This window comes from Toxorhynchites rutilus, chromosome 3 (genome assembly GCF_029784135.1).
Source record: "Toxorhynchites rutilus septentrionalis strain SRP chromosome 3, ASM2978413v1, whole genome shotgun sequence".
Lineage (NCBI taxonomy): Eukaryota > Metazoa > Arthropoda > Insecta > Diptera > Culicidae > Toxorhynchites > Toxorhynchites rutilus.
Genome location: NC_073746.1, coordinates 189398283 through 189542461, shown reverse-complemented (window position 1 = coordinate 189542461; position 144179 = coordinate 189398283). Strand labels below are relative to the sequence as shown.

The 144179-nt window shown below is 39.0% G+C and overlaps 2 protein-coding genes and 1 long non-coding RNA gene across 12 annotated transcripts in view; 2 read left to right on the top strand and 1 right to left on the bottom strand.

Annotated features, from left to right (window-relative positions):
* The window catches only part of LOC129776391 (alpha-1,3-mannosyl-glycoprotein 4-beta-N-acetylglucosaminyltransferase B), an 18169-nt gene extending 11087 nt beyond the window's left edge, over positions 1–7082 (bottom strand). The window contains exons 1-5 of one of the 3 annotated variants that reach the window (XM_055782013.1): positions 6855–7082; positions 2702–2821; positions 1803–2642; positions 1617–1747; positions 1463–1550 (exon numbers count right to left, since the gene is read on the bottom strand). In XM_055782013.1, the coding sequence (XP_055637988.1) occupies positions 1463–1550; positions 1617–1747; positions 1803–2642; positions 2702–2804 (1162 nt within the window). In that variant the 5' untranslated portion in view covers positions 2805–2821; positions 6855–7082. Of the gene's footprint in view, positions 1–1462; positions 1551–1616; positions 1748–1802; positions 2643–2701; positions 2822–6700; positions 6827–6854 lie in introns of those variants that run through there. The other 2 variants (XM_055782012.1, XM_055782014.1) reach the window with 2 other exon arrangements.
* Positions 7083–53564: 46482 nt separating this feature from the next.
* LOC129775351 (uncharacterized) lies at positions 53565–54691 on the top strand. Its single transcript, XR_008742937.1, has 3 exons — positions 53565–53720; positions 53780–54216; positions 54273–54691. It is a non-coding gene; the product is annotated as an uncharacterized LOC129775351 (long non-coding RNA).
* Positions 54692–58235: 3544 nt separating this feature from the next.
* On the top strand, positions 58236–143934 carry LOC129775344 (probable 3',5'-cyclic phosphodiesterase pde-5). Of its 8 annotated transcripts, none has more exons than XM_055780003.1 (8): positions 112417–112498; positions 124761–125000; positions 133794–134362; positions 134417–135107; positions 135175–135569; positions 142936–143094; positions 143148–143402; positions 143491–143934. In XM_055780003.1, the coding sequence occupies exons 2-8, from the start codon at positions 124934–124936 to the stop codon at positions 143749–143751; spliced, it is 2397 nt and encodes a 798-aa protein (XP_055635978.1). In that variant the 5' UTR covers positions 112417–112498; positions 124761–124933; the 3' UTR covers positions 143752–143934. The 8 variants fall into 8 exon arrangements, with proteins under 8 accessions (XP_055635981.1, XP_055635982.1, XP_055635978.1 ...); XM_055780004.1 differs by having other exon boundaries at positions 112426–112520; XM_055780001.1 differs by having other exon boundaries at positions 112429–112641.
* Positions 143935–144179: the final 245 nt, after the last annotated feature.

The following is a 144179-nucleotide window of genomic DNA, read 5'->3' as shown; positions in this document are numbered from 1 at the left end:
GAATAGGATTAAACTTGGTCTTGAGAATTTTAACGAGCCTCTAAAATGGCTTGGAGTTGTTCGGAAGTTTACCAATATCGAATATTTTGTTACGGAGATCAGTAATTCTGGCCTGGATAACCTTCGTTAACTGATTATACTGTCGTTTCCTCTCTCGAATACCAGTACGTTGGTACTGCCTTCGATAGAGGTTCCGAAGTCTAATCAAATGTTTAGTAATGGAACCAATTTAAACAGAGTCACTCACCTGAATCGTTTCTAGGATGTGGTTTAGGTGAGCCTGAATAACTGCAGATTGAATAGAGCTGACTGTTGCTTCGATATCTTCGGGAGATTCAAGAGGCTGATCGAGATCAATATTGTTGTTGATAAGCTGCTGGAATTCCACCCAATTCGCACAATGATACATGATACTATGATACTACATTGTGGCCTCCTGACTACGACATCCACTCCCAATTCAACCATCACTAGGAAGTGATCCGAACTCAACTCGTTGAGGGCAATAGGATCACCGATGTGACGATCCATGTTGGTAATGAAGAAATCAATGATGGAACGAGAAATGCGAGTGGGGGTTGCTGGACTAAGAATCCTGTAATGCCCACACTGTAGATAATTATTTAGAGTCACTCCAATTTGATTCCGCCTTTGGTTTCCCCAGGACTGATGTCGAACATTAATGTCCCCGCCGTCGTATTTTGACTGCCGTGACGTATTTCGACTGCCTCTATCACGATGATATCGTTTTTAAGAAGCAACGCCGAGCCATCTCTGATTGACGTCTGTTTGGGATAGTAGACCGCAATCACGATAATAGGCCCAATCGATGTTGTGATTTCCGCCCCTATAGCTTCGATGATGTTGAGTTTCAGTGCTGTTTGTCACCATTAAGTCTTACTCTCGATGATCTTACTCTTGAGAGAGCAGGCATTCCAATTAATTAGCCTGAGAGATGACCAATCCATGGTTGTAATAAAAATGTAGGATGACTTGCACTTGTTCCTGTTGGTTGCGACAGCTTCTAGTCTGTCGATCTAGTTCAAGAAACAGGGTTGCAAGTTCTTGCATGCTTTAAAGATCCTCAGCAGAAAAAGAATGTGGTGTAGGTGGTAAACCAATAGCTGCAACCTTACTATAGCTGTGACAACATGCTCCAATCGCTGTTCAATTATAACTGAGTGGATTTCCGAGCGGCGCTCGTTTATATACCGATTGGTGAATTCAACAGCCTATTTTGAAAGCAATTTGAAGGGTATTAGAACAAGTTTTTGAATCAAAAAGTAACAAGTATATAACGCGTAGACATTTTATCGTTCAATTGTTTAGGAGCTATTAATGCTCAAAATCTCGGTCTCCGGCGTAACGCTTTCGTTTTCGAAAATTTGATTTTACACCCCGGTATAAAAATGAAAGACGTAGTCCTACGTCGAAATATTTAAGTTTTATCAGCAAATTTTACCTTTCAAGGATGAAGTCGTTCCGATATGTTGGAACAAGGATGGCTTGTAATGAATCCAAAGTTTTGACATTTCTTGCTTGCAAGTTTTCTGAAGAATGAAAGAAATATTCTTAGAATGTACGGTGAGATACAGTACAGTTTAGAAGACAATTACCGCATCTTTTTCTACACTGCATATTTTTGTGTATATGAGATGGTACAATAACCAATCAACAGGTTTATCATTGAAAAACATTTGAAAAAATGTTATCAGCCATGGGAGGTCAGCGGATTTGAACATTTTACCTACAACAACAACAAAATTACGCTATTGTAAGTAATTCTCGAAATATTCGCTCACCAATGAATCCTAGCTGGCAAAAGTCCAGTACAAACCACTGACTTTGTTCTTTTTTAGCAGTTTTCTTTAAGGCAAAGTTTTTCATAATACTGATAAAACCTTTCTTGGTAAGAATATCGTCCTCCAGCTGCACATAAAAGGCGCCTTTTGGTTGTGTGTACGCCATAAGATAGGCAAAATCTAAATTTTGTTTGGATCTCCATTTTACTCTCTCGAGCGAATCGTTCAATGTTTGCCTCAATTTTGACATATCGGGATAATAACTAGCAGCTGGAGATATTATCTCAATGAATCCGCTTTCGATGAAAGTTGGAAACCTCAAGTTGATACTGTTTGCAACTTGTGTCACATAATCTAAATCCGACTCTCCAATAAATATCACAATCATAGTTTCATTTTGTTCGTCGTCGTCCATATTAGCGATCAGATTGTCAACTGTTTCCACCAGGTAAGATTGTTTGTCGCGTTTCACTGTTGGTATTCCGAGCACAACGGAAACGCCTTGGCGATTCTTCGTTTGGTGGAATGCAGGTTTAAGAGATGCAGAATCATCTAGCAAGTGGGGTAAAAAATGAAACGCTGTCGGTAACTTCAAACTTGCAGGCAACTTAGTTGACGCTGAAACGTTGCGAATCATTGACCGGGAATCAGCACTCAATCCATCCAGCAGATTTAAATTCATGGAAACGTTGAGCGAATCTCCATTTTGGGTCGCGAATCCCAAATATTGAGACAGAATTGCTACATCTTCTTGCTTGGCACGATACATCGACTCGAGGTATTGCATGCGCATTTGAAATTCAGCTACTCTTTGGGACATGGTTTGTTCTGCCGTAAAATCTAAGAAGAATAAAGCTGCTTCATTATTTATTCATTTACAAAGTTGCGTATTTTTTTACCTGTTCCTATAAGCAAAAATAATACTGTACATGGCACCAATACGAACATAAAGAATAAAAAGGTTCGGCGTCTCAATGATGATGCGATCAATCCCATCTTCATGACTACACTGTGTTTGTCTGTGGAGGAGAAAGGTCGATTGTAAGTGAAAATGGGTTTTGTAAAATTATACCAAATATAGATGTTAATTTATTTTTCAATGAACCGCACATGCATTGCACATGCACTGTCTCTTCATAATAATTGGCAATACCTAACTATATTTTTTTCAGACTTGAACATTTTTAACGGGATTACGGAAGCTCTTTATCTTAATTGGCACTCACGTTCCTAGAGGAACTTCGCCGTCTCAACGTAGTATTACTTGCGTCATTTTTTTTAGTACTTAGTTGAGATTTCTATGCCAAATAACACGCCTTGAATGCATTCTGAGTGGCAAGCTCTAGAATACGCGTGACCACAGTGCAAGTCGGAGAAAATTTCTTTGAAGAAAAATTTCCCCGACCAGAACGGGAATCGAACCCGAACCCCCGGCATGTTAGGTGTGACGCTAACCACTCGACCACGGGAGCTCTTTATCTGGGACGGGTTAATCCAGACGTCGTGTGGGGCTCACAACCACTAAAAATTGCGTTGTTTATACCCTTTTTTCTCTATAATTTGTATTCATGCTCCGTTGTTTTCCGCAACGTTTATATCCATTGCAAAGGCATCCGTATACCCGTCGAGACGTGTACCGATTAGGAATTGCCCTCCATCTTGACGCGCAATCCCTCATAGTCATTCTCGCGGGATTTCTCTTCCTATCAGAGCGCCGATTAGGTAATGCCCTTCATCATAACGCGCACTCTGTCACAGCTACTCTCGAGACGTGTACCGATTAGGAATTGCCATCCAACTAAACGCACAATCCGTCACAGCCACTCTCGGAGAATTTTTTTTCCAGTGAAGACCCGATTAGATAGTGCCCTTCAGCATGACGCGCACTCTACAACAGCTGCTCTTGTGTGGTATGCACTAGTTTTATGACATCCTCCTTGACGATTGCTCCGTAGAAAACAATCTCGCGTTGATCCTACACCCGAGCCTCAATCAGGCTTTGCCAGGCACGCATTTTGTTGTTCTCCACGCCGCTTCCATTTCATCTCACAGGATACGTTTACCCGTCGAGACGTGTACCGATTAGGTATTGCCCTCCAACGTAACACACAATCCGTTACAGTCGCGGGATTTCTCTTTCCAACGAAGCGCCGATTAGGCAGTGCCCTCCAACATGACCCAAACTCCATCACAGCAGCACTCGTGGGGTACTATCCGTTGCATCAGCCCTCGCAATTGTTCCCCTTTTATAGTCAGGCATTATCAGCATGCTGGTCGGCCCTCCACTTCCGCTCTAGCTCGGTCATGATGTGTACGATTGCACTGTTCACCACGCTCCAGGTGCCCTCGTCACGACACATTTTCTCCACGATGTTCCCAACATGAAGAGCAGGCAGCACATGTCCGAACATGGAACTGCGTCAAGTAAAAGTTCACCTCTCCGTGCATCATGTTCAACCAGTTCGATAGACGGAACGAACCCATACGTCTACCAGCCGTTCTCCGCCGTGCTCCATTTCTACTGCCGCTTCAATAGTGACTCTACTCTCGCTGTTTTCCGGATACCACTGATTTCTTTTCGCATATAACATTCGCCGTCTTCCGCTAGGATGAAGCCATTCGAGATTATGCCGACGATAACGCATAATACTTCCAACGAGATCGTCCTGTACGCGCTCGCAACTCGCAACGCCATGAGTCAAAACGCACGTACACGTGCGTACGAAACGAACGTACAGTTTTCTGCGATTCCGATGGGTTTCGAGAGCCGCAGACCAGACTGGCGCTCCGTCTCGTAGTATTGACGAGGATGCAGTAGTTAGAAGACGCCTTTTGCTAGGAGGGCGTTGTTCGACATTATCCTCGCTATCGCGCTGTTGGACTGCCCTGCTTTTTCACAGGCGTAGTCGACGTGGTTGTTGAGATTCAGCCGGTCGTCGATCATAACTCCTAAGTACCTAAGCATATGCTCCGAAGATATCACGTTTTTTCACGTGTTTTCCGGCTGTGATTTCCGCCTGCTGCACGGCTTTGCAGATACTCACTAATAGAACTTCCGTTTTATTATGAACAATATGCAGTTTCGCTGCGTGCATCCAGTACCCTACCGTGACAATGGATTTGGTTGCAAGCATCTTCACCTCTTCGGGTGTCGCGAAGGCCACGATCTCCACACCTTTGGGAAGCTTCAACGACAGCGCATCGTTGTACATTAAATTTCACAGCGTTGGGCCCAGTATAGAACCTTGTGGGACTACGGTCAATGGACCTTTGATCCTCACCACCACGACACGATAAGCATTGATCCATGGGTTAACGTCTGTGTCTCTGCATAGCACCTTAAAACAGTTCGAATTGCTCAGTCTAATTTCCCATTTCAAGGCGGCTCTAGCTGCTCGGTACACCGTACTAAGCTCCTCCCTGTCTACTATGTTTCGTGCTCGCTGGACGCGTCTTCTAGCTCGGAGACAATTAACGCGAAAGTTGCGGTTTGATTCGTTCCACCAGTAATCTGGGCGTCGTTTATTCTTTGATTCGTTTTTGTTCGGCATGGTATTGTCGCATCTCTCACCAGTAAATCTGTTAAATTTTGCACGTTTCAGTCTGAAGTTCCGCTATCTAGATGAAGTGCTTCCACGAAGAGGTTCTTGTCGAATGCGTTCGTCTTCCACTTTCAGTTGTTGTCATCACGTAATTCGGTGGACAGATCCTATACCGGATCGCCTGGTGATCCCTTTGCGTATACGATTCGGACACTTTCCACCGAAGGGAAGTCGATTATAGATTCGCGACCACTTTCCCGGAAGGTGCTGTTGATATTCCCACTGAGTAGCGTCATTTCCAGCTTTGCGAGAGCTTCGAGTAGACTGTACCGAAAGTCGAAAGCCGTATCGACGGACTCTGCGTGCCACCGAACGCCTTTCTTATTCGGCTCGTCATGGGAATATCGTCCAGCTTGCACTGTACTAGCAATTCACGCCTTAGCTCTTCATCTGTAGTGATTGCGTCCAGATACCTGCACTCGACCACTGATTCCTGAGATAGAGCTCTCACGTTCACTTCCTCGCAGTGCGACTTCTTGACAAGTTCCTCGAGCTCTTGACCGCCGAATCCTTCTTCAATTCGAAGAGCATCTCTCCTTTTTGAGTGCGCCTAATTGTCACCACATTCCCTCCTAGTTCCTTCAACACAATCCACAGTCGCAATCCGAGTCGGCCGTCGGTTCGAAAACATTTTTCGTACCTTTAACCAATCTCGAGAAACAACTGGTTTCGTGATTCCGGATTTCAAATGTTTCAAAGCAGCAAAACTGCTCTCGATAATATCGAGATCAGAACGTTTTAAAGAAACCCGAGGACGGATAAATGTTTCTGACTAGGTTGCACCTCCAAGGAGTACCAGAACTCTGCCTCAATATGCGCTAAAAACCAATTGCTAATGGCTAACATTGATGCTGTCGACACCATTGAGATATTTCCAGGCCCATAGACGCAATAATCGTATACTTTATTCATTTAATTTTACGCCTGTAATCAGTATATTTGTGACTCAGGATTATTTATTACTATGCATCAAATGTATGGGGCATATAATGTAACAGGATAATACCGATAAAATATGTTGTTCAATATAAAAAGTTATCACTCAATGTCGAGAATTGCTACATCTGTCGAATTTCCAATTTTACGTAGAAATAAAAAGTATGTGTACTTTTTCCAAACATAAAATGTATGTACTGTGCACCTCAGGAAATAAATCATCATTTTGTAAGTGAATTATCATTATCTGACACAATTCGACATCGTCAAAACTCGTATACTATTTTTTTTTAGAAAATTAGAAGTTTCTAATTACAATTTTAATAAGTAAAATATTTTCATTAAAATTCAAAAAATTACAAAATCGCAGGATCAGTAGCACTAAGTAACATACAAAATAAGTAAACAAATATTTTTTGTCGTTTATAATGATAGAATATGTGAACACTGATAGTAGACTATTACAAGATGTAATTTTCGAATAACACCCTTTTCGATATCGAATGGAACAAACTTTTATTCGAGATAACCTTTGTGAATTGGTTTGGAAAACTATCCTCTTAGCGGCAAATGTCACATTTTTCACTGTATAGTATTAGATTTTATGTAAAAAATCACTACTTGATGGTAAAGTTTCACAACAAACCACTCAACATCTATATTCTAAACATTGTACAATTTGGGCTTTTGACATCAGACAATGTTTTTGTTGGAATCACTTCATCCGTTTCATCTGGGATATGCAAAAAATACACCAGTGTTTACATCTTTACAAAAGTTGTGCTGCATTCACTTGTTTTCATACGAAAGTAGGGTTCATGTACAATTATATTTTTTGACCATGTATTGTCATCGAGTGTGGATACATAACTCAATTTTTAGTTGTTTAAGCCACTCGCCTCCAGTGGAATATAAAGGATTCATAACATTGAAAATATCTCAAAACATAGATGGCGCTAGTCCACGTGAAGAAATATGTCGGTAAGTTGGTGAGAAATCATGCAAAACAAATACAGAGAATTGCCTCGAATTCGACATATCGTGGCGATTGTGACCTGTAACTGGACATATTAACAAACACAACACAATGTGAAAAACAAGTTAAGGTAAATAATTGAAAATCTAACAAATAACGATTAGTAAAGTGTGCAAAAAAGACGGGTGGGTAATGCCGGGGACATAACCGGAGTGACGTAGGACTATACAAAGGGGACAGCTTTTGCTAAATATATATTTTAAATATATTGTTTTATTTACTTCTCCTACGTCAATACATGTTGGGGATTCTGAAAAGAACCTTTGGTGTTTTGTTTTTGCGTTTTTTTACAAACTTTCTCAATTTTTTCTCACTGTCTTATAGTTGATTCTTGATTTTTTTCCGAAGGCTTTGTACTTATTAAATGTTCAACGCCGGGCATCTTTCGGCGTATGCACATATCGTACAATTAAAATGATGGCTGTGATAGGGGATACATAGGTGGTCATCAGCTCATTCACTATCATATATTTCACTATTGAGTACATTACCGTACCTTAAACTGTTTCCGTGTTTCGGAGACGAATATATTGTAAGATTTGTAGCCTCCGCAAACAAAGTAAATAAAAATAAAAAAGAACTGAGGTTTTGGAGACGAACTCTACGATCTGTCGAGAAATAAACAAGCTATAAGCGTTCTGAAAAACCAACAGTAAATACAGAGACGGATGACCTTCGGATTAAAGTCCTTTAAAATAAGGACAGAGCAGCAGGAAATACATAGCTCATCATGTTGCTCCTTAGTTATTTTTCTATACAATGCAGATTTAATGTCAGTCAATTTTCAACATCAGTTATCAACCAAAGAAAGCAGTTCTTGCTACCGAGAAAATTCGTTAATGCCATCCTGCATACAATGTGTTGTAATTTGAAGCTACTTTTAATTCGGAAACCATGCATGGGTTTGTGAAAACTGAATGATCAATTTAATATTCCCCAACCATCAATAAGCTCAGAACAACTGCCAAATTCACATACTCATCATATCCTGGCAAACAAATTATGAAAAAATCAATTTGTGTTTTATTATTATTTTGGATATTGTTTTAGACAGCATTGAACTGTATTTCGTAAACTCTTTTTTGGAAGGTTTAATGGCCCTGAAAAGCGTCGTGTTTTATGGAATGGTTCCAATTTAGAAAACTTAGTACTCGTGGTTTTGAAAAAAACCATTTCGAACGCCCTCGATGCCGCCTTGTTCTGGATTTGCCACCAAAGCAGATTGTATAAAGAACAAACTTTTTTCTTCTGCTACCTGATTGCGTTTGCCACTCGCTGCAACTGCTTGTTGTGGTCTTGATGTCCACCGAACCGAATGTGTTCTGTTCTGAATGCGGGGTTTCTTATCGTCGCGAGCAGCTTTACCAGCCAACTCGATCACTTCGGCGGCCGAAACCAGTCTTCAGAAAACCTACGCTGTGTTGCGCTCGAATTCAATTTTCATCAGCGTGCGCTGAAAACAAAGGCACGCTGAAAACAAACTTCATTCTTGGCACGAAGCGCACCGAAGCGCATCAAAACAAGTGAGCCCAAAATCAGCACGGTGCAGAATTCACATACTAAATTCCCCCTCATTCGAAATGGTCCGGGCGCAGGTGTGCGCATGGAGAGAGAGTTCAATTGGGTGCAAAAAAAGTGTTGCACATCAGAACTGTGTTCAATTCCGAAGACTGGCCGAAACTATATAACGCCTGCTATGTGGACTGGTGCACTGGTACTAACGCGCTCAGCCTAGCTACCCTTGCGGGGAACTTCAGACCAACACGGTTAGAGCGGGATTTTGCCTTTCCCTTCACTTATCCTCCTTTGCCATGTCCAGACATGGTTGCTTGGGTTGGTTTGTTGATGTGATGTGATGCGAAACGATGTGGTGTACGGTTTGAATGAGAATGATTATTACGGCAGTGGAGCGGGGATTTTTAAGCTGACTGGCTGGCTCGAGAATTACGCTTGTGTGAGACTGCGACCAATGTTTCGTTCATTTTTTTCTTTTTTCTTTCCAATCGTGCTTCATTCTATTTCGCTGCTGCTCTGGTTGCCCTTTTTGGTCGGTATGATTTGAGTAGCACAAAATGAACCAATAAAAAATGGGCACATAGTGCATTTGGACAATGCTTGATATTTCACAATTATTCAATTATTTATCTCAAGAAAAATTAAATGTTATTCATTATGATAAATGCGTAGATATATTTCCTATCAATTGATGCAAAAACCTTTGCGATCTATTGAGAAATGCTCGAGTTATAAGCGTTCCAAATCTTGCATTTTTTCCTACTTGTTCAATGCCTAGATTTCCATTTCACCCCCTATATCTTCCGGTTAGACGTAGTCCTACGTCAATAAATAACATAAGTTGAAAACACTCCTAAAGCCAATTCAGCCAATTCACACAAGCAGTCTTTGCTTTCAGCAGCACCGTCACGTCAAGTGTCAAACGAATGATTTATTTAATGTTATCCATAGTGTCGCTACCTACAACAATTTTAAATTGTAATGCACTCTTTCGGATCAACATGCCTAGAACCAGTACTAAATTTAGAAAAAATCAATGAAAATCATTGAATTATATTATTTAAATGGTTAAACCCCGTCGACACTTATTCAACAAGAATAATATACAGGGTGGGCCATTTAAAGTGGAAGCATCTGACAACCCCATAACTTTTGATAGAGATGTCAGATTAACAAGTGTCATACCGCGTTGGAAGCGTCATTTCAGTACAATTTTAACCATGGAACAATACACACCTAAACAACGCGCTGAAATTGTTCAGCTGTACATTCAAAATAACTTCTCAATTGTGGCTTTTGGCAAAAAATCATAATGTCTGATGAGGCGCATTTCAACTTGAATTGAGGAGTGAATAAACAAAATTGTCGGTTTTATGCTACTGAAAACCCTCAATTCATCGAAACGCAACCTCTTTACGACCAAAAAGTTACTGTGTGGTGTGGCATTTATGCCGATAAAGTCATCGGCCCGTACTTTTTTGAAAACGAAAATGGAGCAATGATAACCGTGAATGGGGAGCGTTATCGGACAATGATAACCGATTTTTTATTGCCATATGTTCGTGAAAATGAATTGGACAATTACTGGTTGCAACAGGACGGCGCTACATGCCATACAGCGGCTGCCACGACCAAATTATTGCGCGAAATGTTCCCCGGAAGATTAATATCGAAAAACGGCGATTATGACTGGCCACCGAGATCACCTGATTTGACGCCTCCTGACTTTTTTTTATGGGGATATTTAAAATCCAAGGTATACACTGGTAAACCAAGGACCCTGGCTGCGCTGAAAGACAATATCCGACAAGAAATTGCTGCCATATCGGCCGAAACATTGGGCAAAGTGATGGAAAATACCGAAAAAAGGGCACATTTTGCGGTCAAGGCCAGAGGCGGTCATTTACGAGATATCATAATCAAAAAGTAGTTAGAACAAATCTCCTTGGACCAAAATAAATGAATTTCAAAACAAAATTTTAAAAATTCCACCTCTTTACTTTGCTATTGCAAAAACAAATCCTTCCACTTTAAATGGCCCACCCTGTATAAGCTATTTTTCTCAGATAGTCGCGAATGATTTTGACTCAGAAATTTGGGACTAAGAGATATGTTGATATAAAGAATTCAACCAAAATCGAAACAAAAGCCGAGACACAAAGCCCAGACAAAACCCCAAAGAACCGTCCGTCTCTGTCAAATATTCTTTTCTACAAATACTTCCGTTTGTATTCGATGAACGGTCGCTGACGGGTTGTTATGCCGCCGGTGCATGTGAATGTTTTCATAAGAATTGCATGGTAGAATAACTGACGTAACGTGACGTGCCGGGACGTGAACGTGACGTAGATGTTGTATGTGAATCGCACTTTATTCGTGTCGCATTACAGGTCTATCCACTTAACTAGATGTCGAATTAGAGGAATGTCGATAGATAAATAACTTTGAAAACTAACATACAGGGTCTTTCAGATTAAACGCTCACGGAACGAATTTTTATAACTTCTACAAAAGTGAACTGATTTTTATTTAAAAAAAACGAAAATAAAGCTTAGGTTAGGAAATTTCCGATGTGACCACCACTTTTTTCGATAACGCGTTTTAAATATTTTGAGTGAGATAAGCGCCGAAGGTCGTTGCGAATGCGAGCCGTTTCTCTTTGTTGAGGGGGGAGAGAGTTTGGAGCATCTGGATTTTGTTGAGGAACATTTCGATGCCTTCCGTCAAAAATCGGTACGTGGTGGAAGAGGACACCCTAACCTAATAACTCGAATTGCGAACAAATAAACAAAATGCCATGAAACTTCACACATAAACTAGTGAGAAATGATCCTCTCGAAATGAATCTCTTTAGTGGCGCCATCTGTTGGAAAATCCCGGAACTTTTCAGCTCATGTAGTATATACGTCATATATTCCAAAACATGAAAGTTGATGCTTCAAAATGAGGTATATTCCATCTTCATGTGTTGATTTTTCACGAAGTTACAGCATTTCAGAAATTATCTGTAAATTTAGGCTTCACTCTGTTACTCTAATTTATTTTGTCGAGTGTATTTAACCCACTTTGCTCCGATTCCGCAAATCCACTTGTCCATTCTTCTTTGCCTAATGGCTACGGAATCGTTCAACTACTTAACCTCTTTAAACCCGTTTGAAGGCTACTAATTCATGTAAAAAACGTCTCTGTTCAGAGCCACTATTTTAAACATTGAATTAATCTTGGATGGAACTAACGTTCCAAATGGAACTTTTGTCGTCTCAACATAGGTATTATTTTGCGTCATTTTTATTAGTGGGTAGTAGTAAGCTGAGATTCTTATGCTAAACTAGCTGACCCAGCAAACTTCGTCCCGCCCAAAATTTATTTTTCGTTATCACATTCCCGTTTTCTTACTAAGTGCACATTCATGGGTCCAATCGCAGAACTGTTCAATGACTGATCTTCTAATCCACCCTTTAAAATTACCTTTTACCTTTAAAAAATTCTCCCGACCAGAACGGGAATCGAACCCGAACCCCCTGCATCATATTGTGTGACGCAAATCACTCGGCCACGTGAGCACACATTTAATTAGTAAATTTTACAAATTTCTTAAAAAACAAGTTTTTTTTCAATCACGGTCATAAAAAAAGTTGTTTTTTCCTTGAGCTTCGACCTTTCATCATTCAGTTTGAAACATGTTTGAATTCAATTTGCAATTGTTGAAGCCACTCGCCACCAGAGGAAATGCAAATATTTCAAAACTCTCTGTTGGAACTATTTTAAAACAGAGATGGCGCTGGTTCACGTTAAAAAAGTGTCGCTAATTTGGTGAAAAATCATGCGAAACAAATAGAGGAAGTCAGGGTGAAACCAACACCCTAAGGATTTCCATATATTCCCAAGACTTTCAATGTTACTTCGACTTCAAACCGTCATAGAACCATTCCGACATTCCGAAATTTATTCCGTTGCATAATCATTCATTACTTTAGTATACGCGGGGTATTATGTAGAATTCGAGGATCTCATAGAGTGGGACTTCTATGCGTATCATGGAATCAACAATTACTTAATCAACAGTGTATGTTAGCATCCGAGCCGGGCTAGACAGTAATGAATCGGTTAGAAAATTACAGGATCCTTTCCATACCATCTTTTCGGAATCGGTTTAACTGTCTCACTAGCTATTTGCAACGTGTAAATGCCGTGTAAATGTAATATTTCGTGTAAATGTAATATTTCATAATATGTGCTTCGTTAAACATTCAGGTGAAAAATGTTATTATCGAATCCTTACGTTCGCTTTTCAATCCTTTTTTTATAATGTACAAATTGGCGATCTAACGCAAAACGTAAACGATCGGTGAGACATCTGGATTTTGTTTTTGAACTAAGAAAATAATGCTAATGTAACCTAAAACTCAAAAAACAAATCACGTATATTTTACATCCGGGCTTTCCAAGGTAGTTCTCACATGCAGGAATCGTGCATACTTGTGTTTGATTGTGCTCTCGAATTTCCTTCTTTAATTCAACCATTGACAACATTTTTGTAGTTTTCACTACTGAAAGAGGTAAATAAATAACATGTTATATATATAAAATTGCGCAGAATTAAATTTCTTACAAACTCATCGCAATCAAATAATCTTTTATGATTATAACATTGTAATTTATGGAAAGAACTTCAAACCTTCCATAAGCTCACATGGCAAAATTTAAAACCATCATCACTTTCACCGCAGCGCCGCCTAGGTGTAGATTTGTACGTTAGATCGCCAATTGACGAATTTACGTTGGATTTACAACAAGATGACGCAGCGAGTAAAATGAGGATGTTTTGTTTTTTTGGAAATTCGTTCAAATATTCTAGAAAAATCAGAATTTATCTTCAAATTTCCCGGTTTCATGTTTTCTTTCCTCGCTGAAAAGGTTAGAAAATCGCAATTTTACAATGTGCTATGTGTATTACGAGGAATGGCTTGTTATAAGTATTGTAACTTTAATTTTTTTCAACTAAGTAAACGATGAATAGGGTGTTTTGCCCTAAAAATACTACAAATCCTTCTCGTATCGGCCCCTACAGAACCAATGATATCAACCAATTTGATATGATATCGATCTCATCGCAATTATCCATAACCGGATAATTGCGATGAAATCGATATCATATCAAATTGGCTGATATCATTGATTATGTAGGGGTCGATACGAGAAGGATTTGCAGTATTTTTAGCGCATAACACCCTATTCATCGTTTACTTAGTTGAAAAAAATTAAAGTTACAATACTTTCAACATGTCATACATATACATAGCACATTGTAAAATGATGATTTTCTAACCTTTTCAGCGTGGAAAGAATACATGAAACCGGTAAATTTGAAGATAAATTCTGATTTGTCTAGAAAATTTGAACGAATTTCATACCAAAAAAAACAAAACATCCTCATTTTACTCGTTGCGCCATCTGGTTGTAAATCCAATGTAAGTTCGTCAATACGCCCGATTGGCGATCTAACGTACAAATCTACACCTAGGCGGCGCTGTGGTGAAAGTGATGATGGTTTTAAATTTTGCAATGTGAGTTTATGGAAGGTTTGTAGTTTTTTCCATAAATTACAATGTTGAAAGATATTCGATTGCGATGAGTTTGGAAGAAATTTAATTCTTTTAATGGTTGAATCAACAAAGGAAATTCGAGAGCACAATCAAAACCAAGTTGGAAAATGCATGGTTCCTGCATGAGAGAACTACCTTGGGAAGCCCGGAAGTGAAATATTGACGAACTTACGCAAAGCTGAATCAGCTCATGCAACATCTACATTAGAGCTCAGAAGCACAAAAGTGAGGGTGTTTGTTTATTTTACTCACTAAGAAGCAAGATTCTGTGGTGATTATTCATTTTATTTCAATTAGATTTATTTCAGCCATTGAATGTCGTCAGTATATGGTAAGAAAGTTGGAGTTTTGTATATTTACGATGGTATCAACACGCGATAGGGGGTCTCCGTAGCCACATTGGTTGCGCGTTCGCTTAGCAAGCGATCGACCGTGAGTTCAAAACTCAAAACTCAGGGCCCTCATTGACCATCTTTGTGTTGTTACAGAATAGCTACGTCCACGCAACAATCATCAGCGACGGAGATCGATCCACGGTCGAAATAAGATCGATTCATCCACACAACTGCTCTGCTCTGTCAGACACATCGGGCTACTGTTCCTTAAATAACTCAACAATGATCAATCAACTGTCTCCGCTGTTCGGTGGTCCAACAGGATAATGGAAGAACAGAAAGAATAACTCTTACGCCTAAATGGCTACTGTGTGAATATACCATATGTAATAGTATAGCAGGAATACTGGCGAATGGCAACTGTGTAATGTGCTAATTATAGATATGATAACCATGTGACATGTACACGATTAAAATTCGGCTCTGTTACAGCTAAAAATGCTAATGAGCCTTAAATAAATAAATGGGATAAAAAAAACACGCGATTTGACCAAAGTCATAGATAATCTTCGAAAATTTCATGTTTGATAATGCATACCGGTTATTGATACTATGGATAATTGCGATGAAATCGATATCATATCAAATTGGCTGATATCATTGCTTAAAATACTAGAAGGATTTGCAGTATTTTTAGCGCAAAACACCCTATTCATCGTTTACTTAGTTGAAAAAAATTAAAGTTACACTACTTATAACAAGTCATTCTTCGTAATGTACATAGCACATTGTAAAGTGATGATTTTCTAACCTTTACAGTGTGGAAAGAATACATGAAACCGAGAAATTTGAAGATAAATTCTGATTTTTCTAGAAAATTTGAACGAATTTCATACCAAAAAAGACGGGTGGGTAATGTCGGGGACATAACCGGAGTGACGTAGGACTATACAAAGGGGACAGCTTTTGTTAAATATATATTTTAAATATATTGTTTTATTTTCTTCTCCTACGTGAATACCTACCTATGTACCTTAAAAATGGATTAGTTTACTGTTTACTCTTCATGAATATGTTGATGGTTCTGAAAAGAACCTTTGGTGTTGTGTTTTTGTTATCACTCGATATTCCCATCTTGTTCGGTTAAATCTTCCTGTTTAGCTATTGCGTTTGCCACTCGCCACAGCTTTCACAGTTGGAAAATTTCTTCCCATCCAGCTTGTGACATGTTGTTCAGTAAATTACATTTGATGCGACGTGCCGGAGAAACACTTTGCCACTCACTGAAACTAATTGTTGCCTTGATGAGCGCCGAACCGAAGCTGCTCTGTTCTTGATGCGGGTTTTCTGATTGTCGTGAGCAGCTTTGCAAGCCAACTCGAGTACTACTGGTATACTGGTGCTCCGGCACCAATCCGTTCGGCCTAGTTACCCTTGCGGAGCAATCAATGAATGCGACCAACAGGGAACTGGAGACTTGCACGGTTCGAGTGAGACTTTGCCTTTCCCTTAACTTGTCCTCCTTTGTTACGTCCACGATGCTGATGCCGTACAACCACACGGGTTTACGGTTTGAAAGAAAATAAGATATTGTTTGGGGTCCGCGTGTTTTATACTCTAGCGGTACACACTCACAGGATAGAGAAAAATCGGCGGACTCAGCCAGAGGGGCGAGTCCAACGAGACGAACGAATGAGCGTTAAAAGGGAGCGATGGCAAAAAAATACATTCATTACGATTTGTTCGCTCGTTGGATTCACATGCAGGCTAAAAAGGGTCCTTTTCAGGATCACAAAATTATCTTCAATCTAAAGAGTTTATTGTTTTGTTATCACTCGACATCCCCATCTTGTTCGGCTAAACCTTGCTGTTTAGCGATTGCATTTGCCACTCGCCACAGCTTTCACAGTTGGAAAATTTCTTCCCATCCAGCTTGTGACATATTTTACAGTAAATTACATTCAATGGCACGTCGCATTACCACCACTCAGTATCGGATTGGAGGTAATTTTAACCTGTAATTGAACATTTGCGATGACAGTGGTACAGTGTCGACCTTCAATGTGGGGTCATAATTTGGACCCCGAACTCTATGTTTACAAAAATGTCCAACTAAATATGTCGCATTACTGGTCCGTCCAATTAGCTAAATGTCGAGATAAGTGTAAATTACTGTACTTTCAATCTAGAAGCAATTTAAGAATTGGTGAAAATCAATAAGCTCAGAACAACTGCCAAATTCACATACTCATCATATCCTGGCAAACAAATTATGAAAAAATCAATTTGTGTTTTATTATTATTTTGGATATTGTTTTAGAAAGCATTGAACTGTATTTCCTAAACTCTTTTTTGGAAGGTTTAATGGCACTGAAAAGCGCCTTGTTTTATGGAATGGTTCCAATTTAGAAAACTTAGTACTCGTGGTTTTGAAAAAAACCATTTCGAACGCCCTCGATGCCGTCTTGTTCTGGATTTGCCACCAAAGCAGTGTGTATAAAGAACAAACTTTTTTCTTCTGCTACCTGATGCCGTTTTACGATTGCGTTTGCCACTCGCCACTTATCGTCGCGAGCAGCTTTACCAGCTAACTCGATCACTTCGGCGGCCGAAACTATATAACGCCGGCTAGGTGAACTGGTGCACTGGTACTAACGAGCTCGGCCTAGGTACCCTTGCGGGGAACTCCAGATCAACACGGTTCGAGCGGGATTTTGCCTTTCCCTTCACTTTTCCTCCTTCACCATGTCCAGACATGGCTGCTTGGGATGGTTTGTTGATGTGTTGTGATGCGAACCGATGTGGTGTACGGTTTGAATGAGAATGATCGTTACGGCAGCGGAGCGGGGATTTTTAAGCTGACTGGCTGGCTCGAGAAATACGCATGTGTGAGACTGCGACCAATGTTTCGTTCATTTTTTTCTTTTTCCTTTCCAATCGTGGTTCATTCTATTTCGCTGCTGCTCTGGTTGCCCGTTTTGGTCGGTTCGATTTGAGGAGCACAAAATGGACCAATAAAAAATGGGCACATAGTGCATTTTGACAATGCTTGATATTTCACAATTATTCAATTATTTATCTCAAGAAAAATGAAATGTTATTCGTTATGATAGATGCGTCGATATATTTCCTATCAATTGATGCAAAAACCTTTGCGATCTATTGAGAAATGCTCGAGTTATAAGCGTTCCAAATCTTGCATTTTTTCCTACTTGTTCAGTGCCTAGATTTCCATTTCACCCCCTATATCTTCCGGTTAGACGTAGTCCTACGTCAAAAAAACATCCTCATTTTACTCGCTGCGCCATCTGGTTATAAATCCAACGTAAATTCGTCAATTCGATTTGGATGTTTTAATTTGCTGTTGTTGAGCTACGTGCCACTAGAGGATATAAATATTTCATAACTACATTGAAAATATTTTAAAACATAGATGGCACTAGTCTACATGAAAAAATATGTCGGTAAACGATGAAAAATCATGCAAGGCAAACACTATGCAAACGAGCTTACCGACAAATAACTTTCAAATATTGCTATTTGTATTGATAACAAAATTTATAAAAAAATTTGTAAATACCGATGCAGTGGTGGATTATAATGTAATAATTAAATTTCAATGCTCATATCAGTTACTAAACTCGCTAGGTCGAATAAATACTCGATATAGGGGTAACTGTGTAAAGTGCTTCAAAAGCGGTGGAATCTAATACATATTGGTAAATATTTTTTGTTTTTGTTTTTCGTTTAATTTTTCATAAAATCATATCGACACATAGTAAGGGTCGAGCCGTGCTGTTATCGGTCGATGCGGTCACAGCGTTCGATTGTAATTGGTTGTAGAAACGAAGGATAGTTCGATAAGAGTAAGATGGCACCATCCTGGCACAGTTGTCGATATCATTTTCGATCTGAGACAAAAATGTTTAGTGAGTAGGTTTAGAACATATAACGATGCTAACTGTTACTTTTCTTCCTATTGACGTTACGTACGGAACAGTACATTACCGACAGCTAATCATTTGAATACCAGGGTTTGAATCCATGATGACGAAAGTACAGTGTTGACATCTGGTGGCGTCATTCATGTTTAGATCAGCTATCTCGAAGGTAGTTCTAACCGTTTGAGTGCGGAGCAAAATATGCCAACATGCTAATGAGTTTGAGTATTTTTATAAAAAACTTTTGCTCTTCAAGTTCCATTTTGAAGTAGGATTACGTCTTTCGGGAACATATTGGGGTACAAATTGAAAATCGAAAATCGAGCACATCGTGGAATTTGTCCAATTTCAAACGCTTATTGCTCAGTCATTTCATGATGGGTTGATGAAGTTTTTGCGTCAATCGATTTCGGCACACCATAACAATTTTCTATATTGAATAAAATAATATATGTCATGAAATTAACTATCGAACAATTGAAAAATCTCAACGCCTATCCTAACGGAAATATCCACTTCTAATTGGTCGAAATTGATGATACATGCGGCGGTTCCCTAACAGAGACACCAAAACCAAGCTGCCTGGGGGAAATCGACATTGCCATTTCATGAAAGTAGGGGGAGCTTTTGTTCTCATCGAAATTTGTTCACTAACAGAGACATCAAAACCAAGCTGCCCGAGTGAAATCGGCATTGCAAATATATGCAAGTCAAGGGCATTTTTATATTCTAAGTAGGGTGAGTGATACGATTAGTTCTGGCAAAATAAAATTTTAAATTTGGAACTTGTTGGTTGCTTCGTGAAATTTCATATCAATGACCGATCGTGTATTGTTAAAAATTTAGCACAAGTGTAATTGTAAAATTGTATATGGTAGCAGTTGTGTTAAAAAAGATGGGTGAGTAATGTCGGATACATAACCGGAGTGACGTAGGACTATACAAAGGGGACAGCTTTTGCTAAATATATATTTTAAATATATTGTTTTATTTTCTTCTCCTATGTGAATACCTACCTATCTACCTGAAAAATGGATTAGTTTACTGTTTACTCCTTATGAACATGTGGGGGGGTTCTGAAAAGAACCTTTGGTGTTGTGTTTTTGTGTTTTTTTTTACAAACTTGATTCTTGATTTTTTTGCAGGCTTTGTACTTATTAAATGTTCAACGCCGGACATCTTTCGGCGTACGCACATATCGTACAATCAAAATGATGGCTGTGATAGGGAATGTATAGGTGGTCATCAGCTCATTCACTATCATATATTTAACTATTGAGCACATTACCGTACCTCAAACTGTGGTTTCGGAGACGAACGAATTGTAAGATAAACAAATTAAATAAAAATGAAAAAGAACTGAGGTTTTGGAGACGAACTCTACGATCTGTCGAGAAATAAACGAGCTATAAGCGTTCTGAAAAACCAACAGTAAATACAGGGACGAATGAGCTTCGGATTAAAGTCCTTTAAAAAAGAACAGAGCAGCAGGAAATACATAGCTCATCATGTTGCTCCTTAGTTAATTTTCTATACAATGCAGATGTAACGCAGATGTGTCAAATATTCTTTTCTACAAATACTTCCGTTTGTATTCGATGAACGGTCGCTGACGGGTTGTTATGCCGCCGGTGCATGTGAATGTTTTCATAAGAATTGCATGGTAGAATAACTGACGTAACGTGACGTGCCGGGACGTGAACGTGACGTAGATGTTGTATGTGAATCGCACTTTATTCGTGTCGCATTACAGGTCTATCCACTTAACTAGATGTCGAATTAGAGGAATGTCGATAGATAAATAACTTTGAAAACTAACATACAGGGTCTTTCAGATTAAACGCTCACGGAACGAATTTTTATAACTTCTACAAAAGTGAACTGATTTTTATTTAAAAAAAACGAAAATAAAGCTTAGGTTAGGAAATTTCCGATGTGACCACCACTTTTTTCGATAACGCGTTTTAAATATTTTGAGTGAGATAAGCGCCGAAGGTCGTTGCGAATGCGAGCCGTTTCTCTTTGTTGAGAGGGGAGAGAGTTTGGAGCATCTGGATTTTGTTGAGGAACATTTCGATGCCTTCCGTCAAAAATCGGTACGTGGTGGAAGAGGACACCCTAACCTAATAACTCGAATTGCGAACAAATAAACAAAATGCCATGAAACTTCACACATAAACTAGTGAGAAATGATCCTCTCGAAATGAATCTCTTTAGTGGCGCCATCTGTTGGAAAATCCCGGAACTTTTCAGCTCATGTAGTATATACGTCATATATTCCAAAACATGAAAGTTGATGCTTCAAAATGAGGTATATTCCATCTTCATGTGTTGATTTTTCACGAAGTTACAGCATTTCAGAAATTATCTGTAAATTTAGGCTTCACTCTGTTACTCTAATTTATTTTGTCGAGTGTATTTAACCCACTTTGCTCCGATTCCGCAAATCCACTTGTCCATTCTTCTTTGCCTAATGGCTACGGAATCGTTCAACTACTTAACCTCTTTAAACCCGTTTGAAGGCTACTAATTCATGTAAAAAACGTCTCTGTTCAGAGCCACTATTTTAAACATTGAATTAATCTTGGATGGAACTAACGTTCCAAATGGAACTTTTGTCGTCTCAACATAGGTATTATTTTGCGTCATTTTTATTAGTGGGTAGTAGTAAGCTGAGATTCTTATGCTAAACTAGCTGACCCAGCAAACTTCGTCCCGCCCAAAATTTATTTTTCGTTATCACATTCCCGTTTTCTTACTAAGTGCACATTCATGGGTCCAATCGCAGAACTGTTCAATGACTGATCTTCTAATCCACCCTTTAAAATTACCTTTTACCTTTAAAAAATTCTCCCGACCAGAACGGGAATCGAACCCGAACCCCCTGCATCATATTGTGTGACGCAAATCACTCGGCCACGTGAGCACACATTTAATTAGTAAATTTTACAAATTTCTTAAAAAACAAGTTTTTTTTCAATCACGGTCATAAAAAAAGTTGTTTTTTCCTTGAGCTTCGACCTTTCATCATTCAGTTTGAAACATGTTTGAATTCAATTTGCAATTGTTGAAGCCACTCGCCACCAGAGGAAATGCAAATATTTCAAAACTCTCTGTTGGAACTATTTTAAAACAGAGATGGCGCTGGTTCACGTTAAAAAAGTGTCGCTAATTTGGTGAAAAATCATGCGAAACAAATAGAGGAAGTCAGGGTGAAACCAACACCCTAAGGATTTCCATATATTCCCAAGACTTTCAATGTTACTTCGACTTCAAACCGTCATAGAACCATTCCGACATTCCGAAATTTATTCCGTTGCATAATCATTCATTACTTTAGTATACGCGGGGTATTATGTAGAATTCGAGGATCTCATAGAGTGGGACTTCTATGCGTATCATGGAATCAACAATTACTTAATCAACAGTGTATGTTAGCATCCGAGCCGGGCTAGACAGTAATGAATCGGTTAGAAAATTACAGGATCCTTTCCATACCATCTTTTCGGAATCGGTTTAACTGTCTCACTAGCTATTTGCAACGTGTAAATGCCGTGTAAATGTAATATTTCGTGTAAATGTAATATTTCATAATATGTGCTTCGTTAAACATTCAGGTGAAAAATGTTATTATCGAATCCTTACGTTCGCTTTTCAATCCTTTTTTTATAATGTACAAATTGGCGATCTAACGCAAAACGTAAACGATCGGTGAGACATCTGGATTTTGTTTTTGAACTAAGAAAATAATGCTAATGTAACCTAAAACTCAAAAAACAAATCACGTATATTTTACATCCGGGCTTTCCAAGGTAGTTCTCACATGCAGGAATCGTGCATACTTGTGTTTGATTGTGCTCTCGAATTTCCTTCTTTAATTCAACCATTGACAACATTTTTGTAGTTTTCACTACTGAAAGAGGTAAATAAATAACATGTTATATATATAAAATTGCGCAGAATTAAATTTCTTACAAACTCATCGCAATCAAATAATCTTTTATGATTATAACATTGTAATTTATGGAAAGAACTTCAAACCTTCCATAAGCTCACATGGCAAAATTTAAAACCATCATCACTTTCACCGCAGCGCCGCCTAGGTGTAGATTTGTACGTTAGATCGCCAATTGACGAATTTACGTTGGATTTACAACAAGATGACGCAGCGAGTAAAATGAGGATGTTTTGTTTTTTTGGAAATTCGTTCAAATATTCTAGAAAAATCAGAATTTATCTTCAAATTTCCCGGTTTCATGTTTTCTTTCCTCGCTGAAAAGGTTAGAAAATCGCAATTTTACAATGTGCTATGTGTATTACGAGGAATGGCTTGTTATAAGTATTGTAACTTTAATTTTTTTCAACTAAGTAAACGATGAATAGGGTGTTTTGCCCTAAAAATACTACAAATCCTTCTCGTATCGGCCCCTACAGAACCAATGATATCAACCAATTTGATATGATATCGATCTCATCGCAATTATCCATAACCGGATAATTGCGATGAAATCGATATCATATCAAATTGGCTGATATCATTGATTATGTAGGGGTCGATACGAGAAGGATTTGCAGTATTTTTAGCGCATAACACCCTATTCATCGTTTACTTAGTTGAAAAAAATTAAAGTTACAATACTTTCAACATGTCATACATATACATAGCACATTGTAAAATGATGATTTTCTAACCTTTTCAGCGTGGAAAGAATACATGAAACCGGTAAATTTGAAGATAAATTCTGATTTGTCTAGAAAATTTGAACGAATTTCATACCAAAAAAAACAAAACATCCTCATTTTACTCGTTGCGCCATCTGGTTGTAAATCCAATGTAAGTTCGTCAATACGCCCGATTGGCGATCTAACGTACAAATCTACACCTAGGCGGCGCTGTGGTGAAAGTGATGATGGTTTTAAATTTTGCAATGTGAGTTTATGGAAGGTTTGTAGTTTTTTCCATAAATTACAATGTTGAAAGATATTCGATTGCGATGAGTTTGGAAGAAATTTAATTCTTTTAATGGTTGAATCAACAAAGGAAATTCGAGAGCACAATCAAAACCAAGTTGGAAAATGCATGGTTCCTGCATGTGAGAACTACCTTGGGAAGCCCGGAAGTGAAATATTGACGAACTTACGCAAAGCTGAATCAGCTCATGCAACATCTACATTAGAGCTCAGAAGCACAAAAGTGAGGGTGTTTGTTTATTTTACTCACTAAGAAGCAAGATTCTGTGGTGATTATTCATTTTATTTCAATTAGATTTATTTCAGCCATTGAATGTCGTCAGTATATGGTAAGAAAGTTGGAGTTTTGTATATTTACGATGGTATCAACACGCGATAGGGGGTCTCCGTAGCCACATTGGTTGCGCGTTCGCTTAGCAAGCGATCGACCGTGAGTTCAAAACTCAAAACTCAGGGCCCTCATTGACCATCTTTGTGTTGTTACAGAATAGCTACGTCCACGCAACAATCATCAGCGACGGAGATCGATCCACGGTCGAAATAAGATCGATTCATCCACACAACTGCTCTGCTCTGTCAGACACATCGGGCTACTGTTCCTTAAATAACTCAACAATGATCAATCAACTGTCTCCGCTGTTCGGTGGTCCAACAGGATAATGGAAGAACAGAAAGAATAACTCTTACGCCTAAATGGCTACTGTGTGAATATACCATATGTAATAGTATAGCAGGAATACTGGCGAATGGCAACTGTGTAATGTGCTAATTATAGATATGATAACCATGTGACATGTACACGATTAAAATTCGGCTCTGTTACAGCTAAAAATGCTAATGAGCCTTAAATAAATAAATGGGATAAAAAAAACACGCGATTTGACCAAAGTCATAGATAATCTTCGAAAATTTCATGTTTGATAATGCATACCGGTTATTGATACTATGGATAATTGCGATGAAATCGATATCATATCAAATTGGCTGATATCATTGCTTAAAATACTAGAAGGATTTGCAGTATTTTTAGCGCAAAACACCCTGTTCATCGTTTACTTAGTTGAAAAAAATTAAAGTTACACTACTTATAACAAGTCATTCTTCGTAATGTACATAGCACATTGTAAAGTGATGATTTTCTAACCTTTACAGTGTGGAAAGAATACATGAAACCGAGAAATTTGAAGATAAATTCTGATTTTTCTAGAAAATTTGAACGAATTTCATACCAAAAAAAAACATCCTCATTTTACTCGCTGCGCCATCTGGTTATAAATCCAACGTAAATTCGTCAATTCGATTTGGATGTTTTAATTTGCTGTTGTTGAGCTACGTGCCACTAGAGGATATAAATATTTCATAACTACATTGAAAATATTTTAAAACATAGATGGCACTAGTCTACATGAAAAAATATGTCGGTAAACGATGAAAAATCATGCAAGGCAAACACTATGCAAACGAGCTTACCGACAAATAACTTTCAAATATTGCTATTTGTATTGATAACAAAATTTATAAAAAAATTTGTAAATACCGATGCAGTGGTGGATTATAATGTAATAATTAAATTTCAATGCTCATATCAGTTACTAAACTCGCTAGGTCGAATAAATACTCGATATAGGGGTAACTGTGTAAAGTGCTTCAAAAGCGGTGGAATCTAATACATATTGGTAAATATTTTTTGTTTTTGTTTTTCGTTTAATTTTTCATAAAATCATATCGACACATAGTAAGGGTCGAGCCGTGCTGTTATCGGTCGATGCGGTCACAGCGTTCGATTGTAATTGGTTGTAGAAACGAAGGATAGTTCGATAAGAGTAAGATGGCACCATCCTGGCACAGTTGTCGATATCATTTTCGATCTGAGACAAAAATGTTTAGTGAGTAGGTTTAGAACATATAACGATGCTAACTGTTACTTTTCTTCCTATTGACGTTACGTACGGAACAGTACATTACCGACAGCTAATCATTTGAATACCAGGGTTTGAATCCATGATGACGAAAGTACAGTGTTGACATCTGGTGGCGTCATTCATGTTTAGATCAGCTATCTCGAAGGTAGTTCTAACCGTTTGAGTGCGGAGCAAAATATGCCAACATGCTAATGAGTTTGAGTATTTTTATAAAAAACTTTTGCTCTTCAAGTTCCATTTTGAAGTAGGATTACGTCTTTCGGGAACATATTGGGGTACAAATTGAAAATCGAAAATCGAGCACATCGTGGAATTTGTCCAATTTCAAACGCTTATTGCTCAGTCATTTCATGATGGATTGATGAAGTTTTTGCGTCAATCGATTTCGGCACACCATAACAATTTTCTATATTGAATAAAATAATATATGTCATGAAATTAACTATCGAACAATTGAAAAATCTCAACGCCTATCCTAACGGAAATATCCACTTCTAATTGGTCGAAATTGATGATACATGCGGCGGTTCCCTAACAGAGACACCAAAACCAAGCTGCCTGGGGGAAATCGACATTGCCATTTCATGAAAGTAGGGGGAGCTTTTGTTCTCATCGAAATTTGTTCACTAACAGAGACATCAAAACCAAGCTGCCCGAGTGAAATCGGCATTGCAAATATATGCAAGTCAAGGGCATTTTTATATTCTAAGTAGGGTGAGTGATACGATTAGTTCTGGCAAAATAAAATTTTAAATTTGGAACTTGTTGGTTGCTTCGTGAAATTTCATATCAATGACCGATCGTGTATTGTTAAAAATTTAGCACAAGTGTAATTGTAAAATTGTATATGGTAGCAGTTGTGTTAAAAAAGACGGGTGAGTAATGTCGGATACATAACCGGAGTGACGTAGGACTATACAAAGGGGACAGCTTTTGCTAAATATATATTTTAAATATATTGTTTTATTTTCTTCTCCTATGTGAATACCTACCTATCTACCTGAAAAATGGATTAGTTTACTGTTTACTCCTTATGAACATGTGGGGGGGTTCTGAAAAGAACCTTTGGTGTTGTGTTTTTGTGTTTTTTTTTTACAAACTTGATTCTTGATTTTTTTGCAGGCTTTGTACTTATTAAATGTTCAACGCCGGACATCTTTCGGCGTACGCACATATCGTACAATCAAAATGATGGCTGTGATAGGGAATGTATAGGTGGTCATCAGCTCATTCACTATCATATATTTAACTATTGAGCACATTACCGTACCTCAAACTGTGGTTTCGGAGACGAACGAATTGTAAGATAAACAAATTAAATAAAAATGAAAAAGAACTGAGGTTTTGGAGACGAACTCTACGATCTGTCGAGAAATAAACGAGCTATAAGCGTTCTGAAAAACCAACAGTAAATACAGGGACGAATGAGCTTCGGATTAAAGTCCTTTAAAAAAGAACAGAGCAGCAGGAAATACATAGCTCATCATGTTGCTCCTTAGTTAATTTTCTATACAATGCAGATGTAACGTCAATAAATTTCCAACATCAGTTATCAACCAAAGAAAGCAGTTCTTGCTACCGAGAAAATTCGTTAATGCCATTCTGCATACAATGTGTTGTAATTTGAAGCCACTTTTAATTCGGAAACCATGCATGGGTTTGTGAAAACTGAATGATCAATTTTAAATACCCCAACCATCAATAAGATCAAGAACAAGCATAAACAAAATAAATCAGTTTATATTATATGTCATATTATGTCACTTTAGAATGCATTGGTATTGTGAAAAACTTTTAATAACTCTTCTTTGAAAGGTTTAATGGCCCTGAAAAGCGTCGTGTTTTACGGTGGCTGGTTTTGCTACCAAAGCAGTCTGTATAAACAAACTTTTTCCTTCTTCTACCTGCTGCCGTTTTGCGATTGCGTTTGCCACTCGCTGAAACTAGTTGTTGCCACTGAACCGAATGTGCTCTGTTCTGTAGGCGGGTTTTCTTATTGTCATGATCAGCATTGCAAGCCAACTCGAGCACTCCGGCGGCCGAAATTGTATTACCGCTATTGGGTATACTGGTGCTCCGGCACCAATCCGTTGATGCGATGTGATGTGAAACGATGCCATACAACCATACTGATTTACGGTTCGAAAGAGAATGATATATTTTTCAGCGGATCTGCACGTTTTGTACTTTAGCGGTACACGCTCACAGGATAGAGACAAATCGGCAGACTCAGCCAAAGGGGCGAGTCCAACGAGACGAACGAATGAACGTTAAAAGGCAGCGATGGCAAAAAAATACACTCATTACGATTTGTTCCATCGTTGGATTCACATGCAGGCTAAAAAGGGTCCTTTTCAGGATCACAAAATTATCTTTAATCTAAAGAGTTTATTGTTTTGTTATCACTCGATATTCCCATCTTGTTCGGCTAAAGCTTCCTGTTTAGCGATTGCGTTGGCCACTCGCCACAGGTTTCACAGTTGGAAAATTTATTCCCATCCTGCTTGTGACATGTTGTACAGTAAATTATATTTAATGCGACGTGCCGAAGCACCACTCAGTGTCACATTGGAGGCGATTTTAACCTGTAATTGAACATTTGCGATGTCAGTGGTACAGTGTCGACTTCCAATGTGGGGTCATAATTTGGACCCCGCACTCTATGTTTACAAAAATGTCCAACTAAATATGTCGCAATATTGGTCCGTCAAATTTGCTAACTGTCGAGTTAAATGTAAATTACTGTACTTTCAATCTAGAAGCAATTTAAGAATTGATGGAAATTGAATAATCGGGAAAGTCCCCAACCATCAATAAACTCAGAACAACTGCCAAATTCACATACTCATCATATCCTGGCAAACAAATTATGAAAAAATCAATTTGTGTTTTATTATAATTATGGATATTGTTTTAGAAAACATTGAACTGTATTTCCTAAACTCTTTTTTGGAAGGGTTAATGGCCCTGAAAAGCGCCTTGTTTTATGGAATGGTTCCAATTTAGAAAACTTAGTAATCGTGGTTTTGAAAAAAACAGGAAGTGGGATATATCTATGGTATAACCGCAAGGGTGACGTAGGACTATCGTTGATTTAGAGATCATTTGTTTGAAGTTGAATCTAAATTCATTCTGAATGAATGAATAAATGAATATTTGGGGGACTTCGAAAACGAGAGCGTTACGTTGGAGGCACAAGGTTTTATGCATCCAATATAGGATACGAAAAACCTTGTTCTGAAGAATAGTTTTCAAAAGATTTCCTGCTAACTGCACTTGATTGACAAATCACAAAACCAAAGGTATTATATGGATATTTTATGGATAGAAAACATTAAAATAAACTCTTTCGCTTGAATGTAATTTTCAATTCCAAGGGGAACTGGCAGATTATTTTCCAGCAACGATTAGATATTTCCACATTTTCCTCGATACTGGAAGCCCACCAGAAGTTAATACTAACTCGATAACCACCTGTTAATAGCACTTGATTGAAAAATATTTGGTCACAGTGTTACATGGATAGAAAACATTCAAATAAACTCTTTCACATGAATGTATTTTTAAATTCCCAGAGGAACTGGCAGATTATTTTCCAGCAATGATTAGATCTTTCCGGAACTTTCTCGATGCTGAATGGCATCCAAACGGAAAGAATTCCGCGCGTGTATGTGTCGATCCTTCGCCGTCCACCTCGTCCAACACGTTAGGCAACGATGTTGTCTTGTCGATGTCCTCACGAAAAAGTAATGCGTCTCACCACCAGAATATCGCTTAAGTATGTTTTGTGTGTGTGATTGAATCGAGGGAAGGTGGGGTTTACGATGGCAATTTGGAAGACAAACTAGAGGAGAATGAACTCTCTGAGCTCGAAACTTTCGGCGACTGAGCAGTAATCGATAGCTTGCGCATACAATATTGGATACGGAAATATCCTACTGATGGGGAAGAATAATCTTCAGAAGCTTTCCTGCTAATTACACTTAGTTGAAAAATTACAAAATCAAATGTATTTTGGTCGCTGTGTTATATGGTTAGAAAACATTAAAATAAACTCTTTCACATGAATGTATCTTCAAATACCCAGAGGAACTGGCAGATTATTTTCCAGAAATGATTAGATCTTTCCGGAACTTTCTCGATGCTGAATGGCATCCAAACGGAAAGAATTCTGCGCGTGTATGTATCGATCCTTAGCCGTCCACCTCCTCCAGCACGTTAGGCAACGATGTTGTCTTGTCGATATCCTCACGAAAAATTAATGCGTCGCACCACCAGAATATCGCTTAAGTATGTTTTTTGTGTGTGATTGAATCGAGAGAAGGTGTGGTTTACGATGGCAATTTGGAAGGCAAACTACAGGGGAATAAACTCTCTGAGCTCGAAACTTTCGGCGACTGAGCAATAATCGATTGCGTGCGCATACAATATTGGATACGGAAATATCCTACTGATGGGGAAGAATAATCTTCAGAAGCTTTCCTGCTAATTACACTTGGTTAAAAAATTACAAAATCAAATGTATTTGGTCGCTGTGCTATTTGGTTAGAAAACATTAAAATAAACTCTTTCACATGAATGTATTTTTGAATTCCCAGAGGAACTGGCAGATTATATTCCAGAAATGATTTGATCTTTCCGGAACTTTCTCGATGCTGAATGGCATCCAAACGGAAAGAATTCCGCGCGTGTATGTGTGTGTGTAGCGATGTCTTCCCGGGGAACCGTTTGTGGCATCACTCTCCTCCTGATGGATTCCCTTCTGGCCTAAGCTGCACAAACAGGCTCTTGGTGACACCGTTCATCCGCGCTTTCATGATAAACACGAAGAGCTTCACCACAATAGCGACAACATGCTCCAATCGCTGTTCAATTAGAACTGAGTGGATTTCCGAGCGGCGCTCACTTATATACCGATTGGTGATTTCAATAGCCTGTTTTGAAAGCAATTTTAAGACTATTGAAACAAGTTTTTGGATCAAAAAGTAACAAGTATATAACGCGTAGACATTTTATCTTTCGAATGAAGTGTTTATCATACCATTTCGTTCAGTTGTTTAGGAGCTCAAAATCTCGGCCTCCGGCGTAACGCTTTCGGTTTCGAAACTTTGATTTTACACCCCGGTATAGAAATGAAAGACGTAGTCCTACGTCAAAACCATTTCGAACGCCCTCGATGCCGCCTTGTTCTGGATTTGCCACCAAACAGATTGTATAAAGAATAAACTTTTTTCTTCTGCTACCTGCTGCCGTTTTGCGATTGCGTTTGCCACACGCCACTCGCTGCAACTGCCTCTTGTTGTCTTGATGTCCACCGAACCGAATGTGGTCTGTTCTGAATGCGAGTTTCCGAGCGGCGCTCACTTATATACCGATTGGTGATTTCAATAGCCTGTTTTGAAAGCAATTTTAAGACTATTGAAACAAGTTTTTGGATCAAAAAGTAACAAGTATATAACGCGTAGACATTTTATCTTTCGAATGAAGTGTTTATCATACCATTTCGTTCAGTTGTTTAGGAGCTCAAAATCTCGGCCTCCGGCGTAACGCTTTCGGTTTCGAAACTTTGATTTTACACCCCGGTATAGAAATGAAAGACGTAGTCCTACGTCAAAACCATTTCGAACGCCCTCGATGCCGCCTTGTTCTGGATTTGCCACCAAACAGATTGTATAAAGAATAAACTTTTTTCTTCTGCTACCTGCTGCCGTTTTGCGATTGCGTTTGCCACTCGCCACTCGCTGCAACTGCCTCTTGTTGTCTTGATGTCCACCGAACCGAATGTGGTCTGTTCTGAATGCGAGTTTTCTTATCGTCGCGAGCAGCTTCGCCAGCCAATTCGGTCACTTCAGCGGCCGAAACTATATAATGCCGACTAGGTGGACTGGTGCACTGGTACTAACGCGCTCGGCCTAGCTACCCTTGCGGGGAACTCCAGACCAACACGGTTCGAGCGGGATTTTGCCTTTCCCTTCACTTTTCCTCCTTTGCCATACCCAACCATGGCTGCTTGTGTTGGTTTGTTGATGTGATGTGATGCGAAACGATGTGGTGTACGGTTTGGATGAGAATGATCGTTACGGAAGGAAGGAAGGAAGGTATTGTATTATAGTGACTTTAAACTTTTGCAGTTCAGTCGTCTCTAGCCTTGAGAAAGGCCCTTTGAAAACTCTACTCTACTCTACTCCAGCGCTACCACCTCCGCCCTCTTGCCTTGAGAAAGGCACTCGATCCCTCGCCGTCCAGCTCGTCCAGCAACGATGTTGTCCAGTCGGTGTCCACACAAAGAATGATCGTTACGGCAGCGGAGCGGGAATTTTTAAGCTGACTGGCTAACTCGAGAATTACGCATGTGTGAAACTGCGACCAATGTTTCGTTAATTTTTGACGTAGGACTACGTCTTTCATTTCTATACCGGGGTGTAAAATCAAAGTTTCGAAAACGAAAGCGTTACGCCGAAGACCGAGATTTTGAGTGTTAATAGCTCCTAAACAACTGAACGAAATGGTATGATAAACACTTCATTCGAAAGATAAAATGTCTACGCGTTCTATACTTGTTACTTTCTGATCCAAAAACTTGTTTCAATAGTCTTAAATTTGCTTTCAAAATAGGCTATTGAAATCACCAATATATAAGCGAGCGCCGCTCGGAAATCCACTCAGTTCTAATTGAACAGCGGATGGAGCATGTTGTCGCTGTTGTGGTGAAGCTCTTCATTTATCATGAAAGCGCGGATGAACGGTGTCACCAAGAGCCTGTTTGTGCACCTTAGGCCAGAAGGGAATCCATCAGGAGGAGAGTGATGCTACAAACGGTTCCCCGGGAAGATCTCGAAGCAGCCCTACACACACACACATACACGCACGGAATTCTTTCCGTTTGGATCGAGAAAGATCCGGAAAATAATCTGCCAGTTCCTCTAGGAATTTAGAAATACATTCATGTGAAAGAGTTTATTTGAATGTTTTCTATGCATGTAACACTGTGACCAAATATGTTTCAATCAAGTGCTATTAACAGATGGTTATCGAGTTAGCATTAACCACTGGTGGGCTTCCAGTATCGAGGAAAATGTGGAAATATCTAATCGTTACTGAAAATAATCTGCCAGTTCCTCTGGGAATTTAAAATTACATTCATATGAAAGAGTTTATTTTAATGTTTTCTATCCATGTAACACTGTGACCAAATACATTAGGTTTTGTGATTTTTCAATCAATCGCAATCAACAGGATAGCTTCTGAAGGTTATTCTTCCCCATCAGTGGGATATTTCCGTATCCAATATTGGATGCATAAAACCTTGTGCCTCCAACGTAACGCTCTCGTTTTCGAAGTTCTCCAAATATTCATTCATTCAGAATGAATTCAGATTCAACTTCATACAAATGATCTTTAAATCAACGATACTCCTACGTCACCCTTGCGGTTATACCATAGATATAACCCACTTCCTGTTTTTTCTTTTTTCTTTCCAATCGTGCTTCATTGTATTTCGCTGCTGTTCTGATTACCCGTTTTGGTCAGTACGATTTGAGGAGCACAAAATGGACCAATCAAAAATGAGCACATAGTGCATTTGGACAATGCTTGATATTTCACAATTTTTTTGACGTAGGACTACGTCTTTCATTTCTATACCGGGGTGTAAAACCAAAGTTTCGAGAACGAAAGCGTTACGCTGGAGACCGAGATTTTGAGCGTTAATAGCTCTTAAACAACTGAACGAAATGGTATGATAAACACTTCATTTGAAAGATAAAATGTCTACGCGTCATATACTTGTTACTTTTTCATCCAAAAACTTGTTTCAATAGTCTTAAAATTGCTTTCAAAACAGGCTATTGAAATCACCAATCGGTATATAAGCGAGCGCCGCTCGTAAACCCACTCAGTTATGATTGAACAGCGATTGGAGCATGTTGTCGCTGTTGTTGTGAAGCTAATTTCGTTTATCATAAAAACGCTGATGAACGGTGTCACCAAGAGCCTGTTTGTGCATCTAAGGCCAAAAGGGAATCCATCAGGAGGAGAGTGATGCCACGGTTCCGCTTGAAACATCGGAGCAGCCGCCACACACACATACACACACACACATACACGCGCGGAATTCTCGTTGCTATCATCGTTGCTGAAAAATAATCTGCCAGTTCCCCTGGGAATTTGAAAAATACATTCATGCGAAAGAGTTTATTTCAATGTTTTCTATCCATATAACACTGCAACCAAATACATTTGGTTTTGTTATTTTTCAATCAATCGCAATTAACAGGAAAGCTTCTGAATATTTTTTCCCCCATCAGTGGAAATTTTCGCATCCAATATTGGATGCATAACATGAAAAACGGAAAATGTTTCACATCGCGAAAATCAAGTCATTTTCGAGTGATTATTTGCTTTCTACTCATATAATGCTGCGACCAAATACATTTCGTTTTGGATTTTTTCAATCAAGTGCGATCAACGTAAGACCACGTCTTTCGGCAATTTATTAGAGGTGCAATGAATCTTTAGGAATTCCCGCTCTACGCGCACTGGCAAACAATGTTTACTCAACAATTTCTCAAACGAGAAATGGGTGTTGTGAGAAAGGATTAGCGAACGCGAAAACGACAAACGGGAGAAAGATACGTTTGGAGGTTGAAGGAAATTGGCAGAAAACTTCTTCATTCTATCATTCAAATAATGTGATTCATACCACATCGTTTTGCCAGAAAGAGATTATTAATGTTCAAAGGAGGAATCGAGTCCTCCGAGGAAATTACCCAGCGCAAATTAGAGTCGACTATCGATTGCGGCATTCGTACACAAATAATTTTATAATGCAGTTTCACCAAAGTGATTTCTTCGGATATATTCACTACATCATGTCATGTATTTCATATTCTTCATTAAGAAATCCATATCCATGGCACCTATCGGTAACGAATTATTATCGAAACCACGATTTTCGCTAAATGCTCCTTTCAGTTCGGCCTGTAAAAAACTTTTCTGTACTCTAATCCATCAAATTTGGAGCCCTGAAAAGGGCCGTTGATTATATGCTAAGCTAATATAGCACGCTCTCCTCGGATACGATGGGCTAGCTGGATGTCCTTGGGCATGATGTAACGCGTTTTGCATGGATAGCACACAAATTGGTATCTTCGAATAAGCCTCCTGCAGCGTCATAGCCGCGGAACTTTGGAAGCGCAAGTCGGTTTTGAAGTCCTGAGCAATTCCACGATCCAAATGCTGCAAAGGTAGCTGCGGATCAGCAATTCGGTCGACTTCTGATAGCGATGAATTTCACGCAAAGTTCCCGGTCGATAGCGATGTGGCTTCTCCACCTATCCTGCTACTGGTGCGCTTATCCGAGCTGACTTCGTGTGCCTTACCACCGAATGACTAACGAGCTATCTGCGAAAGACTAACGAGCTCGAGTCCTCACGGTGCGAGAGTAGAGTAAGAAGTGAACGAAACGGTAACGGTATTGAATTAAAGAGACTTTAAACTCAGAGAGTTCATTCGTCTCTTGCCCTTGAGGGCGGGAAATTTAACTGAAGGAAAACTAAGAAAAACTATTGCAAAATTCGTTATTCTCGCTCGACTCAGTCCTAGTAACCGCTATGGATGTATGTCGTATCGCCGCACCCTACACGGCTCTGGGGCCAAAAACACAACCAAACAAATGGAGCAGGGAAAAAGCCCCTTTTAGTGTGCTTGAGGAGCTCGCTTCTAAAAAGGGCGTAAAAAACCTGCTCATCTTTTGCTGAAATTAGAAGAGAAAACTAACGTAATTTTATCAGTATAGGTAGATTTAGTAATTTGACATTAGATCTGATCGAATAAACCTGTATCCTCTAGGAAATCGATGGTCCTTTTTTGCTCGACGGCGTCGTCCGATAGTGCTGTCCTTATGGTGTCTGCAACCTGAAACTTTATTCTTGAAGCATTAAATTTAGGGCATGTGATTAATATGTGTTCCACCGTGAGTCTTACATTGCACGACTCACATAGTGTTGGTTCCAATCTACGCATGATAAATTTGTGTGTTAAAAATGTATGCCCGATACGTAAACGTGTCAGACATACTTGAGTAGATCGGAGAATACTATCCTTCCAGGGAAGGGTAGTATTCTTGATCCTTCTTAAGAAGAGGTCACGGGAAAAAAAACAACTGTTCTCCCAGCTCAATCTGAGGGATTGCATGACCCATTTGATGGTGTCATTTGCTGGGTGGGAGGTGGTCCATAGTTCGGAGAGCCTACCCTCCTTGGCGAGACGATCAGCCTGTTCATTACCCTGGATTCCGCAGTGCCCTGGGACCCAGCAGAAAGTGATGTCCTTCCCTGTAATTTTTTCCTCAATGCTTTGTATCCAAGGGTGTTTACTATCGTCGCTTTGTAGCGCCCGTAATGCACTATAGGAATCCGAGAAGATCACCACTTTACTGTCGTTATCACAGAGTGATGTCGCGACAAGGAGAGCGGCAATTTCGGCGGAGTATACCGAACATATGGAAGGCAGTTGGAATTTTAGCTCCGTGTTATTGGCAAAAACTCCAAACCCTGTTAGGTTTCCATCAAAAGACCCATCTGTGAAGATTTTGTGGTGGGTGTGATACTTGTTATGAAGGTGGTTATTAAAACAGGCCGTAACAATGCTGCTGGCTTCCCCAGCCCTGACAGCATTTTTGATTGACCAGTCTATCTTTGGCGGATGTGCATGCCATGGGCGTTGACCGACTCTGCTTAATGGGGCAATAGTCGGGAGGGTGACTTGGCTAATATTTTGCAGCCAAATGTTGGCTCTGGAGTAAATGGATAGAAGATCCGGGTATTTCTCGGACGTCCGGATGGCTTTAGTGGCTAGGGTATTTGTGAGGAAGTGTTCGAAAGGAACTACGCCGGCCTCCACAAGCAGAGCGTTTATTGGGCTGGTCTGAAGGGCTCCTGATGCATATCTAATCACATTATGGTAGACAGGCTTTAAGTAATTCAAGTGATCCCAAGAGGCACGGCTGAAAAGTTCGATGCCGTAACGAATTTTAGAGAAGATAATGCTTTTGCCTATGTTGTAGATGGTTTTACGAGAACTCAAGCGGCATCGGCCACCTAGAGCTTTCACCAGCCGCAGGCGGCACTTCATACTAGCTTTAGCATTTCTGAGGTGTTGTCCAAAAGATAGTTTACTGTCAACTAGAACTCCGAGAATTCGGACAGAGCTGACTCTCTTAATAGGCCTGCCATTGATTAGACATGTTCTAAACCTTTTCCTATGACCTTTACATTTGCAGCAGTGCATTATATTAGACTTCTCTGCCGAAAACTTAAATCCGATGGAATTTGCCCAGTTACTAACCGCCGAGATTCCTTCCTGCAGTCTTCTGCGGGCCATTTCTGGGAAAGCATTTCTTGCCATCAGCAGTAGATCGTCTGCATAGGCCAGTACCTCGGTGTTTTTAGGGATAACCTCTAGAACCGACTGCATAGCAACGAGGAAGAGGGAAACTGATAGAACCGAACCTTGTGGTACTCCGTTTTCTAGGCAACGGTGATCCGAAAGTACTCCTCCGAAGTAAACATGAAAACCTCGATTGGTGAGGAAACAGCGAAGAATGTTGAAGAGGGAGCCTTCAAAACCCCATCGGTGGAGTTGATCGATAATGTTATGACGCCATGTGGTATCGTAGGCTTTGGCTAGATCGAGTGAAGCGATTTCGCTATGTTGGCCCTTTTCGATAGTTTCTTGAAGGAAATGATCGAGTTGACTGAAGTAGGTGCCCGTACCTTTACCTCGGCGGAAGCCATGCTGTCTTGGGTCTAATAGTTGGCATTCTTCAAGGGCCGTCCTAAGTCTTCGATTGATCATTCTTTCGAAGACTTTCCCTAAGCAGTTGAGGAGGGTTATGGGACGGAAGTTGTTCGCGGTCCGTTTACTCTCCTTCACCTTTGGTATAGGTATTACCAAGCCCGTTTTCCATGTATCTGGGAAATAGCTGTTAGCCCAACATTCGTTGTATATCTGAAGGAGTAGAATTTTTGCATGAAGAGGTAGATGCTTGATCATCGGATATTCGATTCCGTCTGGGCCAGCTGATTTGCTTTTGGATATTTTTATTGCCCATAACAACTCGTCCAAAGAGAACTTATCGTTGTATTTGTGGACCTGTTCCGAAGCAGGAGGAAAAACTTTAAGTTCCGCCTTCGCCTTAATAGCCTTGAATTCGTTGGTGTAGTTGGAGGTGGCTGAAATAGTGGCAAAGTGTTCGGCTAGGTGGTCGGCTATGATGCCTGGATCTTCGGTGAAGGTGCCATTAATCTCGAAGGAATAGCAATTTGAAGCTTTCTTGCCACTAAGTAAGTTGACCTTGTTCCAAAGTTCAGATGTCGAAGTATTAGGGTTGATGCAATCAAGAAATTCCATCCAACTGTTTTGCTTGGCTTCGGTTATTACCTTCCTGGCTAGAGCTCTAGCCGTTTGGAAGTTGGTTAGGGCAATCATTTTGCAAGCGCTTCTATCAGGAAGGCGTCGTACGATACGGAGGGATTTTCTTCTCCTTTTGATGGCCTGTGCAACTGCATCGTTCCACCATGGGACAGCCTTTCGGCCGGGTTTCCCACTGGTACGGTGGATATTTTGTTCAGCTGCCAAAACGATGGCGTGGGTAAATTCTTCCACGGAGCAGCTTTCATGTTCAGAAAGTAAGCTGTTGATTGTGGATTCGAAGCCTTCCCAGTCGGCCGACTGGTATATCCACTTCCTGCGCAAACAAATGTTTGGGTTTCTTGACAGGGTTCGGATGTGGATGGGGAAATGATCACTACCTCTGAGGTCACTATCAACTGTCCAGCTCAACCTGGGGGCGAGGTCCCAGGAAGCAATCGTGATGTCAATGGCCGATGATGATCCGTGATGGATATCTATCCTGGTATGACGGTGATCGTTAAGTATGATGAGGTTTAGTTTTTGGACGATTCCCAAAATTGTTTTACCTCTTTTGTCACATTTGTTTCCTCCACATGAAGAGTGGGAGGCGTTAAAGTCACCCATCAGGACGAATGGGTGCGGTAACTGTTTGATGGCATCCGTAAGTTGAGTTTCAATGTCATTACTGTGCAATGGGGGAATATAAATGGAAGCAAGGGTTACCTGTAGAGGTCCCTTCAGTTGTATCGCACATATTTGTAATGATGATGTTATGGGGATGACGGTATGAGGAAGGTCACTCAGGACAGCGAGGCAGGCTCCAAAAAGCCCCGAGGATGGCCCTTCCTTAAAATACCAAGAAAATTTGCAGCTAAATGCCCGCTCTAAGAGCGATACATTGATTTTTTTAGCTTCTTGAAAAGCCAGTGCTAGTGGGAGATGTTGTTCCTCAGCTAACATTAGCTTAATTTCATTCATGGAAGTGGATAGCCCACGCAAGTTCCATTGAATAGCAAGTTTTCGGTTGGGTGTTTGGTTACGGGACGAAGGGTTGCTGTTAATAGCTATAGGAGTGAATTTTAAAAAAGAGAAAAAGGTAAGTGGGCTGAGGTAAGTAAATAGGGGTTCGAAGATGGGAGAAGGGTATGAGATTAGGAATGGGTAGATTTGCCGGATTTGTTCTTCAGTCTAGGATCATTTTTGGAAACGTTGGCAATTGATTTGTTGCCAAGTGGGGTGGGTTTGTTTGAATGGTTGGATTGGTTGGAGGTTTTAGTTTTGGATGCGGTGGTTGGTTGGAATGAAGTGGATGGTTGGGGGGAAGTGGATGGTTGGAGGGAAGTGGATGGTTTGGGTTCGTTGGATGGTTGGTTTGAGTTGTATTTTTGGTTCTTGGATTTCTTCCTATTGGAGTCTTTTCCTCGAAAAATTTCCTCTTCTGATGATTTGAATTCATCTGATGTTGACCTTTTGTTTGTATTTTTCCTCTTGTTGGAGGGGGTAGTTTCAATTTCCATTGAAATATCTGGGTCGGATTCTGAATCTGACGAGGAGGTGCTGAGTTCCGATTCCTGTGGATTACTGGACTGGATTGGAACTGCTTTTTCTGAAGAAGTTTGCTTAGCCTGATTGCAGTTGCATTTGCATTGAGAACAACCTGTATTTTGAATTTTGACTAGTCTTTCTTGCAGCTTACTTGCAAAGGAAGGACCATTTTTGTTCTCAAAAATGGATTTAGCTTCCTTATAAGACACACCTTGGTCAATTCGGACTCTGGTAATGTTATCCTCTGCGATCCACACTGGGCACTTCCTACTGGTTGAGGCGTGATTTCCCTTGCAGTTCACACTAGAGGCATGTGCATTGCAGATAAAATTTTTAATTTTGTCTTTATCGTTACTATTTGTGTTAAGTTCAGGGTGGGCTACACCGCAGTTACGACAAAGTTGGATTTTTTTGGCGCACTTTTTGGAAGTGTGGCCGAAGGCGAAGCATCCGAAGCATTGCATCGGGTTTGGATAAAAATTCCTGGTTGAAGCACGGAGGAATCCGAAGTTAATTGCTTCAGGGATAACTGTTCCATTAATGGTGAGGATCATTGTTGAAGTAGGAACTCTTTCCTTCAAGACTGGGTCAAATCGTAGGATTTTTTTAACACCGATCACATTTTGGTCGGCTAGTTCAGATAGGAGGACGTCTTCGTTCAAATACATTACGTCACGACAGGACACAACGCATTTGCGTTGGTTCAAGGTGGGATGGTATAAAATTTCAATGGGTGTTTCGTCGATCAGCGACTTTGTACCCAGAAGCAATTGAACAAGTTTTTCATCTCGTAGATGAAGCGCATATTGAAGGCGATTTTTATCGTCGCGTTGAGGTTTAGCGTCTTTAAATTCCTTACCGATCACTCCTTGGATCGATTTGGAAACGGTAAAAGGATTTGATGGGAGAATATTACCTTCAGTGGCTCTCAACAGTAATATTTGCAAGTTGCCACCAAAAGGGTCAGCCCATCTGGGCAAGGTACGAGTGGTGGTAACACCGCTGTAAATGTTGGTTGGCCTTCTGGCGCCGGAGCTGCTGGAAGCCATGATCGGGGCCTGGCTATATCGAAATACAGCCAGGCGCGGAAAAATATTCACGAACCAAAGTAGACTATACGACGTGCGACGGGGGACGAAAACGGCGGAAGACAGTAACGGCGGGGGACAATGCCAACGCAGTTACAAGAAACAAACACCGAAATCACTTGGCGGAAAAAACTATTTTTAAAAACACGGAAAAAATCACTTTTAAATGTCTGTTAAATTAAAATAATTTGGGATATATAGTAAAAATTTTCTAGCCTATACCCTTTGGGCGTCCTATTTCTCACTAGCTCCTGGTATTAAGAAAGGTTTAGTCACTCACCGATCGTGTTGAAGAACCACTCCAAATTCACCACCTAATGGTAGTGGGGTAGCGGGGAAGGGACCGGATACCGCCGACGGTAGGGCAATCGCCGCAGCGGTTCGAAGCGAAGAAAACCTCTTTTCACACCTCCTGAGTTGCTGGTGGTTGAAGCAGAAATTGCGCCAAAATCGCGCGTCACTGGCAGGAAAAACGTTGCTGATGAGACGGGCGCAAACAGCGGGACACGCAAGGGGCAGTGAAAACTGCCGGTCGAAGTGGCCAATCCGACCGAACCAACTTCCTGAATGGCCGTTGGGGGCTTCTCGGCTGCTTCCTCCTTTCCTGGTATCCGGACAACTGTTGCTGAAAAAAACGCTATATTTAGGACCGAAATTAGCTTTGAAAAAAGCTTTGCATCCGGTTGAAGGAGAAAACTTCTATAGTTATTATTCTCTTTTAGAATGGCGCTTAAACATAACCGTTGCGGTCGAGTGTCAGTAGCACCTTCGTGTGTGAACGAAAGCAAAGGAAGCGTCATTTTATAAACCATAAAAGTATAGAATCTAAATCCCACCCTTATTATATTCGTGAGTATACAGTAAGCTTATATAATAAAGAGGGTGGGGTTTACATTCGATTCTTTTATGATTTATAAAATGACACTTCCCTTGCTTTCGTTCATTTCTTACTCTACTCTCGCACCGTGAGGACTCGTTTCATCGGGACTAAGCAGACAGCTCGTTAGTCCTTCGGTGGTAAGGCACCACGAAAGCAGCTCGGATAAGCGCACCAGCCGCAGGAAGCGTGAAGAAGCCACATCGCTATCGACCGGGAACTTCGCATGAAATTCGTCGCTATCAGAAGTCGACCGAATTGCTGATCCGCAAGCTACCTTTGCAGCATTTGGTTCGTGGAATTGCTCAGGACTTCAAAACCGACTTGCGCTTCCAAAGTTCCGCGGTTATGACGCTGCAGGAGGCTTATTCGAAGATACCAATTTGTGTGCTATCCATGCAAAACGCGTCACATAATGCCCAAGGACATCCAGCTGGCCCATCGTATCCGAGGAGAGCGTGCTATATTAGCTTAGCATATAATCAACAGCCCTTTTCAGGGCTCCAAATTTGATGGATTAGAGTTCAGAAAAGTTTTTTACAGGCCGAACTGAAAGGATCATTTAGCGAAAATCGTGGTGTCGATGATAATTCGATACCGATAGGTGCCATGGATATGGATTTCATAATGAAGAATATGAAATACATGACATGATGTAGTGAATATATCCCCATATCGAAGAAATCACTTTGATGAAACTGTTTACCGTTTGTCGTTTTTAAGTGTTGGGAAAGGGCATTATTTTTGCTGAGTAAATTCCAAGAAAAAATCCATTCCTTCTTTAAGCGTGATTCATTCTGCTTCGGATCAACGGAACAGTGATAATCATGTGTGTGTGTGTGTGTGGCAGCCGCCACACACACACACACATACACGCGCGCAACTCTTTTCGTTTGCTGGTTATCGAGAGGAAACCTGGAAAGAAATGATCGTTGCTGAAAAATAATCTGCCAGTTCCCCTTGGAATTGAAAATTACATTCAAGCGAGTTTATTTTAATGTTTTCTATCCATATAATACTGCGACCACATACATTTGGTTTTGTGATTTGTCAATCAAGTGCAGTTAACAGGAAAGCTTCTGAAGATTATTCTTCAGAACAAGGTTTTTTGTATCCAATATTGGATGCATAAAACCTTGAGTCTTCAAAGTAACACTCTTGTTTTTGAAGTCACCCAAATATTTATTTATTCATTCATTCAGGATGGATTTAGATTCAACTTCAAACAAATGATCTCTAAATCAACGATAGTCCTACGTCACCCTTGCGGTTATACCATAGATATAACCCACTTCCTGTTTTTTGTACTAAATTTATTTTCAAATGGCTCAGCAACATTAAGTAACAATGAGCCGTGTTTATGAATAGGGAAAAGCCTCTTTGAGTAGAACAATGCCAATGTTCTTTCTCAAAAAGGCATAAAAACTCTATTATCTTTTCGAAAAATGTTACAATATGGACAAACAATATGACAAAATTCACAATAAGATAATATTATAGGCTTCTTGTTTAAGCTTCTTGTTGCAGAGATGACCATCTCCTAGGAACTAGGAACATAGTGCCCTTCTTAGCAAGAAAATCTGCTTTCTCATTTCCAGGTATCGAACAATGAGACGGAATCCATACGAAAGTGATATTAAATGAACTAGTAATCAGAGCACTTAAAAGTTGATGGATTTCAGATAAGAAATACGACGTATATCTAGTTCTCACTGAACGGAGTACCTCTAAAGAGCTGAGACTATCAGAAAAAATGAAAAAGTGATCTGGGGCCAAGGTCTGAATATGGAGTAAGGCCATGTATATTGCAGCCAATTCTGCAACAAACACCGAACAGGGTAAACTAAGCCTACGAAAAGTGAAGAAGTTGATATTGAATATACCAAAGCCTGTGGATCCATTAAGACTAGATCCATCAGTAAAAAAAGTTTTGGTTGGGTCAATATGTTTATACCTTGACAGGAATATCGCGGGTATAACTAAATGGCGGAGATCATCTGAAATATTATGCACATAATCCTTCATTGACAGGTCAATAGTAATAGAGGAATTGAACAAAATTGAAGGAATGATCTGGAAACCAGATAAAGCAGATGGACTTTCCAAAGTCATAAATTCATGATATAGAGACATTCACCTAGATCGAACGCCTGAGTTCAACATTTTTTCTAAGGTTGCTATCACCTTCGGATTAAGTGTTTCACACCGTATTAAAAAACGGAATGATAACTCGAAAAAACGTACGGAAAGAGGAAGTATGCCAGCTAGAATTTCTAGGCTCATTGTATGTGTTGACTGCATACATCCTAGAGCAATACGCAAACAGCGATATTGAATCCTTTCCAGATGCAAAATATGGGTACAGGCAGCGGACCTGAAGCAAAAACTACTATACACCATAACAGATAAAATGGTTGTTTTATACAACCTAATCAAATCCTCAGGATGAGCTCCCCACCAAGTTCCTGTTATGGATCGAAGAAAATTTATTCTTTTCTGACATTTTTGTTTCAAGTAGCCTATGTGTTTACCCCATGTTCCTTTGGAGTCAAACACAACACCTAAATACTTGAATGACATCGAGTGACGAATATGTCTATCCAAAAGTTTAAGCTGTATTTGTGCAGGATGATGTTTACTTGAGAATACAACCATCTCTGTCTTCTCAGTAGAAAATTCAATACCCAATCTACAGGCCCAATCAACCAAATTGTCAAGAGAATCTTGCAAAGGATTATGAAGATCGGTGTTGTCTTTGCCTATTACCGATACAACACAATCATCTGCAAACTGACTCAAAGTACAATTTCCCGATAAACAAACATCAATATCATTTACATAGAAGTTGTAAAGAATTGGACTAAGACATGAGCCTTGAGGAAGACCCATGTAGCTAATGCGTAAAACTGACGAAGAACCATGAGAAAAACTCATATGTTTTTCACGCATTAGGTTAAACAGAAAACTATTTAATTTCTGGGAAAACCCATTTAGACGAAGTTTTTGAAAAAAAACTTCAATGGAAACAGAATCGAACGCACCTTTGATATCTAGGAACACTGATGCCATTTGTTGCTTACTACAGAAGGCAAAGTCAACCTCTGATGAAAGAAGCGCAAGACAATCATTGGTTCCTTTGCCTCTACGAAACCCGAACTGCGATGGCGAGAGAAGATTATTAGATTCAACCCAGCTGTCTAAACGATGGAGAATCATTTTTTCTAGTAATTTGCGAATGCAAGATAGCATTGCTATTGGTCTATAAGAATTATAATCAGACGCAGGTTTACCAGGTTTCAGAATAGCTATAACTTTAATTTGTCGCCACTCATGCGGAACAATATTCTGCTCAAGGAAAGCATTGAACAGTTTCAACAAACGTCTCTTCGCATTATCAGGTAGATTTTTCAACAAATTAAATTTGATCCTATCTGACCCTGGAGCCGTGTTGTTGCAAGAAAGAAGGGCAAGAGAAAATTCAGTCATACTGAACGGAGGCTCAACATCATCAGATGTCTCTAAGAAGGGAGAAGGTGCGGGGGCAGAGTCTGGACATATCTTCTTGGCAAAGTCAAAAATCCACCTTTCTGAATATTCAACTTCTTCATTTGAATGAGATGAATTTCTCATTTGTCTGGCAACTCTCCAAAGAGTGCTCAAGGAAGTCTCTCGTGAAAGCCCATTTACAAAATGACGCCAATAGCCTCTCTTTTGACGTAGAACTACGTCTAACCGGAAGATATCGGGGGTGAAATGGAAATCTAGGCACTGAACAAGTAGGAAAAAATGCAAGATTTGGAACGCTTATAACTCGAGCATTTCTCAATAGATCGCAAAGGTTTTTGCATCAATTGATAGGAAATATATCTACGCATCTATCATAACGAATAACATTTCATTTTTCTTGAGATAAATAATTGAATAATTGTGAAATATCAAGCATTGTCCAAATGCACTATGTGCCCATTTTTGATTGGTCCATTTTGTGCTCCTCAAATCGTACCGAATAAAACGGGCAACCAGAGCAGCAGCGAAATAGAACGAAGCACGATTGGCAAGGAAAAAGAAAAAAAATGAACGAAACATTGGTCGCAGTCTCACACATGCGTAATTCTCGAGGCAGCCAGTCTGCTTAAAAATCCCCGCTCCGCTGCCGTAACGATCATTCTCATTCAAACCGTACACCACATCGGTTCGCATCACAACACATCAACAAACCAACCCAAGCAGCGATGTCTGGACATGGCAAAGGAGGAAAAGTGAAGGGAAAGGCAAAATCCCGCTCGAACCGTGTTTAGTTTCGGCCGCCGAAGTGATCGAGTTAGTTGGCAAAGCTGCTCGCGACGATAAGAAAAACTGCATTCGGATCAGAACACATTCGGAGGACATCAAGACAACAACAGGCAGTTGCAGCGAGTGGCGAGTGGCAAACGCAATCGCAAAAAGGCAGTTGGCAGCATAAGAAAAAAGTTTGTTCTTTTTACAATCTGCTTTGGTGGCAAATCCAGAACAAGGCGGCATCGAGGGCGTTCGAAATGGTTTTTTTCAAAACCACGAGTACAAAGTTTTCTAAATTGGAACCATTCCATAAAACAAGGCGCTTATCAGGGCCATTAAACCTTTCAAAAAAAGAGTTTACGAAATACAGTTCAATGCTTTCTAAAATAATATCCAAAATAATAATAAAACACAAATTGATTTTTTTCATAATTTGTTTGCCAGGATCTGATGCGTATGTGAATTTGGCAGTTGTTCTGAGCTTATTGATACTTGGGGACTTTCCTGATTATTCAATTTTCACCAATTCTTAAATTGTTTCCAGATTGAAAGTACAGCGATTTACAATTAGTTCGACATTTAGCTAATTGGACGGACATGTAATGCGACATATTTAGTTGAACATTTTTGTAAACATAGAGTTCGGGGTCCAAATTATGACCCCACATTGAAAGTCGACACTGTATCACTGTCATCGCAAATGATCAATTACAGGTTAAAATCGCCTCCAATGCGACACTGAGTGGTGCTTCGGCACGTCGCATTGAATGTAATTTACTGTAAAACAAGTCACAAAGCTGGATGGGAAGAAATTTTCCAACTGTGAAAGCTGTGGCGAGTGGCAACAAATCGCTAAACAGGAAGGTTTAGCCGAACAAGATGGGGATATCGAGTGATAACAAAACAATAAACACTTTAAATAATTTTGTGATCCTGAAAAGGACCCTTTTTAGCCCGTATGTGAATCCAACGAGCGAACAAATCGTAATGAATGTATTTTTTTGCCATCGCTGCCTTTAAACGCTCATTCGTTCGTCTGGTTGGACTCGCCCCTTTGGCTGAGTCTGCCGATTTGTCTCTATCCTGTGAGTGTGTACCGCTAGAGTACAAAAGGCGCGGATCCGCTGAAAAATATATCATTCTCTTTCAAACCGTAAATCAGTGTGGTTGTATGGCATCGTTTCACATCACATCGCATCAACGGATTGGTGCCGGAGCACCAGTATACCTAATAGCGGTTATAGAATTTCGGCCGCCGGAGTGCTCGAGTTGACTTGCAAAGCTGCTCACGACAATAAGAAAACCCGCCTACAGAACAGAGCACATTCGGTTCGGAGGCAACAACTAGTTTCAGCGAGTGGCAAACGCAATCGCAAAACGGCAGCAGGTAGATGAAGGAAAAAGTTTGTTTATACAGACTGCTTTGGTGGCAAAACCAGCCACCGTAAAACACCGCGCTTTTCAGGGCCATTAAACCATTCAAAGAAGAGTTATTAAAAGTTATTCACAATACCAATGCATTCTAAAGTGACATAATATGACATATAATATAAACTGATTTATTTTGTTTATGCTTGTTCTTGAACTTATTGATGGTTGGGGTCTTTTAAATTGATCATTCAGTTTTCACAAACCCATGCTTGGTTTCCGAATTAAAAGTGGCTTCAAATTACAACACATTGTATGCAGGATGGCATTAACGAATTTTCTCGGTAGCAAGAACTGCTTTCTTTGGTTGATAACTGATGTTGAAAATTGACTGACGTTACATCTGCATTGTATAGAAAATTAACTAAGGATCAACATGATGAGCTATGTTTTTCCTGCTGCTCTGTTCTTATTTTAAAGGACTTTAATCCGAAGGTCATCCGTCCCTGTATTTACTGTTGGTTTTTCAGAACGCTTCTAGCTCGTTTATTTCTCGACAGATCGTAGAGTTCGTCTCCAAAACCTCAGTTCTTTTTCATTTTTATTTACTCTGTTTGCGGAGACTACAAATCTTACAATTCATTCGTCTCCGAAACCACAGTTTAAGGTACGATAATATGCTCAATAGTGAAATATATGATAGTGAATGAGCTGATAACCACCGATGCATTTCCTATCACAGCCATCATTTTGATTGTACGATATGTGCATACGCCGAAAGATGTCCGGCGTTGAACATTTAATAAGTACAAAGCCTTCAGAAAAAAACAAGAATCAAGTTTGTAAAAAAAACGCAAAAACACAACACCAAAGGTTCTTTTCAGAACCCCCAACATGTTCATGAACAGTAAACAGTAAACTAATCCATTTTTCAGGTAGATAGGTAGGTATTCACGTAGGAGAAGAAAATAAAAATATATATTCGAAATATATATTTAGCAAAAGCTGTCCCCTTTGTATAGTCCTACGTCACTCCGGTTATGTCCCTGACATTACCCACCCGTCTTTTTAGCTTTAATGAAGCTTTTGAATTTACGCTCCAGATAAATGTAGTTATCATAACGTTCACGGGTGCCCAATTTTCGCCAATCCTTGAACGCATTCGATTTATCTTTATAGAGATTTGTACATTCTTGGTCCCACCATAGATTAGGAGGACGTCTACGAAACGAATTACCAGGAAAGCGCTTCGTCTGAGCATCAATAGCACTATCAAGAATTAAACCAGTTAGAAAATTATATTCTTCCAGCGGGGGTAACTCATGAACTAATGCCACCGATTCTGAAATAATTGAAGAGAATCTCTTCCAATCAATGTTTCTAGATAAATCATGCTGAATATTTGTTGTTTCAGACGATTTTGAATTATTTGAAATGGAAATAGTGATTGGCAAATTATCACTTCCATATGGATCTTGGATGACATTCCAATTACAATCTAAAGAAAAAGAGGAAGAACACAGTGACAAATCTAAGCAACTAGCGCGGCCTGAAGATGGAGCGATTCTTGTTACATCACCTGTATTCAAAATTGCCATGTTGAAGTCCTCGCAAAGATCATAAATCAAATTGGCCCTTCGATCATCAAAAGACTCACCCCATCCAATTCCATGAGAGTTGAAATCTCCCAAAATAAGATTAGGTTGCGGTAAAAGTTCAACTATATTCACAAGATTTCTATAATTAAGCATAGTTCTTGGAGGAATATAAATAGAAGCAATGCATAAATCTTTACCCTTGATACGTACCTGACACGCTAGAATTTCAATTCCTGAGACTAAAGGCAGGGGAATCCTGTAAAATGGGTAGCATTTTTTAATACATATGAGAACTCCTCCATAGCAATCATCGCGGTCTAAACGGATAATATTAAAAGCATGGATGTTAAACACATTGTCCGAACGAAGCCATGCTTCAGAAAGAGTAAACGCATCACAATTCAAAAAATGGAGCATTTGCTTGAAAGAATCAAGTTTAGGAAGAATACTTCTACAATTCCACTGCAAAATAGAGGATTTACCTGAATCGTCCAATAAATTAGACATCGAAATTAATGAACGAGAGGAGGGGTCACTTTGAAGTCATTTGTTTAGCTATCTGGCTGATAGAAGGAAGCCAAGCAAAAATGATACCTTTCATTGAATCTGATATTCCGAAAAAATCAAGAATCCATTGAACAATTGATGAAAAGGAAATACCTCCTGAAAAAGATGAGGGATCAGGAACCGATTGAGAAGTAAATTGAGAATGGCTTGACAATTCAGGGAAATGAACGTCATAATTTGAAGATCTCCAACCAGGAGGGTTATTCTTGGGTAGAGCAGAATAATTTGAAGATTCTGGCTTGTTAGAGATCAATCCTCTTTTTTTAGATGGCTTAGAGGAAGAAGCAATTTTCCTCTTCCTGACTCTTCCATCATCATCCTCTGATAAAACAGAGAAAGGATTTTCTGAAGCCTCGGGTACCTGAGGTGAAGCTGCCTTGAGCATATCAGCGAAGGATCGATTAGAACGATCCTTAAGTGATTGCTTGAGTTTCATCGAACGTAATTTGTATTTCGGACAATCCTTAATTGTATGAGGAACATCTCCACAAAAGATACATTTATCAGCATCTTTGTTACAAGTGACTTCGTCATGGTCGTCACCACATTTTGAGCATTTCGTTTTATTACAACAGTAGGTTTTAGTGTGACCTAACTGATTGCAATTTAGGCAAGTCATTATTTTAGGGGTATATAACCGAACTGGAAGACGAAGTTTGTCGATAAGCACATAATTTGGAAGTGCTATGCCTTCGAAGGAAATTCTAAAAGAGCCAGATGGATAATACTTTTTTTCTGTACCCTCAGATATCAAAGAGTTCAGAGATCTCACCTCCAAAACTTTAATATGTGGAATATTTGCATTGTGAAAGATACCCTTAGCTTTTACAAAATCTTGAAGTTGAAGAGATTTTTCCGTAACTACACCATCGATTTCAACAATGTGAGCCGGAATATAAACTCTATATTCATTAGTGAACAAAGAGTTTTTCACTATCGCGTTAGCATCTTTGTAATTTGAGAGCACAACACGAAGTTTATCTTTATTGACTTTCGTCATTTCTAAGACACCTGAGTAGTTAGACGTCAGGTCTTTGCAAATTTGAGATACTCTTAGAGGTTTCCCTTTGGGACGGAAGAATACCACCCAACGGTTTTTCGATGATGCCGGGGCGTTCTGGTATTGTCTAATACGTGGAAGTTGAGCAGAGTTAGGCAGAGATTGTGTCGAAGAGCGGAGAACAGAGTCACTATTTGGTACAGACGAAGAGTTTGACTGCGATTGTTTTTGTTTTTTTCCTAGAGAAACCGTTAAACCATCTGGAGGAGGGTCTGAGACCCTCATTTCAGCATCGGAGGGTTCATTACCCTCCATTTTTCAAAAAAAAAAAGTCGTAAAAATGAGAGAGAAGATTTTTTAGAACACGCAAATATTAAATGATAAAATTAAAAAAGAAAATAAATAAATAAATAAAATAAAATGAAATATGTGTATGTATATGTATATGTATACGAATGCGTGAAAGAAAAATAAAACGAAAACTTATCTTAAATGTATCTAGATGAATGTCAGAGAACTTCTAAAATCCTTGAAGCGGGTCCAATGGAAGCTTCACACTCCAAAAAACACTTGAAAAATAATTCCGGCTTCTTTCGAAATTCCGTCAAAAAAATTTTTGAATATTGAATATCTTCAGAAAATCTGCTCCGAGGGTCAAAACAGCGGGAAATACACAACTTCTTCCGGAAATAGTCTTTCAAACAGTGAAATGGCTTACAAAAAAAAGTCACAAAGAAAATCTGCAATATTCGTTATGATGAAAATTATACGTCACCTTTATTCCACGGCTTGCTGATGTATGATATTTCACAATTATTCAATTATTTATCTCAAGAAAAATGAAATATTATTCGTTATGATAGATGCGTAGATATATTTCCTATCAATTGATGCAAAAACCTTTGCGATCTATTGAGAAATGCTCGAGTTATAAGCGTTCCAAATCTTGCATTTTTTCCTACTTGTTCAGTGCCTAGATTTTCATTTCACCCCCTATATCTTCCGGTTAGACGTAGTCCTACGTCAAAATGACATAATATATGAAACGATTTATTTCAATTTCCATGAATAAAAACCCGTTCTCGAGTGGGAACACCTCGAGAACGGGTCGTTCGGTTCAAACTGTCTGTTATGTTGTGTTCATTTTCACCCAAGGAAACGGTAAACAAAGCCCATGCGACGAGAAAAATTTGGAAAAGTGAAGAAATATTCTAAAAAGTGATTTCACATATGCTTTACATATAGTATTAGGTGTTGTTATTCCAATTAAAATTCGCATTAGGTTGAATAAACACCCAGAAAGTAAAAATTATAAAACAAAATTACCTTTTTCATTTCAAATATGTTTTCTTTACATTAAAGTACCATGTTTTTACTGATGAGAAAAATTGATTATTGTTATTGATAATAATTTGGTATTGGTAATTGTCTTATATTACATTGGTGATTTTTTTTCTTTATTTCATCCATACATAACACAGGATGCATCTCGTCTAGGGTCACGGAGGCAGGTTTTATCTCATTATATCTCATTCTACTTCGACATTTTCTATCTGATACGCACCACCCAACGACTTTTTACCATACTTCTGTCATTATCACTCGGTAAACACTGGAGGAGTGAATAAACAATACCCAACAACCGTACAAAATTGCCCTTTTCAGGGCCACCAAATCATTATTAAAGAGTTTAACGATGTAATTCATCAAACATATCCAAAATCAACAGATAGCCTAACGGAATCCTACGTCAACTATACGGTCGTGTCTCGGACACAACCCTCCTGTGACTTTTTTTAAATCCATCGAAAAATGGATTGTGAAATTTTGGGATTATATTGGGATTAGATTGTGAAATTTTGATTGAAAAGTTTCACTTGATGTAGTTTAACCCTTTGCGGTCGTTTGTCTGCTCTCAACCACTGCAGCAAAGAATCATACTAAATACTTTATTGAACGATGTAATAGTTTACTTTTATTCTAAACGAATTTTTGACGTAGGATTACGTCTATCGGGAACATATTGGGGTACAAATTGAAAATCGATCGAAAATCGAGCGCATCGTGAAAATTGTCCAATTTAAAATGCTTATTGCTCAGTCATTTCACGATGGATTGATGGGATTTTTGCGTCAATCAATTTCGGCACTACATAACAATTTTTTACATTGAATAAAATAATATATGTCATGAAACTAACTATCGAACAGTTGAAAAATCTCAACCCATATCCCAACGGAAATACCTACTTCTGATTGGTCGAAATTGACCAAGCTGCCTGGCGGAAATCGGCATTGCAGATACATGAAAGTAGGGGGAGCTTTTTTTCCCACCGACATGTATTCCCTAACAGAGATTTCAAATCCTATGTGTCTGGGGGAAATCAGCATGTAATTACCCTCGATAGTTTAACTAACGACGCGCACAAATGGATAGTGCTCATTGTAACTAGCGTGAGCATTGCTGATTGCATACGTGCTGGCGAATAAGTTGGGAGCGATGAACGAGTGTTCTTCCGTTCCATTAAGAATCTTTCGATGGGTTGATTGAAGAATGATGTTTCAATGAACTGAATAGAACTTATGCTTGCTAGAATATAAATAAAATTTAAATTTGGAACTTTTAGGTTGGTTGCTTCGTAAAACTTTTAGCACAACTAGTGATCCCCGATTTTTTAAATTAATCGTTCATCAGCTAATCGAATACTTTTCAGCAGTTTCCCACAATCCAATCGACGAAAAAAACATCGACCTAACAACGACCGTAACGCTGTTACCTATTCACGATTACGACGATGAGGTATCGACATCTGGATACGGCATTAGTTTGTATGAGGCAAACTATTCTCTATCATATTAGTCGGCCCGAATCAGTTTATAATTGCCAAAATTTGTATGAAATTTTTTTCTTGGCATAATTTTTCCTACTTAAAGTACGTTGTCATGACCCTAATTTGAATTATTTTCTATAGACGTTCAGCTATTTTCAAAAAAACTTGTCATTATAATATAAAATTATCTCAAAACATATTTTTTTATGACGTTTTTTCACCACTTGCAGGCAATGGTGATTTTCACTTACATAGAGTACTAATTTGATTAAGCAAAAATCATGTTCATTCATAATTTTCATTTTAAAAGTGTATTCATTCGTTCTGCAAATCCATACTGTCATGCCTATTCCCCAATATCGTCAACGCGGATAGTTCGTTAGTCGAAAATACTGAATAATTAAACAAACCAAATGGCATCACTGGTGGTTCTTTTTTCCACTCCGCTAAACTGTCATCTCAAACAAAAACAAATGGATCATACAACTGGTGAGTATGAAATATATTTCGGCTTTTTATTTATTAATTATTTTATCTTGTCTTATCAGCTATGAATACATTCGACTCGTTTGCTTCCATCAATCGGTAAGTGAGAAAGATGATTTCTCCCATCACCACAGTGCGGATTTCCACTTCTATCACAGCAGCCAACAACATCCGTTTTCCTGCAGCAGTAACCTCCAACCCCTGTTGGCAATGCCGGGGGACAGCATCAACAGCAGCAGCAGCAGAATTTGACCATGGTATGGTTTGCGAAGAACTTTCCCCATTAGAGGTTTCGTGCTTCGCGCACATTCAAAAATCCTCTTCAGACACGAAAACTCAACGACAAGGAGGTATTTATCAACTTGCTCAGCTGAATTACCACCCCGGAGGAACCCGAATGCACTGATTCCGTAGTATAGTAGAATGAAAATAGGCGAGGTTAGCGAACGTAATCGCATGATATTTTAATGTTCGCATTTTTATCCGGATCATACAACTGGTGAGTAGGGATTTCATTTCTGCTTTTCACTTACTAATCATTTTATTTTGTTTCAGCTATGAATACATCCGACTCAATCAATCGGCGAGTGAGAAAGATGATTTCCCTCATCACCACATTGCTTATTTCCACTTCTGTCACACCAGCCAACAGCATCAGCTTTCCCGCAGCAGTATCCTTTAAGTCCAGGGTGCTATTCCGGGGAACAGCATCAACAGCAACAGCAGCAGGACCTGGCCATCGATAGTATTTCGAGCAATTTTCCCCATCGGAGATCCCGTGCTTCACGCACATTGAAGAATCCTCCTCAGCCACATATCTGTGTCATCAAGGGCAAGGAGGTATTCATCAATGTACTCAGTCGGATTTGAATCGTCAATCCAGACAACCCGGATGCACCGATTCCATTATATACCTTATGTTTATTATACATGGTTTTTTATTATTATTTTTTCAATAAAATGATTAAAATCGATCAATGTATTTCCTTTTCATTTTCAATAACAAACCAATACAAACAAGCAGCAAGCAGTGCTGGAAGCAGCGCTCGAGCAGGTCGACGCCTTGCACATGTTGGCGAAAAAGTGGCGTCAAGTTGTTCGATGAATGCATATGAAAGGTCGATAACTCGATTGCAAGGTGGCAGCATTTGAGGTCAATTGTTGACATTTCATCGACCCGATCTTGGCAGGCAAAACGGAATTTGGGAATTGTTATTCGATACGATTAATCGCCCCAAATAATCGATTAATCGATTAATCGTCACACTGAGCGAAATAATTAGTTAGACTAATGTTCCTCATTTGCTAGAAAGCCATCTTGAATCAAAAAAGTGTTCATTCCGCCTGAATATCAATTATTATTTTTTACGCTCCCCTAAACTCGTTAACGAAGCTCAATTCGCATTGACGCCATTGAGCTTTGTTTACGATCCCAGAGGAGCGTCAAAGATAATGATTGAATTTCAGTAAAAAACTGCAGCGGCCATACGTTTTTTTCTCTGGGTTTGGATCGATTAATCGACGTAAACTATTCGTTCGCTTCGATTATTGGTTGCGCAGTATTCGTTCGATTAATAATCGATTTCTGTAGGAAGTATTCGATTAATCGATTAATCGAACGATTATCGGGGATCACTAAGCACAACTGTAAGTGTAAAATTGTGTATGGTAGCTATTGTGTTAAAATGACTTGAAATATGAAACGATTTTTTTTTCTCCCAAGGAAAGTTCATGCGACGAGCAAAATTGGAAAAATGAAGGAATATTCGAGAAAGCGATTTCACATATGCTCTACATATCGTATTGGGTGCTGTTAGCATAATTGAAATTCGCATTGAGGCATGCAGCATCATGTTCCGTTGGGTTTAAAACGAAAAGGAAATGGGTTGAATAAACACTCGTCCAGGACCACAGAGGGCGGCTTTGGTACGTGATACGCACCATCTAATGACTAATCATCATCCTTCTATCATTATCACTCGGTTATGGATACTGGTGAAGTGAACAAACAATACCTAACAACCAGACAAAACGGACCCAAATCATTATTGAAGAGTTTAACAATGTAATTCTTCAAACATATCCAAATCAGCATGCAGCAGATAGCCTAACGGAAAGATAAGAGAATCTCTTTCAAGGGAAATTAATCCGACCGCAAAGGGTTAATAACTTAAAACACACTGCCACCAAGCACCCAGCCCATCAATATCAACAAATACTGCTCGCGACTGGACAAACTAAAGCTAAGGTGACGTTGGCTCGGAGTATGCACGAACATTTGATTGTATGATAACTGACGAAGAGAAACAAACAATTTTGTTCGATAGAAGCTGGCGAATTCCAACGAAGCAAGAGGGAAGCAATGTAACCACACCAATACAACTCAATGTGGTTGCTTACTTTTACTTCTTCTTCTTCTTCTTCTTCATCTTAAATGGCACTAACGTTCCTATGGGAACTTCGCCGTCTCAATGTAGTACTACTTGCGTCATTTTAACTAGTACTTAGATGAAATTTCTATGCCAAATAACACGCCTTGAATGCATTCTGAGTGGCAAGCTCTAGAACACGCGTGACCACAGTGCAAGTCGGAGGAAATTTGTTTGACGAAAAATTCCCCCGACCAGAACGGGAATCGAACCCCAACCCCCGGCATGTTAGGTGTGACGCTAACCACTCAGCCACGGGAGCACTAATTTTCACTATTGCATACAATTCGTACGACCACTTTTCCGCATCCCTAAAGGAAACGAAGTGAAAGATTGCAGACCTGCAGGAACCTTGTTCCGTTTAAGTTGCTGAGTTGGCAGCAATCTACTTCGCATTGGGTATTCCTGGCAATGAGAAGGCGGACACTCTCACAGAGATGGGTGCCGTGGAAGGCGAATTGTTTGATAGACAGATTTCATACGATGAATTTTTCCAATTACTTTGTCAGAGTTCTCTCTTGAGTTGGCAAACCGATTGGGACACTGGAAGTCTTGGGCGGTGGTTATATTCAATTATTCCAAAGGTTTCTTCGAGAACCGTTTGAAGAATAAAAATCCAGGGAACAGAGCGAAACTCAAAACGACGATTACGGAGATCTGGGAGGCAATTTCGCGTACAGTGATCAGACATCTCGGCTCGGTCCTTGCAGGAAAAGCTGGACGCCAAAAGGGGACCATACCAAATCCCGGTTCATTTTTGTTTTGGAATACAATGCCGCGTCACAATATTTGTAGCCTACTAAACTGCCGTTCTACATATAGTTGTCCCATGTTCCATAAACAGCAACTGAGAAAAACGCATTCAAAGTTTACTAGCATATTTGTCTACCAGAAGTTTTAAGCATTTTACACCAGGTACTGTAACCCTTTCTTTTAAATAGATTCGAAAATTTACATTATGGTAAATATAAGAGCCCAATGAAAAAAAAACAAATCTAATACTTTTCGATGACATGGCCATGATTTACACCACAGTTAAGTGTTTATAAAGCGGAGATAAGGCGCTGCAATATGCTACATCGTACGTGCCAACATTGATTCATTGAAAGAAACCATCGGCGAACGAGTAATTTCACGTAATGGGCCTGTGAATTTGGAGGCCATAATGCGATTTAACACCATTGGACCATTGTTCGTGGGGCTATGTGGGGTCTCTCCTGTACATTTACCACTTTATCACTGATATCAGGCTGCTCATCACTGATAGATTGCTGCGAAAGTATCGAAAAATTATTTCCGTCCACCAAACCGAAGTTATGACAACATAGTTATGTGGGAAATTATATTTTCGAATAAAAATGGCAAAGAATTATCTTTCGAAATAAACCTGATTAGTAGCAAGTAATATCATTTATCCTCCTCAGTTTGCCCATGTTAATGATGCGATCATATTGTCTACTAGCCACGTCCCATTGAAGATTTTCCGCGTCATCGCGATGAGAGGTTTGTTCTTCGATTGATTAAATTGACTAAAAATACTCAGTGACTCGTTACTCGAATTTCTGATTGTTCTATGTATGATGCTGACTAGCAACATACATGCTTCGTCAATAAGAGTATTGAAATAACTTTTCCGTTTTCTTTGTAAAAATGAGAGCTATTAGTTATGTTATTCTACTTTCACGATAGTGTACTATCGACACAAGTTCTATACCCCACTGTATCGCGTGCCAATTAACTTCGTTGATGGGTAAATTTAACTTACTACTATGGGAAAATAGATAGATACCTTTGTAGTGTATGTAGTGTAGTGTAGTGTATGACATATCGCGAGCGCTCTTATATACTTTTACCTCTCAATAAAAAAAACTATCCTTTCAATTGGATTGAGTTGGGGCAATACGGATGATCTAATCAATGAGACACAGAAGTTGTCTTTTGTCTCACAGTTTTCGTATTGATACATAAACTTCATGAAGATGTTTATACTTTCCTTGGGAGAATAAAGCGATATTCGGTAGTAAAAAATGGATAAGAATTTATATATTTGAGAGGAAAACGACTGGTTTCATAACAAGCACTTTGAATCAAGATCATTTTCTTTGTGACCACCATACCAGAAGCATCCTGGACTGTGGTAGAAGTGTAGTTTCGCAAATAAAGAGTTTTTTGGATTGTATTCCAAATATCACGGATTATACTTGTTCGGACGGTTAACGAAATTGTACAATACTCGGTGGTTTTGTGTTAACGTATTGTAAAACTCAAAACAGTATTGATTGCGAACCCTCGCGAGAATAATAACGATGATAGATATTGGTAAGTTGGAAAAGCAATTCTTTACTATTCTACTGTATGAGTCACATGCTCTATAATCTCAAAATACTTAAAATACGAAATTGAGTCTGGATCCCAAAAATTATTGACAAACAATGAGCAAATGTTTTGCAAACAGCTTTGACTGCTTGTATCAACGAACTTTCAATGTGGAAATCAATAATTAGGTGTACAAGCATGATCTTTTTTTTTTAATTTAATTTATTTTCAACTGGCTCAGCAACGTTAAGCATCAATGAGCCGTGTTTATGTATAGGGAAAAGCCTCTGTGAGTAGAACTATGCAAATGTTCTTTCTCATAAAGGCATAAAAACCCTATGATTTTTTCAAGAAATAGAACAATATAAATAATTATACAACAATTCATTATGAAATATTATTTAAGACTTCTTCTTGAGGATTTTTTATAGAGAAAACCACCTCCTTGAAGATTGCGAGCAATTGCGTGCATCTGAGTATTTTTGAGTTCTGAGGAAAATAGTTGAAGAAAAATGAAAACGTTAATAACCATATATTATTGATAAATAATAAAAATATTCATAACAAAAAACAAAAAAGTTGGAGAAGTAAACGATAATCAAAAATAAAAGAAAAATACACACATACTCATACTTGAAAGTGTATGGATTTGAGGAAGTAATAAATCAACATAATTGCATCGAGATTACGAGTAGCCAGAACGTCACGGATCGAAACATTGAGTGGCATTCCCTTTTTGCGAAAATTTTCTATTAAAGATAACCTTTTATTTTGAAATTCAGAGCAATACCATACAATGTGATCAATATCGTGGTAACCTGTACCACAAATACATAGGTTACTATCACTGATGTTAATTCGAAAAAGATGTGCATTCGAGGAATAATGATTAGACATGAGTCTGCACACTACTCGAATGAAATCACGAGAATAATTATATCCTTTGAACCATGGTTTGAGGGAAACTTTAGGAATGATAGAATACAGCCACCGACCTTTATCACTACCATTCCAACTTGTCTGCCAACATTGAAGTGCACGTTCACGAGGAAAATGGAGATATTCATCAAAAGTAATTGGCCTATGAAATAACAGTCCTTCCGTAGCGCCCTTCTTAGCAAGAAGATCAGCTTTTTCATTTCCTGGTATCGAACAATGAGAGGGAATCCATACAAAAGTGATATTAAATGATCTACTTATCAAAACACTTAAAAGATGTTGGATTCCAGACAAGAAATACGAAGAATATCTAGACCTTACCGAACGAAGTGCCTCTAAAGAGCTGAGACTATCAGAAAAAATGTAAAAATGTTCAGGGGACAAGGTCTGAATATGTTGTAATGCAGTGTATATTGCAGCCAATTCCGCAACAAACACCGAACAGGGTAAACTAAGCTTACTGAATATGGAGAAGTTAATATTAAATACCCCAAAACCTGTGGAACCATTAAGACTAGATCCATCAGTAAAAAAAATTTTGGTTGAGTCAATATGTTTATATCTTGACAAGAAAATTGCAGGCATGACTATTTGGCGGAGATCACTGGAAATACCACTCACATAAACTTTCATTGACAAGTCAAAATTAATAGAAGGATTGAACAAAATTGAAGGAATGGTCTGGAAACCAAGTAAAGCAGATGGACTTTCCAGGGTCAGAAATTCAAGATATAGCGACATTCGCTTAGATTGAGTGCCTAAGGTAAGCATTTTTTCAAAGTTTGTTATCACTATCGGATTGAGTGTTTCACAACGTATCAAAAAACGAAATGATATCTCGAAAAAGCGCACAGAAAGAGGAAGGATACCAGCTAAAATTTCTAGGCTCATTGTATGTGTTGACTGCATACATCCTAGAGCAATACGCAAACAGCGATATTGGATCCTTTCCAGTTGCATAATATGAGTACGGGCAGCGGACCTGAAGCAAAAACTTCCATACTCCATAACAGATAGAACGGTTGTTTTATACAACCTAATCAAATCGACGGGATGCGCCCCCCACCAAGTCCCTGTTATTGATCGGAGAAAATTTATTCGTTTCTGACATTTTTGTTTCAAGTAACCTATGTGTTTACCCCATGTGCCTCTAGAATCAAACACAACTCCTAAATACTTGAATGACGGCGAGTGCCTAATTGTTCTATCCAAAAGTTTAAGTTGCAATTGTGCGGGACGGTGTTTTCTTGAAAACACAACCATTTCTGACTTTTCAGAAGAAAACTCAATACCCAATTTACAAGCCCACTCAACCAAATTATCAAGAGAAATCTGCAAGGGATTATACAGATGAATACTGTCTTTGCCTGTTACCGACACTACACAATCATCTGCATATTGTCTCAAAGTACAGTTTCCTGATAAACAAACATCGATGTCATTTACATAAAAGTTGTAAAGGATTGGACTAAGACATGAGCCTTGAGGAAGGCCCATGTAGCTAATCCGTAAAACTGACGAAGAACCATGGGAAAAACTCATATGTTTTTCACGCATTAGGTTAAACAAAAAATTATTTAATTTTGGAGAAAACCCATTTAGATGAAGTTTTTCAAAAAGAACCTCAATGGAAACTGAATCAAACGCACCCTTGATATCTAGGAACACTGATGCCATTTGTTGCTTACTACACAAGGCTATGTCAACCTCTGATGAAAGCAGAGCAAGACAATCATTAGTTCCTTTACCTCTACGAAACCCGAACTGCGAAGGTGAGAGGAGGTTGTTGGATTCTATCCAGCTGTCTAATAATTTATAATAATTTATAATAAAGCTGTTGTAATAATTTTCGAATGCAAGAGAGCAATGCAATTGGTCTATAAGAATTATAATCAGACGCAGGTTTACCAGGTTTCAGAATAGCTATAACTTTAATCTGTCGCCACTAATGCGGAACAACGTTCTGCTCAAGAAAAACATTGAATAATTTTAACAAACGTTTCTTCGCATTATCAGGTAGATTTTTCAATAAGTTGAATTTGATCCTATCTGACCCCGGCGAATTGTTACATGACAGAAGTGCAAACGAAAATTCAGCCATACTGAACGGAGGCGCAATATCATCAGATGTCTCCAAGAAGGGAGGTGGAGCAGGTGCTGAGTCTGGACATATCTTCTTGGCAAAGTCAAAGATCCACCTTTCAGAATATTCAACTTGTTCATTTGAATGAGTTGAATTTCTCATTTGTCTGGCAACTCTCCAAAGAGTGCTCAAGGAAGACTCTCGGGAAAGCCCATTCACAAAATTACGCCAATAGCCTCTCTTTTTGGCTTTTATGAAGCTTTTGAATTTACGCTCCAGATAAATGTAATTGTCGTAACGTTCGCAGGAGCCTGATTTACGCCAATTCTTGAAAGCATTCGATTTTTCTTTATAGAGATTTGTACAATCTTGATCCCACCACAGATTAGGAGAACGTCTGCGAAACGAATTCCCAGGAAAACGTTTCGTTTGGGCATCAATAGCACTGTCATGAATTAAACCAGCTAGAAAATTATATTCTTCTAACGGGGGTAACTCATTAACTAATGCCACTGATTCTGAAATAATTGAAGAATATCTCTTCCAATCAATGTTTCTAGATAAATCATGCTGAACATTTATAGTTTCAGACGATTTAGAATAATTTGAAATAGAAACGGTGATCGGCAAATGATCACTTCCATGTGGATCTTGGATAACCTTCCAATGACAATCTAATGATAAAGAGGAAGAACAAAGGGATAAATCTAAGCGACTTGCGCGGCCTGATAAAGGAGCAATTCTTGTTATATCACCTGTATTTAAAACTGTCATGTTGAATTCATCGCAAAGATCATAAATAGAATTAGCTCTTCGATCATCAAAAGATTCACCCCAGCCAATGCCATGTGAGTTGAAATCTCCCAAAATAAGATGAGGTTGTGGAAGAAGCTCAATTATATTCACAAGGTTTCGATAATTGTACTTGGTGGAATATAAATAGAAGCAATGCACAAATCTCTACCCTTGATGCATGCCTGACACGCAAGAATTTCAATTCCTGTGACTAAAGGCAGGGGAATCCTGTAAAATGGATAACATTTTCTAATACCTATGAGAACTCCTCCATAGGAATCATCACGGTCTAAACGAATAATATTGAAATCATGGATGTTTAATATATTGTCCGAACGAAGCCATGTTTCAGATAGAGCAAACACATCGCAATTCAGAAAATGGAGCATTTGCTTGAAAGAGTCAAGTTTTGGAAGAAGACTTCTACAATTCCACTGTAGAATAGTAGAATTCTCTGACTCATCCAATAAATTAGGCATCGAAATTAATGAAGGAGAGGAGGGGCCACTTTGCAACCATTTGTTTAGCTAACTGACTGATAGTAGGAAGCCAAGCAGAAATGAGACATTTCAATGAATCTGAAATTCCGAAAATATCAAAGATCCATCTAACAATTGAAGAAAAGCAAATACCTCCTGAAAATGATTGGGGTTCAGGAACCGATCGAGAAGCAAATCTGGGATGACTTGACAATTCAGGGAAATGAACGTCATAGTTAGAGGATCCCCAACCAGGAGGGTTACTGTTGGAAGGAGCAGAAAAATGAGAAAAAGCTTCTGGTTGATTAGAGGATAATCCTCTTTTTTTTAGCAGGCTTGGAGGAGGAAGTATTTTTTCTCTTCCTGGTTCTTTCCGCGATTATTGGATCGAAAGTAGTATCCGATTCATCATCCTCTGATAAAGCAGAGAAACGATTTTCTGAAATCTCGGATACCTGAGCTACCTTGAGTATATCAGCAAAGGATCGCTTAGAACGATCTTTAAGTGACTGTTTAAGTTTAATTGAACGGGATTTGTATTTTGGACAGTCTTTAACTGTGTGAGGAACACCTCCACAAAGAATGCATTTATCAGCATCCTTGTTGCAAATACTTTCATCATGATCGACTCCACACTTAGAACATTTAATTTTATTGCAACAGAAGGTTTTAGTGTGACCTAACTGTTTGCAATTAGTGCATGACATTATTTTGGGAGAAAATAATCGAACTGGAAGACGAAGCTTATCAATGAGCACATAATTTGGAAGAGCTGTGCCCTCGAAGATGATTCTAAAAGAACCAGATGGGAAATATTTCTTCTCGTTGCCATCAATTATAAATGAATTCAGCGATCGAACTTCTAAAATTTTCACATGAGGAAGTTTTACATCATGAAAAATACCCTCTGCTTTTTCGAAATCTGCTAGTTGGAGAGATTTTTCCGAAACCACACCATCGATTTCAACAATGTGTGCCGGAATATACACTCGATATTCAGCAGTGAACAAAGAATTATTTACTGCGTTACTGTCGTTACTGCGTTAGCGTCTTTACAATCCGAGAGCACAACACGAAGTTAGTCTTTATTAACTTTTGTAATCTCCAAGACACTTGAGTAATTAGATTTCAAGTCTTTACAAATTTGGGTCACTCTTAACGGTTTCCCTTTGGGACGGAAGAATACCACCCAACGATTTTTCGATGAACCCGAAACGTTCTGGTATTGTCGTATTCGAGAAAGATTCTTGGGAGGAATATTTTCAATGATTGGATGTTGAGGAGAATTAATTAGATTTTGAACCGAACTGAGTGAAACAGAATCAATTGTTGGCTGTGTCGAATTTAACTGTGATTGTTTTTTATTTTTCTTCGAAGGACGAACTTCAGAAAAACAATTACTAGGAGAAGCTACGATGCTCATATCAACATCGGAGGGTTCGTTCCCCTCCATTTAGATAGAATTGTGTAATAAAAATGAGAGCAGAGAGAGCATAAAATGCCTAACACTCACAGAAAATAAAACTATTATTTTTGTATATATAAAAAAAATAAAATAAAATTAATTAATTAATTAAGTAACACAAAACAAAAACTTAGCTGTTTTATATTTTCCAGAGGCAGGGAATCTTCAGGAATCCTGCACCAAGGTTCAATACAGCGGGAAGCTTCACACACACCGAAAAACACTTGAAAATTCAAAATTCGTATATCTTCTTCGGGGAATTCCACTCGCTAAACAAATGGCTCCAATAACTTCACAACTTCTTCGAGAAATAGTCTTCAAAACACTGAAATGACCTACAAGAAAAAAAAAATCACGAAGAAAATCTGCAATATTCGTTTTGATGAAAATTATACGTCACCTTTATTCCACGGCTTGCTGATGTATGAATGATCTTCTTTATCTTGATATAATATGTGTCGTATGTTTGAAAGGCGCGCGCTGCAGCTTCAGAGCGTATGGGTCTTTTAGATTAAAGTATGGGTCTTTTAGATTAGAGTATGGGTCTTTTAGATTAAACGCTCACGCAAACTGAAACTTTTTCATGAAACTTTGTCCTCTTAAGGTAAGAATTTAAACATTTCTCGTCGTTGATTACTTCCTCTGGGGGTACGTGAAGGACCGTTGCTATGTTAATAAGCCACAAAATTTGGAGGAACTTAAAGAAGAAATAACTCTGATTTTCAACAGCATCGAAGTCGTAATGTTAGAGTTGAGCATGAAGAATTTTGTTCACCGTTTAAAATGCGTTATCGAAAAAAGGGGTGGTCACATCGAAAATGTCATACAATTAGCTTTATTTTCGTTTTTTAAAAATAAAAATCGGTTCACTTTTGTAGAAGTTATTAAAATTTGTTGCGTGAGCGTTTTTTCTGGAAGACCCTGTTTTATTTGAGATTGATTAACCGCAGATACAAACGAACAGAATGAGTTGTTCCGATAGGATAAAAACCTTTTAAATTGATTATTCACCCTTCAATGATATCATATACTTGAGTATCTGAGAAACAAATGATTCGGAAAATAAAGTTAGAAAACATACAAGAAGAATATCAGAGGTGTAACAACGCATGATTTTGGCAGTCAATTGACATGACCAAATCTCACAATTACGCAATTTGGGATCGATTCACACAAGTATACAAATTACGAAACGCTAAAATAAAAATTCTATTCTAAATATCAAAGACATTACTTAAAAAATGACAAAACTTTGATGGGACAAATTTCCTTCTATATACGCCAGAATCAGCCTAGTGGAACAATCGACATTTCAAGAGTTAGAATGCAAAGCAAATAACTAAACCCTAGTAAGTGACTATTCTACTAATTTTATACTACACTTGTTGACCCGGCAAACTTCGTCCCGCCCAAAATTTGTTTTTTGTTATAAATACCTTCAAACATTCACGTTTTCTTACTAAGCGCAAGTTCATAGCATAGCAAAACGAATTCCGGAATGTGAAAATGCATGGGGGTATAAAAGTATTGCCGACTTGAATGTATCTGCAATGTCGATTTTCTCAACTTCTTGGTTTCGGCATCTGTATTGGGAAAACACATTCCGGTTTGCAAAAATGCAAGCGAGTACAAGAGTACCCGTAGTTTGCATCTATTTTGCAATGCCAATTTCCCCAGGCTCCATGTTTTTGAAATCTGTGTTAGGGGAACATTCCAATTTGCAAAAACGCAAACGGGTACAAAAGTACCCGCTGCTTGCATCTAATTTGCTATGCCGAATTTTCACAGGCTACATGGTTCCGAAGTCTGTGTTTCGGGTTGGAAACTTTCTTGACATGCCTTGGGATAAGTAATGGGCCTGAAGTATCGGCTAGAATTAGGCTTGGGTTTGCTCAGCTACTAGAATTCAGAAACGATCACAATTGCAGGCCGTCGCCGGGGATCTAATGAAGCGGGATTTCCCTTGTAAATTGGTGGCTAATACTGACATAGGCATTGGGTTCAATTCCCGATCGGTCTGGGATCTTCCCGGGTTGGAAATTCTCTCGACATGCCATGGAATAAATACGATCAGATAAAGGCTTATATTGTTCTTTCGATTAGTAATCTATGTCTGCGAAATAACCAATCCGTTTTTATTTCAATTTAATTTACTTACTGGTTAATTGATGAATAATATAAATACCGTAATATAATTATTATCAATAAGATAACCCGTTCCGCCCAAATCTTTGTAGGAGAATGAGGTGGGACCATTATCATTTAATAAAGAAACATTCCGATTTTCAGAATCGCAAGCGAGTACAAAAGTACCCGCAACTCGTGCCTATTTTGCAATTCCGATTTCCCCAGGCTTCATGATTTTGAAGTCCGTGTTAGGGAAACATTCCAATTTGCAGAAACGCAAGGGAGTACAAAAGTACCCGCAGCTTGCATCTATTTTGCCATGCCGATTTCCCCTGGCTCTATGGTTTTGAAGTATGTGTTAGGGAAACATCTATCTATTCCAGCGATCGTACCTCAATCGTTGCGCAATCATAACTGAGTGGATGTCTGAGCGACACTCGCTTATACACCGATTGGTGTCCCCTCACCTCTTCTTCCCTAAGAGAGTGGGAGGAGTGTCTTTTCACTATAGAAACGTTTCGTGCCCCCTAAAATCTTCACATGCCAAATTTGGCTCCATTTGCTTGTTTAGTTTTCGAGTTCTGCAGAAGTTTGTTTTGACGTAGGACTACGTCTTTCATTTCTATACCGGGGTGTAAAATCAAAGTTTCGAAAACGAAAGCGTTACGCCGGAGACCGAGATTTTGAGCGTTAATAGCTCTTAAAAAACTGAACGAAATGGTATGATAAACATTTCATTCGAAAAATAAAATGTCTACGCGTTCTATACTTGTTACTTTTTGATCCGAAAACTTGTTTCAATAGTCTTAAAATTGCTTTCAAAACAAGCTATTGAAATCACCAATCGGTATATAAGCGAGCGCCGCTCGGAAATCCACTCAGTTCTAATTGAACAGCGATGGGAGCATGTTGTCGCTGTTGTGGTGAAGCTCTTCGTTTATCATGAAAGCGCGGATGAACGGTGTCACCTGTTTGTGCATCCTAGACCAGAAGGGAATCCATCAGGAGGAGAGTGATGCCACAAACGGTTCCCCGGGAAGACATCGCTACACACATATACACGCGCGGAATTCTTTCCGTTTGGCTTTCCATTCAGCATCGAGAAAGTTCCGGAAAGATCTAATCATTGCTGGAAAATAATCTGCCAGTTCCTCTGGGAATTTAAAAATACATTCATGTGAAAGAGTTTATTTGAATGTTTTCTATCCATGTAACACTGTGACCAAATATGTTTCAAGCAAGTGCTATTAACAGATGGTTATCGAATTAGCATTAACCACTGGTGAGCTTCCAGTATCGAGGAAAATGTGGAAATATCTAATCATTACTGAAAATAATCTGCCAGTTTCTCTAGGAATTTAAAAATACATTCATGTGAAAGAATTTATTTGAATGTTTTCTATCCATGTAACACTGTGACCAAATATGTTTCAAGCAAGTGCTATTAACAGATGGTTATCGAATTAGCATTAACCACTGGTGAGCTTCCAGTATCGAGGAAAATGTGGAAATATCTAATCATTACTGAAAATAATCTGCCAGTTTCTCTAGGAATTTAAAAATACATTCATGTGAATGAATTTATTTGAATGTTTTCTATCCATGTAACACTGTGACCAAATATGTTTCAATCAAGTGCTATTAACAGATGGTTATCGAGTTAGCATTAACCACTGGTGCGCTTCCAGTATGGAGGAAAATGTGGAAATATCTAATCGTTACTGAAAATAATCTGCCAGTTCCTCTGGGAATTTAAAAATACATTCATGTGAAAAAGTTTATTTGAATGTTTTCTATCCATGTAACACTGTGACCAAATATGTCTCAAGCAAGTGCTATTAACAGATGGTTATCGAGTTAGCATTAACCACTGGTGCGCTTCCAGTATCAAGGAAAATGTGGAAATATCTAATCATTACTGAAAATAATCTGCCAGTTCCTCTGGGAATTTAAAAATACATTCATGTGAAAGAGTTTATTTGAATGTTTTCCATCCATGTAACACTGTGACCAAATACATTTGGTTTTGTGATTTTTCAATCAATCGCAATTAACAGGATAGCTTCTGAAGATTATTCTTCCTCATCAGTAGGATATTTCCGTATTCAATATTGTATGCGCCCGCAATCGATTATTGCTCAGTCGCCGAAAGTTCCGAGCTCAGAGAGTTCATTCCCCTCTAGTTTGCCTTCCAAATTGCCATCGTAAACCACGCCTTCTCTCGATTCAATCACGCACAAAAGCATACTTAAGCGATATTCTGGTGGTGAGACGCATTTATTTTTCGTGAGGACATCGACAAGACAACATCGTTGCTGAGGATGCTGGACGGCGAAGGATCAAGATCTGCCCTGAAACGCGAGCAGTTTGTTTGAAACTGTGAGGGAGCACAGAGAAGCCGATCCTTCAGGAGAAGAGAAGGTGACCATCGAAGCAGCCGCTACACATACACATACACGCACGGAATTTTTTCCGTTTGGATGCCATTCAGCATCGAGAAAGATCCGGAAAATAATCTGCCAGTTTCTCTAGGAATTTAAAAATACATTCATGTGAAAGAGTTTATTTGAATGTTTTCTATCCATGTAACACTGTGACCAAATATGTTTCAATCAAGTGCTATTAACAGGTGGTTATCGAGTTAGCATAAACGACTGGTGGGCTTCCAGTATCGAGGAAAATGTGGAAATATCTAATCATTACTGAAAATAATCTGCCAGTTCCTCTGGGAATTTAAAAATACATTCATGTGAAAGAGTTTATTTGAATGTTTTCTATCCATGTAACACTGTGACCAAATATGTCTCAAGCAAGTGCTATTAACAGATGGTTATCGAATTAGCATAAACCACTGGTGGGCTTCCAGTATCGAGGAAAATGTGGAAATATCTAATTATTACTGAAAATAATCTGCCAGTTTCTCTAGGAATTTAAAAATACATTCATGTGAAAGAATTTATTTGAATGTTTTCTATCCATGTAACACTGTGACCAAATATGTTTCAAGCAAGTGCTATTAACAGATGGTTATCGAATTAGCATTAACCACTGGTGAGCTTCCAGTATCGAGGAAAATGTGGAAATATCTAATCATTACTGAAAATAATCTGCCAGTTTCTCTAGGAATTTAAAAATACATTCATGTGAAAGAATTTATTTGAATGTTTTCTATCCATGTAACACTGTGACCAAATATGTTTCAAGCAAGTGCTATTAACAGATGGTTATCGAATTAGCATTAACCACTGGTGAGCTTCCAGTATCGAGGAAAATGTGGAAATATCTAATCATTACTGAAAATAATCTGCCAGTTTCTCTAGGAATTTAAAAATACATTCATGTGAAAGAATTTATTTGAATGTTTTCTATCCATGTAACACTGTGACCAAATATGTTTCAATCAAGTGCTATTAACAGATGGTTATCGAGTTAGCATTAACCACTGGTGCGCTTCCAGTATGGAGGAAAATGTGGAAATATCTAATCGTTACTGAAAATAATCTGCCAGTTCCTCTGGGAATTTAAAAATACATTCATGTGAAAAAGTTTATTTGAATGTTTTCTATCCATGTAACACTGTGACCAAATATGTCTCAAGCAAGTGCTATTAACAGATGGTTATCGAGTTAGCATTAACCACTGGTGCGCTTCCAGTATCAAGGAAAATGTGGAAATATCTAATCATTACTGAAAATAATCTGCCAGTTCCTCTGGGAATTTAAAAATACATTCATGTGAAAGAGTTTATTTGAATGTTTTCCATCCATGTAACACTGTGACCAAATACATTTGGTTTTGTGATTTTTCAATCAATCGCAATTAACAGGATAGCTTCTGAAGATTATTCTTCCTCATCAGTAGGATATTTCCGTATTCAATATTGTATGCGCCCGCAATCGATTATTGCTCAGTCGCCGAAAGTTCCGAGCTCAGAGAGTTCATTCCCCTCTAGTTTGCCTTCCAAATTGCCATCGTAAACCACGCCTTCTCTCGATTCAATCACGCACAAAAGCATACTTAAGCGATATTCTGGTGGTGAGACGCATTTATTTTTCGTGAGGACATCGACAAGACAACATCGTTGCTGAGGATGCTGGACGGCGAAGGATCGAGATCTGCCCTGAAACGCGAGCAGTTTGTTTGAAACTGTGAGGGAGCACAGAGAAGCCGATCCTTCAGGAGAAGAGAAGGTGACCATCGAAGCAGCCGCTACACATATACATACACGCACGGAATTTTTTCCGTTTGGATGCCATTCAGCATCGAGAAAGATCCGGAAAATAATCTGCCAGTTTCTCTAGGAATTTAAAAATACATTCATGTGAAAGAGTTTATTTGAATGTTTTCTATCCATGTAACACTGTGACCAAATATGTTTCAATCAAGTGCTATTAACAGGTGGTTATCGAGTTAGCATAAACGACTGGTGGGCTTCCAGTATCGAGGAAAATGTGGAAATATCTAATCATTACTGAAAATAATCTGCCAGTTCCTCTGGGAATTTAAAAATACATTCATGTGAAAGAGTTTATTTGAATGTTTTCTATCCATGTAACACTGTGACCAAATATGTCTCAAGCAAGTGCTATTAACAGATGGTTATCGAATTAGCATAAACCACTGGTGGGCTTCTAGTATCGAGGAAAATGTGGAAATATCTAATCGTTACTGAAAATAATCTGCCAGTTCCTCTGGGAATTTAAAAATACATTCATGTGAAAAAGTTTATTTGAATGTTTTCTATCCATGTAACACTGTGACCAAATATGTCTCAAGCAAGTGCTATTAACAGATGGTTATCGAATTAGCATTAACCACTGGTGGGCCTCCAGTATCGAGGAAAATGTGGAAATATCTAATCGTTACTGAAAATAATCTGCCAGTTCCCCTTGGAATTGAAAATTACATTCAAGCGAAAGAGTTTATTTTAATGTTTTCTATCCATAAAATATCCATATAATACATTTGGGTTTGTGATTTGTCAATCAAGTACAGTTAGCAGGAAAGCTTCTGAAGATTATTCTTCAGAACAAGGTGTTTCGTATCCTATATTAGATGCATAAAACCTTGTGCCTCCAACGTAACGCTCTTGTTTACGAAGTCCCCCAAATATTCATTTATTCATTCATTCAGAATGGATTTAGATTCAACTTCAAACAAATGATCTCTAAATCAACGATAGTCCTACGTCACCCTTGCGGTTATACCATAGATATAACCCACTTCCTGTTTTTCATTTGTATGACAGCTCCCCCTTAGAGAGGGGGTGGAGTGTCTAACCACCGTGAAAACATTTATTGCGCCCTAAAACCTCCATATACCTAATTTGGTTTCGTTTGCTTGATTAATTCTCGAGTAATGCAGAAATTTGTGTTTCATTTGTATGGCAGTCCCCCCTAAGAGAGGGAGGAGGAGTGTTCAACCACATTGAAAACATTTATTGCACCCTAAACCCTTCACATGCCAAATTTGGTTCCGTTTGCTTGATTAATTCTCAAGCAGCCCCCCCTTAGAGAGGGGGTGGAGTGTCTAACCACCATAGAAACATTTATTGCACCCTATAACCTCCACTTGCTAAATTTCGTTTCCTTTTCTTGATTAATTCTCGAGTAATGCAGAAATTTGTGCATTACTCGAGAATTAATCAAGGGGGTAGGGGTCTCAAACTATCATGAAAACCTTCCCCGGCCCCAAAAACCCCTACAAACAAATTTTCATGTCGATCGGTTCAGTAGTTTCCGAGTCCATAAGAATCAGACAGACAGACAAACAGACAAACAAACAGACATACAGACAGAAATCCATATATATATATATATATATATATATATATATATATATATATATATATATATATATATATATATATATATATATATATATATATATATATATTTATATATATATATATATATATATATATATATATATATATATATATATATATATATATATATATATATTGATATACGATAGACAATTTTTCAGTAATTCCATATTTCAAGTGACAAGAACATATGACATTCATATAAGCTTTATATTTCATAGGTACATCACCAACTCCTCCTAATCGATGGGAATCTAATAAAACTTCTAATATCAGAGCCTCGAGCAAAAACAAATTGGATATGAATATTGAAGGTAGGAATGGTTTCGTACATTTGGCACACATATACCGGGAATTCGTGTTTTTAAAGAAAATTTATCATCTAAACATACACTCGACAAAAAAAATTGAGAAACAGAGTGCTTCTTGTGCTTCTGTAACTTCTTGAAAAATCAGCCCATATCGATCAGATACGCATCATTTTGAAGCTACAACTTTGAGGTATCAGAATATTTTATACGCATATTGTTATCTTAGTGTGTGTGTAGGTGTAGTGGGCAACAATATCGGAATGAAATGAAAAATCGATTTTTCTTTGTTTATTCAAGAATATTCTGGAATAACACTGAGAGTCCTACGCGACTTTCAGAATAGCGATTCGTAATATTCTAATACCTGAAAGTTGTAGTTTCAAAATGATGCGCATTTTTCACGGAAAGACAGCATGTCAAAAATCATTTAAAATTTCCGACTGTGCACTCTGTTCCTCTAATTCATTCATTAGCGCTTTTCATGGGCGCTTTTATATGCTGTTTGGAAACCGTGTTGTTTCAGGATCCCTTGAATCGGGTTTGTAATTTTCGGATAGTATTTCACCCCGCCGCATCACGAAGTTTTTCAATTTGTCTACCAAATCTATGGAATTTCTCACACTTCTCCCTCTACCGACTCGATTATATCATTTCATTCCTCCCATTCAAATTGTCTTCATTGCATTTTGAAGTGACTTCTCCCAAAACGAATTCGTTCCTCTCTCTCCCATGTATCATGTATGCATGCATAGACGTTTGAGTTCACCGTGGTTTGAAATACGCTACAGGTGAGCTAGATTTTTTTGACATAGAACTACGTATTTCATTAAGGGTGTCAAATCAGAAAACAGGTCTCGTTTTTATGAAATAAAGTTAACGTTAATAACTATTTTTGCCGCGAACGGATTTTGGCGATTTACATACAAAACGAATCGGAAATTCCGTAAGATTTGTTTAATATGCCATACATTAGAATCCCCTTGTTAGTAAATGGTTAAAATTCATGAAAACTTTAAGTGTTTCTATTTTCCCATACATTTGTTCTGTCCATTTGAGTGCTTTCCCGAACAGAACTATCAATAACGAGCAACTTATCGACGACCAACGGAGGGGAAATCGTAGTATTTAAAGTCTCCGTGAACAAAGGAGAAGAAGAAGAATGAAGGGGAATGCTTGCCTAGAGTATAAACAGTGGATCTCGCTGAGGCAAACTTTCATTCGGCATCGGACTGTTGAGTAATCCAGTTCACTTTGCTTTCGCTGCGCTTCGATCTAAAATTGGACCCCACCAGTGGTAATCCAACTTGGAAATCGTCGTTTGATTTTTCTGTTCGTTTTTCGCGTTATTCGTATCGTGTGTTCTTCTTTCCGCGTCATAAATTGGACGCTTCGCGTAGTGTGCGATGAGTAAGAAGAAGAGGAAGGCAGGCTCGAGCCCTGCAAAAAACGAACGCATTGCCAGGGGCAATAAAATTTCGAGGTAAGCGTCATCTAATGATGCACGCGGTGTTGGTGCAGTGAAAAGCACTCGCACTGAACCGAGCCTTCGCGAATGTGACACCGCACCGAACAACAGCGAAGTAGGCGATTTCGACGCGTCGGTCGAAAATGTAAACGCCCAGGCAGCAACCAAAATCAAGCTCCCCCCGCTGGTGGTGAAGGCGGTCGCTCTTGACAAACTCATCAGCGAATTCGCATCGATGGGTGTTACAGCAGAGTACAAGCTGTGTGGCATAATTCGGTATTTTTCTAAGCAGTTAACATTGTTTATTTTCCGTCTTCATAAGGGCGTCGTTAGCGCCTTTGAGAATGCATCAATGCATTAAACTGACGTTATGGCGAAGCAGACGTTAAGGTTGTGCACCAAAAAATTATTTCGGTATACTAAGCATCTTGAATATCTTACTGGAATGTTATAAGTTATTTGGGTTCGCGTGCCAGTCGCAAAACTGCCTAGGATTGCATTTGCGCTAATATTGATCATAATGAAGCATTGCTACTGTTTTCGAGGTTGTTATTAACAAAAAGAGTTTATTTTTCTTGTTTAGTCATCAAGAAAGTAAATGTTCTGGAATTTTGTATGTGATTAGGTTTTGCTTGCCAGTAGCAAAACTTCCTCCACTAAGGGAGACAGCTGCGCTTATCTCGAGCATGAGAAAGTAATACAACTCTTTTCGAGGCCAGTAATATTAACAGAAGCGTTTCTTTCGAGAATAGCGCAAAATGATGAGAAATGTTTATATTGCTAGTAGTTTCAAGCCACCAATGTATGGCTCTGTATGCATGCTATGGTGAACGCTTGTTTGGCGCTTGGTTTACGCTTAGTTTGTAAGAACGATATCTAGAGGTGCGATTCCTTTGAGGCAATACTAAATAACATGTAGCATGATATTTGATACTTGCAAGTGTTGTCATTGTTGTTGTTTACATGCGGTGCCAAAGATATATTGATGTAGTTATGAGATATGGAATAATGGTGCTGGTGCAACATGTATATAATCGACAGTAGCCGAGTCTATGTCAATTTCGAAAAAGGCCACCGGAATAGCCTTCGAGGTAAATTTTCAATGCATTGACATGAAATAAATTGCGACATACGATTGTTTTGCGAGGGCAAGAATGAATCATCAATCAATTATCGTCAACTGATTCTACAATGAAAAAATCATTTCAGAGATTATTCTACTAAGCAGTTGTTTCTAAAATTTCACAACATTATAGAATAATATCCGAAGGTATAAACAAGCGACTTATATAAAATAACAGCGTAGTTCTACGTCAACAATGCGGTCGTATCTTGGACACAACCTCCTATAATTTTTTTGTATCGTACGCGAAAATTACTCACACGTATAAAATAGCGTGAAGCGTGTGTGCGCTATTTTGCACGCTTTTTATTAATACTAACGCAAACCGGCAAACTTCGTCCCGCCAAAAATTTGTTTTGTGTTATCAATACCTTCAAACATTCACGTTTTCTTACTATGAGCAAGTTCATAGGTCCAATCGCAGAACTGATCGTTGATTGATCGTCTATTCGTCTCCGTTGAATTCATTTTGACGTAGGACTACGTCTAACCGGAAGATATAGGGGGTGAAATGGAAATCTAGGCACTGAACAAGTAGGAAAAAATGCAAGATTTGGAACGCTTATAACTCGAGCATTTCTCAATAGATCGTAAAGGTTTTTGCATCAATTGATAGGAAATATATCTACGCATCCATCATAACGAATAACATTTCATTTTTCTTGAGATAAATAATTGAATAATTGTGAAATATCAAGCATTATCCAAATGCAATATGTGCCCATTTTTGATTGGTCCATTTTGTGCTCCTCAAATCGTACAGACCAAAACGGGCAACCAGAGCAGCAGCGAAATAGAATGAAGCACGATTGAAAAGGAAAAAGAAAACAATGAACGCAACATTGGTCGCAGTCTCACACATGCGTAATTCTCGAGCCAGCCAGTCAGCTTAAAAATCCCCGCTCCGCTGCCGTAACGATCATTCACATCTGAACCGTACACCACATCGGATCGCATCACAACACATCAACAAACCAACCCAAGCAGCCATGTCTGGACATGGTAAAGGAGGAAAAGTGAAGGGAAAGGCAAAATCCCGCTCGAAACGTGTTGATCTGGATTTCCCCGCAAGGGTAGCTAGGCCGAGCGCGTTAGTACCAGTGCACCAGTCCACCTAGCCGGCGTTATATAGTTTCGGCCGCCGAAGTGATCGAGTTAGCTGGCAAAGCTGCTCGCGACGATAAGAAAACCCGCATTCGGAACAGAATACATTCGGTTCGGTGGACATCAAGACAACAACAGACAGTTGCAGCGAGTGGCGAGTGGCAAACGCAATCGCAAAACGGCATCAGGTAGCAGAAGAAAAAAGTTTGTTCTTTATACAAACTGCTTTGGTGGCAAATCCAGAACAAGGCGACATCGAGGGCGTTCGAAATGGTTTTTTTCAAAACCACGAGTACTATGTTTTCTAAATTGGAACCATTCCATAAAACAAGGCGCTGAAATTAAACCTTCCAAAAAAGAGTTTAGGAAATACAGTTCAGAGCTTTCTAAAACAATATCCAAAATAATAATAAAACACAAATTGATTTTTTCATAATTTGTTTGCTAGGATATGATGAGTATGTGAATTTGGCAGTTGTTCTGAGCTTGTTGATTTTCACCAATTCTTAAATTGCTTCTAGATTGAAAGTACAGTAATTTACACTTATCTCGACATTTAGCTAATTGGACGGACATGTAATGCGACATATTTAGTTGGACATTTTTGTAAACATAGAGTTCGGGGTCCAAATTATGACCCCACATTGAAAGTCGACACTGTACCACTGTCATCGCAAATGTTCAATTACAGGTTAAAATTACCTCCAATCAGATACTGAGTGGTGGTAATGCGACGTGCCATTGAATGTAATTTACTGTAACATATGTCACAAGCTGGATGGGAAGAAGTTTTCCAACTGTGAAAGCTGTGGCGAGTGGCAAATGCAATCGCTAACAGAAAGGTTTAGCCGAACAAGATGGGGATATCGAGTGATAACAAAACAATAAACTCTTTAGATTGAAGATAATTTTGTGATCCTGAAAAGGACCCTTTTGACGTAGGACTACGTCTAACCGGAAGATATAGGGGGTGAAATGGAAATCTAGGCACTGAACAAGTAGGAAAAAATGCAAGATTTGGAACGCTTAAAACTCGAGCATTTCTCAATAAATCGCAAAGGTTTTTGCATCAATTGATAGGAAATATATCTACGCATCTATCATAACGAATAACATTTCATTTTTCTTGAGATAAATAATTGAATAATTGTGAAATATCAAGCATTGTCCAAATGCACTATGTGCCCATTTTTGATTGGTTCATTTTGTGCTCCTCAAATCGTACCGACCAAAACGGGCAACTAGAGCAGCAGCGAAATAGAATGAAGCACGATTGAAAAGGAAAAAGACGGGTGGGTAATGTCGGGGACATAACCGGAGTGACGTAGGACTATACAAAGGGGACAGCTTTTGTTAAAGATATATTTTAAATATGTTGTTTTATTTTCTTCTCCTACGTGAATACCTACCTATCTACCTGAAAAATGGATTAGTTTACTGTTTTCTCTTTATGAATATGTTGATGGTTCTGAAAAGAACCTTTGGTGTTGTGTTTTTGTTATCACTCGATATTCCCATCTTGTTCGGTTAAACCTTCCTGTTTAGCTATTGCGTTTGCCACTCGCCACAGCTTTCACAGTTGGAAAATTTCTTCCCATCCAGCTTGTGACATGTTGTTCAGTAAATTACATTTAATGCGACGTGCCGGAGAAACACTTTGCCACTCACTGAAACTAATTGTTGCCTTGATGAGCGCCGAACCGAAGCTGCTCTGTTCTTGATGCGGGTTTTCTGTTTGTCGTGAGCAGCTTTGCAAGCCAACTCGAGCACTCCAACGGCCGAAACTCTATAATCGCTGTTAGGTATACTGGCACCAATCCGTTCGGCCTAGTTACCCTTGCGGAGCAATCAGTGAATGCGACCAACAGTGAACTGGAGACCTGCACGGTTCGAGTGAGACTTTGCATTTCCCTTAACTTGTCCTCATTTGTTACGTCCACGATGCCGATGCCGTACAACCACACGGGTTTACGGTTTGAAAGAAAATAAGATATTTTTTTGGGGTCCGCGTGTTTTATACTCTAGCGGTACACACTCACAGGATAGAGACAAATCGGCAGACTCAGCCAGAGGGGCGAGTCCAACGAGACGAACGAATGAGCGTTAAAAGGGAGCGATGGCAAAAAAATACATTCATTACGATTTGTTCGCTCGTTGGACTCACATGCAGGCTAAGAAGGGTCCTTTTCAGGATCACAAAATTATCTTCAATCTAAAGAGTTTATTGTTTTGTTATCACTCGATATCCCCATCTTGTTCGGCTAAACCTTTCTGTTTAGCGATTGCATTTGCCACTCGCCACAGCTTTCACAGTTGGAAAATTTCTTCCCATCCAGCTTGTGACAAATTTTACAGTAAATTACATTCAATGGCACGTCGCATTACCACCACTCAGTATCGGATTGAAGGTAATTTTAATCTGTAATTGAACATTTGCGATGACAGTGGTACAGTGTCAATTTTCAATGTGGGGTCATAATTTGGACCCCGAACTCTATGTTTACAAAAATGTCCAACTTAATATGTCGCATTACAGGTCCGTCCAATTAGCTAAATGTCGAGATAAGTGTAAATTACTGTACTTTCAATCTAGAAGCAATTTAAGAATTGGTGAAAATCAATAAGCTCAGAACAACTGCCAAATTCACATACTCATCATATCCTGACAAACAAATTATGAAAAAATCAATTTGTGTTTTATTATTATTTTGGATATTGTTTTAGAAAGCATTGAACTGTATTTCCTAAACTCTTTTTTGGAAGGTTTAATGGCCCTGAAAAGCGCCTTGTTTTATGGAATGGTTCCAATTTAGAAAACTTAGTACTTGTGGTTTTGAAAAAAACCATTTCGAACGCCCTCGATGCCGCCTTGTTCTGGATTTGCCACCAAAGCAGTTTGTATAAAGAACAAACTTTTTTCTTCTGCTACCTGATGCCGTTTTGCGATTGCGTTTGCCACTCGCCACTCGCTGCAACTGCCTGTTGTCTTGATGTCCACCGAACCGAATGTGTTCTGTTCCGAATGCGGGTTTTCTTATCGTCGCGAGCAGCTTTACCAGCTAACTCGATCACTTCGGCGGCCAAAACTATATAACGCCGGCTAGGTGGACTGGTGCACTGGTACTAACGCGCTCGGCCTAGCTACCCTTGCGGGGAACTCCAGATCAACACGGCTCGAGCGGGATTTTGCCTTTCCCTTCACTTGTCCTCCTTTACCATGTGCAGACATGGCTGCTTGGGTTGGTTTGTTGATGTGTTGTGATGCGAACCGATGTGGTGTACGGTTTGAATGAGAATGATCGTTACGGCAGCGGAGCGGGGATTTTTAAGCTGACTGGCTGGCCCTTAGAATTACGCATGTGTGAGACTGCGACCAATGTTTCGTTCATTTTTGACGTAGGACTACGTCTTTCATTTCTATACCGGGGTGTAAAATCAAAGTTTCGAAAACGAAAGCGTTACGCCGGAGACCGAGATTTTGAGCGTTAATAGCTCCTAAACAACTGAACGAAATGGTATGATAAACACTTCATTCGAAAGATAAAATGTCTACGCGTTATATACTTGTTACTTTTTGATCCAAAAACTTGTTTCAATAGTCTTAAAATTGCTTTCAAAACAGGCTATTGAAATCACCAATCGGTATATAAGCGAGCGGCGCTCGGAAATCCACTCACTTCTAATTGAACAGCGATTGGAGCATGTTGTCGCTGTTGCGGTGAAGCTCTTTATTTATCATGAAAGCGCGGATGAACGGTGTCATCAAGAGCCTGTTTGTGCACCCTAGGCCAGAAGGGAATCTATCAGGAGGAGAGTGATGCCACAAACGATTCCCTGGGAAGACATCGCTACACACACATACACGCGCGGCTATTAACAGGTGTTTATCGAGTTGGCATTAACCACTGGTGGGCTTCCAGTATCGAGGAAAATGTGAAAATATCTAATCGTTACTGAAAATAATCTGCCAATTCCTTTGGGAATTTTCAAAATATATTCATGTGAAAGAGTTTAATTGAATGTTTTCTATCCATGTAACACTGTGACCAAATATGTTTCAATCAAGCGCTATTAACAGGTGGTTATCGAGTTGGTATTAACCACTGGTGGGCTTCCAGTATCGAGGAAAATGTGGAAATAACTAATCGTTACTGAAAATAATCTGCCAGTTCCTTTGGGAATTTTCAAAATATATTCATGTGAAAGAGTTTAATTGAATGTTTTCTATCCATGTAACACTGTGACCAAATATGTTTCAATCAAGTGCTATTAACAGGTGGTTATCGAGTTGGCATTAACCACTGGTGGGCTTCCAGTATCGAGGAAAATGTGGAAATATCTAATCGTTACTGAAAATAATCTGCCAGTTCCTTTGGGAATTTTCAAAATATATTCATGTTAAAGAGTTTATTTGAATGTTTTCTTTCCATGTAACACTGTGACCAAATATTTTTCAATCAAGTACTATTAAAATGTGGTTATCGAGTTAGTATTAACCACTGGTGGGCTTCCAGTATCGAGGAAAATGTGGAAATATCTAATCGTTACTGAAAATAGTCTGCCAGTTCCTTTGGGAATTTTCAAAATATATTCATGTGAAAGAGTTTAATTGAATGTTTTCTATCCATGTAACACTGTGACCAAATATATTTCAATCAAGTGCTATTAACAGGTGGTTATCGAGTTGGCATTAACCACTGGTGGGCTTCCAGTATCAAGTAAAATGTGGAAATAACTAATCGTTACTGAAAATAATCTGCCAGTTCCTTTGGGAATTTTCAAAATATATTCATGTGAAAGAATTTAATTGAATGTTTTCTATCCATGTAACACTGTGACCAAATATGTTTCAATCAAGTGCTATTAACAGGTGGTTATCGAGTTGGCATTAACCACTGGTGGGCTTCCAGTATCGAGGAAAATGTGGAAATATCTAATCGTTACTGAAAATAATCTGCCAGTTCCTTTGGGAATTTTCAAAATATATTCATGTTAAAGAGTTTATTTGAATGTTTTCTTTCCATGTAACACTGTGATCAAATACATTTGGTTTTGTGGTTTTTCAATCAATCGCAATTAACAGGATAGCTTCAGAAGATTATTCTTCCCCATCAGTAGGATATTTCCGTATCCAATATTGTATGCGCCCGCAATCGATTATTGCTCAGTCGCCGAAAGTTCCGAGCTCAGAGAGTTCATTCCCCTCTAGTTTGCCTTCCAAATTGCCATCGTAAACCACACCTTCTCTCGATTCAGTCACACACAAAAAGCATACTTAAGCGATATTCTGGTGGTGAGACACATTCATTTTTCGTGAGGACATCGACAAGACAACATCGTTGCCTAACGTGCTGGAGGAGGTGGACGGCGAAGGATCGACACATACACGCGCAGAACTCTTTCCGTTAGGATGCCATTCAGCATCGAGAAAGTTCCGGAAAGATCTAATCATTGCTGGAAAATAATCTGCCAGTTTCTTTGGGAATTTTCAAAATATATTCATGTGAAAGAGTTTAATTGAATGTTTTCTATCCATGTAACACTGTGACCAAATATATTTCAATCAAGTGCTATTAACAGGTGGTTATCGAGTTGGCATTAACCACTGGTGGGCTTCCAGTATCGAGGAAAATGTGGAAATATCTAATCGTTACTGAAAATAATCTGCCAGTTCCTTTGGGAATTTTCAAAATATATTCATGTGAAAGAATTTAATTGAATGTTTTCTATCCATGTAACACTGTGACCAAATATGTTTCAATCAAGTGCTATTAACAGGTGGTTATCGAGTTGGCATTAACCACTGGTGGGCTTCCGGTATCGAGGAAAATGTGGAAATATCTAATCGTTACTGAAAATAATCTGCCAGTTCCTTTGGGAATTTTCAAAATATATTCATGTGAAAGAGTTTATTTGAATGTTTTCTATCCATGTAACACTGTGACCAAATATTTTTCAATCAAGTACTATTAAAAGGTGGTTATCGAGTTAGTATTAACCACTGGTGGGCTTCCAGTATCGAGGAAAATGTGGAAATATCTAAACGTTGCTGGAAAATAATCTGCCAGTTCCCCTTGGAATTGAAAATTACATTCAAGCGAAAGGGTTTATTTTAATGTTTTCTATCCATAAAATATCCATATATAACATTTGGGTTTGTGATTTGTCAATCAAGTACAGTTAGCAGGTTAGCTTCTGAAGATTATTCTTCAGAACAAGGTTTTTCGTATCCTATATTGGATGCATAAAACCTTGTGCCTCCAACGTAACGCTCTCGTTTTCGAAGTCCCCCAAATATTCATTTATTCATTCATTCAGAATGGATTTAGATTCAACTACGAACAAATGATCTCTAAATCAACGATAGTCCTACGTCACCCTTGCGGTTATACCATAGATATAACCCACTTCCTGTTTTTTTCTTTTTCCTTTCCAATCGTGCTTCATTCTATTTCGCTGCTGCTCTGGTTGCCCGTTTTGGTCGGTACGATTTGAGGAGCACAAAATTGACCAATCAAAAATGGGCACATAGTGCATTTTGACAATGCTTGATATTTCACAATTATTCAATTATTTATCTCAAGAAAAATGAAATGTTATTCGTTATGATAGATGCGTAGATATATTTCCTATCAATTGATGCAAAAACCTTTGCGATCTATTGAGAAACGCTCGAGTTATAAGCGTTCCAAATCTTGCATTTTTTCCTACTTGTTCAGTGCCTAGATTTCCATTTCACCCCCTATATCTTCCGGTTAGACGTAGTCCTACGTCAAAAGAAAAAAAATGAACGAAACATTGGTCGCAGTCTCACACATGCGTAATTCTCGAGCCAGCCAGTCAGCTTAAAAATCCCCGCTCCGCTGCCGTAACGATCATTCACATCTGAACCGTACATTACATCGGATCGCATCACAACACATCAACAAACCAACCCAAGCAGCCATGTATGGACATGGCAAAGGAGGAAAAGTGAAGGGAAAGGCAAAATCCCGCTCGAACCGTGTTGGTCTGGAGTTTCCGCAAGGGTAGCTAGGACGAGCGCGTTAGTACCAGTGCACCAGTCCACCTAGCCGGCGTTATATAGTTTCGGCCGCCGAAGTGATCGAGTTAGCTGGCAAAGCTGCTCGCGACGATAAGGAAACCCGCATTCGGAACAGAACACATTCGGTTCAGTGGACATCAAGACAACAGGCAGTTGCAGCGAGTGGCGAGTGGCAAACGCAATTGCAAAACGGCAGCTGATAGCAGAAGAAAAAAGTTTGTTCTTTATACAATCTGCTTTGGTGGCAAATCCAGAACAAGGCGGCATCGAGGGCGTTCGAAATGGTTTTTTTTCAAAACCACGAGTACAAAGTTTTCTAAATTGTAACCATTCCATAAAACAGGAAGTGGGTTATATCTATGGTATAACCGCAAGGGTGACGTAGGACTATCGTTGATTTAGAGATCATTTGTTTGAATTTGAATCTAAATCCATCCTGAATGAATGAATAAATAAATATTTGGGTGACTTCAAAAACGAGAGTGTTACTTTGAAGACTCAAGGTTTTATGCATCCAATATTGGATACAAAAAACCTTGTTCTGAAGAATAATCTTCAGAAGCTTTCCTGTTAACTGCACTTGATTGACAAATCACAAAACCAAATGTATGTGGTCGCAGTATTATATGGATAGAAAACATTAAAATAAACTCGCTTGAATGTAATTTTCAATTTCAAGGGGAACTGGCAGATTATTTTTCAGCAACGATCATTTCTTTCCAGGTTTCCTCTCGATAACCAGCAAACGAAAAGAGTTGCGCGCGTGTATGTGTGTGTGTGGCGGCTGCTTCTATGTCTTCCCGAGGAACCGTATTTCGATGCTGATACTCTCTTGGTCACCTTCTCTTCACCTTCTGATCGATCGGCTTTTCTGCGCTCCCTCACAGTTAAAACAAACTGATTGCATTTCAGGTCAGGTCAAGCCAGGTAATGAATACCTCGATCCCTCGCCGTTCTGCTCGTTCAGTAACGATGTTGTCTTGTCGATGTCCTCAGGCGTCGTGCACAAATTACGTAACGCAAAAATCCGGATTTTGAACCTCCCCCCCCCCTTTCGTAACGCAATTTCCTATCTCTAATAAACAGAAAGTAACGCAACATCTAACCCCTCCCCCCCTTATCGCGTTACGTAATTTGTGCACGACGCCTCACGAAAAATGAATGGGTTTCACCACCAGAATATCATTTCAGTATGCTTTTCGTGCGTGATTGAATCGAGAGAAGGTGTGGTTTACGATGGCAATTTGGAAGGCAATCTAGAGGAGAATGAACTCTCTGACTATGAAAATTTCGGCGACTGAGCAATAATCGATTGAAAATTATATAATTTTGGCGATACGAAACATTTTCCGTTTTTCATGTTATGCATCCATTATTGGATACGAAAATATCCTACTGATGGGAAAGAATAATCTTCAGAAGCTTTCCAGCTAATTACACTTGATTGAAAAATTACGAAATCAAATGTATTTGGTCGCTGTGTTCGCCATATAATTAGAAAACATTAAAATAAACTCTTTCGCATGGATGTATTCTTCAATTCCCAGGGAACTGGCAGATTATTTTTCAGCAACGATTAGATCTTTCCGGAATTTTCTCGATGCTGTATGACATCCAAACGAAAATTCTCGTTTCAGTTTGGCCTGCAAAAACTTTTCTGAACTCTAATCCTTCAAATTTGGAGCCCTGAAAAGGGCCGTTGATTATATGCTAAGCTAATATAGCACCCTCTCCTTGGATTCGACGGGCCAGCTGAATGTCCTTGGGCATGATGTGACGCGTATTACGTGGATAGCACACAAATTTGTATCTTCGAATAAGCCTCCTGCAGCGTCATAACCGCGGAACTTTGGAAGCGCAAGTCGGTTTTGAAGTCCTGAGCAATTCCACGATCCAAAAGCTGCAAAGGTAGCTTGCGGATCAGCAATTCGGTCGACTTCCGATAGCGATGAATTTTACGCAAAGTTCCCGGTCGATGGCGATGTGGCTTCTTCACCTATCCTGCGGCTGGTGCGCTTATCCGAGCTGCTTTCGTGTGCCTTACCACTGAAAGACTAACCTGCTATCTGCTTGGTCCCAAACAAACGAGTCGTCACGGTGCGAGAGTAGAGTAAGAAATGAACGAAAGCAAAGGAAGCGTCATTTTATAACCTGTTTTCGAAGCTATCATTAAGCTATTGAAACAATTTTCCGACTCAATAAATAGCAATAAATCAGCAATCAACTCTTGGACATTTTATCTTTTGTATGAAATGATTATCACTGTTCCGTTGATCCGAAGCAGAATGAATCACGCTTAAAGAAGGAATGGATTTTTTCTTGGAATTTACTCAGCAAAAATAATGCCCTTTCCCAACACTTAAAAACGACAAACGGTAAACAGTTTCATCAAAGTGATTTCTTCGATATGGGGATATATTCACTACATCATGTCATGTATTTCATATTCTTCATTATGAAATCCATATCCATGGCACCTATCGGTATCGAATTATCATCGACACCACGATTTTCGCTAAATGCTCCTTTCAGTTCGGCCTGTAAAAAACTTTTCTGAACTCTAATCCATCAAATTTGGAGCCCTGAAAAGGGCTGTTGATTATATGCTAAGCTAATATAGCACGCTCTCCTCGGATACGATGGGCCAGCTGGATGTTCTTGGGCATTATGTGACGCGTTTTGTATGGATAGCACACAAATTGGTATCTTCGAATAAGCCTCCTGCAGCGTCATAACCGCGGAACTTTGGAAGCGCAAGTCGGTTTTGAAGTCCTGAGCAATTCCACGAACCAAATGCTGCAAAGGTAGCTTGCGGATCAGCAATTCGGTCGACTTCTGATAGCGACGAATTTCATGCGAAGTTCCCGGTCGATAGCGATGTGGCTTCTTCACGCTTCCTGCGGCTGGTGCGCTTATCCGAGCTGCTTTCGTGGTGCCTTACCACCGAAGGACTAACGAGCTGTCTGCTTAGTCCCGATGAAATGAGCCCTCACGGTGCGAGAGTAGAGTAAGAAATGAACGAAAGCAAGGGAAGTGTCATTTTATAAAACATAAAAGAATCGAATGTAAACCCCACCCTCTTTATTATATAAGCTTACTGTATACTCACTCATTTAGATTCTATACTTTTATGGTTTATAAAATGACACTTCCTTTGCTTTCGTTCATTTCTTACTCTACTCTCGCACCGTGAGGACTCGAGCTCGTTAGTCTTTCGCAGATAGCTCGTTAGTCATTCGGTGGTAAGGCACACGAAGTCAGCTCGGATAAGCGCACCAGTAGCAGGATAGGTGGAGAAGCCACATCGCTATCGACCGGGAACTTTGCGTGAAATTCATCGCTATCAGAAGTCGACCGAATTGCTGAACCCCAGCTACCTTTGCAGCATTTGGATCGTGGAATTGCTCAGGACTTCAAAACCGACTTGCGCTTCCAAAGTTCCGCTGTTATGACGCTGCAGGAGGCTTATTCGAAGATACAAATTTGTGTGCTATCCACGCAAAACGCGTCACATCATGCCCAAGGACATTCAGCTGGCCCATCGAATCCGAGGAGAGCGTGCTATATTAGCTTAGCATATAATCAACGGCCCTTTTCTGGGCTCCAAATTTGATGGATTAGAGTACAGAAAAGTTTTTTACAGGCCGAACTGAAAGGAGCATTTAGCGAAAATCGTGGTTTCGATAATAATTCGTTACCGATAGGTGCCATGGATATGGATTTCTTAATGAAGAATATGAAATACATGACATGATGTAGTGAATATATCCGAAGAAATCACTTTGGTGAAACTGCATTATAAAATTATTTGTGTACGAATGCCGCAATCGATAGTCGACTCTAATTTGCGCTGGGTAATTTCCTCGGAGGACTCGATTCCTCCTTTGAACATTAATAATCTCTTTCTGGCAAAACGATGTGGTATGAATCACATTATTTGAATGATAGAATGAAGAAGTTTTCTGCCAATTTCCTTCAACCTCCAAACGTATCTTTCTCCCGTTTGTCGTTTTCGCGTTCGCTAATCCTTTCTCACAACACCCATTTCTCGTTTGAGAAATTGTTGAGTAAACATTGTTTGCCAGTGCGCGTAGAGCGGGAATTCTTAAAGATTCATTGCACCTCTAATAAATTGCCGAAATACGTGGTCTTACGTTGATCGCACTTGATTGAAAAAATCCAAAACGAAATGTATTTGGTCGCAGCATTATATGAGTAGAAAGCAAATAATCACTCGAAAATGACTTGATTTTCGCGATGTGAAACATTTTCCGTTTTTCATGTTATGCATCCAATATTGGATACGAAAATTTCCACTGATGGGGAAAAAAAATATTCAGAAGCTTTCCTGTTAATTGCGATTGATTGAAAAATAACAAAACCAAATGTATTTGGTTGCAGTGTTATATGGATAGAAAACATTGAAATAAACTCTTTCGCATGAATGTATTTTTCAATTCCCACGGGAACTGGCAGATTATTTTTCAGCAACGATGATAGCAACGAGAATTCCGCGCGTGTATGTGTGTGTGTGTATGTGTGTGTGGCGGCTGCTCCGATGTTTCAAGCGGAACCGTGGCATCACTCTCCTCCTGATGGATTCCCTTTTGGCCTTAGGTGCACAAACAGGCTCTTGGTGACACCGTTCATCAGCGTTTTCATGATAAACGAAATTAGCTTCACAACAACAGCGACAACATGCTCCAATCGCTGTTCAATCATAACTGAGTGGGTTTACGAGCGGCGCTCGCTTATATACCGATTGGTGATTTCAATAGCCTGTTTTGAAAGCAATTTTAAGACTATTGAAACAAGTTTTTGGATGAAAAAGTAACAAGTATATGACGCGTAGACATTTTATCTTTCAAATGAAGTGTTTATCATACCATTTCGTTCAGTTGTTTAAGAGCTATTAACGCTCAAAATCTCGGTCTCCAGCGTAACGCTTTCGTTCTCGAAACTTTGGTTTTACACCCCGGTATAGAAATGAAAGACGTAGTCCTACGTCAAAACACGGCGCTTATCAGGGCCATTAAACCTTTCAAAAAAGAGTTTACGAAATACAGTTCAATGCTTTCTAAAATAATATCCAAAATAATAATAAAACACAAATTGATTTTTTCATAATTTGTTTGCCAGGATCTGATGAGTATGTGAAATTTGGCAGTTGTTCTGAGCATATTGATAGTAGTTGGGAACTATCCTGTTTATTCAATTTTCACCAATTCTTAAATTGTTTCCAGATTGAAAGTACAGTAATTTACAATTAGTTCGACATTTAGCTAATTGGACGGACATGTAATGCGACATATTTAGTTGGACATTTTTGTAAACATAGAAATCTAAATTATGACCCCACATTGACAGTCGACACTGTACCACTGTCATCGCAAATGTTCAATTACAGGTTAAATCGCCTCCAATGCGACACTGAGTGGCGCTTCGGTACGTCGCATTGAATGTAATTTACTGTACAACATGTCACAAAGCAGGATGGGAAGAAATTTTCCAACTGTGAAAGCTGTGGCGAGTGGCAACAAATCGCTAAACAGGAAGGTTTAGCCGAACAAGATGGGGATATCGAGTGATAACAAAACAATAAACTCTTTAGATTGAAAATAATTTTGTGATCCTGAAAAGGACCCTTTTTAGCCTGCATGTGAATCCAACGAGCGAACAAATCGTAATGAATGTATTTTTTTTTGCCATCGCTGCCTTTTAACACTTCGTTCGTCTCGTTGGACTCGCCCCTTTGGCTGAGTCTGCCGATTTGTCTCTATCCTGTGAACGTGTACCGCTAAAGTACAAAACGCGCGGATCCGCTGAAAAATATATCATTCTCTTTCAAACCGTAAATCAGTGTGGTTGTATGGCATCGTTTCACATCACATCGCATCAACGGATTGGTGCCGGAGTACCAGTATACCTAATAGCGGTTATAGAATTTCGGCCGCCGGAGTGCTCGAGTTGGCTTGCAAAGCTGCTCACGACAACAAGAAAACTCGCCTACAGAACAGAGCACATTCGGTTCGGTGGCAACAACTAGTTTCAGCGAGTGGCAAACGCAATCGCAGAACGGCAGCAGGTAGATGAAGGAAAAAGTTTGTTTATACAGACTGCTTTGGTGACAAAACCAGCCACCGTAAAACACCGCGCTTTTCAGGGCCATTAAACCATTCAAAGAAGAGTTATTAAAAGTTATTCACAATACCAATGCATTCTAAAGTGACATAATATGACATATAATATAAACTGATTTATTTTGTTTATGCTTGTTCTTGAACTTATTGGTGGTTGGGGCCTTTTAAATTGATCATTCAATTTTCACAAACCCATGCTTGGTTTCCGAATTAAAAGTGGCTTCAAATTACACACTTTGTATGCAGGATGGCATTAACGAATTTTCTCGGTAGCAAGAACTGCTTTCTTTGGTTGATAACTGATAATGAAAATTGACTGACGTTACATCTGCATTGTATAGAAAATTAACTAAGGAGCAACATGATGAGCTATGTATTTTCTGCTGCTCTGTTCTTATTTTAAAGGACTTTAATCCGATGGTCATCCGTCCCTGTATTTACTGTTGGTTTTTCAGAACGCTTATAGCTCGTCTATTTCTCGACAGATCGTAGAGTTCATCTCCAAAACCTCAGTTCTTTTTCATTTTTCTTTACATTGTTTGCGGAGACTACAAATCTTACAATTCATTCGTCTCCGAAACCACAGTTTAAGGTACGGTAATATGCTCAATAATGAAATATATGATAGTGAATGAGCTGATGACCACCTATGCATTCCCTATCACAGCCATCATTTTGATTGTACGATATGTGCATACGCCGAAAGATGCCCGACGTTGAACATTTAATAAGTACAAAGCCTTTAGAAAAAAATCAATAATCAACTATAAGATAGTGAGTAAAAATTGAGAAAGTTTGTAAAAAAAACGCAAAAACACAACACCAAAGGTTCTTTTCAGAACCCCCAACATGTTCATAAACCCTCATTCTTCGGCATAAGCTTCGAGTAACCGGTCATGTGCTGTGAGCGTCTCCGTTAAAGCATTGTTTTCGGTTACCGTTGGCTGTTATTTTGACGTAGGACTACGTCTAACCGGAAGATATAGGGGGTGAAATGGAAATCTAGGCACTGAACAAGTAGAAAAAATGCAAGATTTGGAACGCTTATAACTCGAGCATTTCTCAATAGATCGCAAAGGTTTTTGCATCAATTGATAGGAAATATATCTACGCATCTATCATAACGAATAACATTTCATTTTTCTTGAGATAAATAATTGAATAATTGTGAAATATCAAGCATTGTCAAAATGCACTATGTGCCCATTTTTGATTGGTCCATTTTGTGCTCCTCAAATCGTACCGACTAAAACGGGCAACCAGAGCAGCAGCGAAATAGAATGAAGCACGATTGGAAAGGAAAAAGAAAACAATGAACGCAACATTGGTCGCAGTCTCACACATGCGTAATTCTCGAGCCAGCCAGTCAGCTTAAAAATCCCCGCTCCGCTGCCGTAACGATCATTCTCATTCAAACCGTACACCACATCGGTTCGTATCACAACACATCAACAAACCAACCCAAGCAGCCATGTCTGGACATGGCAAAGGAGGAAAAGTGAAGGGAAAGGCAAAATCCCGCTCGAACCGTGTTGGTCTGGAGTTTCCCGCAAGGGTAGCTAGGACGAGCGCGTTAGTACCAGTGCACCAGTCCACCTAGCCGGCGTTATATAGTTTCGGCCGCCGAAGTGATCGAGTTAGCTGGCAAAGCTGCTCGCGACGATAAGAAAACCCGCATTCGGAACAGAACACATTCGGTTCGGTGGACATCAAGACAACAGGCAGTTGCAGTGAGTGGCGAGTGGCAAACGCAATCGCAAAACGGCATCAGGTAGCAGAAGCAAAAAGTTTGTTCTTTATACAAACTGCTTTGGTGGCAAATCCAGAACAAGGCGACATCGAGGGCGTTCGAAATGGTTTTTTTTCAAAACCACGAGTACAAAGTTTTCTAAATTGGAACCATTCCATAAAACAAGGCGCTTTTCAGGGCCATTAAACCTTCCAAAAAAGAGTTTAGGAAATACAGTTCAATGCTTTCTAAAACATTATTCAAAATAATAATAAAACACAAATTGATTTTTTCATAATTTGTTTGCCAGGATCTGATGAGTATGTGAATTTGGCAGTTGTTCTGAGCTTATTGATAGTTGGGGACTTTCCAGATTATTCATTTTTCACCAATTCTTAAATTGTTTCCAGATTGAAAGTATAGTAATTTACAATTAGTTCGACATTTAGCTAATTGGACGGACATGTAATGCGACTTATTTAGTTGGACATTTGTGAACATAGAGATCCAAATTATGACCCCACATTGAAAGTCGACACTGTCCACTGTCATCGCAAATGTTCAATTACAGGTTAAAATCGCCTCCAATGCGACACTGAGTGGCGCTTCGGCACGTCGCATTGAATGTAATTTACTGTACAACATGTCACAAAGCTGGATGAGAAGAAATTTTCCAACTGTGAAAGCTGTGGCGAGTGGCAAACGCAATAACTAAACAGGAAGGTTTAACCGAACAAGATTGGAATATCGAGTGATAACAAAAACACAACACCAAAGGTTCTTTTCAGAACCATCAACATATTCATAAAGAGTAAACAGTAAACTAATCCATTTTTCAGGTAGATAGGTAGGTATTCACGTAGGAGAAGAAAATAAAACAATATATTTAAAATATATATTTAACAAAAGCTGTCCCCTTTGTTATAGTCCTACGTCACTCCGGTTATGTCCCCGACATTACCCACCCGTCTTTTTTTTATCGCCCGGGTGTGCTTTTTTCGCGCGTTTTCGAACTGTTCGAGATATCGTAAAACGCAGTGTGAACTCGGAATTAGTGAGAAAAGCAGAATCATCAAAGCCTGGCAAGGCCAGCCGGCTTTCAGTTTTCGCCGATTTGTCGCCATCGCAATCGAAGTCGGACATCGGTGCTCAGTTGCACGCACACAATACCAGCGCGATTCGCTGCTCACTTACAGCAGTGTGAAGGAGAGCATCACTTCTTAGTGGTGTGTGATAGTGCCGAGCGCTCAAGCGCTCCGTTTGAGAAGCAAGCAGCGGTTGCCAGTTCATCAGCACTGGGGTGCATTGTGGTGAATAGAAATAAATAAGATATAAGATTTATTTTTTTTATTTAATTTTTTTATTTTTTAATTATTGACGTAGGACTACGTCTAACCGGAAGATATAGGGGGTGAAATGGAAATCTAGGCACTGAACAAGTAGGAAAAAATGCAAGATTTGGAACGCTTATAACTCGAGCATTTCTCAATAGATCGCAAAGGTTTTTGCATCAATTGATAGGAAATATATCTACGCATCTATCATAACGAATAACATTTCATTTTTCTTGAGATAAATAATTGAATAATTGTGAAATATCAAGCATTGTCCAAATGCACTATGTGCCCATTTTTGATTGGTCCATTTTGTGCTCCTCAAATCGTACCGACCAAAACGGGCAACCAGAGCAGCAGCGAAATAGAATGAAGCACGATTGGAAAGGAAAAAGAAAAAAAAGAACGAAACATTGGTCGCAGTCTCACACATGCGTAATTCTCGAGCCAGCCAGTCAGCTTAAAAATCCCCGCTCCGCTGCCGTAACGATCATTCTCATTCAAACCGTACACCACATCAGTTCGCATCACAACACATCAACAAACCAAACCAAGCAGCCAAATCTGGACATGGCAAAGGAGGAAAAATTAAGGGAAAGGCAAAACCCGCTCGAATCGTGTCGGTCTGGAGTTCCCCGCAAGGGTAGCTAGGCCGAGCGCATTAGTACCAGTGCACCAGTCCACCAAGCCGGCGTTATATAGTTTCGGCCGCCGAAGTGATCGAGTTAGCTGCCAAAGCTGCTCGCGCCGAAAACAAAACCCGCATTCGGAACAGAACACATTCGGTTCGGTGGACATCAAGTCAACAGGCAGTTGCAGCGAGTGGTGAGTGGCAAACGCAATCGCAATACGGCAGCTGGTAGCAGAAGAAAATAGTTTGTTCTTTATACAATCTGCTTTGGTGGCAAATCCAGAACAAGGCGGCATCGAGGGCGTTCGAAATGGTTTTTTTCAAAACCACGAGTACAAAGTTTTCTAAATTGGAACCATTCCATAAAACAAGGCGCTTATCAGGGCCATTAAACCTTTCAAAAAAGAGTTTACGAAATATAGTTCAATGCTTTCTAAAATAATATCCAAAATAATAATAAAAAACAATTTGATTTTTTCATAATTTGTTTGCCAGGATCTGCTGAGTATGTGAATTTGGCAGTTGTTCTGAGCTTATTGATAGTTGGGGACTTTCCTGATTATTCAATTTACAACAATTCTTAAATTGTTTCCAGATTGAAAGTACAGTAATTTACAATTAGTTCGACATTTAGCTAATTGGACGGACATGTAATGCGACATAATTAGTTGGACATTTTTGTATACATAGAGATCCAAATTATGACCCCACATTGAAAGTCGACACTGTACCACTGTCATCGCAAATGTTCAATTACAGGTTAAAATCGTTTCCAATGCGACACTGAGTGGTGCTTCGGCACGTCGCATTGAATGTAATTTACTGTACAACATGTCACAAAGCTGGATGGGAAGAAATTTTCCAACTGTGAAAGCTGTGGCGAGTGGCAACAAATCGCTAAACAGGAAGGTTTAGCCGAACAAGATGGGGATATCGAGTGATAACAAAACAATAAACTCTTTAGAATGAAGATAATTTTGTGATCCTGAAAAGGACCCTTTTTAGCCTGCATGTGAATCCAACGAGCGAACAAATCATAATGAATGTATTTTTTTGCCATCGCTGCCTTTTAACGCTCATTCGTTCGTCTCGTTGGACTCGTCCCTTTGGCTGAGTCTGCCGATTTGTCTCTATCCTGTGAGCGTGTACCGCTAGAGTATAAAGCGCGCGGATCCAAAAAAAATATCTCATTTTCTTTCAAACCGTAAACCAGTTCCTGCTGTTGTACGGCATCGTTTAGCATCGCATCGCATCACATCATAAAAAGAAAACAAGCAGCAACGTGGACGTGTTGACGTAACAAAGGAGGACAAGTTAAGGGAAAGGCAAAGCCTCACTCGAACCGTGCATGTTTCCAGTTCCCTGTTGGTCGCATTCATTGATTGCTCCGCAAGGGTAACTAGGCCGAACGGATTGGTGCCGGAGCACCAGTATACCTAACAGTGGTTATAGAGTTTCGACCGTCGGAGTGCTCGAGTTGGCTTGCAAAGCTGCTCACGACAATCAGAAAACACGCATCAAGAACAGAGCAGCTTCGGTTCGGCGCTCGTCAAGGCAACAACTAGTTTCAGCGAGTGGCAAACGCAATCGCAAAACGGCAGCAGGTAGAAGAAAGAAAAAGTTTGTTTATACAGACCGCTTTGGTGGCAAAACCAGCCACCGTAAAACACGGCGCTTTACAGGGCCATTAAACCATTCAAAAATGAGTTATTAAAAGTTTTTCACAATACCAATGCATTCTAAAGTGACATAATATGACATATAATATAAACTGTTTTGTTTTGTTTATACTTCTTGCACTGGTTGGGGTTTTTTAAATTGATCATTCAGTTTTCACAAACCCATGTACAGTTTCCGAATTAAAAGTGGCTTCAAATTACAACACATTGTATGCAGGATGGCATTAACGAATTTTCTCGGTAGCAAGAACTGCTTTCTTTGGTTGACTGACTGACGTTACATCTGCATTGTATAGGAAAATAACTAAGGAGCAACATGATGAGCTATGTATTTCCTGCTGCTCTGTTCTTATTTTAAGTTCTTATAGTTCGTTTATTTTTCAACAGATCGTCTCCAAAACCTCAGTTCTTTTGACGTAGGACTACGTCTAACCGGAAGATATAGGGGGTGAAATGGAAATCTAGGCACTGAACAAGTAGGAAAAAATGCAAGATTTGGAACGCTTATAACTCGAGCATTTCTCAATAGATCGCGAAGGTTTTTGCATCAATTGATAGAAAATATATCTACGCATCAATCATAACGAATAACATTTCATTTTTCTTGAGATAAATAATTGAATAATTGTGAAATATCAAGCATTGTCAAAATGCACTATGTGCCCATTTTTGATTGGTCCATTTTGTGCTCCTCAAATCGTACCGACCAAAACGGGCAACCAGCGGCAGCAGCGAAATAGAATGAAGCACGATTGGAAAGGAAAAAGAAAAAAATGAACGAAACATTGGTCGCAGTCTCACACATGCGTAATTCTCGAGCCAGCCAGTCAGCTTAAAAATCCCTGCTCCGCTGCCGTAACGATCATTCTCCTTCAAACCGTACACCACATCGGTTCGCATCACAACACATCAACAAACCAACCCAAGCAGCCATGTCTGGACATGGTAAAGGAGGAAAAGTGAAGGGAAAGGCAAAATCCCGCTCGAACCGTGTTGATCTGGAGTTCCCCGCAAGGGTAGCTAGGCCGAGCGCGTTAGTACCAGTGCACCAGTCCACCTAGCCGGCGTTATATAGTTTCGGCCGCCGAAGTGATCGAGTTAGCAAAGCTGCTCGTGACGATAAGAAAACCCGCATTCGGAACAGAACACATTCGGTTCGGTGGACATCAAGACAACAGGCAGTTGCAGCGAGTGGCGAGTGGCAAACGCAATCGCAAAACGGCATCAAGTAGCAGAAGAAAAAAGTTTGTTCTTTATACAAACTTATCGAAATGGTTTTTTTCAAAACCACGAGTACTAAGTTTTCTAAATTGGAACCATTCCATAAAACAAGGCGCATTTCAGGACCTTCCAAAAAAGTGTTTAGGAAATACAGTTCAATGTTTTCTAAAACATTATCCAAAATAATAATAAAACACAAATTGATTTTTTCATAATTTATTTGCCAGGATCTGATGAGTATGTGAATTTGGCAGTTGTTCTGAGCTTATTGATAGTTGGGGACTTTCCTGATTATTCAATTTACAACAATTCTTAAATTGTTTCCAGATTGAAAGTACAGTAATTTACAATTAGTTCGACATTTAGCTAATTGGACGGACATGTAATGCGACTTATTTAGATGGACATTTTTGTAAACATAGAGTTCGGGGTCCAAATTATGACCTCACATTGAAAGTCGACACTGTTCCACTGTCATCGCAAATGTTCAATTACAGGTTAAAATCGGCTCCAATGCGACACTGAGCGGCGCTTCGGCACGTCGCATTGAATGTAATTTACTGTCACAAAGCTGGATGGGAAGAAATTTTCCAACTGTGAAAGCTGTGGCGAGTGGCAACAAATCGCTAAACAGGAAGGTTCAGCCGAACAAGATGGGGATATCGAGTGATAACAAAACAATAAACTCTTTAGATTGAATATAATTTTGTGATCCTGAAAAGGACCCTTTTTAGCCTGCATGTGAATCCAACGAGCGAACAAATCGTAATGAATGTATTTTTTTGCCATCGCTCCCTTTTAACGCTCATTCGTTCGTCTCGCTGAGTCTGGCTGAGTCTGCCGATTTATCTCTATCCTGTGAGTGTGTACCGCTAGAGTATAAAACACGCGGACCCCAAAAAAATATCATATTTTCTTTCAAACCGTAAACCCGTGTGGTTGTACGGCATCGGCATCGTGGACGTAACAAAGGAGGACAAGTTGAGGGAAAGGAAAAGTCCCACTCGAACCGTGCAGGTGTGCAGTTCCCCGTAGGTGTATCCGCCAATTTTTCAGCAAGGGTAGCTAGGCCGAGCGCGTTAGTACCAGTGCACTAGTCCACCTAGCCTTCGTTATATAGTTTCGGCCGCCGAAGTGATCGAGTTGGCTGGTAAAGCTGCTCGTGACGATAAGAAAAACCGCATTCAGAACAGAACACATCAAGACAACAACAGGCGGTTGCAGCAAGTGGCGAGTGGCAAACGCAATCGCAAAACGGCATCAGATAGCAGAAGAAAAAAGTTTATTCTTTATACAAACTGCTTTGGTGGCAAATCCAGAACAAGGCGGCATCGAGGGCGTTCGAAATGGCTTTTTTCAAAACCACGAGTACTAAGTTTTCTAAATTGGAATCATTCCATAAAACAAGGCGCTTTTCAGGGCCATTAAACCTTCCAAAAAAGAGTTTAGGAAATACAGTTCAATGCTTTCTAAAACATTATCCAAAATAATAATAAAACACAAATTGATTTTTTCATAATTTATTTGCCAGGATATGATGAGTATGTGAATTTGGCAGTTGTTCTGAGCTTATTGATTTTCACCAATTCTTAAATTGCTTCTAGATTGAAAGTACATTAATTTACAATTATCTCGACATTTAGCTAATTGGACGGACCTGTAATGCGACATATTTAGTTGGACATGTTTGTAAACATAGAGTTCGGGGTCCAAATTATGACCCCACATTGAAAGTCGACACTGTTCCACTGTCATCGCAAATGTTCAATTACAGGTTAAAATCGCCTCCAATGCGACACTGAGTGGCGCTTCGGCACGTCGCATTGAATGTAATTTACTGTACAACATGTCACAAAGCTGCAAAGCAAAGCAAAGAAATTTTCCAACTGTGAAAGCTGTGGCGAGTGGCAAACGCAATAGCAAAACAGGAAGGTTTAACCGAACAAGATAGGAATATCGAGTGATAACAAAATACAACACCAAAGGTTCTTTTCAGAACCATCAACATATTCATAAAGAGTAAACAGTAAACTGATCCGTTTTTCAGGTAGATTTTCAGGTTCACGCAGGAGAAGAAAATAAAACAACATATTTAAAATATATCTTTAACAAAAGCTGTCCCCTTTGTATAGTCCTACGTCACTCCGGTTATGTCCCCGACATTACCCACCCGTCTTTTATTATTATTAAAACAAAATATTAGATTATAAGTACCAATTACAGAATGGCAGAAGGAGGGGGAGGATCTCCTGATATGGAGATCTCTGATGATGACTCCCCTCTGGTTGAAAAAACTAATAAAGGAACAGCGAAGACACTTAAACGCGTTCCTACATCAGAGGATGTTTCGTCCGGGGACGAGTCTGCTAACTCTAGCAAGCCCCCCCTCTAAAAAACCTGCAAATATCTCCTCTCCAACCCCCCTCGCTCCTACCCCAGCTCAGATTTCGCCTCCCCATCCTGTTGTCCCCGATCCCCTTCAATCCTCGTCATCTCCTTCTCCTCCTGTTGTCTTCTCTCCACGTGTCAAGGTCTATCCTGAAGATGCACCTGGAACTGGTCCGTGGGTTGTTTTCTTCAGACCTAAGCCAAACGGAAAAGCACTTAATGTTATTCAGATCATGAAAGATCTGGCAAGATACTCCTCCGTGACAGAAATTACGAAGGTTAGACCGACCAAACTGCGTGTTGTCGTGGCTGATCGGAAAGACGCAAACGGTATTGTCGTCGACCAGAGGTTTACCCTGGAATATCGTGTGACGTAGAAATCTCGGGGGTGATAACCGAAACGGGTCTGACGTGCAAATCAATTATGGAAGGAGATGGCAGATTTAAAAAGCTGCCTTTGATTAAGGTTAAAATCTTAGAATGCCGACAACTCGGCAAAGTCTCCCAGGAAGGGAAAGAATCGAAATTTACGCCGTCCGACTCGTTTAGAGTCACTTTTGCTGGCTCCGCCCTCCCTGACTACGTTATGGTGGACAAATTGAGGCTACCGCTGCGACTCTTCGTGCCAAAGCCCATGACTTGCCTGAAATGCAAGTCAGTTGGTCACACAGCAGCTTACTGCGCCAACAAGGAGCGCTGTGCCACTTGCGGAGAGCAACATGTGGACAAATCCTGCAGTGCGATTGAGCAAAAGTGTCCATATTGCGGAGGAACTCCGCACGTGCTCTCGGCTTGTGAAACTTACAAGAGTCGCTGGGAGAAGCAGAAGCGCTCTTTAAAGAAACGCTCGAAGCGCACTTTTGCGGAAATTTTGAAGGGCGCTTCTCCATTGGCCCAACAGCAACAACCTTTAACCGCAAACAATGTCTTCGCTTCGCTGCCAGTTGACGAAATGGAAGCGGATACAGCTAACGAGGGCACACCGTACATCTTCCAAGGGAATCCCCGGCGCAAAAATGTGACCACTCCCAAAGTTCAAGGACAAGCCCCTCCGGTTATACACTCTGTTAGCATGCCTAAAAAATCGAGTGCAGCGGACAAGCAAAATCAGGTTCCTCCTGGCTTCCGTGGGAATAATTCACCTTCGAACGACCCAGCACTCGAAGGGACATCAAAAACCCCAACTGTCCCTATTTTACCGTCAAGTTCAACTTCCCAATCGGGATTTATAAAGTTGACTGACCTTGTGGCTCAAATCTTCACATGCTTTAATGTTTCCGCCTCCATCAGCACCATTGTCATATCAATGCTTCCAGTATTAAAGACAATTTTGCAACAATTGATGCAAACATGGCCCCTCCTTGCAATGATTATCTCTCTTGATGTCTAATTCAAATAGAGAGGTCGGAGATATCACTGTTTTACAGTGGAATTATCGTAGTCTTATCCCTAAATTGGATACATTCAAATTTTTAATTCATAAGTTCAATTGTGATGTTTTTGCTCTGTCCGAAACTTGGCTTTCTTCGCGAGATGATCTCTCTTTCCACGATTTTAATATTATACGCTTGGACCGTGATGACAGATACGGAGGGGAGGGGTGATCCCCAATAGCAATAAGTGCCACTCATTTTTTCGAATTGACCTTCCACCTATTGGAGGGATCGAAGCTGTTGCTTGTCATGCAAACATCAGAGGCAAAGACCTCTGTATTGTCAGCTTGTATTGGCCTCCGAGAGCTGCGGTTAGCCGCAAGCAACTTGTTGACATGTGCTCACTCCTTCCTGAGCCACGATTGATCTTGGGAGACTTCAACTCTCACGGAACTGCCTGGGGGGAACAGTACGACGACAATCGTTCATTGTTGATATATGATCTTTGTAACAGCTTCAATATGACACTTTTGAACACTGGGGAAACAACACGTGTACCTAAACCTCCTGCTAACCCAAGTGTTCTTGACCTCTCGCTTTGCTCGAATTCACTATCGTTAGATTGCAAGTGGAATGTAATCCAGGATCCCAACGGTAGTGATCACTTGCCAATCAAAATTTCCATCACCATTGGGTCGAATTCTTCTGAATCTATAAACATGGCATATGACCTCACAAGACACATTGACTGGAAAAAATATGCGGACGCGATTGCTCTAGCCATCAATTCCAGAGATGGTTTACCTCCATTGGAGGAGTATAACTTCCTTTCTCGTTTGATCTATGACAGCGCGGTTCGCGCTCAAACGAAACCCATCCCAGGCTCCACTATTCGTCGAAGGCCTCCCAATCCATGGTGGGATAGCCAAGCTTTATCAGGATAAATCGAACGCATTCAAAGCTTTTCGGAAACGTGGAACCATTGAAAATTTTCAATCGTATTTGGACCTTGAAAATCAATTTAAAAACTTGATCAAAGGGAAAAAACGTGCTTATTGGCGAAATTTCGTGGGAGGTTTGTCACGAGAAACGTCAATGAAAAAATTATGGAAAGTGGCTCGAAACATGAGAAATCGCTCTTCAACAAATGAAAGCGAAGAATATTCACATCGATGGATTTTTAATTTTGCACGGAAGGTTTGTCCTGATTCCGCTCCTGTGCAAAAAATTGTTCGAGATATACCACAAGATAGGTGCGATCTTGATTCCGAGTTTTCGATGGTAGAATTCTCTCTTGCTCTCCTTTCATGTAACAATTCTGCTCCGGGATCGGATAGAATTAAGTTCAACTTGCTGAAAACCCTCCCTGATGTGGCGAAACATCGCTTGTTGAATTTATTCAATCGGTTTCTGGAGCATAATATTGTTCCAGATGATTGGAGACAAGTACGAGTTATAGCTATTCAAAAACCCGGAAAACCCGCGTCCGACTTCAATTCGTACCGCCCAATAGCAATGCTGTCTTGTATAAGGAAATTGTTGGAGAAAATCATCTTGTTTCGCCTTGATCGATGGGTTGAAACGAATGGCCTACTCTCAGATACACAATATGGGTTCCGCAGGGGCAAGGGGACGAATGATTGTCTTGCGTTGCTTTCTTCAGAAATTCAAATGGCTTACGCCGGAAAAAAACAAATGGCTTCAGTATTCTTGGACATAAAGGGGGCCTTTGATTCTGTTTCAATAGAGGTTTTGACAGACAAATTACACTCTCGGGGTCTGCCGCCTCTATTGAATAATATGTTATATAACTTGCTTTGTGAGAAGCATTTGAACTTTTCTCACGGAGATTCGGCAACCTGGGCCATTGGGCTAGGGATCGAATTCTCCACGGAGAAAACAGAGATGGTGTTTTTGACGTAGGACTACGTCTTTCATTTCTATACCGGGGTGTAAAATCAAAGTTTCGAAAACGAAAGCGTTACGCCGGAGACCGAGATTTTGAGCGTTAATAGCTCCTAAACAACTGAACGAAATGGTATGATAAACACTTCATTCGAAAGATAAAATGTCTACGCGTTATATACTTGTTACTTTTTGATCCAAAAACTTGTTTCAATAGTCTTAAAATTGCTTTCAAAACAGGCTATTGAAATCACCAATCGGTATATAAGCGAGCGGCGCTCGGAAATCCACTCAGTTCTAATTGAACAGCGATTGGAGCATGTTGTCGCTGTTGCGGTGAAGCTCTTTATTTTTCATGAAAGCGCGGATGAACGGTGTCACCAAGAGCCTGTTTGTGCACCCTAGGCCAGAAGGGAATCTATCAGGAGGAGAGTGATGCCACAAACGGTTCCCTGGGAAGACATCGCTACACACACATACACGCGCGGCTATTAACAGGTGGTTATCGAGTTGGCATTAACCACTGGTGGGCTTCCAGTATCGAGGAAAATGTGGAAATATCTAATCGTTACTGAAAATAATCTGCCAGTTCCTTTGGGAATTTTCAAAATATATTCATGTGAAAGAGTTTAATTGAATGTTTTCTATCCATGTAACACTGTGACCAAATATGTTTCAATCAAGTGCTATTAACAGGTGGTTATCGAGTTGGCATTAACCACTGGTGGGCTTCCAGTATCGAGGAAAATGTGGAAATATCTAATCGTTACTGAAAATAATCTGCCAGTTCCTTTGGGAATTTTCAAAATATATTCATGTGAAAGAGTTTAATTGAATGTTTTCTATCCATGTAACACTGTGACCAAATACATTTGGTTTTTCAATCAATCGCAATTAACAGGATAGCTTCAGAAGATTATTCTTCCCCATCAGTAGGATATTTCCGTATCCAATATTGTATGCGCCCGCAATCGATTATTGCTCAGTCGCCGAAAGTTCCAAGCTCAGAGAGTTCATTCCCCTCTAGTTTGCCTTCCAAATTGCCATCGTAAACCACACCTTCTCTCGATTCAATCACACACAAAAAGCATACTTAAGCGATATTCTGGTGGTGAGACACATTCATTTTTCGTGAGAACATCGACAAGACAACATCGTTGCCTAACGTGCTGGAGGAGGTGGACGGCGAAGGATCGACACATACACGCGCAGAACTCTTTCCGTTAGGATGCCATTCAGCATCGAGAAAGTTCCGGAAAGATCTAATCATTGCTGGAAAATAATCTGGCAGTTCCTTTGGGAATTTTCAAAATATATTCATGTGAAAGAGTTTAATTGAATGTTTTCTATCCATGTTACACTGTGACCAAATATGTTTCAATCAAGTGCTATTAACAGGTGGTTATCGAGTTGGCATTAACCACTGGTGGGCTTCCAGTATCGAGGAAAATGTGGAAATATCTAATCGTTACTGAAAATAATCTGCCAGTTCCTTTGGGAATTTTCAAAATATATTCATGTGAAAGAGTTTAATTGAATGTTTTCTATCCATGTAACACTGTGACCAAATACATTTGGTTTTTCAATCAATCGCAATTAACAGGATAGCTTCAGAAGATTATTCTTCCCCATCAGTAGGATATTTCCGTATCCAATATTGTATGCGCCCGCAATCGATTATTGCTCAGTCGCCGAAAGTTCCAAGCTCAGAGAGTTCATTCCCCTCTAGTTTGCCTTCCAAATTGCCATCGTAAACCACACCTTCTCTCGATTCAATCACACACAAAAAGCATACTTAAGCGATATTCTGGTGGTGAGACACATTCATTTTTCGTGAGAACATCGACAAGACAACATCGTTGCCTAACGTGCTGGAGGAGGTGGACGGCGAAGGATCGACACATACACGCGCAGAACTCTTTCCGTTAGGATGCCATTCAGCATCGAGAAAGTTCCGGAAAGATCTAATCATTGCTGGAAAATAATCTGGCAGTTCCTTTGGGAATTTTCAAAATATATTCATGTGAAAGAGTTTAATTGAATGTTTTCTATCCATGTTACACTGTGACCAAATATGTTTCAATCAAGTGCTATTAACAGGTGGTTATCGAGTTGGCATTAACCACTGGTGGGCTTCCAGTATCGAGGAAAATGTGGAAATATCTAATCGTTACTGAAAATAATCTGCCAGTTCCTTTGGGAATTTTCAAAATATATTCATGTGAAAGAGTTTAATTGAATGTTTTCTATCCATGTAACACTGTGACCAAATACATTTGGTTTTGTGGTTTTTCAATCAATCGCAATTAACAGGATAGCTTCAGAAGATTATTCTTCCCCATCAGTAGGATATTTCCGTATCCAATATTGTATGCGCCCGCAATCGATTATTACTCAGTCGCCGAAAGTTCCGAGCTCAGAGAGTTCATTCCCCTCTAGTTTCCCTTCCAAATTGCCATCGTAAACCACACCTTCTCTCGATTCAATCACACACAAAAAGCATACTTAAGCGATATTCTGGTGGTGAGACACATTCATTTTTCGTGAGAACTTCGACAAGACAACATCGTTGCCTAACGTGCTGGAGGAGGTGGACGGCGAAGGATCGACACATACACGCGCAGAACGCTTTCCGTTAGGATGCCATTCAGCATCGGGAAAGTTCCGGAAGAGTTCTAATCGTTGCTGGAAAATAATCTGCCAGTTCCTCTGGGAATTTTCAAAATATATTCATGTGAAAGAGTTTAATTGAATGTTTTCTATGCATGTTACACTGTGACCAAATATGTTTCAATCAAGTGCTATTAACAGGTGGTTATCGAGTTGGCATTAACCACTGGTGGGCTTCCAGTATCGAGGAAAATGTGGAAATATCTAATCGTTACTGAAAATAATCTGCCAGTTCCTTTGGGAATTTTCAAAATATATTCATGTGAAAGAGTTTAATTGAATGTTTTCTATCCATGTAACACTGTGACCAAATACATTTGGTTTTGTGGTTTTTCAATCAATCGCAATTAACAGGATAGCTTCAGAAGATTATTCTTCCCCATCAGTAGGATATTTCCGTATCCAATATTGTATGCGCCCGCAATCGATTATTGCTCAGTCGCCGAAAGTTCCGAGCTCAGAGAGTTCATTCCCCTCTAGTTTGCCTTCCAAATTGCCATCGTAAACCACACCTTCTCTCGATTCAATCACACACAAAAAGCATACTTAAGCGATATTCTGGTGGTGAGACACATTCATTTTTCGTGAGGACATCGACAAGACAACATCGTTGCCTAACGTGCTGGAGGAGTTGGACGGCGAAGGATCGACACATACACGCGCAGAACTCTTTCCGTTAGGATGCCATTCAGCATCGAGAAAGTTCCGGAAAGATCTAATCATTGCTGGAAAATAATCTGCCAGTTCCTTTGGGAATTTTCAAAATATATTCATGTGAAAGAGTTTAATTGAATGTTTTCTATCCATGTAACACTGTGACCAAATATATTTCAATCAAGTGCTATTAACAGGTGGTTATCGAGTTGGCATTAATCACTGGTGGGCTTCCAGTATCGAGGAAAATGTGGAAATATCTAATCGTTACTGAAAATAATCTGCCAGTTCCTTTGGGAATTTTCAAAATATATTCATGTGAAAGAGTTTAATTGAATGTTTTCTATCCATGTAACACTGTGACCAAATATGTTTCAATCAAGTGCTATTAACAGGTGGTTATCGAGTTGGCATTAACCACTGGTGGGCTTCCAGTATCGAGGAAAATGTGGAAATAACTAATCGTTACTGAAAATAATCTGCCAGTTCCTCTGGGAATTTTCAAAATATATTCATGTGAAAGAGTTTAATTGAATGTTTTCTATCCATGTAACACTGTGACCAAATATGTTTCAATCAAGTGCTATTAACAGGTGGTTATCGAGTTGGCATTAACCACTGGTGGGCTTCCAGTATCGAGGAAAATGTGGAAATATCTAATCGTTACTGAAAATAATCTGCCAGTTCCTTTGGGAATTTTCAAAATATATTCATGTTAAAGAGTTTATTTGAATGTTTTCTTTCCATGTAACACTGTGACCAAATACATTTGGTTTTGTGGTTTTTCAATCAATCGCAATTAACAGGATAGCTTCAGAAGATTATTCTTCCCCATCAGTAGGATATTTCCGTATCCAATATTGTATGCGCCCGCAATCGATTATTGCTCAGTCGCCGAAAGTTCCGAGCTCAGAGAGTTCATTCCCCTCTAGTTTGCCTTCCAAATTGCCATCGTAAACCACACCTTCTCTCGATTCAATCACACACAAAAAGCATACTTAAGCGATATTCTGGTGGTGAGACACATTCATTTTTCGAGAGGACATCGACAAGACAACATCGTTGCCTAACGTGCTGGAGGAGGTGGACGGCGAAGGATCGACACATACACGCGCAGGATGCCATTCAGCATCTAGAAAGTTCCGGAAAGATCTAATCATTGCTGGAAAATAATCTGCCAGTTCCTCTGGGAATTTAAAAATACATTCATGTGAAAGAGTTTATTTGAATGTTTTCTATCCATGTAACACTGTGACCAAAAATTTTCATCAAGTACTATTAACAGATGGTTATCGAGTTAGTATTAACCACTGGTTGGCTTCCAGTATCGAGGAAAATGTGGAAATATCTAATCGTTGCTGGAAAATAATCTGCCAGTTCCCCTTGGAATTAAAAATGACATTCAAGCGAAAGAGTTTATTTTAATGTTTTCTATCCATAAAATATCCATATAATACATTTGGGTTTGTGATTTGTCAATCAAGTACAGTTAGCAGGTTAGCTTCTGAAGATTATTCTTCAGAACAAGGTTTCGTATCCTATATTGGATGCATAAAACCTTGTGCCTCCAACGTAACGCTCTCGTTTTCGAAGTCCCCCAAATATTCATTTATTCATTCATTCAGAATGGATTTAGATTCAACTTCAAACAAATGATCTCTAAATCAACGATAGTCCTACGTCACCCTTGCGGTTATACCATAGATATAACCCACTTCCTGTTTTTTCTAGGAAGCATAGACCAGCAAAACCAAAGCTTCAACTTTTGGGTAAACCGATCACTCATGCTATGTCATTCAAGTATCTTGGGGTCTGGTTCGACTCCAAATGTACTTGGGGGGCCCATATTAGGTATCTGAGTAAAAAATGCCAACAAAGAATAAATTTTCTCCGTACAATTACCGGCACCTGGTGGGGAGCCCATCCCGAAGATCTTATAATGTTGTATAGAACAACTATTCTCTCAGTGATGGAGTATGGCAGTTTCTGTTTTCAATCAGCTGCCAAAACACACTTAATTAAACTCGAGCGAATTCAGTATCTTTGTCTCCGTATTGCGTTGGGATGTATGCCCTCAACGCATACCATGAGTCTCGAGGTTTTGGCAGGCCTACTCCCACTAAAAGATCGCTTCAATTTATTATCTCTTCGGTTCTTCATCCGGTGTAAGGTCATGAACCTATTGGTGATCGGAAATTTTGAGCGGCTGATCGAGCTAAATTTTCACTCCGGATTCATGAGTTCATATCATGAATTCATCTCCATGCAGGTTGATCCTTCTTCGTATATTCCCAACCGTGTTTGTTTCCCTGACTACATCAATTCCTCTGTGCATTTTGATCTGTCCATGAAGCAAGATATCCATGGATATTCAGATTACCAACGATCGAGGATCGCTCCAACGATCTTCGATGAAAAATATAGGGGTATCAATTGTGATAATATGTACTTTACTGATGGGTCCACTATAAATAAGTCCACAGGATTTGGAGTGTTCAACGAATTTTTTAGCACCTCACACAGTCTTCAGAATCCTTGCTCAGTGTATATTGCTGAATTGGCAGCAATTCATTGGGCGCTGGACAGCGTCGCCTCACGACCTGTTGAACACTATTACATTGTAACGGATAGTCTTAGCTCTGTCGAAGCTATCCGTTCAGTGAGGCCGGAAAAGCACTCGCCGTACTTCCTTGAGAGAATACGAAAAATTTTGAGTGCTTTATCCAGACGCTGTTATGTCATTACCTTTGTGTGGGTCCCTTCTCATTGCTCAATTCCGGGTAATGAGAGGGCTGACTCATTAGCAAAGGTAGGTGCGATTGAAGGCGATATTTATCAGCGTCAAATCGCCTTCAATGAATTTTACTCTTTAGTCCGTAAAAATACCATCGCTAACTGGCAACGCAAATGGAACGAAGATGAATTGGGCCGGTGGCTTCACTCGATTATCCCTAAGGTTAGCCTCAAACCATGGTTCAAAAGTCTGGACTTGAGTCGGGACTTTATTCGCACCTTCTCCCGACTCATGTCCAATCACTGTTCGTTAGACGCGCTACTCTTTCGTTTCAATCTGGCCGGCAGCAATATCTGCGTTTGTGGCCGAGGTTACCACGACATCGAACACGTTGTTTGGTCGTGTGAGGTGTATCTTGTTGCCAGATCGAATTTAGAGAACTCCCTTCGGGCTAGAGGAAGGCAGCCTAATGTGCCGGTGAGAGATGTGTTGGCTCGGTTCGACCTTGATTACATGTCCCAAATATATGTTTTCCTTAAATCTATCGATGTTCGTGTGTGACTATCCTTATATCCTTATACCCTCCATTTCTTCCTTTGTGAGTAATTGGTCCGCTTGCTATAAACAGGAGAATGAAATGTAAATTCACAACAGATGTACGAATAGATTTAAGAATTGAGTGTGTGTGATTATCAACATTGTAATAATTTTCTTATACCCCATCCTTTTCCTGAGAAAAATATGTCACCCTTTTAATCTCGAGTCCACCGCGAGTAATCGGTTTCCCACATTACTAACCATAGATTTAAGAAAATTGTTCATATATATATAGTTTTAAAAATATATTTAAGATTTCGGCTCCTTTAAACTTATGTAACTGAGCCTGTAAAAATAAACGAATTTATAAAAAAAAAACATGTTCATAAAGAGTTAACAATAAACTAATGCATTTTTCAGGTTAATAGGTAGGTATTCACGTAGGAGAAGAAAATAAAACAAAATATTTAAAATATATATATAGCAAAAGCTATCCCCTTTGTATAGTCCTACGTCACTCCGGTTATGTCCCCGACATTACCCACCCGTCTTTTTAGCCTGCATGTGAATCCAACGAGCGAACAAATCGTAATGAATGTATTTTTTTGCCATCGCTCCCTTTTAACGTTCAATTCGTTCGTCTCGTTGGACTCGCCCCTCTGGCTGAGTCTGCCGATTTTTCTCTATCCTGTGAGTGTGTACCGCTAGAGTATAAAACACGCGGACCCCAAAAAATATCTTATTTTCTTTCAAACCGTAAACCCGTGTGGTGGTACGGTATCGGCATCGTGGACGTAACAAAGGAGGACAAGTTAAGGGAAAGGCAAAGTCTCACTCGAACCGTGCAGGTCTCCAGTTCCCTGTTGGTCGCATTCACTGATTGCTCCGCAAGGGTAACTAGGCCGAACGGATTGGTGCCGAAGCACCAGTATACCTAACAGCGATTATAGAGTTTCGGCCGTCGGAGTGCTCGAGCTGGCTTGCAAAGCTGCTTACGACAATCAGAAAACCCGCATCAAGAACAGAGCAGCTTCGGTTCGGCGCTCATCAAGGCAACAATTAGTTTCAGTGAGTGGCAAAGTGTTTCTCCGGCACGTCGCATTAAATGTAATTTACTGAACAACATGTCACAAGCTGGATGGGAAGAAATTTTCCAACTGTGAAAGCTGTGGCGAGTGGCAAACGCAATAGCTAAACAGGAAGGTTTAACCGAACAAGATGGGAATATCGAGTGATAACAAAAACACAACACCAAAGGTTCTTTTCAGAACCATCAACATATTCATGCTGAACTGGGTGCGATATACTACGCACTAGGGATCATTGAAACACTGCCCATCGACCATTATTTTATTTTTTCAGACAGTCTCAGCTCAATAGAGGCAATTCGTTCAATGAAAGTTGATAAACGCTCATCTTATTTCCTAACAAGAATAAGACATCTATTGAGTGTTTTGGTCGAAAAATTATTCAAGATTACCTTAGCATGGGTTCCCTCTCATTGCTCGATTCCGGGGAATGAGAAAGCGGACTCGCTAGCTAAGGTGGGCGCTTCAGAAGGCACACTTTTTGAAAGGCAAATTGCCTATAATGAATTTTTTCACATTCCTCGTCAGGACACACTCGTTAGTTGGCAGCGCATGTGGAGTGAAGATGAGTTCGGTCGCTGGTTACACACGATTATTCCTAAGGTTTCGACGAAAGCTTGGTTTAAGGGATTGAATGTAGGTCGTGATTTCATTCGCGTGATATCTCGGCTTATGTCCAATCACTACAACCTAAACGCGCATCTCTATCGCATTGGGCTCGCAGCAAACAATTTTTGTGATTGTGGCGATGGCTACCACGACATCGAGCATGTTGTCTGGTCGTGTATCCGGTTCCATGCTGCTCGCTCTCAGCTCTCTAGAGCACTGAGAGCAAAAGGCAGACAATCGGATATACACGAGCTGATGTTTGCGCCGGCTAGTGACCATTCTATCCTGGATTCCTCGAGTCGAGAAGACGCACCACGCTAGATATGGGGTACAGACTAGGGGGCGTTGCTGATTAATGGTCAGCTGCATCCCAAAAGGAAGTATCCCGTGTCGGGCACAGGTACAGAGCATTGGAGACAGCAACATCACAATTACGAAAACACTTGTAATACTAACCTCGACCCAACCGCGAGTAATCGATTACATATTACTAACATAGTTATAAGGCAAACATTGTCGAAATATTGAACTCCCGGCCCCATCAGGTTGACTCCATATGAGCCAAATATATATTTTGGATAAAAAAAAAAGAAAAAAAAACATATTCATATAGAGTAAACAATAAACTAATCCATTTTTCAGGTAGATAGGTAGGTATTCACGTAGGAGAAGAAAATAAACCAATATATTTATAATATATATTTAACAAAAGCTGTCCCCTTTGTATAGTCCGGTTATGTCCCCGACATTACCCACCCTTTTTTTTTACTACACGGTTTTCCAACTTTAAATTCCGAAAGTAAATTGAAATAAAACACACTTAGAATTCGAATTTCGATGAAACTTTTATTTCAAATTGAAGTTTGGTTTATGCCATTATGTGAGAAAAACAACATCATTCAAATGTCTTCCTAGGGCTTCCTCGCACACCTTGATCCGGAACAGGTAATTTTCGATGACTTTTCGGCACATATGGGGCGGTATCTCGGTCATAACTTCACGAATGTTGTCTTTCAAATGTTCAAGAGTTTGCGGAGAGTTGGCATAGACACGGTCTTTCGCATAACCCCACAAAAAAAGTCTAGCGGGTTCAAATCGCATGATCTGGACGGCCAATTGGGATCACCAAAACGCGAAATTATGCGTCCCTCAAATTTCGTTCGCAATATGGCCATGTTCGGTCGTGTTGTGTGGCACGTGGCGCCGTCCTGCTGAAACCACATGTCATCCGTATCCATATCTTCAATTTGTGGCAAAAAAATCGGTTAACATGCGGCCATAGCGCTCACCATTCACAATTACCGTCTCGCCGTCCTCATTTTCAAAGAAATACTGCCCGATGACTCCACCAGACCATAATGCGCACCAAACAGTGACTTTTGGCGGATGCAATGGCCTCTCAACAATCACGTGTGGATTTTCCCCATATACGGAAATTTTGGGTGCTCGAGCTCGAAATGTGCCTCATCGCTGAAGAAAATTTGATGCGAAAATTCAGCATTTTGCTGCTGTTATTCGTTCACCCAATCGACGTATGCCCGATGCATTCCATGGTCACCACGCTCTAATTTTTGTACCAATTTAATTTTTCCTTTTTCCTTCAGAGTTTTCCGAAAATTTTCAATTGTCACGTTTGGCTGGAATATTTTTGGTTGAAATATGTGTAATATTTTTATGGGACCATTATTGAAACATTTCTCATACCCAAAAACCCTCACATCCCAAATTGTGCTTGATTAGCTTTCGAGTTATGCAAAAATTTGTGTCATTTGTATATTCATCGTTGGGTAGTATATTCATATTCATTCGCCTCTGCAGAGCAAAAAAATGAATGTTCATGCAATAATATTGAATTTCTTTATTTCTTTTTTCTATTTTACGACTAAAATATATAACTTTTTCACTTTACTTTTATCTTTTAAGAGATCAAACACTTCAGTAATGTAATGTGATCAATGTAATGAAATACATTGATTTAAAAACAGCAACGGTTTGCATTTACAATTCACTTTCGTTCGAATCGTTTCATTCGTTCTTTCTTATCTATTCCATTCTATCAATTTTGTTGAACGTTAAAACATTTCAACACTCCTAAAATAATTATTTTTATTTCACAACCAACATATTTACTAGAAATAATTTATATGGTAGAGCAACGTTTGCCGGGCCAACGAACAAATAAAAAAAGATTATTAGTGTAATGAATCTTTCTTCAAAGCTCGATACAATAATTGTAAACATTGCGCTTACGGAACACGCCGTAAATGCAAGTATGAGATTACTACTCTCTTCTGCAAAATTCTCTGTTGAGCACTTTAATATAAAGTTAAAGAAAAACAGCTTGAGCGTGAGATTTCCACCCCCGAAGTCTCTGCTCTCTTCAAAGCTACTTGTTGCCGGTTGATCGTATTAATATATTTTATGTGGCAGTATGGCAGATTCACGATAGTGACATCCTCCACCCTCAACAACAAAAAATAGATGCTCAAATCAGTTCAACTTTGGGTCGGAAGCGGTGTGGACGAGCTCTGACTCGGTGTATAAATGTTTCGTATTACGAAGGGTGTATTATAATCATGTCGTATGAATCGTGAATTTGTTTAGTAATTATCATATGATATAGGATTCATGCGAATGTGTTGTTCAAGTAGTTGTTGTGATTCAGAACCATTATTTCGTGATATGACTGAATTTATTTCAGTATTTTTGATGCGACAGCGATACGTATGATTATTCTTTGTTATTGTGATTGTGGGTATTATGCGAAATGTGAATATTGTGTTTTAATTAGCCAATTAACATCTCCTGTATAGCGATGATAGTATCATACTTCAGATATGCTACTAACAAGAGAAACAAGCAGTAGCGATATGGGTTATATTCATTAGCGAAATTTTGAGAAATAAATTACAAGACACGAATTCAGATTGGGGTTGTTCACATAAAATTATGAGATATGAAATGTCTTCAAAGCGAGCATCACTCGAACTATAGGTTTGTGACGTGTTATGTTTTCACAGGAAATTAACAAACGAATATTTGGGTTGGATGCAGAATAGTTGTAGTGGCTCCCGTGCACGAGTAGATAGCATCGTCGTTATTATGCCAGGAGTTTCGGGTTTGAAGTCTGTTCTAGATTTTTTCGTCAAAAGAAAATTTTTCCGACATGAATTGTTACACGTCACTTCTTGAGCTTGCCACTCAGAATACCATCAAGGCGTGTTATTAAGCATAGAAATCTCAACTGCTAATACATATCGGGTTTTTCGATAAGAGCGCTACGGAGGTTGGTTTTGGCCACCACGGGCACGCTTGCTGAAGTCGACGGTTTTCAATCATAAATCGGCCGATACTGCTGCAATTTCACGTTCGATATTCGTACGAAGTTCATCAATCGTCGCTGGCTTGTTGGCATAGACCATAGACTTGACATAGCCCCACAGGAAATAGTCTAACGACGTCAAATCGCACGACCGAGGGGCCCAATTGACTGGGCCATTTCGTGAGATAACATGTTCACCAAACTTGGTTTTCAATAAATCGATTGTTAAATTCGCTGTGTTGATTGTGGCGCCGTCCTGTTGAAACCACATATTGTTCAAGTCCATATCATCCAATTCGAACCAAAATATTCGGTTATCATTGAGCGGTAGCGATTCCCATTCACAGTAACGTGCTGGTCTTGATCATCACGGAAGAAGTATGCCCCAATGATGCCGCCGGACCACAAACAATACCAAACCTTATTTTTTTCGGAATGCAATGGTGACTCATGGAGTGCGTGTGGACTGCTGCCTGACTAATAACGCATATTTTGCTTATTGACGAAGCCATTCAGCCAGAAATGAGCCTCGTCGCTGAAGATGATTTTTCGATGAAAATCACCAATCTTCTCGAGTTCCCATCGTTCTGTGTCAACCACCTAGAAGAACGTGCTCAGGTTGATGTTATTTACACCGACATAAAAGCCGCTTTCGACCGATTGACCACTGCATCCTGCTGAGAAAGATATCCCGTCTTGATGCTTCTGATGGATTCATCAACTGGATGAGGTCATACCTTTCTGGAAGAATGCTCCGTGTTTAGCTCCAATATCACACTTCGTCTCCGTTTGCTGTTCGTTCGGGAGTTCCACAAAACAGTAATCTAGGACCACTGCTGTTCGCGATATTCTACAATGATGTGTTCCTTATGCTATCCGGCTGTGTGTCGATCTACGATCTACGACTTTAAGATTTATTTTGCTATCAAAACTCTTGAGAATTGTCGTCGACTACAAGGCTTGCTTGATCAGTTCGTCAGTTGGTGCCACTTGAATAAACTAACCTTAAGGATCGCCAAGTGTGGATCATGAGCTTTTACCGAAAAACAGCCAATTATATTCAACTACACGATCGACAATTTCATTTTAGAGAGAGTCAGTCAGGTTAACGACTTGGGCGTTGTTCTCGACCATAAGCTCACTTTCGATGCACACCGATCTGCATTGATCACTAAGGCTAATCGTCAGCCACAACGGCATCACAGAGGATAATATGTTGAAAGGATGATGTTCCTTTAGGAAAGTTTATAGGGTTCAAGAAAAATGTTTAAGGTGGTCCGAAAAATCAATTTTCTCCACTTTTTTTCATATATGTATTTATAATAAAATGTAGCTAACATAGTTGGTGCTGCCTCGTTCCATCCATTTTTTTTATAGCTGCTGTATCCGATATATCGTAGCTACTTAGCATCGTGACTATCATATCATCTTTCCACGCTAATAATCTTTTGTTTATACTGTGTACCGTCATCTATCATCCTTAGAGGCTCCATATTAATTCGTGAACAGGTTCATTAGACATTGAGATTCGTTAAGAAAAACTGTAAACTGATAAATGGTTAAATAAAGTATAAGATTAGTATGATTCTTTGCTGTGGTGGCTGAAAGCAGACAAATGACTGCAATGGGGTCAATACTCATTATAATTCCTAGTCCTAGACTATCGTGTTATACGTCGAGACTTGAATCAATTTCGATTTTATTTTATTATAATTTATTATAATTAATTTATGAGATACATGAGTTCGATATGTCAATCATCTGAATCGGTTCAGTAATTTAAAAGTTATGAATTAAAAAAAAGGCATTTTTGGAAAAAAGAGAAAAAAAAACGGACCATCCTAAAATGAAAATGGGCATGAAAAAAAAACGAGTCTAATATTTTGCGATAAGGAACAAAACAACCAATTTTAACGAAAATGTGACAACCACTAATTCGCTCTGGCATGGATTGGCCGTAAGTGGATATTGTTGCCGTATTTTGATGAATCGAATGGCGTTAATGTTCCCTGTGGAACTTTTTCCGTCTCAACGTATGCATTAACTAGCATCATCCTTAGGGATGAACCAGCCTTTGGCTGAAAATCTCTTTAATAAAGAAAGAAAAAAAAAGACGGGTGGGTAATGTCAGGGACATAACCGGAGTGACGTAGGACTATACAAAGGGGACAGCTTTTGCTAAATATATATTTCGAATATATATTTTTATTTTCTTCTCCTACGTGAATACCTACCTATCTACCTGAAAAATGGATTAGTTTACTGTTTACTGTTCATGAACATGTTGGGGGTTCTGAAAAGAACCTTTGGTGTTGTGTTTTTGCGTTTTTTTTACAAACTTGATTCTTGTTTTTTTCTGAAGGCTTTGTACTTATTAAATGTTCAACGCCGGACATCTTTCGGCGTATGCACATATCGTACAATCAAAATGATGGCTGTGATAGGAAATGCATCGGTGGTTATCAGCTCATTCACTATCATATATTTCACTATTGAGCATATTATCGTACCTTAAACTGTGGTTTCGGAGACGAATGAATTGTAAGATTTGTAGTCTCCGCAAACAGAGTAAATAAAAATGAAAAAGAACTGAGGTTTTGGAGACGAACTCTACGATCTGTCGAGAAATAAACGAGCTAGAAGCGTTCTGAAAAACCAACAGTAAATACAGGGACGGATGACCTTCGGATTAAAGTCCTTTAAAATAAGAACAGAGCAGCAGGAAAAACATAGCTCATCATGTTGATCCTTAGTTAATTTTCTATACAATGCAGATGTAACGTCAGTCAATTTTCAACATCAGTTATCAACCAAAGAAAGCAGTTCTTGCTACCGAGAAAATTCGTTAATGCCATCCTGCATACAATGTGTTGTAATTTGAAGCCACTTTTAATTCGGAAACCAAGCATGGGTTTGTGAAAACTGAATGATCAATTTAAAAGACCCCAACCATCAATAAGTTCAAGAACAAGCATAAACAAAATAAATCAGTTTATATTATATGTCATATTATGTCACTTTAGAATGCATTGGTATTGTGAATAACTTTTAATAACTCTTCTTTGAATGGTTTAATGGCCCTGAAAAGCGCGGTGTTTTACGGTGGCTGGTTTTGCCACCAAAGCAGTCTGTATAAACAAACTTTTTCCTTCATCTACCTGCTGCCGTTTTGCGATTGCGTTTGCCACTCGCTGAAACTAGTTGTTGCCTCCGAACCGAATGTGCTCTGTTCTGTAGGCGGGTTTTCTTATTGTCGTGAGCAGCTTTGCAAGTCAACTCGAGCACTCCGGCGGCCGAAATTCTATAACCGCTATTAGGTATACTGGTGCTCCGGCACCAATCCGTTGATGCGATGTGATGTGAAACGATGCCATACAACCACACTGATTTACGGTTTGAAAGAGAATGATATATTTTTCAGCGGATCCGCGCCTTTTGTACTCTAGCGGTACACACTCACAGGATAGAGACAAATCGGCAGACTCAGCCAAAGGGGCGAGTCCAACCAGACGAACGAATGAGCGTTTAAAGGCAGCGATGGCAAAAAAATACATTCATTACGATTTGTTCGCTCGTTGGATTCACATACGGGCTAAAAAGGGTCCTTTTCAGGATCACAAAATTATTTAAAGTGTTTATTGTTTTGTTATCACTCGATATCCCCATCTTGTTCGGCTAAACCTTCCTGTTTAGCGATTTGTTGCCACTCGCCACAGCTTTCACAGTTGGAAAATTTCTTCCCATCCAGCTTTGTGACTTGTTTTACAGTAAATTACATTCAATGCGACGTGCCGAAGCACCACTCAGTGTCGCATTGGAGGCGATTTTAACCTGTAATTGATCATTTGCGATGACAGTGATACAGTGTCGACTTTCAATGTGGGGTCATAATTTGGACCCCGAACTCTATGTTTACAAAAATGTTCAACTAAATATGTCGCATTACATGTCCGTCCAATTAGCTAAATGTCGAACTAATTGTAAATCGCTGTACTTTCAATCTGGAAACAATTTAAGAATTGGTGAAAATTGAATAATCAGGAAAGTCCCCAAGTATCAATAAGCTCAGAACAACTGCCAAATTCACATACGCATCAGATCCTGGCAAACAAATTATGAAAAAAATCAATTTGTGTTTTATTATTATTTTGGATATTATTTTAGAAAGCATTGAACTGTATTTCGTAAACTCTTTTTTTGAAAGGTTTAATGGCCCTGATAAGCGCCTTGTTTTATGGAATGGTTCCAATTTAGAAAACTTTGTACTCGTGGTTTTGAAAAAAACCATTTCGAACGCCCTCGATGCCGCCTTGTTCTGGATTTGCCACCAAAGCAGATTGTAAAAAGAACAAACTTTTTTCTTATGCTGCCAACTGCCTTTTTGCGATTGCGTTTGCCACTCGCCACTCGCTGCAACTGCCTGTTGTTGTCTTGATGTCCTCCGAATGTGTTCTGATCCGAATGCAGTTTTTCTTATCGTCGCGAGCAGCTTTGCCAACTAACTCGATCACTTCGGCGGCCGAAACTAAACACGGTTCGAGCGGGATTTTGCCTTTCCCTTCACTTTTCCTCCTTTGCCATGTCCAGACATCGCTGCTTGGGTTGGTTTGTTGATGTGTTGTGATGCGAACCGATGTGGTGTACGGTTTGAATGAGAATGATCGTTACGGCAGCGGAGCGGGGATTTTTAAGCAGACTGGCTGCCTCGAGAATTACGCATGTGTGAGACTGCGACCAATGTTTCGTTCATTTTTTTTCTTTTTCCTTGCCAATCGTGCTTCGTTCTATTTCGCTGCTGCTCTGGTTGCCCGTTTTATTCGGTACGATTTGAGGAGCACAAAATGGACCAATCAAAAATGGGCACATAGTGCATTTGGACAATGCTTGATATTTCACAATTATTCAATTATTTATCTCAAGAAAAATGAAATGTTATTCGTTATGATAGATGCGTAGATATATTTCCTATCAATTGATGCAAAAACCTTTGCGATCTATTGAGAAATGCTCGAGTTATAAGCGTTCCAAATCTTGCATTTTTTCCTACTTGTTCAGTGCCTAGATTTCCATTTCACCCCCGATATCTTCCGGTTAGACGTAGTTCTACGTCAAAAAAATAGCGTAATTTATTATTACTTAATTGAGATTTCTCAAGCCAAATAACACGCCTTGAATGTATTCCGAGTGGCAAGCTCTAGAATACGCGTGACCACAGTGCAACTCGAAAAAAAATTCTTTGACGAAAAAATCCCCCGGCCAGAATGGGAATCGGACCCAAACACCCGGCATGATAATGTGAGACGCTAACCACTCGGCCACGGGTGCACCATGCGACAATCGACACTACATTTGTCTTTAAGTTAAGCATTAACATACATTGTTTAGCCAACATATTATAATTTCTTAACAATGTGTACAAGTAATGGGTGTTTTCACGGGTGTTCGATAAAAAATGAGAATTTCTATAGTGATATAGTGAAAAAAAATATTTCAACCAATTCAGTATTTTTTATTGAAAACATAACGGTTGCTCTTCAAAAAAAAAAAACAGGAAGTGGGTTATATCTATGGTATAACCGCAAGGGTGAGGTAGGACTATCGTTGATTTAGAGATCATTTGTTTGAAGTTGAATCTAAATCCATTCTGAATGAATGAAAAAATGAATATTTGGGGGACTTCGAAAACGAGAGCGTTACGTTGGAGGCACAAGGTTTTATGCATCCAATATAGGATACGAAAAACCTTGTTCTGAAGAATAATCTTCAGAAGCTAACATGCTAACTGTACTTGATTGACAAATCACAAGCCCAAATGTATTATATGGATATTTTATGGATAGAAAACATTAAAATAAACTCTTTCGCTTGAATGTAATTTTCAATTCCAAGGGGAACTGGCAGTTTATTTTCCAGCAACGATTAGATATTTCCACATTTTCCTCTATACTGGAAGCCAACCAGTGGTTAATACCTGAGAGAGAGGAGCCAGCTGAATGACAGATAGTTTGTTTTCTTCTTATTCTTTTTACGAATTCTCATCAAGAAAATTCAAATCGGACAATTTCAATCAAGCAAGTTGTTGTCATTCATTTATAAGAAAAGTGTTGAAACTTGACGTGAACTTTTGTTTGTGAGATCATTTGTGCGTTTTTATCCGCGATTTTATTTTTGACTTAGGACTACGCCTAACAGGAATATATGGGGGATAAAAATTTGAGCACTTACATGATCAGGAAATAATAAAATATGTACCAGGTCAGCCCACATCATGACTTCCAGCAGCATCGGCTCATTCGAACAAGTTTTTTTTTTACTTTTGATAATTCCGATATAGTTGTCTAAAAGAACTATTTCGATGATTTCTAAAAAATATCCGAAATAAGAAGTAAAATGATTTTTATGATTTGCTTACCGGTGGAGTTCTTGTGTGAATTAATGGGTGTTTTGCGCTCATTTGTGACTTTTTCCGATCGTTCATTCAATTTTCGTGAATTCTTTCATTCTTTAACTGGTTCCAGTTTGATTTATTGCTGCAAGCTCGGTGAATCGATTTTTGCAATGTGAGCCATAATTGTATATTCTCCGATACAATTTGAATATGCAGCGTATGTGGAATATACAAAATAAGCGCTAATCTCCCAATGAAAAGAGTCAACATTGATTTCTCCCAGGTGCATTTTGAGGGAATTTTGTTTGTGTCCGATGGAAATAAGAATAGGTTCCATCAAAATGATGCTGTGTCTGCATTCTTAATAAGCACTCTGCCCTTCCTCACAATACCCACTTCCCGTTTGTTTTTCTCAAGATTCATTGTACCCCTTATAAGTTCTCGAAAGATGTAATTTTACGTTGATCGCACTTGATCGAAGAAATTACGAAAAGAATGTATTTGAGCGCAGTATTTGATATACTCTTTCTGAAAAGAACTGGATTTGATTTGCTGAAAACCCTTTTTGGAAAACTCCTTTTTGGCCTTGCTTGAACGAACACGATGCTCCAGTGCCCTTCATTTGCACAAACATGCTCTTGGTGGTGACTCCATTCATCAGGATTTCGGAGCTGCTACCTGCTTATATACAGATTTTTGTGATTTCAATAGCTTGCTTTCAAAGCAATTTTTGAGCTTTGGAAACAAATTTTTGGATCAATAAGTAACACACATATAACACGTAGATATTTTTTCTTTCGAATGAAGCGGTTATCATACCATTTCTTTCAACCGGCAGGTATTATTGCTCAAAATTCTGTTTCTCCAATGTAACACTCTCGTTCTCGAAGCTTTGAACTTACACCCCGGTATAGAAATGAAAGATGTAGTCCGACGTCAACATTATTTTCTTATAAAATGTCTTGCGAAAAAATATCATGTTAAAATTTTCTACATATTCCAATACTTCCCCTTGGTTCACCGTGACTGGTTCGCGCTGACATAAGGGCGATCACAACAAACGCGAGCTGGCTCCTCTCTCTCAGGTTAATACTAACTCGATAACCACCTGTTAATAGTACTTGCTTGAAACATATTTGGTCACATTGTTACATGGATAGAAAACATTCAAATAAACTTTTTCACATGATTTTATTTTTAAATTCCCAGAGGAACTGGCAGATTATTTTCAGTAACGATTAGATATTTCCACATTTTCCTCGATACTGGAAGCCCACCAGTGGTTAATACTAACTCGATAACCACCTGTTAATAGCACTTGATTGAAACATATTTGGTCACAGTGTTACATGGATAGAAAACATTCAAATAAACTCTTTCACATGAATGTATTTTTGAATTCCCAGAGGAACTGGCAGATTATTTTCCAGCAATGATTAGATCTTTCCGGAACTTTCTCGATGCTGAATGGCATCCAAACGGAAAGAATTCCGCGCGTGTATGTGTCGATCCTTCGCCGTCCACCTCGTCCAACACGTTAGGCAACGATGTTGTCTTGTCGATGTCCTCACGAAAAATGAATTTGTCTCACCACCAGAATATCGCTTAAGTATGCTTTTTGTGTGTGATTGAATCGAGAGAAGGAGTGGTTTACGATGGCAATTTGGAAGGCAAACTAGAGGGGAATGAACTCTCTGAGCTCGGAACTTTCGGCGACTGAGCAATAATCGATTGCGGGCGCATACAATATTGGATACGGAAATATCCTACTGATGGGGAAGAATAATCTTCAGAAGCTATCCTGTTAATTGCTATAAATTGCTGTTAATAACCATAAAACTAAATGTATTTGGTCACAGTGTTACATGGATAGAAAACATTCAAATAAACTCTTTCACATGAATGTATTTTTAAATTCCCAGAGGAACTGGCAGATTATTTTCCAGAAATGATTAGATCTTTCCGGAACTTTCTCGATGCTGAATGGCATCCAAACGGTAAGAATTCCGCGCGTGTATGTGTGTGTAGCGATGTCTTCCCGGGGAACCGTTTGTGGCATCACTCTCCTCCTGATGGATTCCCTTCTGGCCTAGGGTGCACAAACAGGCTCTTGGTGACACCGTTCATCCGCGCTTTCATGATAAACGAAGAGCTTCACCACAACAGCGACAACATGCTCCAATCGCTGTTCAATTAGAACTTAGTGGATTTCCGAGCGGCGCTCGCTTATAAACCGATTGGTGATTTCAATAGCCTGTTTTGAAAGCAATTTTAAGACTATTGAAACAAGTTTTTGGATCAAAAAGTAACAAGTATAGAACGCGTAGACATTTTATCTTTCGAATGAAGTGTTTATCATAACATTTCGTTCAGTTGTTTAGGAGCTATTAACGCTCAAAATCTCGGTCTCCGGCGTAACGCTTTCGTTTTCGAAACTTTGATTTGAGCGCTGGACGGCACTGACATCCATCTTCTGGATGCAATTCCGGGTCATTCCTCGTGGTCAGCTGCTAGGTGTCCGTAGCCCGCCAATTATTCTCGTCCACCAGAGCACTGGAGGAGCCGAAAAAATCCTCGATCGGACGGTACTGGGGCAAGCTGGTCGGGTTCCGTTCCTTGGGTACGTACGGTATCTGTTTTTCCTCCAGGTACGCCAACGTCTTCTTGGCGTTGTAGGAAGACGCCTTGTGCGTATTGATAGCCACCTTATGTTTGAAGAATTTAATGACTTTTGAGTCACCCTGTACTTTAGTAGAGCTGTCGCATGTCAAAATACAAATAAAAACAGAAATTGCTCTCTGGATAGCCATTCGGCCGTAGTTCTGTGCGTATGGATCTAAGGAATTTCTCGTGAAATTCAGTTTATTCAATCTGATATATTGGAAAAATCATCAGTTTGGACGACTGTTCACATATTCTAGGAGAGGTGAAGAGATATTTTGTTTAATTTCAGCGATTAATTAGCATAGAAATTAATTTGATGTTTTGGGGCAAGGTAAATAACGACTTACAATGTTCTGGTTGCTAAAGCTGATATACCGCATCACGTTCTGCTCTTGAAGAAGATTCTTTTGTGACTTTGACCCTGGATAAATATGCCACTCCAACTAAACGAAGCCTCATTACGCAAAACGTTATGTGTTTCTTACAACGTTATTGTATGCATGAAAAAAATTTAAATTGAGACTCTAGGTGAATAGGGCAAGCTTATTTCATACATGTACCTACTATATCAAATATGATATAAATTCATAATTTCATCCCATTTAGCATGATATGTGCGAGTGACCACTTTGCCCCCACTAGGTGACCACTTTACCTCCAAGCAAAAAGAAAATTTCGATTTTTCACCTTTTTTTTTAATGATGAAAAGTGTACTATTTTAATTTTTTATAGTAAGAGCCGTTTTTTAACTTGAAGAACAATGAGTTGAGCAATGATATTCTTCGAGAAACGGGAATTGAATCGGTATGTGGACACTGGAAATGGGCATATTCCTTAGGGTGACCACTATGCCCCCACTTCCCCTAATGGATATCTCATCAATGTCATTGATGAATGAAGGAAGGGGTATGATAGCTGCTAACTGCTATTTGCCTAATTATTTTCTAGGTTTTAGTACATTATCTGTGTTATTATTATGTTTAATCACAAAGGAACCGTTTGACTTAAAAAGTTTTTTGATTTATTTTATTTTCTAGTTTTTAGTACATTATTTGTATCATTAGCATATTTCTCTATAATAAAACCATTCAACTTTTTTTATCTTTTTATTTCTTACCTAATTTTCCTCTGAATATTTTTATAATGTACTATATTCTATTAGTCAAACCATTTCATTTAATACTGACATTGAGGGAATTGCAGGAATACATGGTACCTATCCCAGAGATCCAATACATAATCGAATCACAAAAAAGCTATTTTTCTATTAATGTTCGACATTCAAACATTAATGAAAAAATAGTTTTCTTGAGATTCGATTATGTATAGGATTTGAAAATAATTGTTGAAAAATAATGGTCGACTATATATAATCGAGTCCAACCTGTATGATGCCATTTTGTGGCGGCGGCCATTTTGGATTTGCACTTTTCATAAACAACTGTATTCTACTAGTCAAGCCCTTCCATTTGATACCCATATTGATGGGGTTCTGGAAAAACCCATATTGAGGTTTTGAGAAAATATGTAATCCGCCATTTTGTAGAGGCCGCCATCTTGGAATTTCAAGATCATGAAATACGCAGTATTAAAGTGACGGAAAAAATAAGGGTGTGTTCCAAATTTCAAAATAATCGGTCAACAAGAAGGGGGCCAATTTCTATTAATATGTGGGATAGCGCTACAGACATGTTACAAACATACCAACATACAAATATACAAACATACAAATATACAAACATACAAACATACAAACATACAAACATACAAACATACAAACATACAAACATACAAACATACAAACATACAAACATACAAACATACAAACATACAAACATACAAACATACAAACATACAAACATACAAACATACAAACATACAAACATACAAACATACAAACATACAAACATACAAACATACAAACATACAAACATACAAACATACAAACATACAAACATACAAACATACAAACATACAAACATACAAACATACAAACATACAAACATACAAACATACAAACATACAAACATACAAACATACAAACATACAAACATACAAACATACAAACATACAAACATACAAACATACAAACATACAAACATACAAACATACAAACATACAAACATACAAACATACAAACATACAAACAGGACAAGCTTAATAAAATAAAATAAAAAATAGAGGCATCATTCTGCACATACCTATAAACTGAGGGGTGTTCTGCATCTCAAAGCAAGACCAAAAGAAATGCGTCAAGTTTACGTCGACCAAATTTTGATCGTCCTTTAAATTAAACCGTGGTTTCTTAGTCAAAATTTGCCCAGCTTTTGAAAAAAGATATTTCGAAGGAACGGCCCATTATTGTCGACAATGTATCGTCAAGTATCAGTAAAGAAATTCCGTGGTTGTAAAATTGAGTGAGGTTGTTTTGTCGTGTGAGAATTATAACTGAATTCATTTTCGTAACAGCATTGTTTTTGGAACAAGTGGCAGTTAGAGTATATCTACAGTGCATACACACATTCTATGTAATTATGATGAAGTTTGAGAAAAATGCAAATATTCGTACTCAAATAAAGCACCATGTGTTATCACTTTGATGGTTGCTTCAACTTTACTGGACAAAAGTGAGAAAACTTGTTATGTGCCAAATGGAAATAATAACACGAGCTGCTCTCAGTCTAGCAGAGCTCTGGAGAAATCTTACAAGTAAGTAATACCGTATCCCACAATATTAAAATGTTTTCCGAATCAAAATAATTTATAACTTTATTCATTTGTATAATATATAATTGTCATTATTATCTTTATAGCATAAATATAAGTGATTCTGGAATGTTGAGAAGTCCATGTTATTAATCTTTTGAGTGCGATTCGACAAAGATCGATTCTCTGGTATCGATTGAACCAATTAATCAATCCTTACGTAGTTTAGAAAATCGATTATTTTATAAAGATCACCCAATCCTAATACACTCCAATAAAATGACGTTCTGAAGCACGCCGTTCAAATGTACACCTATTTTTTCCACGCGTATTTTCCAAAGAATAATGGCGGGTTTACATTAGGGAGATCTATAGATGTAAACGGGTGAGAATAAATATGATACGCTTATTCGAGGTATATATAACTAGAATAAATTCAGCATATGTACGCTGGTGAATTTCTCACTGGTGAGAAATTACTGAAGTTGACCGCAGTTCTACTTCAGGTGAATAAATCACCGAAAAAGAGAGGGACAACGCATTCTCTCTTTCTTGCACTCGTACTCATAGGCAATTGAATGTGTTTGCTGTCAGTAGATGTAAACAACGCTCATTTTTAAATCTTTTTCTATTAATTTGCTTCTGATTGCTTCTGAAAGTCGAAATTAATTAACGGATCCGAAATTACCTTTCACTGCTGTTTATTCAAGTGGTAGACAATGCCCAATTCTGAATAAATATATGCATATGTATACGGGTTGTACATTTATCATCACTTCAAATTGTATGAAGGAATTCATGAATATATTCATAATATAAATTCAAGCTAGTGTAAACGGTTGATGCGATTTCTATAAATCTCATCATATTTCTTCACATGAATATACGAGGGTCACTATTTATATTTCGGGAATAGGAACAAAAACAAATAGTTAAGCTGCGAATATATTTTTATTGTTTTTCAAAGTACTCGCCACGATGATCGATGCATGCGCTTAAACCAATTTTCAAAGCATTTATTCCAATCGACACGAGCCTTTTTTTTGAGCGATTGTCAAATTATGTGGGATCCAACGTGAACATAATTTTCGCACAACTAAGTGTTCATGTAAAATCGCATATATGCTGGTGGAACTAATGCTTAGGGATGCCTCAATCTCACGATAGGTTACATGACGATCTTGCTTAATCATTTCGTGCACAGCATCGATGTTTTCTGGCACTACAGTCGATTTTGGACGACCTTCACGAAACTTGTCGGACAGCGAACTACGACCACGATTGAATTCACTATACCAGCGATACACAGTGGTTTTTGATGGAGCTTCATCGCCAAAAGTCAAATTAAGTTGATTGACGCACTCTTATTGTGATAATCCACGTCGAAAGTCGTAAAAAATCATCGCACGAAAATGTTCACGATTCAGTTCCATTTTTTTGCCGAGACCAAACTTTTAACTAAATATAAAATAAACAAATAGCGACCGTATGACAAAATGTTCTGAGTACGTATATCGTCAAAAATGTCAAACTTTACGATGGAACCGTCAGATGGACTCACATGACATCAGTGTTGCCAATTCCCGAAATATAAATAGAGACCCTCGTATCACTAGTCTAAACCCACCGTAAGACTTGCCATAATAACCATTGAATAGAATCGAATCGAAATTTATTCGTCTCCTCGCTTCACCTAACATATTATTTTGATACCTGGGAAAAGAAAAATATAATAGAAACAAGCAAATTATGTTCCCTCGTCTTAATTTTCCACCCTGATCAAAATAATGATACTATGAAGCAAGTTCACGAATCGCAGTGAAAGTCAAATTATGTTGCTGCTTATCGTTATATTATTCATATCCACAGCCATGAAATAATGAGCTTTTCTAAATATACCATCCTGCGGGAATAAGATACGCGAGTGGGTTTCAAATACCTTTAACATTATTTGACGTGAACTCTACGAGCAAGATTTTTGACGTAGGATTACGTTTTTCGGGAACATATTGGGGTACAAATTGAGAATCGAAAATCGAGCACATCGTGAAAATTGTCCAATTTCAAACGCTCATTTCTCAGTCATTTCTTGATGGATTGATGAATTTTTTGCGTCAATAGATTTCGGCACTCCATAACAATTTTTTGTTTTGAAGAAAATAATATATGTCATGAAACTAACTATCGAACAATTGAAAAATCTCTGCCCCTATCCTAACGGAAATACCCACTTCTGATTGGTCGAAATTGACGACACATGCGGCGGGTCCCTAACAGAGACATCAAAACCAAGCTGCCTGGGGGAAATCGACATTGAAAATACATGAAAGTAGGGGGTAGTGATCTCCGATTTATGAAATCAATCGTTCATCAGCTAATCGAATGCTTTTCAGCAGTTTGATATTCGATACGATTAATCACCCCAATTAATCGATTAATCGATTAATCGTCACACTGAGAGGAATAATTAGTTAGACTAATATTTCTCATTTGCTAGAAAGCCATCTAGAATCAAAAAAGTGTTCATTCCGCCTGATAATCAATTATTATCTTTTACGTTAAACTCGTAATCGAAGCTCAATTCGCGTTGACGGCATTGAGCTTCCTCGACGAGTTCAGGGGAGCGTCAAAGATAATAATTGAAGTTCAGGATGGAACTGCAGCGGCCGTACGTTTTTTTCTCCGGATCGATTAATCGACGAAAATTATTCGTTCGCTTCGATTATTGGTTGCGCAGTATTCGTTCGACTAATAATCGATTTCTGTAGGAAGTATTCGATTAATCGATTAATCGAACGATTATCGGGAATCACTAGTAGAGGAAACTTTTGTTCCTACCACAATGTGTTCCCTAACAGAGACATTAAAACCAAATCATTATCAAAGAGTTTAACGATGTAATTCTTCAAACATATCTGAAATCAACAGATAGCCTAACGGAATCCTACGTCAACTATGCGGTCGTGGTTCGAACACAACCCTCCTGTGACTTTTTTCTATATACAGGTCGGACTCAATTATATAGAGACTCTATTAAATACAATTTTGGACTCGATTATATACAGTTTGGATTTTTTTTTAATTTCAAATATGACTTATTTCAAGAAGAAATGTGAACTTTCAACGTTAATGTGTAATTTAAGTGGTTATTACTTTACAGTGGGGTAAAAATCGTGATTTTTGAAGATTTTGCTTGAATTTTCACCAAGAATCGTTTATATCGATATTGCAGCCAAATTAGGAAAGATAGAAGTTGGGTGTCAAAGAACAAATTGTAAGGCGGTTAGAGAGCTTTAATTTAATTGATAGAAACAATCTAGTTTAATATAATTTTTTACGATGAAATTAATTATAACACATTAAAAATTATTAACTTTTAAGTTTTTCATTTCCAAAATGTTATTAAAATCAACTAATTTAGATGTTACGCTACTATATCCTGTACTAAATTTTCTCATCTTTCAAATGAAAGCAACAGAATTGTATTCCGTATCGTACTTTGTAATGTAGAGCCAGTTTGAGGCAACAAAGACCGAAACAAAAAAAAGTTCAGTAACTCTGTCATTGTTGAAATTCAGACATATGCGTAGAAGGATTTGTTTTAATCAAATTTGATCGTCTATCACTTTCTGAGATAATTTGGATAAATTTATTTTCTTTATGTGAGAAAGTTAAAAGTCAGAAAACTTTAAGGGGATGAATCAAAAATCAAATTCCTCTTTTATATTCAAAAAAACGAAAACTACATGCAAAAAAAAATCGAATAAAAAAATATTTTTTTTGACTCGATTATATACAGGATTCGATTATGAAGTGAAGAGAAATCAAAAACTGTATATAATCGAGTCCGCTCTGTAGTGATTATGTCCATCAGTCTTCCGAAAAACACTTACACATGTCCACGTGATGTGAAAATTCCATGTTTTTGTTTGAATTCGAACATGATTCTCGCTAGTGTTGAGTGTCTATCCCCAACACGAACAATGATACACAAACATAGACATGTGAAAACAAACACGATGTTTATAATTCAAGAATATCATGTACAAACATATCACCCGATGTCGCAGTATTCATTGCTTTCGTTTCGTTTCTTTTCATACACGGAAAGAAATTATTCATCCCAAAACATTTCTTCGTAGAATACGTTTTCACAGAAACGAACTTGAAATTCAGTTCGCATTTCAAAAATTGCACGAACTAAGAGGCTATAAGTTCATGCACCAAAAAAAATATATTTTTATTAAGGCTCATATGGCGTCAGCCTAACGGGGCCGGGAGTTCAATATTTTGACAATGTTTGCTTACAACTATGTTAGTAATATGTAACCGATTACTCGCGGTTGGCTCGAGGTTACTATTACAAGTGTTCTCATAATTGGGATGTTGCAGTCTTCAGTGCTCTGTACGTGTGCCCGACATGGGATACTTCCTATTGGGATGCAGCTGACCGTTAATCAGCAACGACCCCCTAGTCTGCACCCCATATCTAGCGTGGTGCATCTTTTTCGACTCGAGGAATCCAGGATAGAATGATCACTAGCCGGCGCAATCAGCTCGTGTAGAGTTGTCATGAGCGGTACAACCTTTGGCTCTTGTTGAATGATCAGTGGACTGCACAACCTTCGGCCCGTGTATCTGTAAAGAGTGTGTGTATGTATTGCCGCGACTAAGTATAAGTTTATAGATCGTTCATGCACATTTTGCAAGTCTGATTAAATAATCCTTGGTTTCGTTCAAAGAAAACATTCTCTGAATAGAAAGAAGCTATTTTTTTTTGCGTGCATGTTGGCAATTAAAGTCTGGGGAGCCGACTGCATAGCGGGCGACGTCGTACAAATGCTGACCAAAAAAATAAATACCCAAAAATTAGTTTTAGATGCAACCTTCAGCGGCACACAGCAGAACCAGCAGAGAAATTTCAGCGGCTAAAACACACCATTAATTTCTCGATGTTATCACAAACTGAATGAAGGAAAAAACTAAAAGCTACACTTACACTGCACTACATATGCTGTGTGTGCATGCGATTGCATCATCCTTTCTTCTCCTCTTCTCCGCTCGTTTTATAGCTCGAGTCGCGATCGTCGCGAACAAGCAGTATTGACCATTTGTATTCAAAGATCCAGCCACAATTGGTGCTCCCGTGGTCGAGTGGTTAGCGTCACGTCTAACATGTCACTGTTGAATAATTCAATTTTAGTATTTGTTCAAATAGCTAATAATAGCGAATGTTACATGAATTCAATATATAAATTGATACGTGCACTAAATAATGATATCAAATGTGAAAAACTCTCATATCAATCGATGTTTATTTTGTTCAGAACAGAAAATGAGGTTTATTTTATTTGCCCAATATTTTTGATGAAACACCCATTGTTATGAAAGGGAAGCATTTTTTCCATGTCATCATACCAACACACCACGCGTTGAGTGATGGTGGTGTGGTGTCCGATTCGCTTCTTCTACTCTACGCACTGCCGGTGCTTGGGCTGAAAATGCAAGAGAAACTGTACACCATGTTCGAACACCATGTGAAACATTGGGATTAAACATCGTATGTCCAAACATACCACGAATACAAACATGTCACATTTTCTAACATAGGTACGAAAAAAACATGTTTGTACTCAAACACAAAACTGTGAACAGCAGCGTGGACATGTTTATTCCGGACGCAGTGTTTTTTTGTGAAACATGGAAGACTGATGTCCATATAGTGATTCAAAACTGTTTGCTTATGCTTTCGACCCTTTTGAAGGTGAAGAAAACAAATTATTTGAATTTTTGTTATCCCCTTCGTTTATTTCAGGCTCATTAGCATTTCAGCTGTAACAGAGCCGAATTTTAATAGTGTACATGTCACATGTTTATCATATCTAAAGGGTGTGTCACATCAAATTGCATCACGGAAAAAACGCTGTAGAAATTCGCCCAGTAGACCGATCCTTTTGAAAATTTTAGACAGTAAAATAAAAACTATTAAACAACTTTTGGCATTTTCTTTTTATTCATACTTCGAGCCCAAGCCCGTATGCTTGCACCTTCCTCTTAACCCCGTCCATAAGGTTCTGTACAACGTCAGGTTGTAGTTTTTTTTGAACAGAAATCCATTTTCTCTTGAAGTCCGCCTCCGATTTGACAACTTTTGGGTTCTTCCGGAGGGCCTGCTTCATAATCGCCCAATATTTCTCTATTAGGCGAAGCTCCGGCGCGTTGGGCGGGTTCATTTCCTTTGGCACGAAGGTGACCCCGTTGGCTTCGTACCACTCCAACACGTCCTTTGAATAGTGGCACGAAGCGAGATCCGTCCAGAAGATGGTCGGGCCCTCGTGCTGCTTGTGTTTTGCCTTTCGTCGCGGTTAGGAGCCTTCTGAACCTTGTATGTACGCAGGCCCTCCCGCTGCTTGGTCCGCTGGACGAATGAACTTGACAAATTCAGCTTATTGGCGACATCCCGGACCGAACTTCTCGGATCACGTCTAAACTGCTTAACTACGCGCTTGTGATCTTTTTCACTGACGGAGCATCCATTTTTGCCGTTCTTCACCTTCCGGTCGATGGTTAGGTTCTCGAAGTATCGTTTTAGTACTCTGCTGACCGTGGATTGGACGATTCCCAGCATCTTACCGATGTCCTGATGTGACAACTCCGGATTCTCGAAATGAGTGCACAGGTTTAATTCACGACGCTCTTTTTCGTTCGACGACATTTTTCCAAATTTACGAAAAATTGACAGTGAAGCATGGCCAACGTGATCTATACACTCTTATCTGATTATAAGCGAAAGCTGAAGATATAATTCCTAAAAATTAAATTTCTACAGCGTTTTTTCCGTGATGCAATTTGATGTGACACACCCTTTATAAATAGCACATTACACAGTTGTCATTTTTTTGACGTTATAGTATTCCTTCTATACCATTGCATATGGTACATTACATTTCACAGTAGCCATTTAGGCGTAAGAGTATTCGTTCTGTTCTTCCATTGTCCAGTTAGACCGGACAGCGGAGACATTGTTGAGTTATTAATAGAATAGCAGCCCGATGTTTCTTGCAGAGCAGAGCAGTTGCATGGATGAATCGTTGTTATTTCGACCGTGGATCGATCTCCATCGCTGATGATTGTTGCGTGGACGTAGTTATTCTGTAACAACACAAAGATGGTCAATGAGGGCCCTGAGTATTGAACTCACGATCGATCGCTTACTAAGCGAACGCGCAACGAATGTGGCTACGGAGACCCCCAAATTATTTGAATTATTATTATCCATTTAATCATTATTTTATTTCTATACACTTACGTTCAACAGACTTTATAGCAGGAAATGAATCGAAATGAAATAACTCATAGATCATCTTCATAAGACTCTTCCTCATTTTCAATATATTTACGGTGATGTTTTAGAATCGCTCCAAATACTACATGGGCTGGAAAGTTCCCGGATTATTAAAGAAAACAATCGTTTTTTGGGCAAAGCTTTATTTATTTCTCAACATAGTTCTCTTCGAGGGCAATACACTTGGTATAACGAGTTTCCAACATTTCGATTCCTTTTCTGTACGAAACCGTCCTTCTGGCTGACCGTTTATATTATAGGTTGTGATGAAAATCAGAGTCTTTCGAACACAGCTGCAGATTTACTGCTAGATTATCAGTTTACCGAAAAACTTGTTTGCAAAAACAAATTTATTTCATGTGAACAATCTCCGCAAACACTGGCCATATAAAATTCTGTGCAAGAAACAGTTTGGAGTCGAAGTCAACACGTTCGTCGCCCCGTCATCAGTCGTCGCCAGTGTGGGTGACACTTTCCTCTTTCAAATTGAACAGAATTTTCAAGGAATTCGATAGAGTAGGCACCTGAACAGAAATATAGTAATCGGAGGCGGTTTTTTTAGTTTATTGCAAAAAATCAATTATATCCGAAGATCGTAGTGCGCTCGCAAAAATCCACCATTTCCTACTAATACCATTCTACAACATCCTGGCTCTAATGGCAGCTGGCTTAGTTGGGTCAGAACTTCACGGGACATTCGTGTGATCGAATAGTAACGTAATTTTTTGACCCGCAATTTGTCAATTCAATTATTACGTCTGTTCGTCGTCCCAAAGTACATCCGTTGTACATGGTCAAAACTTGGTCGGTCATTGCACGGTCTTTTGGCAACCAGGTCCTATTGCAGCGTCCTGTTGGGACGTTTGCTGGTATGGTACGACCAAAATCCTTTTTGACCGCCGCGGTGAACTTTTTTACCAAATCTTGTTCGAAGATTCCAGGATTGTTGAAATTCTCAAATGAAAGTTTTACCACTAACTGAGAAATACTTCCAGATCAAAGTGCTGTCATTAGTTTCTCGACACAACAACTAGAGTCTATAAGGAGGTAACTAGAAAGAAGCGGCGAAATACTATATAAAACAATTTTTACGCCACTGGTAGACCACTTAGCCAACACTTCGGATAAACAAATCGGACCACTCAGCTAGTTTGATTCCGGGTTGTTTACATCGCTCACATGTTACGCAGCAACCGGAAAATCAACGATTTTTACAGTTGTTTAGTTCATTTGGGAATAAAGAATTGGTCTAGCTAGACGTAGACGTTCGAACGTCCATAGTACACGAAGTACTATATGATATCATTTATATACTAGCAAATCTATTCAAAAAAGGCTCTATAATCATTCAACTGACTGACGCATATTTCATACATATGTCGAATGTTTGTTCATGTAGAACATTTGAAAATAAAATATTGATGAAAGTGTATCTGTTTTTTTTTCTCCAGGGCCTAGAAATGGAGGACATAATAATCGAAACCAAACAAATGAATGTAATGGTAGAATAACATCGGTGCAGGTTGCTGACTATCTGCGAAAACATCCAGAATTTTTGGATACATATATCGTGGATGAAATACAGCTTGAAAATGTCGAACGATGGATGATACGGAAAACACAACGGGCACGGAAGGAAACAAACCCGATCAACAGCAGAAAAACCAGCCTCAGTCGTTGGAAATTTTGCGTTCACGCGGACAAAAGACAGATGTTGCAAGATCTGATCCATTCATTACAGCTACGACCGACCAAAATGCATGTACTATGGGAACTAGCTTCCTGTATCTGTTCGGCAGTAAATGCTGATGGCTTTCGGCTTTATTTAACTGATTCAACGGATACGACCTCGTTACATCTTTGCTTGAGCAACAGTTTAGTTGATGAAAATGGTGATCCAAAGCATTTGAAAATAAAGTCGGATGCAGGTATACCGAATTATGTGGCGAAAACTAGAGAACCAATTCGGTACACCAAAGGAGACAATGATCAACGATTCGCGCAAAATGTTCTAGATGCGGTAGCATTACCTCAAAATGTGAAAAACTCGGAGTAATAAAATTTTCTTTTACAGAGTGAGATGGCACATGTATTGTGCCAACCCGTGGTTTACCCTGACGGGTCATTAGTATCCGTACTGGAACTATGGCGTCGTGATGGTGGTTCACCTTTTCATGAAGAGGACGAGGAAATAGGATGTAGCTACCTGGTCTGGGGTGGCATTGCTATTCATTATGCTCATTTGAATCTTGTTGGTATGAAACAAAGGAAACTGAACGATTTTTTGCTAGCAGTAGTTAAGTCTATATTTCAAGACATGGTCAGTATGGATATGCTAGTCTCGAAAATAATGAGCTACGCACAACGACTTGTAGATGCTGATCGTGCCTCGCTGTTTCTGGTAGATTCAAAAACTAAGGAACTATACGCAACTATTTTCGATGTTGGTTGTGAAGCTACAGTCCCGGAAGGAGAAAATAACAGTGAGGCTCACAAAGAGATTAGATTTCCGGTTGGAACTGGCATAGCTGGCCATGTTGCGTTGACTGGTGACGTACTGAATATTACCGATGCATATGCTGATCCCAGGTTCAATCGTTCAGTCGATCAAATAACGGGATATAAAACAGAATCTATTTTATGCATGCCAATTTTCATTCGAGGAAACATCATCGGTGTCGTTCAAATGATTAATAAACATTATGGTTACTTCAACAAAGAAGATGAAGAAGCATTCGAAATGTTCGCGGTTTACTGTGGACTAGGTAACAAATATATCATTGATTGATTTTATGTTCTAATAATATAACATAACATAACAATAATTTTCAGCCTTGCATCACGCAAAGCTCTACGATAAAATCCGCAGATCGGAGCAGAAATATCGTGTAGCTCTTGAAGTACTGAGTTACCATAATACCTGTTCAGAGCAAGAAATGGAAAAGTGCCTGGAGATTGGCATTCCAAAAAGTGTGCCTGATATTGAAAACTATTATTTCAGTCCGTTCCAAATAGATGATTACCAAAAAGTCATATATACCGTTTATATGTTTAAGGATCTATTCGGCTTGGCAAAATTTGATCAAAATTGTTTGATACGGTTTAGCTTGACTGTCAAGAAAAATTACAGACGAGTACCATATCATAACTGGACCCATGGATTCTCGGTAGCCAATACCATGTATAGCATTATCAAGCATAGCAGTTCAACATTCCGTCCTAACGAGGTAATTTTTTTGTTCTATTATTAATTAGATAAACTCAAAGTCAAAAGCTACGTCTTTCGAGAGCATATAGGGGGCTGAAATTGAAAAATAAAAAAATGGGTGGGTTATATCTATGATAGAACCGCCAGGTTGACGTGGAACTACCGTTGGCTTAGTAATCATTTGTTTATATTGATTAAATCATTGATTGAATGAAAAAAAAATCGAATTCAACATATTTGCTGTGTAAGTAAAGAATTTGAACAAACACCATGTAATGTAAGGCACCTTGGTTTTGATGGCTGTGTTAGGGAACACATGTCGGTGGGAAAATGTGTATATAGGACGTTTAGAAGGGAAAATATTATTTTATTGAATGTGATAGATTCGTAGAAATATTTCCTATCAATTGATGCAAGCTACTCGATCTATTGAGAAATGTTCGAGTTATAAGCATTCGAAATTTTTCATTTTTTCTGTATGTTCTGTGTTTAGGTTTTCATTTTACTCCTTATATATTATTGCTTACAATTATTGAATGTCGATTTGTCAATGAGAGAGACTTTGGAGGCCGTGGAAACTAGAACCACCAAAACCAGCAACAGACTCCCCCAACTGAGATATCAGCTCAAATTAAAGGCTGAAATCCGCTAAAAATCCGTAACGCATAATTAACGGAAGACGCGTCCACCAACAAACTCCGACTCCGTATGAAGTCTACCATGTACAATTCCCTGATTCGACGTTATACGGCTAAGAACAGTATACGGTGATGTACTGGAAAACGAAGTACAGAGTAGGAGAATGAACCACAAAATGGCGCAACTCTACGGCGAATTTGTCGAACAGTAGCCCTGTGTTCGCATTGAATCCGATGACAGAGACAGATGTACTGTCAAATTAGTTGAAGTATTGATGCGAACAGGGAGCGATGACGGAGTGGTAGAAAGGGCCCGAAATCTTCGAAGGTGAAAAATGAAGACCGACTCTACTCTCAGTAGCTTCGCTCCGACTAGAACTGCTTCGGCTGTCGCCGTCAACAAAAAGTGACTTGACTAGAAAATGAATTGACTAGCGTTGACTAGCGAACTAGTCCAGTCAGTGGTTATTCTAACTGACGCGACCAATGAATACAAATCTGCCTCTTCATTCAACTGACTTCAATCCACACTTCCATTTCCTCCTGACACTAATTTTATACCCGCGTACGCAATCTTATTTTACGTCCATATAAAGAGGAACGAAAACTTGATTTCTGATGCAAAAACGTAGTTACCCCATCAATGGACGGTTTATTGTCTACCCATCGTGTACTCAAACCAACGAACTTAGACATTTATCAAGTATGCTACAAAGATACTCGCGTTAGTATAAGTAAATAGCGAGGAAAATAGCGTACACACACTGCACGCTATTTTATGCGTGTGAGTAATTTTCGTGTACGATACAAAAAAATCTAGCTTTCCTGTAGCGTATGTCAAACCAAGTTGAACTCAAACATCGATGCATGCATAATGATACATGGGAGATAGAGAGGAGAACGAATTCGTTTTGGGGGAAGTCACTTCAAAATGCAATGAAGACAATTTGACTGGAAAGAATGAAATGATACAGTCGGGTCGGTAGAGGGAGATAGCGACTAAACGCCCGACTGACTGTTTAGTCGTTTTGGAGGAGAAACTGCGTGAAGAAGCCGAAAGTCATTTCCGACTGAATACGGATATAGTCAGTCAGATAGTCAGTTGATTATCCTCAATTGACTATGACTATGCCGAGCCCTGGTGGTAGATATTGGTATGAGCAACAAAACCGTTCAACGATGAGCCAACTTAGATAAGTGACATTGAATTAAAAACCACTCAATGCTTAAAGGCGATAATGGGTAATTAAAATATGGCTTCTGCATAAAACACGAGTAGGGTGAATATGGATCCCGCACAGCTGAAAAGTTAACCGAATTTAATCAAATAAACGGAAGGAAAAACATCAATGTGCAGACGTTAGTTTGGGTTTATTGGTCTCCTTCAATGTTTCACAGTTCGAAGAGGAATAGTGTCGGAAGTTATTCTGACAGCGGCCCAAATTTCTACTGTGTCTCGCCCAACGCTATAAGTTGATCCAGTCGTTCTGGAATCGCCTTGAAGTTTATCGTGAAAAACTTTATATCCTATTGAAAAGTACCCTTTAAATATTGATTAGGAAAACCCCCCAAATAGGAATTTCGCTGGAGTTCACGTAATCATATAATCTTGTTTACGTTCTTGTACAGTGTTAATTATATAACTAAAATTGAATGTATAGATATGTAACTGAATTTGGTAACATGATAATGCAAAATTGAAAAACGTAGGTGAACGTTAACACGACTATGTTCTATGCTTCTATAAAATCGTTAGAAACCGTGGCAACGAATGGTCGATTCCGCAAGAAAATTATTTGAATATTTCACGCTAAAAGTTGCTATAAAATGCAACGAAGATGGTTTTGCTTCATTTCGAATGCACTACAAGCACAAGAAACAAGTGGACACGATCGATGTTATAACCAGAGCTAATTGAAATGCAGACCGGAGAGGCTTAGTAAACCTAATGAAGTTAACCCAAAACTGTTACCACGCGAGTGATTAGGACGTGACCGATTTCATTATTGTTAAATCATTACTATCATAAGTCAGTCACTTTTGATCGAGCAGCTTATTATAATGTGCGTATCGATTCATGGTGGAAGCAATCATCATTTATGACACAGAACACGTATCAACTGTTGTTCGATAGAGCAAAGGGATTACTGTGTCACACGATTATTGGATTGTGAAAAGTGTCGTTAAAAAATGTATTTGTATATTGCATGCTCTTGCAATGCTTGCAACAAAACGATAGATCACTAAAATTACATATCATCGAAGCAAAAATTTTTCATTGGTACAGTACTTCGTGTTGTGCAAATTTGATTTTTTTTGTTGAAACTGTTTTTGCTAAAACAACGTTACTATACGATCCGGTTCTGCTAGAACGAACCGAGCACCAAAAACATTATTTTGAGATATTTCAATTGTATGTTTTGGTTCCCACCAATTGATCGTGACTGATCAAATTTATAATTTTCTCACTAACGTGTAACAAACAGGATATCTTCAAAGCACTATGAATATGAATATCTGTGAAATAACTAATTAATATTAATGAAATGGCCTTCAATTTTAGTATGTAGGTACTCGGTTCACTTTGGCAGAATAAAAATTAATGAATATGGTTTTCAGTTCAGTATGGTTAGATGTATTTTAGTCAAAATCATTATTACAATAATAATATTAAAGCAGTTAATAAAATTTATGATTTTCCGTCGCTGATCAAGTCGTAATCAATATCAACAATGTTTTGTTCATCGGGAACTAGCTTCATAAAGAATTCATAATTTACAGGAGATACATATTTCGACTGAATTTATTTTCTGGAACCGTTGTCAACAGTCCGAATGACACAGTCATTTTATAGTCGATTGATTATCAGTTTCTGCATCCAGTGGTACAAATAAATCATTTTATTGAAATTTGGCGTTCGCTTGATAGAACCATATTAAGTGACGATTTTTGTTACAATACAGAGCAAACAATAATTGAGAGCAAACATTATATGGTCGCAATTGTGGCATTTTTTTAATTTTGAAAAACCGCTACGCTACGCGTTAGAGAATACATTTTAGAAATCGTAGCCAAGTATTGTTTGATCTCTATTAGTGTTTATGCGATTTTGAAAGGTACACATAAAGCAAGGCAATAAGAAATGTACTATCAGGTGAGCAAATACGAGAAAACCACAGTGCGCTCATGTAGCTGCGTATTCTCGAATTCCGTCCAAATTGTCGAGAAATGCAATATTTCAGGCGTTTGTGATCAACTTCTCTCTCCCTTTCGCTCAGGTAAACATACCCTCTTCCGTTTTCCACCATTCTGTCTTCATGTACCGCTTACTGTCCAAACAGTTGTACCTTGTAGGATAGACTCGTCTTGCATCCGTCTACAAAAATATAATAATGGCAGCTAGTAGAGCGGTTCAAAGCCGCTGAATGTGTTTCACATCAAGCTCCTGCTGCGACTTATCATTGCGAAAATCGCGCGGGAGAGCCGTCTAGTGTGTTTCCACACTAAAGCGAACGGTGTTGACAACAAAACATTTCATCTATATTTCAGTGCGTGTTCATTGGCCAAATCGCATGTGTATACAAGGAGAGAGGGAGTTCAATTGAGTGCGGAAAACTTTTTTGCATATCAGCACCGCGTTGCATTCTGAAGACTGCTTTTTAGAATTTAAATCTTATTTGTACCGACGAGTGCTTCGTACTTCTTTTGCTGTAGGCGTGCAGGAAAACAACTGTTTCCTCCCTAGCTGTGTGTCAACCGAACCGTGACTGGCGATGAACTCTGTTTACCGGGACTCGAACCATTAACGTTGATTTTTCACAATCCACCGGCGGCTTTGATTATAATTTTACTAGCTGACCAGGCAAACGTTGTTCTGCCAAATAAATTATTTCTAGTGAATATTTTGGGTGTTGAATAAAACACACTAATGTATTGTAAGTGTGTTTGAATATTTTAACGATCTTTAAAATAAATCGAATGTGACCGATAAAAAAACGAATTAAATGATTTGAACGAAAGGTTATATGATATTTCTTGGTGTATTTCATTAACGTAACTGACATGTTTGATCTCTTAAAAGTTAAACGTCAACTGAAAAAAGTAATATAAGTTTGTCGTAAAGTAGAAAAAATGAAATATAAAAAATCAATATTTATTACTGTCTCCTTGTTAGAAAATACGTGCATGTGATTTTCAACATGGCTTAGTTTATTACAGCTTGGTCTCGTTCATAAATTGGAAAACGTTCAAATTAATCGGCCTGTTTGGAATCGCGTTATTTTATCGTTGTCATTCATTCGAAGAGTATTCACATCGGTAATATAAGTTTGAAACACAGCCATATTGCTTCCTTTATTCATGGATGTTTTTATTACTCTTCACCGATTTGTAGAACTCAATATTCATATATGCATATGAGTGATCGGATTTTACAATTCGATCGAAATCGACTTTTACACTCTTAAATTCGTTCGCCTTGTCGCGAAACAATGGTCAAAATAAGTTGTATTCAACAGAATACAACCAACAATATGTGGGGACGAATACGATCGAACTTCATTTTGTGTTTTAACACACGCGCAATGTCATGACAATGCATTGCGCTTTGGCCTGGCTATAACTAAAGCTGTGTCGGCGTTGCTCATGATAGTGTCTCGCAAGTGAATGTATAATTCCTCGCACCGCTTTTGTTGATTGTGTAGTAAGAATTGCAGTCGTTCAATCTCTACCTTCGCGTATATGTCGACCATAAATTGTTGGCACAGCTTACGATATCTTGAATTGGCGTTTCTTGACCATGAAATCACCATATGATAAACATAAAAATCCTTCGAGCGCGCCCTCTGTTTGTTTCGTCGCATGTTCATAAATATTAAATCAAAATGAGAAATGATGTTCATAGTGAATTAAGTATCTGTGACGGGGTCTCGTTGGTCTAATGTTTATGCAAGAGATTTTTCGTTAAAGAAACCCTTCTGACTTGCACTGTAGTCACGCGTATTCTTGAGCTTGCCACTCCAGAATACATTCAAGGCGTATTGTTCGTCATTGAAATCTCAACTATTTACTAATAAAAATGACGCAAGTAGTACTACGTTGAGAAGGCAAACCTTGGAAACGTTAGTGCCATTGAAGAAGAACATAGCGAGGGTCGTATGAACGGTGTGTGTCAACAATGAATTCCAGATTATTGTTTTTTCTTTGCATTAAATTTCTCGTGTCACCGTGCTATCATGATTCCAGCAGCGCTTGTGCTTTGGATCTACACACTTGCTCTCCAGCTGATGTTTTATCAGGGTTGATGGCAATAGCGTGATTGTCATTTTGTAATCCGAGCAAATGTGATTTGAAGAATTTCGATAACTCATTGTGCTCATTCAAAAAGGCTTCCAGCTCGTCGGTGATGCTCCCTGCTTTAGATGAATTGATGTTACTTGTGTATTTGTAGATGGATGTTCAATGAAGCGGGCGTTACGCCATCAGCCATTGAACAACTTAAATAAATTCGTTCTGTTGAAAAAACGAACAACGGTTAAATTATTAGAATATTTTTGACACAAAAATAATAAAATCGCAATTAAACCGAATTGAGGTCAAAATTTAAGGTTATATGTATGGTATAAAGTCAAATTTCATCAAAATCGGTCGAGCCGTTTCGGAGGAGTTCGGTAACAAACACCGTCACACGATATATATAGAAGATGCCATATTTGGAATTTGGGAGGAGCACAAATTGGCATTTCAATTCGGAATCATCGTTGTTTCGAAAATGTACGAGCCAGTTGGCCTTAAATGCTGGACCGAAGGTGTTTATTCGTCGTCTAAAACGGCTGCCAAAAGAGCCAACAGAACGGTAGCACTCATTCGGATTTGGCTATCTTCAGCGCACAGTAGATCGCTCACCGGTGGGGGAGGGTAAATGTACCTTTGCTTTCTTTCTTTTTCATCGATGTCGCGGACAAGCACTTACATGTACAATTGATACTTTCGGAACTGGGATATATTACCAAGAAATGTTCTATTGCGAACGAAAGACGATCACAATGAAGAATGTTTTTCGACTGATATTATTTGATTGATCTATGTGACCACTGAACTCGATCGTTCGGGCGATCACAGCATTTCTCCTAATCTCTTTCGCTCATCTCTATTATCATTGTTTTGATAGTATATCACTGTAGCTTTAGGGTAACATTATAAATTTTTGTCCTAATACTATAGGGTTGGGATTTATACTGTACAAGAGGGTACAGGATTGGTTTTTATGGACGACGAAAAGCGTGGATTTTGGGTTTGTCGAGGAGATGTCGGCAGCATGTCTAAGTTCGTTTTGGCTAATGAATTCTCTAGATTCGCACTTCTGACATGAGAAAAGATTTTTACCTGCGGACAAAAAACTCGAATTTCCGAAAAAATGAGACTATGGAAGATCTACATGGAAAGGTTTCTTAAAAACAAATTCTATAGTATGTCAAAACTATCCCGAACTTCCCTGTGTCCTGTTTGGCACCTTACGTCCTTACACAGCTTAACTAAACTATCTCACTGAGTTTAAAGTTCCCGTTATCCTAACATGACATCGTTTCCAAGCCCCATTGGCTCGTCGTGCTGTTTCACTATTTCTAATCAATGACAGACTACAACTATGGGAAGCGATTCAAATCAATACTAATACTCGAATATAGCTTCCGATTCCATTCCTTCGATTCAGTTTTATTCAAAGTATTTTCATTCTATATTCGATAGTGTTTAGCTTTATTCATTGGATCATTGTGTCATGATTTGGATCACCGTGGTAAAAATAACAAATTTATGCTAGACACTGAATCGCCGTTAGCTGCTATCTACAGTACATCAACAATGGAGCATCATCATTTCAATCAAACTGTTTCTATTCTACAACAGGTAAACCTCTATTCTGAATACGCTTGCTATTGTTGAAACCCTCTCTTCCGCAGGAAGGGCATAACATTTTCAGTAAACTGAGCAGTAATGAGTACAAACACGTGTTGAGTCTCATCAAACACTGTATATTAGCAACTGACCTCGCGCTGTTTTTCCCCAACAAACAGAAGCTTAATAAACTAGTCGAAGAGAAGATATTTTCATGGACTATCGCCGAACATCGTATTCTAGTACAATCTATTGCGATGACTAGTGCTGACTTGTCTGCCTCAGCCAAACCATGGGAAGTGCAAACAGAGACTGTTGAAGTAAGTTTTGAAAACTATTGATAATTAGTTTCCAACTAGGAATACTTCTGTCAGCTTAACAGAGTTTGATTACAATTTTGTATTATAGGTGATATTTCACGAGTTCTACGAACAGGGTGATGAGGAGAAAAAAGCCGGACGGAAACCAATTCCGATGATGGATCGCGACCAGCCTGAACAGATAGCAGCGTCACAGTTGGGCTTTATGACAGGAATCTGCATACCATGCTACACCTTACTCTATCGTCTCATTCCACAAACAGAACCATTATTAAACATGTGCAATGAAAATCTGGCAAAGTGGCAGAATATTGCTGATAAGCATGAAGCATCAATACGGCCACAATGAAATATTAGAACAATATGAGAATAAATGTTTCTGTAAGAATAATTAGTGACTACAACAATGTTTTTTTTACTTTCCTCCATAAAGTTGAGTTATCTACATACTTCATAATGTCAGAGTTATTTATCTATCGATTATAGTATCAAATTCTTCAATAAAACATAAGTGATTGGGCAAATGTGTAAACATGATTTCTATTCTAGCCAACAGATTGCTCTACCTATCATTTTATTCTCATCAAACGCATCAAACAGTGCTATCGGCGCCATTTTCTCGTTTTGACATCTGCCTCACAACTAGTGTAACATATCTTTTGTTTATTTATTTATTTACAATGATGCTACACTCATGAAGAGATGGAATTTTATAGCGGGTTCGTTTTTGAAACTGGGTTAGTTCCAAACTGACTCTGTAATAAAGAAAAAAAAATT

Coding starts and splice junctions, on each gene's coding strand:
- LOC129775344 (XM_055780003.1), top strand. CDS start 124,934: ATGTGCCAAATGGAAATAATAACACGAGCTGCTCTCAGTCTAGCAGAG. Junction 125,001..133,793: donor GCTCTGGAGAAATCTTACAA/GTAAGTAATACC, acceptor TTTTTTCTCCAG/GGCCTAGAAATGGAGGACAT. Junction 143,095..143,147: donor CTGTTTCTATTCTACAACAG/GTAAACCTCTAT, acceptor TCTCTTCCGCAG/GAAGGGCATAACATTTTCAG.